Source organism: Camellia sinensis, chromosome 9 (genome assembly GCF_055761805.1).
Source record: "Camellia sinensis isolate YWXY chromosome 9, ASM5576180v1, whole genome shotgun sequence".
Taxonomy (NCBI): Eukaryota; Viridiplantae; Streptophyta; class Magnoliopsida; order Ericales; family Theaceae; genus Camellia; species Camellia sinensis.
The window spans coordinates 24494029-24638207 of NC_138969.1; the positions used below are offsets into that span (position 1 = coordinate 24494029).

At 39.4% G+C, this 144179-nt stretch overlaps 1 protein-coding gene and 1 pseudogene across 1 annotated transcript; one reads left to right on the forward strand and one right to left on the reverse strand.

The window, feature by feature from the left end:
* Nucleotides 1–53872: 53872 nt before the first annotated feature.
* Nucleotides 53873–54772, reverse strand: LOC145799300 (phospholipase A1-Igamma1, chloroplastic-like; annotated as a pseudogene).
* Nucleotides 54773–62486: 7714 nt separating this feature from the next.
* Nucleotides 62487–91904, forward strand: LOC114304784 (uncharacterized). The gene is made up of 7 exons (XM_082888850.1): nucleotides 62487–62629; nucleotides 62679–62845; nucleotides 85701–85920; nucleotides 86026–86081; nucleotides 87320–87680; nucleotides 87972–88042; nucleotides 88357–91904. The coding sequence occupies exons 1-5, from the start codon at nucleotides 62487–62489 to the stop codon at nucleotides 87574–87576; spliced, it is 843 nt and encodes a 280-aa protein (XP_082744976.1). The 3' UTR covers nucleotides 87577–87680; nucleotides 87972–88042; nucleotides 88357–91904.
* Nucleotides 91905–144179: the final 52275 nt, after the last annotated feature.

Consider the following 144179-nt stretch of genomic DNA (forward strand, 5'->3'; position numbering starts at 1 on the left):
TTTTGGTGCCACAACCTCTCCTTATTTCTGCTGAGCTGCCACACCTTAGATCTGACTTCTCTTCTTCTTTTAATTTCCAGACCAGTCAAGGACTTGGATTCAACTTTTAGGTCCCAATCGTGTAGTTACTCCTCTGCTGACTTTAGTAGGGAGTCTATGTTGCCAAACACTACCTTGTTCCACACCCTCAGATGATTCCTCAAAATTTTCAACTTTCTCATGATTCTATACCCTGCCCAGCCTTGCACTTGTGTGTCCTCCCACCTCTTTTTGACTTCAGCCATGAAAGTAGGATGTGATCTCCAAGCATTAATGAATTTAAAGGGCTTAGGACCCCAATCCCTATCATCCTCTTTTAGCAATATTGGACAATGGTCCTAAATTGTTCTAAATAAGCCCCGTTGTTTTATGGCAAACTTCTTCAACCACATTGGAGCTACCAGAAATCTGTCTATCCTGCTCCACCTGTCCTCTTCCCCTGCATTACACCATGTGTACTGTCTGCCTAGCATAGGCATGTCCACCAATTCCAATTTTTCTATAAACTCATTAAAATTTGACATTCCCATGTCTCTTCTAGAGCAACCCTTTCTCTCACTCATATATCTGATTTTATTAAAGTCCCCTCCCACACACCAGGGAAAAGAAAAGTGTTGTTTAATTCTTACCAGAGATTCCCATACTTGTCTCCTCCTTACAACCTCATTTGGAGCATAAACATTTACAACAACACAAGGAAAAGAGCTACAAGCTATACCTGATAAAATGATAAAGTTCTTATTACTGCAACAATTCTGAAGCTTAAAAACTTGAGGTTTCCAAATACACAAAATACCACCAGCACTCCCATCTGAGTCTATCTGCATAAACTCCATCTCCTCAAAAGGCCAGATTGTTCTGACAAAACTGTCATCCATCGAGCTTCTTTTAGCTTCTTGTATTAATAATACACTTATGTCCTTTTCCCTCACTAGACACTTTATTTTCCCCTTTTTTTCTGGCCTTCTCAGTCCTCTAACATTCCATGATAAGATCTTCATAATAACCATCACAACTTGCACCTTAACCCCTGATTAGCAACCATCTATGGTCTGGTTGTAGCTGCTTCAACTGTAATTCTTCTCAAATCATTCTCTTCTAACTCTACTATTTTGGACACTACCTCCTTCTCTTGGCCTTGGTACTGCATTCTCAGCAATGCACCAACATTCACTATTGTCTGAGCCTCCTCAACTAGAATACTCCTTCTTTTCAAGGACTGATTTTGGGAAGCAGACAATGAATTTGCTGCAGCCACTGCTGAGGTTCTGAAGATGGCCCGTATATGGAAGCCAAGCCTACCCATTCTGTCTTTTTGTTTCATATTTCCTCCAACTATATTGATGCCCCTCCTTTTATCACTGCCCTTTTTCCCTGAATTGCACCCTCTCTTGACTGCTGCTTCCTTGAATTTTCTTCCTTGACCAGCCCTATTTGCCACAGCCGTATAAATGGTTTGGGCCATAGTTAATCTAATTTGGGTTTGTGCCACACAGTCACTGAGATTCGACCCCACCCCCTTGTTTGGTCCACTGGGCTCAGGCCCAACCTGCATGCCTTCAAGTAGAACTTCTAGACTTGTATTATTCCTTGCACCCACTGGCCCACTCAGCTCTTTTAAAAGACCCCCAGTATATATATCCTCATTCAGCACATGATCTTTATTCATCATTGTCTGCTGAGACATGACTTCCTGCACCAGCCCCTTCTCTCTAGAGCATACACCTGCTAGGTCCATCCCCATGTCACCATTTCTGATAACTACACCTGCTAGGTCATTCCCCATGCCACCCCCTATACCAACTGCAGCTAATGCACGCTTGCCATCATTTCCTTTGCCCTGCTCATCTGATCTAGCCATCTCTGTTTCCAACACCCTACTAACATCATCACGCCCATCTACACCCTCCTTTTTGTTTTGTTAAGAAGCTTGCTTTGCAATCTTGCAATTACCACCATTGTCGGACATCTGATCTGCCCCTTCTTTTGCAGTGGAATGCAGTTGCTGATGTTGCGAACTTCTACTACTACTTGGGCTTGGGAGTAAACAATTAGGGATTTCTTCACAGACCCTAACTGAAATGTGCTTACCTTTATGCTCCAAAAATATTGTCTCATTGATTATCTCCCTACACTTTATTATCGCTCTTACCTTAGCTTGCTGGAAAGTTTGTGGATCATTAACATCTTCTTCGAACTAAGCTACCACCCTCCAATGACTACCGATGTTTCGAATAATTGTAACACTCCAGAGGTTTATGGGAATACCAAAACAAATCAACCAGACGCACCTCTCTTGCTCCACAAAGTGTCCCTTCCCCCATTCTTCGATTGAATCACACCATTGCCTTCCCCACCCTTATAGTTGTTCTTTCGCAACCTGCATATGCTGTGCTGAGGAAAAGGTTAACAGAACTATGCGCCCAGCCCCCTCTCTTGCAACCACATCCTGCATCCCTCTTCTCCAGAGTTCTGCTCTAAAATCCTTAAAAGCAAAAAACCTGCTCAGCTGAATTATTAAGCTCTCATACCGCTAGCCATTACCTTTTTCAGTAGCTTTTATTGTCACCTGCGTACCCATTCTGGCACTTCCCCTTGCTACTGCCTCCGCATAAGTCTTCTTAGCTCTATTTCCCAGCCCCTGCTACAACTGGAACCCCTGATCCATCCTTCTTTCATACTCCAAGTGATGAAACGTGCCTCGATTCCTACTCCAAGTGATGAAACGTGCCTCGATTCCTAGTTGCCGACACTCTTGACTATCCATGATGGAGTTGTTGGTTTTAGTTGCTTATATGTGCATTCATGTCCCATTGAGTCGTGCAATTCGACTCCTCGGCCATCATGCATCAGGATGCGTGATTGGTGGCTCGAGGATCGAGGACTACACTCCCTAGAGCTTATGCAATGATGGGGAGAGTGGTCGTGTACACATGTGTTGCAAATACCTTGTTTTCTCTCTCTCTTACCTTTGTTGCAGAAAATCCAGAAACCAGAGGCAGAAACTGGTCGGCCGACCAGTTTTTCTGGCAGGCCGACTACCCCTTTTGGTTTCTCCCACAGAAGGTGGTCGGCAGGTGGTCTCCCATGCCCATAAGCTGGTCGGCAGCGTTCCCACAGATTCCCAGGGTGGAGTTTCAGCCTTCTGGAGCTTTGTGCAAGTTTCTGAGTTCAATTGCAAACAAAAACGAGTTGAGACATCACGATGGATTTCCCAACAAGGCAACTTGAGCAGTCCATTTTGCTTACTTTGCATGCTAGTTTCCTCACTTACTTAGTTAATTCGTTAATTAATTAATGTTGTGTAATAATTAGTTTAATTAGCTTAGATTAGCTAGTTTATTCTGTACTATTCATTCGGACCCTCCGAGGAGGGCAATGTTGTAATAAGTGTGCGTGTGTGATATATGTCTTCTAACCCCACGCCTTTCTCCCATTTATTTACCAACTTATGATGGTTAGTTTTAGGGCACGTTTAAATTAGCATCCTTATGCTCGTATGTTTGCATCCATTCATCTATTTTGCATGCACCGGACTCGGCGCATCATGCTAACTGCATTGTATTTCAATTCCAAGTTGAATACATGTATCGATTGTTGCATCTCATATGCCATCTTAGAATCACCGAGCCTATTGTAGTTGTATTTTTGCATGTGTTGCATTAGGCACTCTTAGCATAGATAGGATTCATGCATGATTTCTAATTAGCTTCCTTTTTTTGGCTCGAAGTACTCGGTAAGTGTTTATGCTTTAGCATCCTTGCATATGTGTGAGTGATTGCCATGATAGCATGCTTGCCATAAGGCTAACTGTTTATGTGATATACCTGCCTGAATGCCTGTGGGTAAAGGTTGAATTATTTAAATTAGAACAATTCATCGATTGTGAGTTTTTTTTTAAGCCCACTTGAGAGTGGCAAATCACCATGTTTTCTAAGCCCACTTGAGGGTGGCAAAATCCGCATTTTAGCCTTCTCGCGAGTAGCAAACCGCTTTTCAAAAAACAAACATGAGATGTTTCGTTCCAACTTAAACGATTCAGTCTATACTTGTATGTTGTGCGCATCACATAGTAATTCTAGGCTAATAAACCGGAATAAGAGTACATGTGTTTTCAAAAACTCGATATTATGCTTAGTAGTGGCCGATCTTCGATCGGGCGAGCGGGGGTGCTGATGAAATGACCTTCCCCAATCGTACCCAAGTTCCCGAGCCGAGGCAACTTTGGTGATGACGGACACGTGGCCTTAGGCACGAGTCAGGGTTTCCTAAATTCCCCCAAAACAAAATATTTAGGTGGCGACTCTGTATCTGACAAAGCAGTCCATGTTTGACACTTCTTTCTAAAAATCTGTTTTTTCAAAACGATTTGCCGGATTTGGACACTTTGGTGATTTATCGGTCTCGCATTGCACTTTGCGGGATTAGATTCAGAACCGTGACATTTGAGTCCGAACTGTAGTAAGCCCAATGAACAAAACGGGATTCTTCCCGGGACGTTCGGGGACGTATACAACCATGGAATCAGCCGTACAAGAAGCTGAGTGGGAATTGGCATACGACCGAAAGGCCGAATGAGCAGTTGTGTGCTAGATTAAAAGTGGGCCCGACCCGTAAGACCAGAGACTGGTATAAATAAGAGGAACATCAACTAAAGAGAGGTATGTGAGAATAGATTATAAACTTGAGATAGAAGTAAACTAGAGAGCATATACTAACTTGTCCGTTAGAGTGCTAATTTCGACACCCCAACCGGAGTGTTCATCATTTTTCAGGTAGCAACCAGAAGATCAGGAACGTTCTACAAGATCCGAGAATATTTCCAAACCACTTCTCTACATCGTCATTATCAAAACTCAAATTAACATATTTTTAATATTACTTTTATGTTTTGAAAATAAAAAATAAATAGAGGTTGGTCATCGAAGTGGAGGAAGAGAAGAGTGTCTTTTGATTAAAGTTTGAATTTATTCATTCCTAAACAAATAAAGAATTAGCCTTTGATAAAATATAAATAGAGGTTGGTCATTGGAGTGGAGGAAGGGGAAAGAGTCTTTTGATTAAAGTTGGAATTTATTTATTCCTAAATAAATAAATAATTAACATTTAACCGTTCAAGTCATGAGAAAGGGACGGGGATTGGTGTGTATTTGTTTGTTTCGAGAAAAGTCTAGCCATTCATTTCCTTGCGGGTGATGTGCTTTTATTTGAGCCGTCCCTCTCATGAACAGCCAGAGAAAGAGGCTGAAGATGATTTGGATTCGAAGAAATTATGTCGATGAAACAGTTTTTATAAAATAATAAAATAATATTAATTGATATAAAACTTATATTATGTCTTGCCACCTCATTTGTAGAGATAGTAAAAAAAAAAATTATGTGGATAAAATATTTTTCTTGTTAAGAATTGAGGCATCTTGGTACAATCAATTCTTTTCTTTAATTATTGGTGCATACCATTGCTTGAAGGAGGTAGATTTCCTCCGGTTTAGATTTTGAATTGGATAGCGTTGTTTGGACCTATGGGGTTTATCACGAGTCTCATTTCGATAATTTAAATTGTTCATCTTATAAAGCACTTCATGTATTTTATTTACAAAAAAAAAAAAATTAAGTCGATCCGATAACTGTCACTTATTTAATTATTTGTTACAAAAAAATATATGATTTATTTTAAAAACACAATTATCTTCTATTTTTTTGATAAAAAAAGTAATAAATTAAAAAAGTAATAAAATATGTAAAATATCTTACAAAATAAACAATTTAAATTATTAAAATGAAATCTATAATAAACATCATGAACTCAAACAACGCCTCTAATCCAAAAATTCAAATTTTAGACTGGAGGGATCCTCTTCCTTGCTTAAAAAATTACCAATATTTTTTTCTTGGCGTGTACGTCCAACCCCGCAATTTTAGAAATATTCTTTGAAAGTCAAATATATGGGTTATTGTGAAAGGTACACGTCAGATTTTGAATGGTCAGCGTATTACAAGAAATTTGGGGGGGGGGGGGGGGGGGGGGGGAAATTGAAAATGCGGTTGGTGATGTCTATATGAGTTGACAATATATACATAATTTTATTATTATTTCTTAAAGATATTTAGTGTGCTTGATTTTTATTTTTTTAATTTAATTTTTTAAAAATTAAATTTTTTATTTTTATGTTTTTTGTTTTTAGTGAATATTTTTAAATTTTTAAGTAATTTTTTTACTTTTTTACATGTTCCTTACTTAAATGTATCTAAATAGTAAAATATTTATAAAAAAATATTTTAAAAAATTAATAAATACACAAAAATATGAAAAATATACTGAATTTTTATTTTTTTTATATTTTTGGTATTTATTGAATTTTTTTTAAAAAAAATTCACAAATATTATACTTTTTAAGTGTATTTATGTTAAATGTATCTAAAAATTAAAAAAATTACTTAAAATATTTTTAAAAATTCAGTGAAAACAATATATATATATATATAGATAAATAAATAAAATTTTCTAAAAAGTGAATTCTGAATATAGAAACCAAACAGAGTGATTAGTTTTTTTTTCTTCATTTTTCAAAAATATATATTTATGATTTTTGTGCTTTATCCTGGTTAAAATGACATAAATCTCACACTTTATGAACTGGAAGTGCTATATTTTAATTGAATTTTCACTTTTTTAAATTGACAAAAAAGAAAGATTCTTTGATGTTGTTACCTTGGCATTTATTCCACGGACTGGGATCAAATAGAAATACATTTTATATATTGAGATTAAATTAACACAATTTAAGCATTTGAAACTAAACTTAATTTACATATTTCGGAAACTAAAAATTTAATTAACCCATTACTTTTGGTATAAGAACTTGAGTAGATCAAATCTTTAATCAATTAAACAATTTAACTAATTTTTACGTAATTTAAAATAAAAAATAATATTTTTGTCAATATATCCAAGTGTATTTATTCGTACCAGTGCTCATACACATGTCACAACTTATTTATGTATTGGGATTTACTTCTCTCTCTAGTTGGAGAGAAGTGCACTTGATCTAATTGGCTTGTGAGGTTTTTATAGGTCTTATTTTAGTAATTTGAATTATCCATTTTATATATCTTTATGTGTAGATCATTTATTAAAAAAAAAATTAAATTAATTTAATAATCGTCCGTAACCACATAATTTTATTTTATTTTTTAAAGAAAAAAAAAGTATGTAGTGTTTGGTGTAATTTTGAAATTATGATTTGAGTATGGAATTGTAAATTGAGTTTTGAAAAAAAGAAATTTGTTTATTTATGAGTTTTGAAAAGGAAAAATTATTTTTTGCTTTACGGGCAAGCTAATGTGGTGCACCAACTTTGTTGTGATTGATTGAATTAGTGGGACTCATCACACTTTTGTCTCTTTTCAAGGGATAATGGAACACTTGTCTCCCAATGAATGTTGTGGGGCAATGCCCCAAGACTAACCAATGACTTCTTTTCAAAAAGATTTTTTGAATTTTGAAAAAAGTTTTGAGTTAATTGAATTATATTTTGAATTTTGAGTTATATTTTAAATTTTTTGGATTTATTTTTTTAAACTTTTAAAAATTGTTGAAGAAAATTTTATTTTTGGACAAATTACACTAATGGTCCTTATAGTTTAGGGTTTGTGTCACTTTGATCCTTAACTTTTCAATTGTGACACATTTGACTCTAAATTTTAAATCTTGTTCCAAATAAGGACAATTGAAGATACCATTGTTCAATTTCAAGGGCAAAGTCATCAATTTGATAAAATATAAACTAATTTGACAAAAAAAAATGTCAAAAAAATATTTTTGAATTTTTAAAAATTATATAAAATTGATAAATGTTTCACACATTTATTTATTTATTTTACTAAATTTATTTTTATTATCTGTTTGGATGATGATTATGTAATGGTGATTATTTTTATTTTCTTTAAATTAGTTTTTATTTTTTCAAAAATCAAACGTGGCGATAATTTTGAAATCATTATTAAGCCAATCCATTAAATCAAAAAATTCAAAACTAAAAACAATTTATATATTAAATATATTGATTACACATTAAAAACCTAACAATCACCCATTACGTGATCATCATCCGAACACATAATAAAAATTAATTTAGTAAAATAAATAAATAAACAAATGCATAAAAAAATTATTAATTTTACATAATTTTATCTTTGGCGAGTTGAAATAATTTTTAAAAAATTCAAAAATATTTTATTTGCATTTAGTTGTGTCAAATTAGTTTATATTATATCAAATTAACAACTTTGTCCTTGAAATTGAGCAATGGTCTTCAATTGTCCTTATTTTGAACAAAATTCAAAATTCAAGATCAAATGTGTCATAATTAAAAAGTTAGAGATCTAAGTGACACGAGTCCCAAACGATAGAGACTATTAGTGTAATTCGCTCTTTATTTTTTTAATTTTAATATTTTAAATTCAAAACACAACTTCACACTCAATCGTAACTCAAAACTAAATTAAAAAATTATTTTCAAACTTAATAACCAAACACATAATTCGAAACTTCACACTACTTTTAAAACTTTACACTCAAATCGTAACCAAATACATAACAAAAAAACTAAAATATTTAAAAATATTTTTACAAAATAAAATAAAATATTTAAAATAAAAAAAAATCAAATAAAAATATTTTAAATAAAAATTATATATTTTAAATAAAAACTATTTTTTTTTTCAATTTTTTAATATTTAAAAAAAATACAGCACAAAAAATGTATGAAATATAGTGTACATTAAAATAAATAAATAAATGTTTAAAATATAAAATATTTATCCCAAAAAAACAAAATGAAGAAAATTTTTAAATGTTTAAAAAAATAAATCCAAAAAATCTTAAAATTCAACTCAAAACTTAAAATACAACTCAAAATTCTTTTCAAAACTCATAACTAAACAAATTTTCTTTTTTCAAAACTAAATTTAAAACTCAAAATTCTTTTCAAAACTCATAATTAAACAAATTTTCTCTTTTAAAAACTAAATTTAAAACTCAAAATGCGACTCTATACTTGAATCATGATTCTAAAAATAATTTTAAAAAATAAAATAAAAAAATATTTTTTTGGATTTTTTTTAAAAATAGAGTTTTGAAAAGAGTTTATTTTTAAGTTTTGAATTGAGTTTTGAGTTGTATTTGGTTATGAATTTTAAAAATAATTTTTGAATTATATGTTTAATTATAAATTTTGAAAAGGGTTTTAAATTTTTTTTATTAAAATTCTGATTCCAAAACTTAATCAAACATAGCCTATAATTTTAAAATACAACCATTCGGTAACTGGATTAGGCTAACAATATTGACGAAAGAAAAGAGATGTTTATAATTGTCATAAATTTTAAATGAGGCGAGTGTTACTTACCCTTTATTATTATATTTTAATGAAGTCCTCCATCTCCCACAAGTCCTTGTGAAACATGAAAGGACTTTTGTTTTCGTCGAAGATTCTCGGAGCAGAGAGGGTGTTGTGAGGCCACAGGACTTTTGGATTACATTGTTCAGGGAAAAAAATTAACTAATATTTATTTCAAAAAAATATATTACATGTATTTTGTAGATTAAAAATATTAGAGATCTCAAAAGTTTTTTCAAAATTTTTACTATATCTGGGTGTGGGACTCAGATGGTATGGATCACATATCCATGTAAGATATTTGATAAAAATTTTAATAAAACTTTTGAAATCTCTAGAATCCTTTGTAGATCTTTCATCATTTTGAAGGGAAAAAAATATATGATGCAGTTAAAGTTTTGGGAAATGCTATGGTGTGAAATGCACACCGTAACACAAAATTACGTAAATTTTTATAAATTTACATAAATTATCTTATCAAAATGCGTAAATTGAATATAAATTTACATAAATTCACGAAGACTTACGTATTTATGCTGTTCAAATTTGTTTGGGCAGAGATAGTCTCATGATTGGACTAATAATTTAACAAGATGTATAATTCAATATATAGATAAATAAATTAAAGTCCAGACTAGTAGTCTATCAAGAATATAACATCCCCCATATAAGAATATTGAATCTCCAGAGAGGAGTAAGATGCAAAATGAAAGACAAATAGTATGTTCGGCTGAATTAATTAAATCACAAAATTGATAAGATTTTCTGAACTCATTCTTATAATTTTGACACAATTCAAATATGGGATCAAATACACAATTTCGAAGTGTTGATAATCTCAGCACTACGATCCTATGAATATTAATCTCAAATAATCCAAGCTATCCAAATATATATATATATATATATATAAGTTTACTTTTTGAATTCAATAATGTTTAAGTGATATAATTGATTAATGATTAGAAAAAATATATGAAAAAGATGTTATATTAAATATTCTAATTAATTGTCACATTATTAAATTGAAAAAAATGAATCTAATTTTTTAACTTAAATATCAATGTTAAAAAAAATCACCCTTCTAGATATGAGGGAATATAAATTGTTTAGACAATAGACTGAGAGTTCATCATTTTAATAGCCACTCTCTCTCTCTTGTTTTCATATCAAGTAATCCAGGCAGCAGTCATCATGAAGAAAACTTGGTTCCTCTATCTAACTGCAATGTTCATGGCACAGTACTGTTTCTTAACTTGCTTGGTGATGAATGTTTCTAACTTCACCACCGATCAGTCTGCTCTTTTGGCCTTCAAAGCACATATCACTTTCGATCATTCTCATCACATATTGGCAAATAACTGGTCCCCAGCCACCTCAATTTGTGACTCGATTGGTGTCTCTTGAGGCAAACACCACCGCAGAGTGGTGGCCTTGAATCTCCCTGACATGGGTATTGGAGGCACCATCCCATCCCACATTGGGAACCTCTCATTTCTATCCTACTTCAGCATTTCCAGCAACACTTTCCATGGTCATCTTCCCAGTGAGATGGCTCGATTGCATCGCCTAAAAGTTGTCGACTTCAAAAACAACAACTTCAATGGAAGTGTTCCGGCATGGTTTGGAAAATTACCCAAGCTTCAGTACTTGGTTCTCGCAAACAACAGTTTCACGGGTTGGGTTCCACCTTCCATTGGCAACATATCAACATTAGAGTCTCTCAATTTAATGCACAATTTTCTGGAGGGAAGAGTTCCTGAAAAGATAGGTGATCTTCCTAAACTGAAGCTGCTGTGCATGGGATTTAACTATTTTTCGGGGTCTATACCGTCCACCATCTTCAACATCTCATCACTTCAATTGATTGAATTCTCATCTACTATGATGTCTGGTAGTCTTCCAGATGATATGTGTATTTCAATTCCCAAACTTGAATTTATCCATCTTTCTTGGTGTGTGAGTGATTTTCTGACCACACTGCCCGCCTAGTAACCAGCTGCAGAACACCGGCAGAATAGATGGCTTCAGCAAACCTGTAACAGAAAGAAAAGGCTTCGGCGGTGGCTCTTCCACCCGGGGGCACTCCGACGATCAAGTCAGTATATCTCTCAAAGATAATCAAGTGCTAAACTCACTACTCAAAGCATAAAACTGCGTACCTTAGACCCACGGGGTGCCTCTTTTTTATAGTTTACTCAATCCTAGTCCCACTAGAAGCTTGACTTCTATGGACTCCAATTCTGTACTTACTTTGGATTTCTCAAGAGATAAAGATAAACTCCCTAAAAGCTTTATCCTTATCTTAGCAAAGTCTTCTCTTTACTCTAGGACTCTTGCCCCTTATTCATTATCTGCTTATCTCGAATTCCGATATCTTCGGAAATAACCTCAGCCTTGCCGAGATAACCTCGGCGTCATAACCAGGACACGTGGCACTTCGGTTGACATGTCGGCGTCACCTTGCCACGTGTTGGTATTCAGAAAATACATCCCCACACTTGGAATGAGTTTGATGGCCAAATTCTATCAACTCTGGGTGAATGCAGAGAGCTCCAAATCATATCATTGTCTGTTAATAAATTCAGTGGGATCATACCCAGAGGAATCAGAAATTTGACCATGCTCCAGACATTGTATCTTGGGGATACTAACATCACAGGTATGCAAATCCACCTAGTTAATTTTAAAATTAAAGCAAAATTATACTAAATTTAAAGCAAAGTGGATTGGACCGTGCTCGTCCACCACGAGTCTTATTTCAATATTTGAATTGTTCATTTTTGTACATCACAATGTATAAATTATTTATGTAAAATATCAACTCAATCCAATAACTGTAAGTTATGACATTTATTTTTAAGTAAAATGAACGATAAATAGTATTTAAAAATTAGATCATTTATTTTTCGGAAAACAAATGTAATAAATTAATGTGCTTACGATTATTGGATCAATTTGATTTTTTATATAAATGATTTACACTTTGTACTCTACAAAATGAATAGTTTGAATTATTGAAGTGGAATCCATGGTAGACCCCACAGACCCTGTTAGGTTTTTATTCTTGGCAATCCCGTTTGACAAAATTCCTTTCAGTTGTACTTGTTTTCACACTTTTTATTTCAGTGAGACTATGAGTTGTTAGATGCGAATCCAACCTGAATTGTGCTTTGCAGAGAAGTTTATGATGTTAATGCTTCCAAGATTGCCACTTCGCTGATTAAGACGGGGATCGAGCTGCCCGGTCAGCTCGCGGGGGTCCAGGGGGCAGCGCCCCTTGGTGGGTCCGGGGCAGCGCCACGGCGAGGTTGAGGAGCAGCGCCCCCAAAGCAAAATGCAAAATTGCATTCGAAGTTGCATGTCCGCCCTTGCTCGCTCGAGCGAAGACTGCGTCTGGCAAAAAACCTGAAAGAGATGAATGTGCGCTCGAGCGAAGCTTGCATGGCTCGAGCGAAGCTACTTATGGAAAACATGCGTTTTTGGTTCCTCGCTTGAGCGAGAGAGTCTTCGCTCGAGCGAGCTTTGCAATCCCAGATTTCTATAAGTATTTGTTTCAGTCCAAAACTAGGATTACTTCTTCAGATCTTCTTTTTAGATATTAAGGTTTATATCTGGGAATATTTTGCTGATTTTCTTTGATGTTTTGATTGAGTATTCAACTCATGGTTTAAAGAGTATACATCAAAGGATTATTTGTTTGTTTTACACAAAAGAGAGAGTTGTTCTTCGGTGGATTCTGAAGAATTCGAGCCTGAAGCTTTAGTGGATTCTGGAGTGGTTCATCGTCAAGACAATTCCGAGGTGAAGACGGGGTTGGAAGAAGCACATAGGGGTTGGTTCAATTCGGGCGTGGATTTGCTAAGTAATTGAGAATATACCTATGTAATTCCTTTATATCTTCTTAGTGGATTGTTTTGTGGCTTTTGCTCATGGTTTTTTTATCACAATTGGAGGTGTCCAATTGTGGTTTTTCCACGTAAAATCGTTGTGTCGATTTGTCTTGATTGTTTGATTGGGATTGTTATATACTGCTTAAAATTAATACATAATCACAAATCAACATCTAGGAGATTTCTAGATTTTTCAGACCCAAATAGTAAGGTCCAGTCCACTTGTAGACATAATCTTATTTCTTATTTTAAGGGTTAATATTTTGTGTGGAAAGCCCCTAGAAAACCCATCCAAACTAAGATAATTGATGGTTTCAAATATAGACCAGAAGGACCATACAAATTATGCAAATTCACGAGAAAGAAACGATCACAAGATACCAAGATTTATGTGGTTTGGCCTATGCCTATATCCACAGGCAAAGATCACCAGTAAAGAGAATAATTGCTCCTAAGAGCTACAATAGTGATAAAGCAACCTCTCACATCACTCACTATCCAAATATTTGTTCTGTGAACAAACCCCAAATTCTATCTCTGCCTCCAAAAGACAAATTCTCACAAGGAAACACCAATGGATCTAGTTAAACATAACCATAGACCCAAAATAAGGAGAAACATCCTCCAATACCTCCAAAATGGCCAATGGCCTCTTTTCAAAGAGATCTCAAGGAACTTCCAATAGCTTAACCAAAGGAATTAAAAATTTTAACTAAATTATGGAAACTCTCCACTTATTTATAGCTAAAGAATCGTTCTTAAAGCTAATCCAAAACTAAATAGGTTGTCTTACAATTCAATCCAAAACCAACTAGGAAACACTACATCTAAAACTTTAAGTAGGTCTCTCACAAAGCCAAACCAATATGGGAGTCAAAAACAAATCTAAGTTTAACACATTAAGACTATCGACAAATTCTATTCCAATTAGGAAATTGAATACCAAATTCAAATTATATTAGAAATGGACATTAAGCCAATAAGAAAACAAATAATACTTGCGAATGGTTCTCAAAAGTGTATGTATTGTTACTCCTTAGTCTCTAATATTTTAATTACTTCACTTTGACACCTAAAATAAGTGATTTGGTACACTACAGTTCCTGATGTCGCGTTGTTCAAAATCAATAATGGAAGGAGAGTTATTTTTCCGAATTTAATATGAAGTCTCAACAAAATCAAAATGACCAAATGTACCATGGTCAAGCTATGCATTTTGTAGCATTTTGGTTCCCAAATTATGCATTTTATTCATTTTCATAGTTGTCACATAAGGCATATCAATTAATTTTAAAAAACATAGGAGAGATTCGTGTATTTGTCAAAAATCATTGAGGAAGTTCATGAATTAGCCTAAATAAAAAATCAGTGACCTATAAATGTTTCGCCAATTTAAATTTTAAATTATTTTTAACTGTTTTTTTTATTTTTATTTTGAAATAAAAATAAGTTGATGCGATATTTTACAACCATTGATCGATCATTCAATAAATAACTCTATTTCATTTCATCCATATAATCCAAGGAAAATTCTATTTAAACACTATTAATCCTCTCAATACACACTATTACTTAGTACACACACAGAATAATTATTAGGATTTAAAAATATGTTAGTTCATACCATAACTTTCTATTTCTAACCCTAAGTCAGCACACCACTTACTTAAGTACACACCACATCCACACGTCTCACAAACACCAAAAATCTCCATCATTAGTGCTGAAGACCTCCATCGTCAACGGAGGGTTTTATTCAGCCAATGCATTGTCATCGTTAAAGATTTCCATCATCGTCATTAGCTCTCCAATGCATTGTCATCGTTGAAAATCTCTATCATTGCTGTCGTCTCGCTAGTGCATTGTCGGCGTTGAAGATCTCAGAAAATCTGTGATTCACACCTTTGATTCTCACATTGATATGTTTTTCCTATATCGATCTACTTTTGATTTGGTTATCAATTCAACTTCCATAGCAATTTCTATTTCGAGTTTGGCTCAACACTAGTTGTCTTAAACCTAATATTATCATACCAAAAAAAAAAAAAAATTTGAACAAATTGAATATGTTCAAAATATTTATGTTGAATAAAGTTAATAAGTTCATACTTTATATGTTGGACAATTTCAACTCGTTCAGATTTATTATGTTGAACATTTTTTATATGTTTATTTTTATTCTATTAAACATATTTAAGATACATCTTTGGTCTTCTACGACTACTACCATAGTCTGAAGTTTTTCACAACAAAAAAAACTATTTCTTTTACCAACTTCTCGTACCCAACTAGGTATTACTTTTTTACTTTTGAAAACCTACATATAATAGGAAAACAAGTTTAGTACATTTTCAAAATTAAAAACAAAATAAAATAAAAATTTATCAATTTATATTGTCTTGAAACATGAGTGTACCTTTTTAATAACAAATTGACTTGTGTAGTTAACAACACAATTAGTTCTAACATTGTGTGGGTACAAAATTATGCAAAAAAATTTAACAAAAAATAATTTTAGTCTCGTTCGTGAATACAGAGTGAAACAAACTTAATATGTTCAAAAATTTATATTTGAACAAAGAATAAGATTTTAATTTTTTTAATCGAATGAACCCAAAATATTCAATTTTTTATATATGAACATTTAATATTTGGTCAACCTTAATAATTTGAAACAATCGAACTTTGTATAAACGTTCAACGCTGGTTATCCGAACACATAATAAACAAAGTCATTTTCCTAGTGACTATTGATAAGATACAAGAGGCAGAGGAGGACTCCAAGAGCTCAGCATTGGTCTGTTATGCTGATTAAGTCACTCCACTGTTATGTTAGCAATTCAACAAAATGCAGTTATATTGTTAGTTAGTTAGCAATGGTTAGTTAGTTAGAAAGTTTGTTTAGAGAGTTTGTTATAGCATCCCTATATATACAGATCTGTATAATGTTTCAATGTATGATGAAATAATATTCAATATTCAAAGATCAATCTGTCTTCATGGTATCAGAGCCTGCTTAAAGCTCCAACGAGCAAGTTTTCATCAATGGCAGATTCATCTTCTTTACCATCAAATCTTAATCTTCTCATCTCAAATTTTGGATCATTGGTTACTGTCAAACTTGATTCTACAAATTTCTTGATATGGAAGAGTCAAATGCAAAACATGCTCCGTGCTATGAATCTCTTAGGATTTGTCACAGGATTGATTCAATGTCCTGCTTCAGAGATTATGGATTCATCTGGAAAAACACTTCCAAATCCAGATTATGCAAAGTGGAAAACAATTGATGCACATCTCTTAAGTTGTTTGACTGCTACACTCTCTCCTACTGTGTATTCATCCATTCTCCATCTTCAACACAGTGCTGAGGTATGGAAAGCGCTTGAAAAACGGTTTACATCTATGTCTAGATCACATATCCATCAACTGAAAAATAAGCTACAAACTGTCTCAAAGAAAACCTCTTCGATGGAAGAATATCTCTTCAAAATCAAAGAAATTTCAAATCAATTGTCACTAGCTTCTGCACAGGTTGATGATGAGGATTTAGTATTGATGACTTTGAATGGCCTTCCTAGTGAATATGATGCATTCACTACTGCTATTCGAGCCAGATCTGAAGCTATTTCTATGGATGAGCTATGCTCATTGTTATGTTCCGAATCTATTCATATTGAGGCTAAGATGGGTAAGTCCATCACCAGCACTGATCTCAATGTCGCCTACACAGCAACTAAAGGATCTACTCAACAATATCCATACTCTGGTTTTCATCCTCAATCTTTCCATTCTGGATCAGAAAGAGGTGGTTATTTACAATCTAGAGGTCGTAACACTTATAGAGGAAGAGGAGGCAGATATATGCAATCTCGAGGAAGGTTCAACAATCGAAATAAAGGTAGATCTGTCTCTTCTCAAGGCTGTCAGATCTGTGGTGGTCTCAGTCATTCAGCTTTTGACTGCTGGTACCGTATGGACCCAAATTTTCAACCTAGAACATCACAGACTTCTCAGTCCTATCAGTCCTCAAGTCCTGGTCCTTCTAAAGCCTATACAGCCTCTGTAACATCGAATTCTGCATCTGCATCAGCTTCACATGAAACAAGCGTGCCTTGGTACATTGATTCTGCAGCCACTAATCACATGACAAATGATCTTGCAAATTTTTCTCTATATGAAGCCTATCCTGGACATGATCAAGTAACTGTAGGTAATGGTACTTCCTTACCTATTCATCATATTGGACAAGGTCTTTTACCTACACCTACTTATTCTTTTCATATTAACAATCTTCTCCATGTTCCTTCCATTTCCTCTAATCTTCTCTCTGTGCATCAGTTGACAAAAGATCACAATTGCATTGTTATTTTTGATGCTCATTCTTTTGTGATTCAGGACAAAGTCACGAAAAAGATTCTGCATAAAGGAATTAATAACAATGGGCTCTATCAGTTCAGTTCTTCTTCTTCTCCTTCTTCACCACATGCTTATCAATCCTGCTTCTCTACTTCTGATCCACTATGGCATAAAAGACTAGGCCATATTTCTCATGAAAAATTTCAAAGTGTAGCTTCTCATTTACCTGTTTCTTTTTCTGGCAACAATAAACCTATGCCTTGCATTGATTGTAATATGTCCAAAATACATAGATTGCCTTTCAAATTGTCAAATTCCTCTGTGAATTCTCCTTTTTCTTTAGTTCATAGTGATGTATGGGGCCCTTTTGTTACTACGAATGCCAAATTTCGATTCTATGTTTTGTTTGTTGATGACTACACTAGATTCACTTGGATATATCCTTTACTTTACAAGAGTGAAGTTTATGCTAAATTTCTTGATTTCAAAAGATATGCTGAAAATCAGTTTACCACTTCCCTCAAAATTTTGAGAACAGATAATGGGTCTGAGTTTGTGAATAAACAAATGGATTCTTATTTGTCTTCTCAAGGCATCATTCACCAAACCAGTTGTCCATACACCCAAGCTCAAAATGGTCTTGCAGAAAGAAAGCACAGGCATATTACTGAAACAGCCATTGCTCTTCTTCACCATTCCTCTGTACCTTTGTCTTTCTGGTTTGATGCAATTGCCACTGCTGTGTTTCTTATTAATCGTATACCCAGTTCTGTTCTTAAAAATGTTTCTCCATTTGAAGCTTTATTTCATTCTGTGCCTGATTACTCTTCACTTAAGGTTTTTGGTTGTCAATGCTTTCCTTGGCTTAAGCCATATATTTCTCATAAACTTCAGCCCAAGTCCATTCCCTGTGTCTTTATTGGGTATCATCCTACTATCAAAGGATATAGGTGTCTTGATCCTATTACTGGTAAAATCTACATCTCTAGGCATGTTCTTTTTAATGAGTCATGTTTTCCTTTTTCCTTATTCTCTTCTTCATCTCTTTCTTGTTCCTCTTCTTCTTCTATTCCTTCTTTCTTTTGGTCTTCACCCTCTCCTTCTTCAGTCTCACCAAATGCAGCTTCTTCTTCTCCTAGTTTTCCATATATTTCAAATTGTCATCCTTCTGTTCCTATCAATTCTATTACCATTGATCTTCCACCTGTTTCACAGCCATCTGTTGTTCCCAGATCACAACAATCTGCTGCTCCCATATCTGCTGTCCAGCCATCTTCTGTTCCTATCAATTCTATTACCATTGATCTTCTACCTGTTTCACAGCCATCTGTTGTTCCCAGATCACAACCATCTGCTGCTCCCATATCTGCTGTCCAGCCATCTGCTGCTCCCATTTCTACAGTCTCCATTAATTCCCATCCTATGACCACACGGTCTAAAGCCAAACTTCCTGTGTGTTTTCAGGCTACATCTGTTTCTGATCATTCTACTCAGCTGCTAACTTCTGAACCTCATACTGTCCAAGAAGCTCTTCAATCTGCTGTCTGGATTAAAGCCATGCAAGAGGAGTTTGATGCTCTTAAACTTCAGGGTACCTGGACTCTTGTTCCCTTGCCTTCTTCTAAATTGGCAATCGGCTGTAAATGGGTTTTTCGCATTAAACGACATTCTGATGGTAGCATTGCCAGGTACAAGGCCCGCCTTGTGGCTAAAGGTTATTTGCAACAGGCGGGGATAGACTTTCATGAGACCTTCAGTCCTGTTGCTAAGCAACCTACTATTCGCATTTTCATTTGTATTGCTCTTCATAATAACTGGCCCATTACTCAGCTTGATATTTCAAATGCATTTCTCCATGGCTCACTTGCAGAGGAAGTTTTCATGACTCAACCTCAGGGATTTGTGGATCCTTCTTATCCTACTCATGTATGCAAACTTAAGAAAGCTCTTTATGGCCTTAAACAGGCTCCTCGAGCCTGGTATTCCACTTTCTCAGCTTTTCTTCTTTCACAGGGGTTTCATAACAGTCTGTCCGATACTTCCTTGTTTGTCAAACAGACTCCCACCAGTCTTACTCTGCTAGTTGTGTATGTTGATGACATCCTTTTGACTGGTAGTGACTCTACTATTCTCACTCAGCTTCTTCAGCAGATGCACTCTGTCTTTTCTATGAAAGAACTTGGGTCTTTATCCTATTTTTTGGGCATTAATGTTATTGCTCAAAATTCTGGTTATTTGCTCTGTCAACAAAAGTATGCTACAGATCTGCTTGTTAAAGCTGGAATGGTGGATTGCAAACCTTGTTCTACACCATTGGCTGTGAAGTCCTCTGTCTCTCCTACAGATGCTCTTCTTTTTTCTTAACCGAGTTTATATCGCAGTGTAGTTGGAAGTCTTCAATATCTTACCATTACTCGGCCCGACTTATCTTTAGCTGTTAATCAAGCATGCCAACATATGCATGCTCCTACCAATGCCCATTTTCAATCTGTTAAACGTATCCTTCGTTATGTTAAGGGCACTATCTCTCATGGATTGAGTTTCACTCCTGGTCCTTTCACTCTTCATGCATTTTCTGACTCTAATTGGGCCGGTGATACTTTGGATAGACGTTCTACATCCGGGTACTGTATCTTTTTAGGCCCAAATTTGATCTCTTGGTCTGCTAAAAAGCAGCCTACGGTCTCTCGTTCCTCCACTGAAGCTGAATACCGATCCTTAGCTAATACTACTGCTGAAATTAGTTGGCTTCAGCAGTTGCTTAAGGATTTCTTGGTTCCTTCTTCTTCTATTCCCGTTTTATGGTGTGACAATCTCTCTGCTATGGCTCTTGCTTCCAATCCGGTTTTTCATTCTCGGTCCAAGCATATTGAAATCGACTGTCATTTCATTCGCGAGCGCGTTGTTTCCAAACAAATTCTTCTCAAGTATGTTCCTACATCTGATCAATTAGCTGATTTGCTTACCAAACCTTTGTCTAGTTCTCGATTTCATTATCTCAAAGACAAGCTGATGCTCCTTCCTTCTCCCATCAGCTTGCGGGAGGCTGATAAGATACAAGAGGCAGAGGAGGACTCCAAGAGCTCAGCATTGGTCTGTTATGCTGATTAAGTCACTCCACTGTTATGTTAGCAATTCAACAAAATGCAGTTATATTGTTAGTTAGTTAGCAATGGTTAGTTAGTTAGAAAGTTTGTTTAGAGAGTTTGTTATAGCATCCCTATATATACAGATCTGTATAATGTTTCAATGTATGATGAAATAATATTCAATATTCAAAGATCAATCTGTCTTCAACTATACAAACGAGATAAACAAAAAATCAAAAGGACATTCTAAGTAATAAATTGACATTTTCATTGCTACATTGTTCCAAATCAACAATCTGAGTGTCATCCATGGTGTGCAAATCTTCAAAATCAATTGATTTCAATGTTTTTAAACCCTAAGTCTTTAAAGGCAATAATGTTTTGAGTTTGAAAAATAAGTGTAATGGAGAAGAGAATGAGATAACTAATTGATAATAAATGATGTCATGAGTGTAGTATGTCAGATTATAATAGTAAAGATGATGAGTGTTGGAAGATGATAAAGAAATACACAATGTTTATATGTCTATAGGTTATATTGTGTAAAGAGTGTTTTGTATTTTCATATATAAATTACTAGTGTTCCACCCGTGCTATGCACGGATTATATTTACAATTATTTGTATATAGGTGAATTGTAATTTTTAATTTTTTTTTTGTCACACAAAAAAAGGAATATAATAGATTCAATCAATTATTTTATGTTTGCTTTTATTCAAAATTTAAAAATAATATACGGAAAAATTTATTCCTAACGATATTTTTTTACTTCTATCTAAATACTTAAAAAAGTAAACCTAAAAAAGGTAATCAATATAAATATTATACATAAAATAAAAAATGTGGTTAGCAATTATACTTACATAAATTTACTATAGTTTTAATTTCATGTTAAAATAATTTTAAAAAAAAACTATTTTAAAAACATTTTATTTAGCTAATACCAAATAGAATTTTCTTAGCAAAAAGGAAGTTATAAAATTTTGTCGCAAATTTTCAAATGTCTAGTACTAAATATTATATTCTACTTGTTTGTTTGTTGCTTGCTTGCTTTGAGAGTTTTAATCTTTGATTTTTGCTCCACATTCATTGTATTGTTTTATTTATTTTTCTTCTTTATTGCTTGATTTTCACATGATATTTCTTTCATAATGCATCTCCGCGTGTATTAGTGAAAATATCATACACTTAAAATGTACAAAATTACAATATATAAAAAGCAAAAAAAAAAAAAAGTAAGTAATTGCCCAAAACTAAAATTACTTTAAGAAAAAAACAAAAAATAAAAACAAAAATGAAATTGTTTGAAATAGAAAATATTTTATTTATTTATTAATTAATTTTTAGAAATAAACTTCTAAAGAAAACAAAGAAAACTATATATATGTAATAAAATAAAATAAAAAGAGTACAGAAACTAAACATAAAATATAATACAAAAAATAAATGAATTATAGGATTTTCAAGAAATGAGACTCACAAACAAATTTTATAAAATCTTGTCTATTCATTTACTTTTTTTTTGGATATTTTTTGTACTTCTAAATTCCAAGAATGACATTGAAATAATTTGCACTTCTTACATTAGGTCCATCTAATAGTTTTAGCAAACACAGATGTAATAAATTTCATAACACAAAACACAAACAATTGTAAGACAAAATATCTAAAAAAATAAAAGCAACATTCAATGATGATGTAGAAACTCACTTGACATTTTAATTAGAAGTATAATCAGATAAATCGCCATAGAAGAGGAAAACGACATTTATTTTTCATCACAACAATTACATAACTCAATATATAATTTTAATGTCTATTACTCTTCCACACGTCTAGTTCTCTATCAATATTAGAATGAATGCATGAATAAAAAAAAGAAGAAGAAACATTTGAAAAGACAAAGAAATGTGGTTTGAAACCTTTCAATTACTGAATACTATTAATTAATAGTTATTAGGTTTCAATAGTCGGGTCTTTTCTTTTTTTTTCAATTGCAACATGCTATTTTTTAATAAGAATTTATATTTTTTTAGATATTTTTTTAATATACAAATTATTTTTTACATTATAATTTTTTTTTCTGCTATTGCAACCTGTTATTTTTTTAATAAGAATTTATATTTGTTTTAGATATTTTTTTAATATAGAAATTATTATTTTTTTAGATTTTAATGAAATGCACAGTGTAATTTTTTTTTTTTTTTTTGCAATTGCAGCCTGATATTTTTTAATAAGAATTGATATTTGTTTTAGATAATTTTTTTAATATGCAAATTATTTTTTTTATTTTAATGAAATACATAGTGTAATTTTTTTTTCTCTTTTTTTTTTCACAATTGCAACCTTTTATTTTTTAATAAGAATTTATATTTATTTTAGATTTTTTTTCAATATACAAATTATTTTTTACAATGTAATTTTTTTTCTTTTTTTTTTTTTTGCAATTACAACATGTTATTTTTTAATAAGACTTTATATTTGTTTTAGATATTTTTTTAATATACAAATTATTTTTTTTAGATGTTTTACAAAAAAAAATAATTTAACAATCTCATCACTAACTATAGTGTATGTGAAAAGTTGAAAATGGTGCGACAGTAGCTATGAGAGAAGTCAAAAAGGCTTGTGGGTTGGAAAAAGTCAATAAATATTGAGTTTTTTTTTAAATGAAAAAATCAAAAAATTAAGATTAGGATACTGGAACTCTCACAAGACTTGTGAGTTAGAAACTCCCCTTTTTTATATAACATATAGATTTGAATTGGTAAAATACATACCCATGTTATCCTTAATAATCTTTTTATTTGAGGATATTATTACAATATAAATTTAATTTGCTAATGGTGTGTACTTAAAGGATTAGTAGTGTATAAATAAAAAATTTCCATAATCCAAATCCAATTATATTTTACCATATTATTGTGATGAGGTTCATTTGCAAAGCAACTTTATTTACTTTTAAAATTTGTGTATGTAAAAATTCCTTAGTAATTATAGCAAAACCCATTGAAGACATCATCATAGAAATTGTAATTTCTTTTTCTTTTTTCTTTTTGGGGCAGGTGAAATTCCAGAAGAGATGGGTAATCTTCAGAGGTTGGAGATCCTATCCATCAGAACAGCTAATCTCACTGGTCTCATCCCATCTTTCATATTCAACATCTCTTCTTCAAAGGAGCTTTATCTTCAAAAAAAATAGTTTATATGGTAGTCTACCTGTGCATGTATACTCCCCTCTTTCAATGCTTGAAGTTGTCTCTCTATGGAGTAATAAATTGACGGGAAGCATTCCAGGAGGAATCGGAAACTGTACTTCACTCAGACAATTCAGTCTTGCTGAAAATAACTTCACAGGTAATCATCATATTATCAACCTTTATTTTGTCAATTTCTTGGGAAATACTATAGTACGCACAATAGGTCATAACCATTAACTCAAATATCATGCACACCTCTAAGGTGTGTATCATATGTAAAATATGTCATTTGTGAGTTTGATTATCACAAATGACATAATTCAATACTATGAAAGTCATAACTTAAAAAAATAAATAAATAAATAAGAGTTATAATTAAACATCACATGAGGTATGACCAAATAACTCTTAGACCATAACCAAAATTTTATCATAACCAACATCACAATATGTCATAAAATTTCTCCAATTTCAATATTTCTCATGGATAATTACATTTAAGTGGGAAGTAGAGACTTTTTTTTTTTTTTTACAAATCATTGGACAATCCATTTTAAATGTAATAAAGAAAGAAATTGATAACAAATCAATCAAATTTACCACGTTGAATTGACCAAACTATCCCCTCAGTAGCTCTAGCCACTAGCCACCATTGCCATACCGTCCCCGCCACTACCAGGCCCTCCACTTCATCCCCATGCCCTGGTCTCCCAATCTCTTCTGCCACCCCCAGCCTCTCTCTCTTATCCTTCCTCGCCTTCCACATCGACCACGGAAGATACCCCTAGAAGTATCGGTTGCTAATACTCTTGACCTATTTTTCATACCTATTTTATTGGATAAAGTATACACTTCAATTGGTATGAATGATGCCATTCTTTTTGTTTTTTCATTAATACCCATTTTCATTTAGTAATCATCACATCTAATAACTTTAATAACTATTAAATAATTTTTCTTTTTCATCAATGTTCAAATTGTTAATTAATTTTCTTCATTCAACAAACTATTCAACAATTTTAATATAAAATTGCAAATGTGATGCGCCTAACTATTATGTACATATAGGCGCTGTTTGGAAAGCACCAAATAAGGCTATTATAGCCTATTTTGACAAATTAGCCTAAAAGCAACACTGTTGCAACCTTTTTCAAAAAAAAAAAAAAAAAAAAAAAAATTCTGCACAGTCGGCAGTGTAGGCTGTGCCTACACTGTCAGCTACAACCTTTGTCCCATCAATAATTAAATTACCATTTTACCCCTTGATATCAATTTAAAAAAATATATTTTTAGGGATAAATTTGTCATTTTAAATTTAAACATCATTTCAACACACTTTTCAATACAATAACTCAACTAAAAAATCATCTCATCTTCCCAAACACAAAAACTAAAATAGCCACTAAAATAGCCAAATAGCCAAATAACCTACTAAAATAGCCACTTCCCAAACGAGGCCATAGAAAGGATTGGGTTCGTCTCTAGTCCACCGTTCAATTCGGGCCCTTGGACCCACCAGTCTCTATTCATTTTATATGTCTTTGTGTTAAAAACAAAACAAAAAAATTTGATTGATCCATAAAACATAATCACATGATTTTACCATATTTATTGTAAAAAAATTAACAACAAACATTAATTTGAAATAAATCATTTTTTATTTTTAAACAAACTTGATAAAACCACATGATTATATTTATCAAATCAATATGATTTTTGGATAAATTATACTTTGTCCCTTTAAGTTTTAAAATTTTTCACTATGACCTTGAAAGTATTTTTTCTCCACATTGGCTACCCTTCTAGATATTGAAGAAATAAAAAGACTGACACCTATAGCAGGTTAATTTGGTAATATAATATGATATTATTATTATTTTTTTCTTTTATATAATTTAACCAAATAATATAGGAGATAATCAATATTTTTCCTTTTCTTTTCTCTTCTATTCATCTAAATAAAAGAGAGAAAAATCACAGTCGTTTCTTTTATTTTCTTTTCTTTTCTCTCTTAAATTATATAATTACTATTTCTTTTCTTTCTTAAGTAGCCAAACATTGTATTAAAGAAGAGAAAGAGATGGGAGTTAGAATTTGGGTTTGGACTTTGAGGTTTGGGTTTTGGGTCTTCAAATGGGATAGAAATTTATTTTTAGAGTAAATTAAAATATATATATATATATATATAAAGAGTCAGAGTTGGAAAAAAAAAAAAAAACACCTTTAAGAGACAAAATTAATTTCTCCATAAAACACTTAAAAAAAATTATAAAAAAAAAAACTCTATTATTAGTAATGCAGCATTTCATTGCTTATAACAACTAAAAATAGTCATCCATCAACCTACAAACTCATGCAATAATCAGCCATAGTTTTTTTTTTTTTTTTTTTTTTTTTTTTGGGGGGGGGGGGGGAATTAATCAACCATAGTTGTTCAAACTAATTTGTCAATCATTACCACCAAATTTATTGATTTCTCTGCTTCATCTATCTACAAAACCTAAAACAAATGCTTAGATATACAACATATATTAAAGTTTATTCCAAATAAAATATGAACAGAAAATATTGCAAAAAATTCTAGGTCGCTCTAAACTAAAACCACATTATCTGAATTCAAGATTCAAAATGAAAGGCACATTTCGATCTTAAAAATACAAAAAAATAATAAAAAAAATAAAATGAAAGGCACGTTGAAATTCTCAACCACCCAAGGCACACATTAAATATTTAGAAAGAAAGAAAAAAAAAAAAAATTTGACTCTTATAATAAAATAAACTTTAAGTTTTTTATTATATCAATTTAAACTCTAACTTTTTGATTTGTTTACAATGTAAACCATTTGTTTATTTTTATTAAGTAAAATTGACAGGAAAAATTATATTTTAGTCATTAAACTCAATAGAAAATTATATTTTAGTCATTTATATACTTATATTGAGTTCAATAACTAACATACTATTTTTTTTGTTAGTTTAATTTAACGAAAATAGGCAAATGGTGGTTTAGATTGAAATAAATGGAAGGATTAGATTTTAAATTAAAAAAATAAAAAAGTTGGGGTTTATTTTGTAATACTTTTTTCTTTTCTTTTTTTTTGGTGATCCTCTCCCATGGATATTTGTAATGGATCGGTTCTATTACATCATTCAACGGTGAGTGTTATAATCTTTTTTAATTTAAAGTTTGGGATAAACTACAAAAAGTCAAAAAGTCAAAAAAAAAAAAAAAAAAAATCAAAAAGACCATACTATTTGGAGGAAGACTAGAGGCAAAATTATTTTTTTGCCTTTTGAATTCAACTATTCAAAAGTCAAAAAGTTAAAAGTCAAAAGGTCAATAAGAATATAATGGTCATTTTGATTTTACTATAATATTTTATTACACATCTTTTCGTAAAAAGTTAAAAAGTTATCTCCAACATACATCTTTTTTTCTCTACTTTTTAACTAAAAAATTAAAAAGTACACATATATAGCACATCCCAAACAATTTATATAATGAAAATCTTTTATTATATACACAGAATAGAGAGAATTAAAATCCATTTGGCATTAAAATGCTCAATTCTAACCAACAATGTTACTATTTAGAAAAGAGTTCAAAATTTGTAACATGTAGATGAATTCACCTTGGGTGGTGCCCAAATCACCATACTTCCAAAATTTGGACATTTTTCTTAATATTTTTTTTTTGGTCACCTATTAGAACTATTACAAATTAGCTTGACACAGAAATTCAAACTAAATCCGTAAAAAAACTCATATTCCTGAACACCCACTTGACCAGAATGCAAGAATTTCTGAAAGAATCCACCATTTCAACAACCACAGAAAGTAATAGAAAATTCTTATTCTAAAACTACCAAAAAAGTTCAGAGACAAAAAGCAGTAGAATCTCATATGTTTCAGCTGGAAATGCGACCAGTGGAGCTATTTAGACTTGCAACCAAACAAGCTAAATCTAGATTGCTCAGAAACGTTCAATTCAGAAAGCCATAATAAAAGACAATACCAAAAAAGGATATGTAGAAAACGGATTAGATACAAATTAGCTTAAAAAGTATCAAAACCTTTTATTGGATGACTGGGTGGGTCGATTGGAGTTCTCCACCATTAAAAACTAAAAGGGAGAAGATTCTCTCTGGTCCAAATCTAGACTAGAGAAGCAATGTCTGAAAAAACCTTTTTGATAATTTGATTCGTTCACTTTTTTTTGACCCTTTCGTGTATGTCATTCACGCACAAAAATATATCAATATAATAATTGTAACATTTATTTTATCATGTTTATCTTAAAAAACAAGGAAATCACACTTAGGCCTCGTTTGGGAACAGGCTAATTTAGTAACTTTTTGGCTATTTAGCTAAAAAGGTAGGTAAAAAAAACTTGTATGTTTGGGATGACTTTTTGGCTAATTACGAAAAGATGTACAAAAAGTAGAGAAAAAAGAGAATCTTTGACTTTTTGGTATGAGTTGTTGATTTTTTGGCTAATTTAGTAATTTTTTGGCTAATTGGCTAAAAAAGTAAGTCCCCAAACAGGGCCTTACTATTCATTTTTTTAGAGACAAATGCAACAAAATGAATATGTTACAATAACCTACTTTGAATGATATACACGAACAGACTTAAAAAATTAACAATTTAGATTATCGAAATGAGACTCATGATAAGCCCGAATAATACCTCTCCATTCCAAATATGAACTGGATACGATTCTCTCCCAAAATGAAAAAATAGTTATCTCTTCGAGGGTGGAAAATTGTTGTGTCAATTGGCCTCACTAGGTCTTGGAAAAAAATATATATTATCTATATTTTATAGTAAAATTGAGCCCGTTTAGTTATAAAAATGGAACTCATTGCAAAGAGTCGAAGCAAATTTTTTTATGAAATTAGCTTCTTCTTCTTTTAAGGTACAAATCATCTAAAGTAACGCTGGTCTTCATGAAAAAAATTCATAAAAAGCTTCATGAATATTATCCACTTTTGGATTATACTTGCAATAAAACACAACAAACTAATCAATAGATAAAAAATCTTCATGAAACTTTTAATAATATTTCTCTCATAAAACCTAACGTTATTCAATCATCTATATCCTATTCTCTCCATTGTTTCTATTTTCAAACTCTTTCTCACCCCATAATCAATGTAGGAAAGATTGATCAAGTGATAGAGAGAATGTTTAGAATAAGTTGATGGAGGACATTGGATACAAAGAATCTATCTCATTACTTTTACCAGTAACAACTAAAATTATGGAAAGAGCATTTTTAACAATGAAATTCATAAAGATTTGATTATAAAATCGAATGGAAAAGTAAGGATGACTAATTGTTCAATCACATACATTGCAAAATGAGGCATTTGATAACATTGTAATGTGACAATTATGCAATGATTTCAATATACAAAAACTCGTCAATAGCAATGATGAAGTTTATGTATTTGTATGTTTCTTTTTTTTTGTAAAAATAGTTGTATTTATTTATGATTTTAAGAAATATAATTGTCTTTGTTAAATTATTAAAAACGGATATCGATAAGAGTAAAACAATCTTTTTTTAATAATAATTTGTGGAAATTTATTGACCCTTATAAACAAAAATCCCAGAGCTGCCATTGATCCCTTCACTATATTTATGAGAACTATATTATTCAGCAAATCTAGTTACACATCCACATCCTAAATACAATACTTTTGAGAGATTTTAAAGAAAAACACCAACGACACTCTTGATTAGTTTTTACAATGTATTCATAATAACATTTTCTACAAGTTTAATCGTTGTTTAAAATTTTGTCAGGTTCAATACCAAAGGAGATTGGTATGCTTCCAAAAATGGAAGGACTATATCTCCAGTACAATAACTTAATGGGCCCTATTCCTGCAACAATCTTCAATATCTCAACATTACAAATTATTGCATTTACACAGAATCAGTTTTCAAGTAAACTTCCATCAAGTATAGGTGTTTCACTATCCAACCTTGAACGACGTCATCTTGGAGAAAATGAACTCAGTGGAATTGTTCCTGATTCTATCTCGAATGCTTCTAAACTCGTTATATTAGTTATTTCCAATAATAGGTTTAATGGTTCAATTCCAAGCTCACTCGGCAACTTAAGACTCCTAGACTATCTCTACCTATCAGGAAACAACTTCACTTGTGAATATTCTTCCTCTTCTGAATTGAACTTCCTCACTTCCTTGTCAAGTTGCAGACAATTAAGAAAATTGGTGATCAGTAGCAATCCTCTAAACGGCATCCTTCCAGCTTCTATTGGGAATCTCTCTGATTCCCTAGACAATATTGATGCTAGTTATTATGGAATCAGAGGCAGCATTCCCAGTGAAATTGCTAACTTAAGCAATTTAGCTTTCTTAAATATAGATGGCAATGAGTTGACAGGATTCATTCCGATCACAATCAAAAATTTAAGCAAGCTTCAAATACTATCTCTTTATGACAACCTGTTAGTAATGGGCGCCCATGTGGCATGACCATTAAAATTTGATTTTGAATCCTTATCCAAATAGGTTTTGATTTTGAAATCAAACCTATTTAGGATAACCACTCTTGAAACAGACGTTATCAGTTTGAACTGATATAGATAGATATAATATATATTAGATATTATCTGTATCTTAACTGATATGGATAGATATTATAATATATTAAAATATTTGTTATATGGTTATGGGTAATCTAAGAGAAACAACGTTGAGTCTGTTTCAACCCATATTCTGACTCTCAACCCATATTCTGACTCTCTCCCAAGAAACAACGATCAAAGTCATTTTGCACTGTGGTTTGTGTGGGTGATATTCACCATTGTAATATCACCCCACTGCTGGGATTGATTGATCTGATTCTGGAAGCACGTGATTTATCCACGAGGTTCTATCATCGAAAGGTATGATCTGATGATTTTATTCCGCTGCATGTTTTGTGTTTTGATTTACATTGGTATCAGAGCCATTGATGGATATTTTCGTGTTTCTATTTTTACATGCGTATATATACATGTATATGCATGAATATTAATGGAGGAGGAAGATGAAGTGCACGGTTTTCTTTTTTGCATTTTAACTCCATTTAGATTGAGAGAGTGATATACCTCAATTTTATGTTGCTTAAATGTTATTTTTTATGCCATAAATGTTTTTATTGTGAAAAATGGAGTCCGTCAGTACAAAAATCGGACCGGAAAACACCCGGGAAGGCGGCGCGTGTGATTCACGCGCTGTATGACGCCGAGCAGCAGCCCCACGCGCCACCACGCGCCTCCACGCGCCGAGCGCGTTAGGCACGCGCCCCACACGCGTTACACGCGCGATCTGTCAGCTTCCTTCCACACGCGCGCGTTAGCCGCGCCGCTTCCAGCCGCGCCACGTGTGCGCCACACGCGCGCCATGCGCCGCGCCGCGCCGACTCGCGCCGAGTTGCGCTGAGCCGCGAGCCGAGCCGTTTTTCCCCCTGGCTTGGCTCTAAGGCTCTGTTTGTTTGTTTTTTAATTCTGAATTGCGTTAATTGGCCATAATGTATTCGTTATAGCTTTGTTTTAAGCATGATTGGTACCCTTAGACTCAGAATTAATTTTTCTTCATTTTGTAAAATTTTGAAAATTTTACGAAAATAAAAAATATTTATTCTGTGTTAATAATTCATTTTTTATGCTTTAAAATGATGCTGGTATTGCATAAATAATTTTCTGGGGTTGAAATTTTTATTGTGGACTTCTGAAATGTTTTAATATCTACTGGTAATATTGTTTCAGTTTATCAGTTTCTGGATTTTTTATTTCTAATTTTATGTGTGTTTATTAGTCATTTAAAATTCCAGAATATTTCAGAAAAAAATTTCAGAATATTTCAGAACAATGTACATTTTAATTATGGCATAATCTGAATATTGTTTCTGTTTACTAGTTTCTGGTTTTTTTATTTCTAATTTTATGTGTGTTTAATTAGTTATTTAAAATTCCAGAAAATACCAAAAAAATTCCAGAAAATTTCAGGATGATGTACTTTCTGTTATGGCATAACTTAAATATTGAATACAGCATATTTTTTTGGGTTTGTAATATGTTGTAATTAGAAGAGCATGATTATTTATTTATTTATTAGAATTCCATTATTAAATAAATATAGCATGAGTTATTTGTAGATTTACATTAAAATGCTATTGTATGGAATTTATCATGCTTTGTATATGCCATAGTCAGTGGGAGGTTATTCGGTTGAGAGAAATCTTTGTAGATTAACTCCCGAAAACCAATATTTTGCGCATAAATTAAACTAAATTTTGGATAATTGTCACTTGTGGCGCAAGAGATGATTACGAGCATAGCGGATTTTCGATCTTGCGACTTGTGTAATATTGTCACTATTTAATTTAGATTTTTGCGGCAAAATTATATTATGCTAGTCAAATTAATCCCAATGCGAATTTCTCTCTAAATTGATTTAGCTTATGGAAGTTAATTTGGTTGACCTAAACTTAGTAGAGATGTTCAAATGTGAACAAACTAATCCCATTCTTTAGATGAGAAAAAGTCTTGGAGACTTTAGGTCAAACCTTAATTGAGCCAAAGTAAGGAAACATGACTCAAAGTCGCCGTGTTTTTGTTGCCTTGTTTGGCACAATAAAAACTAATGTGTGCGCTATAGTTAGCGGCACGCTACATAGTTTTGGTTGGCGAGTTTTGGAGTTATGAAATTAGTAAGCCCTCAATAGATCTGTATATGATCTTGACTAATGAGCTGCGCGGATTGACTTTGTAATTTGACTTGTAAATAATGTTACATCATTGGATGAAGTAACATTCAAGAGTCACGTCATCCGAGAAATGCGAGCTTAAATAAATTAGTCATTAAGTGTAAGACGAGTAGCCAGTACGAGCAGTGTTTTGCTCTCTACCCAATTATTGGGAGTGGATTGAGCGAAATTTCATGCACTATAATAGTGTGCGTTGAAATATCACGTGAAGTTAAAAGATTAGCGCTTAGAAGCTGCAAAATCTATTAACACTGAGTGAAAAGATTAGCGCTTAGTGGCTGCAAAATCTATTAGCATTGCCAACTTGTCTAAGTGTGGACACTTACTGTTTCCACACTTGAGTGTGAAACATAGATGAGGTGCTTCTTTGTGTGATTCCTTTACTAGGCTAACGTTTTGAATAACATTTACCACTAAGCGCAAACGTTGCAGCATAGTAATGAAAAGGTTAAGGCTGACAAGGTTGTTATGACTCTAAGAATTTAACGCATCGCTTGTAAGAGCATTGTGTTGAATTAGACTCTTTAGCCTAATTCGCGCTTAAGTTACTTCAGGAGCTATCATAGTTGATAGCTTATTCTCTCCTTCTTGTGGATAGTAGAATTAATTGCAAGTAACTATGAAGCGAGAAATAGAGATGGCAACAGGAGTATCGTCATCTTTCAACTAGATGTATTAAAGTGTATGGAGAATAAAATTGACTTGAAGGTGCAGGGGATTAGCACTTACTAGTTAAATTTGCGACTTAGGCGCAGTTGATATCTCCATGACATCCTTTTTATGATCTAGTGAATATGACTTAGTCGTGAGTCATTACCTAGTTGGGCCTAAACCTTTAAAACTTGTCTTCGAGAACTCACACATTAAGATGATTGGAATTAGTTTATGACATTGGTCATGAACCAGTGGCTTATTATACTTAATCACATTAATGAGATGATGACACGATGGTTTGAGTAGGCCTTCTCGGGCCCACTCGCTTATGACATCCTGCTCTCATGTGAATGTGTAACTTTGTTCGCAATGGGTGCGCACAAGTAAGTAGGAAAGCCGCAGAAGGTCATTTGTTTTGGCGCATTTAGTCCACTATGATATTTTGTGACTAGATATGTGTGAGGGTACAATAGCTAAGCCTCAATCTCAACACATTTATAGATTACGATACGCATCTGAGTCAAGACTATTTGATCTCCTATAAGTCAAAAGTTTTGAGATGATTTTTGACATTGCACATATGAGGTCGAGATCAATTAGATAAGAGTTTTTTGTGCTTTTAGTTTTGACCAAGGTGGCGAGTATCTATTTGAGTTATTTTTTCAGAAAAACTCTGTGAAGAGAGATGGATGCTTAGAACATTGATTATTCCTAGTACTCAACAACACACTGGTGTAGTAGAGATAAGGAATTAAATATTGTTAATGTTAGGTAGATAATGGCGCAAAATGTTTCCCAATTGGGAATTGCACTAGTTTGTTGCCTATATCCCTAACTAAGTGCCCTCCATATCAGTTTTTACACTCCATTTTGAGTAATGGGTTAGCAGAGAGCCATCTATGGGCGATCTGTAACCATTAAGCAGCTTATCTTTATTCTACTTCTCATAAGATTGCGAAGTTAAGACCTAGGGTTCTATAGCGCATTATTGTATGCGGTCATGCAAACCCTCCGGGTCATGTGCATATAGGTAAGCAGCTTTGTGGTAGTGTAACTAAGTCACATAAAGTTTTATTAGTAAAGGTGACGTGAATAGAGTTTTCGGAACTCTATAAGATGGAGAATTCCAAGCATAGCGCTCTATGTAGCCTAGTTGAGAATGGAAAGAAATTTCCAATATCCTAGGGACAGTGGGAGCGATGTGTCTACTAATGGATTACTCCATTAGAGCAGAATACTCTACATTCTTAGTTGCGTGGTAGCAAATGTGAAAATTTTCCACGTCATCACTGGGTGATTGAGAGGGAAACATTCATGATTGCTCCGCAAGATGATAAAGAGCCTAGGATAATGCCTAAGGCTCTAGTCCCCTATTTTTTGAAAGTGGATCAATGTTGCGCAGTTTAAGACAAAGTCTTTGAGGATTAACCTTTTTTTTTTATAATTTGGTTGACTTTCCATTATGACGCAAAACTGTTATAAAGTTATGCGTAATTTGGATAGTCATTTTTGAGGCATAAGGCTCGCTAGATACCGAATGGTCGCACCATTGAGGAAAGTGTAGACCATGAGAAGACTTCCTCCTGGGGAGTGAGGTTATTTTGACTTAGGCTATAATTGACATAAGTTCGGAACATTGATTTGTGGACATTGTGACCCGATTTCTCATTAGAGAATTGGATAAGTAGATCCGTAGGGATTTACCTTCTGCTTTTATGGTGAAAAGTTAGGAGCGCAAAAAGGTTGCTAGTTCCAATAAATCTTTTACAGCCTAAAGCAGTTATCCAAACAGTGGTTCTTAGATTTCGTCAAGCCATGATAGGGCAACGATGATCGATGAAGACCACTGAGGCATGATCAATGGTCCAAAAGAAGTTTTTCCTTACTTAGTCTTTATGAGCCAGGAATTTATAAGGTTGTCGCCACCTAGGGTGGGCAGTCCTCCATTTTAGATATGATGGACATGGGTGATGTAATTCATATGCTCGGATGTACGATCCTTAGGGACTGTTTTAGGAAAATTCTCGGTTTGTCTTCGATGACTTACGTAAGGAATATCCTAGAACGATTCTAGATGCAAAATTGCAAACCCATTGACTTACCTATCGGTAAAAGCCAGAGCCTTAGCTATTGAGTGAATCCTCAGATTGTCTTTGGGAGAAACAGATGACCTATATTCCTTGATTTTTTCTTTGTTGTGGGAGCCTAAAGTACGCTATGTGGGCGTATTCGGCATGATAAGTTTTATCTTTGATAAATGGTTAACTGAGTTGTTTAGACATTGACCTTGCTCATTAGACTGTGGATAAAATGCTTTATTAGAAGCATATTAATTTGCTCCTTGTAAAATTCAATGCGCTAGTTGGGCGCATCTGCGCTAGTTGGGCGCATTAAGAATGAACGCAAATTGGTCACCAAAAATATCTTTAGAGAGGTTATTGCGCAAGAGGTAGTGATCTTAAATCATTTCATGTGAGGCGCACATGGTGGATTCCGTTGTATATACTTATCGCAAGAGGTGCTGATAAGGCTTATGTTTGGAATCTATAATTGCGCAAGCTGTGGTCATTTTTTTTAAATCGATCACTTATTTTGAGATGATGGGATGTTGACACTATTATGGTTTGTGTCATAATGATTAGCAAATGATGATGTCAGCAGGCAAGATTGGCTCACTCACACGAGCAATCGCCCTTGGCGCTTGGGAGCGAGCAAGGATGAGACTGGTGGTTTATTTTTATTCGGAGCCAAGAGAGGCTTAAATCATCCACTATGTATGTCGCCTTGGTTATAACCAAGATGAGGTCGTGTTAAGGACCAAACATGGATGTTAGTACCCACTTTCCATGTTGTGCCTGTTATGATTAGCCAGATTCGAGATCTCATTTGACGCCTAGAAGGCGAGCAAATAGAGAATTCGGGTTAGGCGCTAGAAAGCGACTAGACTAATATCTGTACGGTGTATCGAGTATGACGTCACTCTTTATGGAAGAGTTACTCCACCGTAACATATATTCATACTATATGTGCTTAGCGACCGAGTAATGAGGTGAGAGAATGGATCCCTGCTTCCTCACCGTGTGAGTCTTACGAGTCATTATTGATATGACTTTCATTTATGTACCCTTTTGTGACTTTTGACTATGTCATAAGGTAAGGGGTTGATGTTCTGCTACTTTGGTATGTTGCCTGCGGTCATGCATGATTCGGCCTTAAGGGACATCACTGGGAAAGCGGTCAATCCTAAACTAAATGGCATGAGTGCAAAGGGAAGATCATCTAGTATTACACCACTGTTGTATATTCACTGCCGGCAACTCACATCGCTCTGTATGAGAGGCGAATTGAGTGTGAATATATTGCAAGAATTGAGAGGGTCAAACATGCTCTTTTTGAGGGATTAGAGATGTTTTTTGGACCGGTGTAATTAGATGGGTCTGGGGTATATGAGACACTATTTCTTTTCTTTTTGGGTTGATGTCTCTATGCTGGCTCATTTTGAGTTTCTAGTATAGAGCTCCCACATGCAGGTGTTCTCAGCAGTCGCACGGTGCAGTGGCTAGTATGAGATTGTTCGTTTTTGGGGAGATTGAGATAGAGATGTGGCAGTGTCATGCCAACTCATGTGCGAGTGGGAGATGTTAGTAATGGGCGCCCATGTGGCATGACCATTAAAATTTGATTTTGAATCCTTATCCAAATAGGTTTTGATTTTGAAATCAAACCTATTTAGGATAACCACTCTTGAAACAGACGTTATCAGTTTGAACTGATATAGATAGATATAATATATATTAGATATTATCTGTATCTTAACTGATATGGATAGATATTATAATATATTAAAATATTTGTTATATGGTTATGGGTAATCTAAGAGAAACAACGTTGAGTCTGTTTCAACCCATATTCTGACTCTCAACCCATATTCTGACTCTCTCCCAAGAAACAACGATCAAAGTCATTTTGCACTGTGGTTTGTGTGGGTGATATTCACCATTGTAATATCACCCCACTGCTGGGATTGATTGATCTGATTCTGGAAGCACGTGATTTATCCACGAGGTTCTATCATCGAAAGGTATGATCTGATGATTTTATTCCGCTGCATGTTTTGTGTTTTGATTTACACAACCGAATACAAGGATTCATACCGGTTAATCTATGCTATCTAAAAAACCTGGGTGCATTATACTTGGGAAAAAATAACTTTTCTGGACTGATATCGGCATGCATAGGGAATATTAATTCCCTAAGATATCTAGATCTAGATTCAAACAAATTAATTTCTAGCATACCCACAAATTTGTGGAGCCTCAAGGATCTCTTGGAATTTAACTTATCCTCGAATTATTTAAGTGGATATTTACCATTAGAACTTGGCAATTTAAAGGTTGCAATTTGCATTGATCTATTGTTGAACTAATTCTCAGGACAAATCCCAAGCACCATTAGAGGTCTACAAGGTGTGATTAATCTTTCTTTGGCACATTAACAGATTACAAGGACCAATTCCTCAGTCAATTGGTAGTTTGATAGACTTGGAATTTTGTGATCTGTCTTATAACAATCTATCTGGTGTAATTCCCAAGTCGTTAGAGGAACTTTTACAGCTAAGGTACTTCAATGCATCTTTCAATAGATTAACATGAGAAATTCCAAGTAGAGGGTCTTTCGCAAACTTCACATATCAATCTTTCATGTCAAATGAAGCATTGTGTGGTGCTCCTCGGTCGCAAGTCCCACCATGCCATACCAGCTCTCCTCATCAATCAAGAACAAAACAAATGTTGCTAGTTGTATACATTTTGTTGCCGATTGCATCCATATTGCTTGCCATGATCTTTGTATTTGCGTTTATAAGACACCACCAAAGAAGAAACAAAATTCCAATTCAAACTGATTTGTTACTTGCAAGAATAAACCATGGAAGAATTACATACCATGAACTTTCAAGAGCAACCGATATGTTTAGTGAAAGCAACTTGCTTGGCACAGGGAGTTTCAGTTCAGTTTATAAAGGAATGCTTCCTGGTAGGAAAATTTTTGCTACGAAGGTGTTCAAATTGGAACTAGATGGTGTGTTGAAAAGTTTGGAAACAGAATGTGAAATATTGCGCAATATTCGTCATCGAAATCTCACCAAAGTCATTAGCAGTTGCTCAACCCTTGATTTTAAAGCCCTCGTGCTTGAGTACATGCCTAATGGCACTCTAGAAAAATGGTTGCATTCTCATAACTATTTCTTAGATATACTGCAAAGGTTGGACATAATGATAGATGTGGCTTGTGCCTTAGAGTATCTTCACCATGGTTATTCAGTGTCTGTGGCTCATTGTGATTTGAAACCAAGCAATGTGTTACTAGATGATGATATGGTTGCACATGTGAGTGATTTCGGCATTGCAAAGTTGTTAGGTGTGGGGGAGAGCATTGCACAAACAAGGACAATAGCAACATTTGGATATATTGCACCAAGTGATGCTTCTATCTTAAAATTCCTTTTCATGTCTATGCTTTCACTATTTTTAATTCCTCTATTTGTTTCGACAAAAAATATACATTTTTTTTCCAACCTTGAAACTAATGTGTTAGTGATGGTGTTGGTGGAGGTAGTAGGGTGATATGGTGGTAGCAATGTGGTAGTGGAAGTGTGATGCCATTGATAAGATTTTAGGTTGCAAAATGTTTTTTGCTCAAACACCCTTGTTTTTTGTTGACTTGGAAAACGTTTGTATTGCCTTTTGTGTTTTGTCATACCAAACACCAAAAAATGCATAAAATGTTTTCAGTCGACACAAGTGGAGGGTTAAGTTTCAATTTAAGTTTATGACAAATTATTTTACTTTTCTCACCATGTCACTTTTCAAGAATGTAATGTAGAGTATGGACTAAAAGGATTAGTCTCGACAAAATGTGATGTTTACAGTTATAGCATCATGTTGATGGAAACATTTACAAGAACAAAGCCCACTGATGCAAGATTTGATAGAGGTTTGAGTTTGAAGTGTTGGGTGGTTGATGCATTGCCTAATGCAATAGTTCAAGTTCTAGATGCCAACTTGCTTAGGCAAGACATTGAACACAACAATGCAAAGGTGCAATGTGTGTCATCTCTTATGTAATTGGCTTTGAATTGCTTTGCTGACTCACCTGAAGAGAGGATGATCATGAAGGATGTTCTAGTATCAATCAAGATCAGACTTCGGTTTGTTGAAAATTGTAAATAAACTTAAGAAGAAAAAATTTCTTCTACATTATTATGTTTGCGATTTTCGAAATTAATAAGCGCATCCTTGGATGTTGATTTAACTTCAATGTTATTAATATATATAGTCCTAAATCTTTAATCAAATTTTTGGGCTTGCTTTATTGATGTCATAATCATAGTGAGAGGGTAATTTATATATAAATTGGGCCGAGCTGGGTAATGGGCCATTCTGTGGGCCACAGTAAGGACTGAGTAAAGGGGCCTTGAAGTTAGCCCGGTCCAAAAGAGCTTTGTAGTTAGCTCGGTCGGCATGGTCAGAGCGGCGACAGTTAGCTCAGTCAAACCACATTGAGCCAAGGTATTTTGGGCTTTTTCTCAAGACCTTGCTGTTGAATAGCTCGGTCTAAACACGTTATGGATAGCACAGTCTCAACAGGTGAAACCGAAGTTCAAGTAACAGAGGAAAGGACCGAGCTAGCTAGAGCTCGGTCATTTCAGCCACCTTAGCATGGCTATGTTATCTCGGTCGCTTTGTCATACTACTGAGGTAAAACCATCTCACTTGGTTTAAGCAGTGAGGGGGGTGTTGAAGAATAAGCATTATCTTTCAGGAGTGTGATTCCTAGGAGGACTCTACGTGGAGGAATAAGAGTCTTACTAGGATTGTGCCACACAGAACCTATAAAAGCTCATAACATCACCTATGGAGAGGTAAGACAACTTTGTTTATAAATTCACAGAGCTTTTGTGTCTATTGTCTATTGTGCTGACTTAGGCATCAGAGGGGTTTTCGGCACGCACCTGCCGGTTAGCTCACGTTTGTGTTTTCAGGTGGCAAAGCGACGACGTTTAGAGGAGCGCTAGCTTGATCAACAGGATCATACGAGAAGAATTATTTTGTGCTCGTACAATTGGAGCCATCTGTGGGAATTCCAGAAAGAACAAAAACCTCTTGATCAAGCTTTTCTCTCAAGTTAGGATCAATGGCGCACAATGAAGAATTGCCACAATCAGCCATTGACGGGCAAACCCCAGAAGGGGGTGGGAGGCATGAAAGATTGCCTTCTATCCCTCCCATGGCAGATTTGGAACCCCAGCGACAGAACCCCCGAAGGGATGCAAAGGGAAGGTGGGGTAACAGCCCCCGTCACTCATCAAGTCCTAATAGACAGAGGCGGAGGATCGACCCTCAAGGTTTGGAAGATCGCGTCAAGGAGCAGGACGAGTTAATCAGAAAGATGGCGGCAGACATGGAATTGATGAAGCGCCAGATTAAAAGTAAAGGGGTGGCGACAAGAGAGGGGCACAAAGGCAACACGCCCCCTCACCACTCGAAAGACTGTGGTAGGCATACCACACCATCACAAGCAGAGAATAGGAGCCTTAGATCGGGCAATACTCAAACAAGGACATCCAGAACTCGTTACTCCAGGTCTGAGAGAACGAGGACTGAGAGGTCATATACTGAGGGAAGCACCTATCGGCCCTCACGCATGCACCAGACGTCATCCAGGCAAACGAAGTTGCCTAGATCGTCCGATTTGCGAACGGTGCTTGAAGAAAGGGCCCGATAGAAGAAAGATACCAGGGCGTGCGACCCGCGCAGAGTTTCAGCCCTCCAACGGTTGGCTCCTTGGACGCATGGAAGCGCCGAGGTAGGAATGCCAGTACTGTACCTTGCTTATGAACCGACGGACAAAGCATTAGCAAGGTTACACAGCTCGCCGTTCGTTCCGGCGATTGAGAACGCGTCATTACCTTCAGGCTTCATCCAGCCTAAGTTTACGACTTACGAGCGGAAGACAGACCCCTACATGCACCTAAGCCACTTCCGCCAGGTCATGGCAGTATACCGGCGGGACGAGGCTTTAATGTGCATCCTATTCTCATCCAGCCTTGGCGACCTAGGTTTAACCTGGTTCGAAAGGTTACCAGAAGGCAGCATAGCCTCCTAGGCGCAATTAGCGGAGGCGTTCGTAACTAGGTTCCGAACGAACACCAAAACACTAGTGGAGATCGATTAGCTACTCTTCATTGACATGGGCGACAAGGAGACACTGAGATCCTACAACAGTCGCTACTGGGAGACCTTCAACCAGATAGGAGACTGCCCCACCAATCTTGCCATCGCACAGTACAAAAGAGGGTTACCAGTTGGGAACAAGTTGAGGGACTCAATCACTATGACGCCCCCTCTCACGATGGAGGCCTTGATGGAAAAAGTACACCAGCATATTCGGGTGGAGGAGGACGGCACCCGTGTTAAAGCAAAATCTGGCACAACAGCAATGCCAGATAAAAAGACCACAGCAAAGGTCAACACGGTAGAACGATCAAGCAGGAATGGGCGAGGCAGGTGGGCCAACAGAGAGGACTCAGACAAAAGGTGGTTGAGAGTCCACATTGTCATCACCACAGTGTTCAAAAAACCAATCTACCGAATTCTCAGTGAAATACGCGATGAACCTTTCGTCAAGTGGCCAGCAAAATTGGGAGAGGCGTAGAAAGACTACGACGAAAGGTCCCGATGCACCTTCATGATGAAAAGGGGTACCGCACTGAAAATTGCACGCCGTTGAGGCAGCATTTGAAGGAGTTGGTGGCAGCTGGGCACTTGGACCAGTACATGGAAAGAGGAACACGGCCAGCCCCCCAAAACCACAACAACCCAAATGGGATGCCAGCCGACCCTCCACCTCAAGGCGTGATAAACATAATACATGGAGTATTCGAACCTGAGCGGATATGTGAGCTTAGAGGAACAATCAAAAAGGCTGAGCACTTCAAGGAGGTATTAAGTGCACAGCCTACCATCAAGAAAGGAAGAATAGAGGCCACAAATGTCATAACCTTTTCAGAAAAAGACTTGGCAAGGATATATTGGCCTTACAATGATGCTCTAGTCGTCACTCTGCGCGTCAAAAATTTCAACGTCAAACGGATTTTGATTGACCAAGGGAGCTCATGTGAGATTATGTATTACGAGACCTTCAAACAGCTAAAATTCGAGGATAAAGACTTGGCACCAGCAACATCTTCCCTGATCGGATTCAATTCAATGCCTGAATGGCCAGTGGGCAAGATAATCCTCCCAGTCAGAGCAGGAAGCATGACGAAACAGGTGGAATTCTGGGTATTGAAAGTCCCATCCACTTACAACATAATCATGGGAAAGGCATGGTTGCACGCCATGCGATCGGTAGCGTTAACCTACCATCAAGTACTACGGTTCCCCAACGAGGCCGGAGTGATTGAAGAGGTCTTTGGAGACCAAATTATGTCCAAACAATGCTTCGTCACAGTAAATGACAGCCGCACTGCCAAAGGGTATGTACAGATGGTAGAAGAACCCGAGAGCAATGAATTATTTGCGGATTTTGGCAAGGCCGCTGAACAGAAGGCAGCAGAGGACTTGGTACAGGTAAGAATAGATGAAAAAGACCCAGACAAGTTCTTTTTGCTCTGCTCGGCTCGTCTCTGTTCAGCACTGAGAGAATTGAGGTGGTGGAATTCCTAACCTCTAACATCGAAGTGTTCGCCTGGACGCCGTATGACATGCCGGGCATTGACCCAAATTTCATCTGTCACCAATTGAATGTCCATCCAACTGCCAGACCGGTTATCCAGTGCACTCGCAGATCAGCATTCTACCATGCCGAGATAATGGCGGAAGAAGTGGGGAACCTCCTAGAGGCAGGAGCTATCAGAGAAGTGCACTATCCAAAGTGGACATCCAATACAGTGGTGGTGCCTAAGAAGAATGGAAAATGGCGCGTCTGCATGGACTACAAAATAGTCAACAAGGCATGCCCAAAAGATAGCTTTTCCCTACCCAAGATAGACCAACTGGTAGATTTGACGACAGGCCATAATCGACTTAGCTTTCTTGATGCGTACAGAGGTTACCATCAGATTGCTATGTATGAGCCTGACCAAGAGGTCACATCTTTTACAACGCCCAGAGATTTGTACTGTTATAAGGTCATGCCCTTTGGCCTAAAGAACGCAGGGGCAACATTCCAGCGGATGATCACCAAGATGTTTGAGCCATTGTTAGGAAGAACAAAGGAAGCTTACATCGATGACATGGTGGTCAAAAGCAAGGATGAGAATGACCATCTCAGGGACCTAGGTGAGATGTTTCAGATCCTGAAGAAGCACAAGTTGCGCCTTAATGCATCCAAGTGTGCGTTCGGCGTAGGTTCAGGCAAATTCCTAGGTTTCCTGGTGACCAACCGAGGTATCGAAGCAGACCCCTCTCAGATCAAAGCAATCCAGGATCTAGAGAGGCCCAACTTAGCAAAAGAAGTGCAGCATCTCACCGGCATGGCAGCTGCGCTCAATCGTTTCATAAGTCGGTCATCAAATAGATGTCGACCATTCTTCCAAGCACTGAAGGCCAAGTTTGAGTGGGATGAAGAATGCGACCACGCCCTCGAAAGCCTGAAAGAATATATGTCTTCTCCACCATTGCTAGTAACCCCAATACCCAGAGAAGAGCTCTTTTTGTACCTGGCCGTTTCACAGCACGCAGTCAGCGTGGTGTTGGTCAGAGCGGAAGGAATCCAACACCTACCCATCTTTTATGTTAGTAAGACATTACTGGGCACAGAAATCAGGTACTTACCATTGGAAAAACTGGCCTTAGCCTTGATGATGGCGTTACGGAAGTTGTCACATTACTTTCATGCCCACACCATAATTGTCCTCACAGCTTTTCCATTAAAAGTTTTGTTTGAGAGGACGAACTTTTCTGGGCGAATCTTGAAATGGGCAGTGGAATTGGGGCAGTACGATATCAAGTTTCAACCCAGAACCGTAATAAAATCCCGAGCCTTGGCAGACTTTGTGGCTAAGTTCACGCCAGGAAGCCATCACATCTGCCCAGTGGATTTGACTGGAACAACCGTAACGGGGACGGAAAGTGTCGCAGTAAATGCGCAACCCCTAATACAAGATACTCAGCCACATTGTGAATCAGACAAGCCTGAAGACAAGCACGAAGAGGCAGACCCTGCTATACCAGGCCCCAAAGACTCATCAACAAATAGGGACTTGGTACTGTTAAATAGTAAAGGGCAAATAGAAAGTGTGGAATTGGAAGAAAACATCAGCAACACTCGCGATCCAAAGACATCATCTGACCTCACAACTTGCTGGAAGCTATTCGTTGGAGAGATGTGGAAGCTCTTTGTGGATGGAGCATCTAACAGGCACGGTGGAGGACTTGGCATAGTCCTCATCTCACCAGATGGCCTAGTCGTGGAACAGGCAATCAACCTTGGCTTCCCAGCATCAAACAACAAGGCGGAGTACGAATGGCGGAGTACGAAGCACTTTTAGCAGGCCTGAAATTAGCACTCTATATGAAAGCAACCGAGCTAATGGTTTACAGTGACTCTCAACTAGTTGTAAACCAAATTTCAAGCGACTATGAGGCAAAGGATGAGAGGATGGCTAAGTACCAAGAGTTAGTGAGGAAGGAGATTATGAAGTTCGAAGTAGTACGGATAGAGCAGATCGGCAGGAAAGAAAACAGTAGAGCAGACGAATTAGCAGGCTTTGCTTCAATGGCAGACACATCCATCCCACACCCGCTACTGATTGACTTCCTACCAAGACCAAGCATTGAAGAACCTGAAGAAGCCGAAGTATGTTGTGCTGAACTAGGCCCCTCTTGGATGGATCCCATTACAGTGTTCTTGAAGGACGACATCTTACCCGAAGAGAAGAAAGAAGCCAACAAAATCAGAGCAAAGTCACAGCAGTTTTGACTCTCCCCATCAATGGCCTTGTACAAGAAATCCTTCACAGGACCTTACTTGAAATGCGTCCATCCTAGCAAGGTAGAGGCATTCTTGTTCGAGATACACGAAGACGTATGCGGCAGCCACCAAGGAGGAAGATCTTTAGCCTACCGAGCAATTTCACAAGGATACTGGTCGCCTTACATGCAAGCAGATGCAAGAGAAGTATGTCAAGAAGTGCGAGAAATGCCAGAAGTTCGCACACCAGATACGCCAGCCAGCTAGAGAGCTCCTTCCATTAACTAGTCCATGGCCTTTTGCGATGTGGGGCTTGGACATAGTGGGACCACTTCCAACGGCACCCGGCAATAGAAAGTTCTTCCTTGTAGCAACAGACTATTTCACAAAGTGGGTGGAGGCAGAGCACTCGCATCAATAAAGGAGAAGGATATGAAAAAGTTCGTCTGGCAAAATATCATCACCCGATTTGGCATACCCGAGGCTCTGATATCTGACAACGACACTCAGTTTGATGGCAAAATTTTCAGAGGCTTTTGTGAGGAGTACAAAATAGAATTCTACAACTCTACACCAGCATACCCCCAAGCTAATGGCCAGGCCGAAGCATCAAACAAAGTCGTCCTGGATGGATTGAAGAAAAGGTTAGAGAAATCAAAAGGAAAGTGGGCTGAAGAGCTTCCTCATGCCTTATGGGCCTACCGCACCACACCTCAGCGATCAATTGGAGAAACACCATTCTTCTTAGCCTACGGCATAGAGGCAGTAATCCCACTAGAAATTGGCCTCCCCACCATCAGAAGCGAAAATTTTGACCCAGAATTGAGTGGAGAAGCCATCGCCTTGGAACTTGACCTCGCAGAAGAAAGAAGAGAAAGAGCACTGGTTCACATCGTCTCATACCAGCAAGAGTTATCCAAAAAATACAACAAGACAGTACATCCAAGGCAATTCAAGATTGGAGATTGGGTACTGCGCAAAGTAATAGGAAACACCCTGGTACCCGGAGACGGCAAGTTAGGGCCCAATTGGGAAAGACCTTACAAAGTGGTTGGGTTAGCAGGAAAAGGGGCATACCACTTGGAAGACGAGGACAACAAAGCCATTCCCAGGCCATGGAACACTGCCAATCTCAAACTATTTTATTTTTAGCTTTTCTTCAAAGTATTTGTAATTTTTCTTTTCCTCAATAAAACAAGTAGTTTTCTTTTCAGCATAATTGTTTTATTCTATAAAAGTTGTTTTAGTAAACTAGGGGCAAAAAAATTAGAGTTGGCCGGAGTAAACCAACTTTGAGCTCTCTTCAGCTAGGATTAGGATCTGGGCTGAAGAGGTTGGCTGGAAAAACTAACACTTCTCCTAAGCCAAGGGTAAGGATCCAGGCTGCAGGACGTTTGGCTGGAAAAACCAAACACTTCACTCAGAGTTGGCCGGAATAACCAACTTTGAGCTCTCTTCAGTCGAATTAGGATATAGGCTGAAGAGGTTGGCTGGAAAAACCAACACTTCTCTTAAGCCGAGGGTAAGGATCCAGGCTGTAGGACGTTTGGCCGGAAAAACCAAACACTTCACTCTAAGTTGGCAGGAATAACCAACTTGGAGTTCTCTTTAGCTAGGATTAGGATTTAGGCTGAAGAAGTTGGCTGAAAAAACTAATTTTTCGTACTCTTCAGCCCAGGTAAGGATCCAGGCTGAAGAGTGGTTGGCTGGAAAAACCAACTTTTACCAACTTTTAGTACTCCTCAGCCGAGATAAGGATCCAGGCTGAAGAGTTGTTGGCTGGAAAAACTAACTTTTAGTACTCCTCAGCCGAGATAAGGATCCAGACTGAAGAGTGGTTGGCTAGAAAAACCAACTTTTAGTACTCTTCAGCCGAGATAAAGATCCAGGCTGAAGACTGGTTGGCTAGAAAAACCAACATTTATTGCTCTTCAACCGAGATAAGGATCTAGGCTGAAGAATGGTTGGTTGGAAAAACCAACACTCAGTACTCCTCAACCGAGATAAGGATCTAGGCTGAAGAATGGTTGGCTGGAAAAACCAACACTCGGTACTCCTCAGCCGAGATAAGGATCAAGGCTAAAGAGTGGTTGGCTGGAGTACAACTTTTTATGATCTTTAGCCGAGGCAAAAACCTAGGCTGAAGAGGTCGGCAGGTATGGCCAGATAGGCCCAAAGGATAAGACCAAGATAAGTATCTCGGCCAAAAAATGTTATGCTTCATTCAGATGACAGTTGGAAAGAAAAGGCAAGCATAAGAGTAAACCAAAACAATAGTTGGAACAAAAGAAGGTTTCATTGAAAATTCAGATCAAGTACAAAGGGTGGGGCTCAGCCCGATTATAGTTATCAGTTTCTTTCCAAAAACAAAAACAGAAAGTACAAGACTAAGCAAAGAGGTCATCAAGATCTGCATCCAGTTCAACTCGGAGCCCGGTTTCAGCTGGCAGCTCGGTAGTTAGGTCTTCTACCGGTGGCTCCACCCGAGTTGACCGAACAGCGGGGTCATTAACGACCGGGGCATTGTTAGGCTCGGTTTCTTCTTCATCATCAGTTTGAAGAAATTTTTGTTGAATGGCTTGAGCATACTTCGCCATGTAGCTCGGTATGAAGTACGGAGGAGGGTTCAGGAAAACCTCGGTGTCAGGACCGTGACCGAGCTGTGCCACCGTCACTTTCCATCCACACTTGAAAAATAAATCCTTGCCAGCTTCACACTGCAAGATATAGGTTGCTTCGCCCTCTTTGTAACCACGGTCTTCAGTGTCGTCAATCTTCTTCTCCAACTCAGTTATCTCGGCCTTCTTCTTCTCTTCAACTGTGGCGAGCTCACGTAGGTAGTAGTCCTTTAGCTCGGTCAAAGCTTTTTGTTTCTCCACATCGGTTGAGTCAACTACACCGGTGAGGCAGGAGACCTCAGATTGTAGCTCGGCCATTTTTTGTTTGGCCACTTTTAGCTCGGCCTTCTTCTTGTCAGCCTCGACCACAGTATGCCTTGCTGTCTTCCGCAGCTCCAGTACACGCTTATGTGCAATCTGGTTCTTTTGTATGGCCTGCACAAGGGTGGTAAGCAATTTTTTAAGTAAGAACCGAGCTAACAGATGCACAAAATGGGAAGACAAAGGAAAGAATACTCACCAGCACCATTGATTTGGTGGCCGAGCGGATAGCCTTTAGCTCGGTAAGGTGGGCATGGTGATCCATGTCAAGGAGCAGACACACACTTTTAGCCAGATTGAAGGCTAGCATGTGATCTTTATCTGCCACCACTGAATCTGTGTCTTGGATGGCTCGGTTCTGGTATGATAATCTCGGTGCCCAATCAGAAGAGTTAGCTCGGTCTGAGCTCTTAGGTTGTGGGCTTGGTACTGTGGTTGGAGGAAGCACAGTTTCGTCCTCATCAACAAGGCGTTGCTCGGTTGGAGAAGACCGAGCGCGCTTGCAAGACCGAGACGATGAAGGCTGGTGGGGTGGTAGGGCTACCACGGTCTCTTGTGTTTGACCAGCTAGTGGTACCTCGGGCTGGTTTGTCTCGGTCAGAAGGGCTCTTACTGCTCTTTTCTTGGCCATTTCTTGTTCAGCAGTTAGTGGGATCAAGTCAATTTGAGGCAAGGTTAGATCCAGTTCAGGAGAGGCCTCCAACAAAAAGTCAATTACCCGGGTCTTTCGTCTGCTGCTATATCTATACGTCGGTTCAAAATTCAGTAGATCGGCCCAATTTCTATCGGATATCTTAGTGCGACGCAGAGGGCGTTAAGGTTGGGGTAACTGTACTGCGACTTCAGAAAGTTTAAATCTGCATAAAGAAAAGAGACAACGGTTAGTGCGGTTGAAAATAAGAAAACCAGAGTAAAAGAAAGCACAACACTAAGTCGAGGTAGTTATACCGGCTACTCTTTTGTTCCAGTTAATCCGCTCTCCTGGTATTTGGGCTTCGTGATCTTCAAAATTGCTCGAGACCCAGAAAAAATCGTCATCGTTTACGTCTTTATCCGGGGTCTTTTTTATTATCTTTTCACGGCGACACCTTATTCTTAAATAGTAAACCCAGTCGTCCTCATTTTGGCTTAGAGAGTACTGATGAAATAGTTCAGCCAAACCGAGGTTAAGGCCAAGCCGGCGGTTTAGCTCGGCGATGCCATTTATTATGTGGTATGAATTTGTGGAAAGCTGGGTAGGGCAGAGGTTTGTTTATCTAAGGAATTCACAAAGAAGAGGCTGTACAAGGAATCTAAGTCCGGTTTTTACAATGGAAAGAAGGGTAAAGGGAACAAAGCCAGGGTTGCCCTAGGGAGTGGTTTCTAGTTCGGCTAAGGTAAGGTGGACATCATCAGGGATATGGTAGTCCCTTTGGAACTCGGCCATAGCACCTGGTGAGGTTACTAAGAACCCATACTTTCCCATGCGGATTTAAATTATGTATAAATTAACTTCAAGTGTTAGCTCGGTGCTGAGATGATATGGAATATCTCGGCTGAAGCGTTCAAGGGAGTGCCTGGCCAACCTAAGTCTGCAAAGTGAAAAAGAAAAGTGTTAAGCACAGACTAGTGGACCGTGCTAAAAGTAAACAAAGGCAAAATAAATGTTGTCTTAGCTTGGCTACGTGGAATAGTATCCGTTCTTAGCTCGATTTGAGCAGAAGAGTTTAGCCCGGTTGAATAAATGGGAGGTTCGTAGCCCGATTGAAGCTTATGGTGCATCATTCTTAGTTCGGTTTTGACTAAGTCAAGGAGCCTGTTTAGCCCCGAGTTATAGCTCGGTCTTTGGTCAAAGATTTTTCTAGTTCGGTAGTGTGCACGCCTAACATAATTCCTTAGTACGGCTAAAATGGAACTAAAGGTTTGGCTTGAAGTTTTAGTTCGGTCATTTGAAGAGTTATCTAGTTCGGTATGAAGTTTTATCCTAGTTACAGAAGGGTTATCCAGTCAGACTAGGCTTGCACCTAAATACAAACAATATCCTAGTTCAGTTAGAGTGTGATTTTGGATCAAAGGCATCGTTTTTCAGATTGTTCACGTATGTAGTGGCTCTATTACATGGTTTTTCCTAGAAAAATGAAAGCAAACATGGTATATATTTTGAAAAGCATATAATATGCTTTGTATTGTAAAAACAAGTACGAAATAAATGGAAAGGAAACAGATTTGAGAGCCACATACCAGTCAAAGAATGGAGGAGCCGAAGGGGAAATCAGTCCCACACGAGCTTTAGCAGATAGAGTATTGGGGAAAATGAAAAACTCAGAAAGTAGAGAGAGAAGAAAGTGAAAAGTGTTGCGTTTGAAGAAGTAGGTTTTTGTGAAGAAATTCGAGTTTAGGCAGGACTGTTCAAATGTCGCGAAGTACGAAGAGCGGCGTGACAGCTATGCTGGACCAATGAGAGTTTGCCACGTGTTCTTGGAATGAGAAACGGTTCAATTACAGCGACTGAAGAGACGTTTGGACTAGACAGATGGGTAGCCCGGTGTGGATTTAGGTCGGTTGAAAAGCTAAAGTTTTTTGGCTCGGCTGGTAAAAAATAATCCCTATCATGCTGCGCAGATGGAATTAAGGGGCAATTGAGAGGGTAATTTATATATAAATTGGGCCGAGCTGGGTAATGGGCCATTATGTGGGCCACAGTAAAGACTGAGTAAAGGGGCCTTGAAGTTAGCCCGGTCCAAAAGAGCTTTGTAGTTAGCTTGGTTGGCATGGTCAGAGCGGCGACAGTTAGCTCGGTCCAACCACATTGAGCCGAGGTATTTTGGGCTTTTTCTCAAGACCTTGCTGTTGAATAGCTCAGTCTAAACACGCTATGGATAGCACGGTCTTAACAGGTGAAACCGAAGTTTAAGTAACAGAGGAAAGGACTGAGCTAGCTAGAGCTCGGTCATTTCAACCACCTTAGCATGGATATGTTATCTCGGTCGCTTTGTCATACTACCGAGGTAAAACCATCTCACTTGGTTTAAGCAGTGAGGGGGGTGTTGAAGGATAAGTATTATCTTTCAGGAGTGTGATTCCTAAGAGGACTCTACGTGGAGGAATAAGAGTCATACTAGGATTGTGCCACACGGAACCTATAAAAGCTCATAACATCACCTATGGAGAGGTAAGACAACTTTGATTTCTGAATTCACAGAGCTTTTGTGTCTATTGTCTATTGTGCTGACTTAGGCATCGGAGGGGTTTCCGGCACGCACCCGCTGGTTAGCTCACGTTTATGTTTTCAGATGACAAAGCGACGACGTTTAGAGGAGTGCTAGCTTGATCAACAGGATCATACGAGAAGAATTATTTCGTGCTCGTACACATAGTTAATTTAGTTTTGAAATATAAGCTAGATTAACCATTAAGCTTGACTTTGTGAATCCATAGGCTTGGTTATTGGTTTCGGTCCTTAATTTTTTTTCCTGGATATAGTTGCATTTCGGTGCATTTTGCTATAAATTCTTGCACATTAGAACCAGAACAAAATTTACCAAACATATAAACAATTTATAAACAAAAAATTCATAAAAAACTGGGGTAGCAGCAACACCCACTCTTTGGAAGGCCTTGCTTGTTTCTGATGCTATTGCTCTGGCTGATAAAGGTCAAGGGCTGCTGATTTTGTTTTTGCTTTGCTCTTTGGGGTGTTATCTTTGTATTTATTTTGTTTATTTTATTTTATTTCAGTTGGTTTATCACCAACTTAGGTGTAGTGCTAGCATATAATTGGACTTATTTTTTTTGTGTCAACTTAGTTAGGGTGGATTTGCAATGCGTTGATGCTTTTGCACTCTCCTTCCTTTATTGATATTCATCTTTGTAAAACAATTATTGATTTTCATCAATAAAATTTTTTGCTGATAAAAATAAAAAATTTCATAGTAATTAGAATTATATTGTATTGTAATTTACAGTACATTTTCAAATTCAATCAATTTGACTAAAATCAAAATTTTAAGTTAACAAAATTAAAAAGGATAAACTATAGCCATAGTCTCTAAAGTTTAACACCCTTTTCATTTAAGTCTTTAAAGTTTCGATTTTATCAGTTAAGTTCCTAAAATATTAAATTCAAATCAATTTACTCTTGAAGATAATATAAAAATAAAATATAAACTCAAAGGTTCTATTAATTACTATAAGGCCTTATTTTCTTATAGTTGTAATTACAAAATCCCTTTTTATTATTAAAGCAATGTGTGAATGTGTTTAGAATTGATATCAAATTTTGGTTTCTCAGTCTTGCTGATATTAATATATAAGAATTAGATATATTGAAGAAATTGAACCAAATAATTTAAATAACAATAGTACTGCTTTACAAATAATAATCGAACAAAATAATAATATAATCAGGTCATTAAAAAACTCAACGAAAACCTTAAAGAAATCAACTAGAAATTATTTATGAAGTACAACATCTACTATTAGATAAAGGTAAGCAATTAACTATTAGGCTCTGTTTGATTATAAAGAAATAAATGATGAAAAGTGAAAATGGTAAAAAGTGAAGTAAAAGAAAAGAAAAAGAATATATATATATATATATATTCTTATATGAATTTAATTAGGATTAAAATTTTGCAAGAAAATAAGAATTTTAATTATAAGTAACTACTTTTATAACAAATTTAAACTTTCTTGTATTTTTCTGTGTTTTTTGGAAGAAAATGGAAGCTTAATTACCATTTTGTTATAAGTTGCACAAGAAAATTAACTTTCTTATAACTTTCACCACTTTCATGCTAAACAAACTTAGAAAAATTTGTTTTTTTTTTCCATTTCCTTGACTTTCTACCATTTTTATCCTAATCAAAATGAGCCTTATAGAAAATAAACAAGAAAATACTACATATAAATATCTTTATCTTTTCTTTTTTCTTTTTTTAAAAATTTTAATCAGTAAAAAAAAGGAACTTTATTGATGAAAAACTCTAAAACCTTTTATTAATCATCTTTATCTTTACAAGGGGAACTGGAACCTGTGAATTAATACTACTATAAAAATGAAAAAATTGGTCTAAATAATTATAGTCTAGAAGAATTAGAAAGGTGTTTTTATAATATAACAAAACCTAAGAGGCAATAATAGAAAAATAAAAACTGAAAGAGTCAAGATTATAAATAGTCAGAACCAAAAGGGAACAAAATAGAAAGTTAAAGGACAAAATTGAAAATATTAAAATTTAAAAGGACCAAAGTGACAAAAACTACATACTTGAAGGACCATTGGAGTGATTTTTTTGGCTTTTGGCCTTTGGCCAACTGTCCCATTCTATTGTTTTATTGAATTAATAAAATAATATTTTACTTTTGCCGATCCAAAAAGAAAAAGACCATTGGAGTATTTTATCCAATTAAAATTTTTGATGACCAATTCAATAAACTTATGAGGCTACTGATATATTTGATCCTAAAAATATAAAAAGATTAATTAAACTTCTTTTTCAAATTCAATAAGATTCTTGTACAAAAAATCTTAGATTCATTATAATTTTACACACCTAACAAGCGTTGTAACTTTCCTCCATCTCATCAATTGCATGGTCATGCACTTCTTCTCTAGTGAGTGAAGGTATGTCTTCTGGATTCCTTCTAGGTTTAACCCACCTTCCATGATCATTGCATACTAAACCCTTGTTTTCCATTTGGCACCAACATGGAGGAATCCTAAGCTCATCCACTAGCATGTCACATGCCTTGTTTACCAAGGCAACATCTCTTCTAGCATTCGAGCAAAACGTCAAGCTTGTACTCATGAATCCATCAACACGATGAAGATATGTCTTTAGAAGATATGTCTTTAGCATATGAAACCCCAGCACATTGAACCCGCCACACTTAAGATAAGGTGAAGAACTTGTTATACCTAGTAGCATCACTCTTAGATGTGTAAAAGCTTAGAAACCCATATTCCACTTTAGCTTCCCCTGCCCCTATTGGCTCTAGCTTCCTCTGTAGATCCTCGTACCACTCAGATGGTGCCACCGTGCCACGCCACGCTACGACTATGTCCCTCCTCCCTATTCGCCTTGTTTCTTCAACATCACTCACTGCCACAAACCTCATCCAATTGGCGCCCTTACTCCATGTTTGACCTAGGGTTGACTGCTCAAGTCACTGCGGCACATCTACATGTGACATGGCATGAATGTACTTGCTCACCTTGTAACCGTGCTTGGTAAGCCCTAACTTGCCAAAGATTTTGTCACGATTGTATCTACAACTACCACAATATTCTGAGAAAGAGTCAAAGTCAAACGCATCATAAGTCACTTGCGCAAATTCACCGTATTTGACAATCTCTCATCGTAGCCAGGGGTGAAGTGGGTCAAAAGATAGTCCCAGTCACAACAACCTTGTATTTCACGCCACTTATCGGATATTTCTTCCTTTGGAGACATAGCCTATCATGCCCCACTTTTTATTACTCGGATTTCTATTACCAAAGCCATTATTATAAATTCAATTTCAGAGATAGCATACAGAAGCTCATTATATATATACAAGGAATACATAAGTAAGAATTCTCTCATTCGAATACAAAATGAATGCAACATGAATTTTTATCTAAATAAATTGCCCGTAGGCTTACATTATTTAAATCAAGAGGAAGGGTTCAACCCTTTTACGTCAATGGCATTCCGCCTACACATAAAAGGCCTGTAGCCAACAAATAAGGAAGATCCGTGACCTTGTAGCACATCTCGATATTCACCTGAAAAAGGATTAGCAACGTGGGATGAACATAAAGTCCACTAGGGATCTCAACATGATCCTCAACAATAACAACTTACAGATAGCTATGATCATGAATGCTAGTCTCATACCATATAAATAATGTGACCTTTTATAACCAAAGTATACTTACATAAATACTTTTTCCCAAAAACATTCAGTTTATTCAACAACACCAAGGTTTGCTTTTACTACCCATTTCCCAATTAAACAATTATTACACGATAATCGTATTTTTTATTTGTGACAAAACACCACATAATATCCATTTTATTTCCCTTTTTTTCTGAAAGCACGCTCGCCAAATCCGATTTCTTCACATTATTTATACCCAATATACAACCAAAGTCTGACTCCACGCGTTCATCACATTCTCAATCTTAAACTCAAAATTTAACGAGATACTTTCAATAAAATAATTTATGGTAAGAAACTCCCTCAACCACTCTCTAGCATGTCCGAATATACATGGGCACATCTACTCAACACATAAGACAATTTAACCTTATTGAATCATAATCATCATAACACATGACACACACAGTCAAACTAAGACAACAATGATAAATAATCTCTGTTCTACCTACCTGAAGCATGGCAAGTCAATGATACATCTTCCCACAATGACATGTCAATTTACCAGACATCACCTAGAAGGGAATGGTACCTCCGCCAATTCTCCAGGCATTAGCTGGAAAGTAATGGTACCTCTGATTCTCAGCACAGCCAATTCTCCAGGCGCTAGCTGGAAGGTAATGGTACCTCTCATTCTCAGCGCATTACACATTTTCCAACCATCACTTCATACAACATTCATAGATTCATAGATAACACAAGTGCACTACAGACACATAACCATATCAACAATCATAATGTCATCCTCTACTGATGGCCAAGGACAAAACCTCTAAGCAATATGTATTAATGTACGAAATACAATCATCCAATTCTTATGAGGCATTTGGTCCAACAACAACAATTATGTTCCAAGGTTTTCAACTTTTACCAAGGTTCTTTCTCAATTTACAAAAAGTTATAATTGTCTCTACATTTCAATGCCAATTCCTAAAATTTCCAATTCACAAACATCAATTATATATATAAGGATGAAACTCTTTTCCCTTCAATTAGCCAAACCCAAATCCATGGTTAAATAAATCACGGCTCCCTCAATTTCAACTCAATCAAAAGTATCACCCAAACATTCCAATCTCATGATTACCCTTTTTTGCGATTTACAATTACCAATTTGTTATACCCCACAATGAACAAACAACACAAGTTTAATACCAAAATTCGTAAAAAAAAAAAACCCAATTAGTTTCAAATTAATCAACAATTCTTTGCTAAAATCCCTTTAGCTCACAACATGATCAATTTCATAATTTTGAACCCCTTTTTACTATTTTGGGCATTATATAAAAAGAAATCTTAGGGCTTCTTTACTTTCTAAACATGAACAAGTTAAACCACTCCCCTAATTAACCCAACAACAATTAATTTCACAAATATCAACCTCAACATCAAATCTTAAATCCCCTAGCATGGTTTTCAAAAAACAAATTCTATAACAACATGGTTTTTATGCAATAAAAACATGCCACAAGTTTATCTATAAAAGAGGTATTGAAAAAGACCAAGGAAATCCTTACCTCAAGAGAAGAGGAGAAGAAGCTCAAAAATCAACTCCGCCGGAATACGATCTCCACCGGTCAAGATGAAGCCCTCGATGCGCTTATCATTTTGATATAAGGAACTAGTATCAAAATCTCTATGGATTCTTGAGATCCAAAGGAAATGTAAGGATTTGAGGGTTTGAGTAGAGAGAGATGAGAGAAAAAGAGAGAAACATTGTAAAGAGAGAGTGATATATCAGAAAATGGAAGGAAAGGGGCCAAATGTGCAATACATAGCTAAAATACACGAAAAACGAGACAAAAATGCACCTGGCCGTACGTGCGGCGCCCTCTCCCGTACGTGCAGAGTGGTCTCCCCGCATGTGCAGCTGTCGCCCCCGCATGTACGGTATAGCGATCCAGGTTTTGCCCCAACCTTTGTTGTGTACTAGACTCAGGTTCCATGGTTGTATGTTGTTGTCTACGTCTTGTTTTCTTCCTTTTACTCTTTGTTTTTGAGTTTTGGGACTTATTGGGTAAGTTTGGAACAGGTTGGTGGTGAGTTGGTATAGGTGGTTGCTGTCCAGGTTTTGGCTTTTTCGCTCGAGCGAGGCTTTTTGCGCTCGAGCGAGCCTTGGGTTTTTGCTTCTTCGCTCGAGCGAGGATTGAAAGTCCTCAGGTTTCTTTTTTCAGACGTAGCTTCCGCTCGAGCGAGATTTCTGGCACTCGAGCGAGCCTTGTGTGGTGTGTCTCTTCGCTCGAGCGAGGCTTCTTGCGCTCGAGCGTGCGTCTACATCTCTGTAAGACCTGAAGGTTGGTATTCTTCGCTCGAGCGATCTTTGTTACGCTCAAGCGAGCCTTGTAGAATCGTTTCTTTGCTCGAGCATGCTTCTGCGTTGGTACAGACCTGAAGCTTCGCATTGTTCGCTCGAGCGACTCTTCTTGCGCTTAAGCGAGGTCTTTTGTTGTGTCTGGTCGCTCGAGCAACAACTCCTTCACTCGAGCAAGCCTCACATATATCAATTCAGAGCAGAGATGAACTTTACCATTTTTGATCCTCTTCTTTTTTCAAAACCCTAGATCGACAGTTTCTCTCTCTAAACTCTCTCTCTCTCTACAAATACACCTTGTTCTAGGGTCTTTCTACCCTACTCTCTTTGTTAAAAAGCTAGAGCATTGCGTGGGCTATCTTTTGATCCGAAAAAGTTTGGATTTGGATCATCTTGGGTTTCTCTCTTCTTCTCCTTTGGGCTTCTCCATTTGAGGTAGGGATAATCTACTCTTTAATATGAGCTTTTACATGAATATTAGTCATTTTGTATAAATGGTGGGATTTGGGAAGTTTGGGTAAAGTTAGGGTTTGAGTTTGAAATTATGAAAGAGGGGTTTTCTATTTTTGGGCTCCATATGTTTATGAGGTCTTGACAATGAAGTTGTTTATGTATAATGGGTGAAATTTGGCCTTGGGTGCAATATTTGAGAAAAGGGGGAAAATGCCCTAATTGGAATTATATAAATTATGTGTATAAATAATGAAATCAATTGTGGAAATATGAAATTGGTTTGGGAATTATGGAATTGGGGGAAAATGTGATTAAATGGTGTAGTTGGATTGACAAAGCACTCACCTATGGAAAAGTTGATAAATTATCTATTTGATAGATTTATTTATCTGTTTAGAAATAACTGTTTTGGGTTATCGGTGGAGGATAGTTATGATTGTTGTAGAAACTACATGATGATTAGGTAAATTGAAACTAATCAATTGGATTATGTCATTGAATACGACGGTTGGATTAACACATTGAATATGTGATTTAATTGGTCATTGTATATGACAACGTGTTTAAATGCATTGCATATGTATCTTTGTTTGGGAGGAGATAGGGGATGTACTCCATTGTTTGGGAGGAGATAGAGGATGGACTCCATTGAAAATTAAGTTGGCTGGAGTGTCCAGGGTGAAAGTCTCGAAATCTTTTATATATTTGGGTGCCGGTTCCCTCGGACGCAGTTCCGTAAAATGACAAGTGAATGGAAGTGTACGAATGATGTTTATGATTGAAATGTTGATATATGAGTTGTAGTCTCATTTTGAATTGTTTGGATAATAATGAACTATATCAATATTGATTGGTTATGAAAAGGATATAAGTTGGTTTTCAAGTGTTAAACATTTATCGGATGCTAATGTTTTAGTTAATTCTCATATACTGTTTAGCATATCTCTATTGAGCTTTGGCTCACCCTACTTGGGACACCATTTTTCAGGTACAGGGGATATGCTGCCTCCAAGGTCTTAGCTTGGGGGGTTTAGGAGTTGAAGACTTCATTTTGTTATTTTTGTTTTGATGTTAAATATATATTCAAGCTTAGGGCTTTCTATGTATAGAGCTAGGACTCTCCTTTGTTGTAACCAAGTTATTACTTGGAAAGATGTTAGCCCGTAGGGCACTCATTTTGTTAATAGAAGATAGAGCTACATGTAACATCTTTTGTAAAGAAGACTTTGATGAATGAAACATAACTTTTCTATTATGTTTATGGATCTTATGAATGATTGTTTCATGTTATATTTTGGCAGCGTTACAACTTGGTATTAGAGCGTACCGGGTTTGAATACTTTGGGTGCATGGGATGTGATAATCCTGTTCCGTATTATGCTAATTGGTCCTTATTATGAATTTGATTATGCATCTGATATGATTTTGTGTGCCAATTATGTGAATATATGTAGTTTTGAATTTCAATCAGTTCACTGTAGGAATATCTGGTTGATTATTTGCTTTGGAAATTAAATTGAAGGCCTTATCGGCCGTAGAAACTGAAATTGACTGCGCCATTGGGATTGGCATAAATTGTAGAGCCTACAGTGAAATTTAATTGAAAACTAATTCAGATCAAATTAAATAGATTAAATTAATGGGGTAGTGCTCAAATTATTTTATATTAATAAAATATGATTAAGGGACCTTATTTAAAGAGGCTATTTACACTCAATTCCTCTCTTTTAGTCATTTTGGCTGAGAATACTCTAAGGAAGGGAGAGGGGGTCAGCTAGAGAGGGAAAGGGAGAGCCATTGAAGATTTGAGCAAGAGGCTTGAGAATTGAAGGTTAAAACTCAAAGAACTTGAGTGTTTAAGGCTCATATGTGAGTAATCAACTCTTATTACATGAGTTAAGTTTGTAAATTTGTGCATTCAAGCTAGTTGAGTAATCAAGAGTAAGAATTGAAATGAAATTGATTTGATCATGTAGAATTGGAAGTCATAGAACACATGCATGTAGGAAATTGCTATGAATTTTCATGTTTGAGCACAAAATGTGTAATCCATGTTGAATTGTGAATGAAGTCCTTGTATTTGATCCTCTCTTCACCAATTAAGTTGAGAATAATGAGTATCTCCCACATGCAAGTGCAAATCATGGAGATATGAGCTTTGAATGTTTGAATGTAATGTGTTGGTGATGAGTTTGAGTTAATTTGGATCATGCATGTAGGTAATTCATGGATTGAGCTTCAAAATGTTGTAATTTGGTGTTTGTACCATGTTAGTACATGTTTTATGTGAAGTTTGAGCCAAAATCATGCATTTAGAGCCTTTGAATGTCAAGTTAAAGCTCAAGAACATGTTCTGGATTTTTCAGAATTTTGATGTCTGCTCGAGCAGGTAAACTACCGCTCGAGCGGGGAAGTTCACGCTCGAGCGAGGAGCCATGTAGTGAGGCCTTCCGCTCGAGCGCCAGAATTCACGATCGAGCGTAAAAATGGCATAACCAGTACTTTACAGGCCTCATGGGTCCGTTCGAGCGGGGAAGTCCACGCTCGAGCGGGGACCCTATTTTTGAAAATTTTGAAAGTGCATTCTGTGTTTTGTTTTCTGTTCTCTTTCACTTTTAAGTACTCTTAGGCATACATTGAGCATTATGAATGCATTAGAAGGATAAGAAAGAAGCCTAAAGAGGAATATGTGAATTAAGAACGGATTGAACTGTCTGTGACCCATATGTGTTATGTGATGTGTAGGGTCAAGCTCCAGGGCAAATCAACCAACCGATCACTGTGAGTAATATCTTAAAGATATCTGAAGTGTGTTAATTGTCTAATTGCTTACTTTCATATAAGTCTATTACATTGAATTGGGGACAAACATTTGCTATGCCATATGATTGGGCCAAAGGCCGTTAGGTACAATTGACTGGGCCAAAGGCCTTCTGACGCGAATGATAATCTGACACGAGTGATAGTCTGACACGAATGATAGTCTGACACGAATCATAATCTAACACGAATGATAGTCTGAAACGATTGAAAGTTTGACATGAATGAATGGGTCAGAGGCTGTATGACATGAATGAATGTGCCAGAGGCCGTATGACATGCATGAATGGGCCAGAGGCTATATGACACGAATGAATGGGCCGAAGGCCAGTTTGACATGAATGAAAGTATGAATGGGCCAAAGGCCAGTTTGACACGAAAGATGGAATGAATGGGCCAGTGGCCAGTTTGACATGAAAGATAGAATGAATGGGCCAAAGGCCAGTTTGACATGAAAGAAAGAATGGTTGGGCCAAAGGCCAGTCTGACATGAATGAAAGAGCGGATGGACCGAAGGCCGTTTGACATGAACGAATGATGAATGGGCCAAAGGCCAGTTTGACATGAATGGATTGGGCCCGAGGCCGTCCGATATGTTTAGAACTGCAGTCACTTGATCTATATATGTATATATTAGACAGAAATACGAATCGGGCCCAAGGCCGTCTGATGTATGTTGTTTTAATGTATCTTCTTTATTTGATATTATTCACTAGGATTTCGTTCACGCTCATTCATGTGTTTGTAGGTGAGCTAAGAGAGGTCCAAACCCAGCCTCAATGAAGTTTGTGTGGAACAACCAAGGTTTTGAAGAGTCAGCCCTTACGTCTCACGCACGAGACTTGTCTTCTCCCTTTTCCTATTCACTTTTATTTTGTTGTGTTGGCGAGGACTTTGGATACGTTTATATACGGTTTTGATTGGCTGACCTAGATACGAATGATCCTATCTGTACAGAACTTTATGTTATTGTATTTTCTGATGTGAGTTATTGACATGTATATGTATGGATTGCTATGATGTGCCATGTAAGCACAGCTCTATGGCCAAAGTTTTAAATTTTGCTTCCGTTTGGCCCATTTACTCTGATGAGTTATGTCTGGTTTGGTTTAAGGCCGTAGGTAATCCCTTGATTACTGGCCAGTTATGTCCTTAATCCATGGCGGCGGGTTCGGGTCATGACAGAGTGGTATCAGAGCACGCGTTAATAACTCACGCACTTGTCCAAATAAGCCATAAGGTGTCTAGAAAAGACTTAAGATGCATCCATTTGATAAGTACATGAACAACATTGAGAACATGTGATTATATAAGTTATGAATTGTTGCGCTAATGTGTACAACAAGTTTGTTTTGTTATAATGCGCAGACATGAACATATGAATCATGAAAAGTTGCTTATGTGCATTTGATCCTGTATATGGGTGTCTATGTGAAATATGAATATGATTTAAGTATATAATTACTCAGTAAATGTTCAGCATGCGATATCTGATAAGTATGCAATCATTTGTTACGTATGTGATTAATAGCGTCTTGACGATATGTGAAATGAGAATATAAAGATGTGCCTATGTACGAATGTGACTATGTGTATCTGTGTTTATTTCTATATTGGGCATTCTAATATTTGGCATGGCTTAATAAGAGTTTGTGTAGAACATGGATAAAGTAAGGGCATACGAGTTGGTAGACTCTTTCACAGCCCGACTTGATAGTTTGGAAGGAATAGTACAAGAGATGGCAGAGATCTTGAGACAACAACATCAGTTGCTGCTATGGCAAGAACCTTTGCCACCACCAGTGTAAGAAACACCAAGGAGTTTGTCACCGAATTTCTGGGGCTTGTTATAGGTGTGGTGGAATGGATCACGTGGTAAGGAACTGTCCCCGAACTGAACGGAACATGAATAAGTCCTCTATCTCTGTTGGATTCGTACCAATGGTAGGAATTGCTAATCAAGATGGAGTAAACGCACTCGTTTCAGAAAGTACTCAGAATGCCGTAACCGTTATCCCAGGTATCTATATTGTTTATAAACGAATGCCTATATGTCGATTGATTCTAAATTAGTGCATGTGTATATCTTTGCTTGGGGTATTGTTTGATTCGGATCAGCATATCCTTTCCTATTTGTTGCCTGTGTATCTGGATTGGTCAGACCCACAGAATCGATACCGTATTTATTGAATATATATGCTCCACTTGGGAAATTGTGAAATATGTACTGGGACATTGATTGACTTTGTACATGCACATGTACATCTAAATCTATGCTCAGGGTGATTTGTTATATTACTGTCTTCAATGACTAAACCACTGGAATTATGACTCTGTGATTGTGTAACTGGGCTAAGCACCCCAAATAACGAACCCTATTAATTGCGAGATCATGTATTTTGATTGGTAGAAAATTGACTGGACTATGTAACTATATTAGGCTTGACTTGTAAACCTATGCTTTTGCGACTGATTTGGAACTTTTACGTAACAAATCCTATACTATGTGCAACCGAGGAACTTTGTTTAATGTGTTACTGTGCACCATATATTTGAATATAAGACTTGTTTGGGAACTACTGGATTGATTGTGGTACATACCTCCTGATCTGAATAACTGCATGCACATACAACTATACCTGAACTTATGTGGACAATGCCAGATTGTACATGACTTGAAATACTTTGATATGAACATTTGTGATGAATGACATTGATATGACTTGGAGAATTGATGAACTTAGGACAGTTGTGGAACTATTGACCATGTACCTAAGCAAACGAAGTATGCCTTATAGAACCAAATGCACCATATTTGAGAAAACTTCTATCTGATTCGATCTGAGAGAACCTTTATCTGATTCGGCCTGATAGAACCTTCATTGTACGTAATTCGATGAGACCTGTGTTTGATCTAATCTGACAAGACCTTTGCTTGGATTGAACGATAAGACCCTCTATCTAATTTGATTTTGTAGAAGGGGATTACGAATTGTTCGTGAATAAATAGCCAGATTATTCTTGGCAGGAAAACTGATAGACCCAAAACTTGAATCCGTTGGGAGTACTTGACTTATTTGAAAGACCTTTTTGTGGGCTATCATCAGATTGATCTAACCATAAATACCATTGAGAACCAACCTTCAACTATCGAGGGCATATGTGTTAAAAATGAACTGAATTGTGCAAATCCAGTGATTGGGTGTCTTAAGGAACAATGCTCGTGTATTGTCATATTCTTGCTTATTTGACGCTATGGAAGCCGATGACAACAAATTGATTTGATTGTAAACAGTATTGAATATTTATTCTCGACTAATCAGAATATGTTTCATATGTCTGCTTCAGTGTTATCGAATTTTGGGAAACCAGGTTATGGTGAGTGGTATTGTGTATGTTTTGATGACATTCTTGAGACGTCCTTTCGTGCTAGGAGACGTTAAGCCTATGTAGCACCTTTGTTGAGATATCTCTTTTGGCACCGACGGTTTTGTACGGGTGGGTTTGTCTAATCGATCTCGGGTCGGCCACTGACGGTCGTGAACGGGTGTGCTTTGATTCCGAGACGATTATTCTCTCGTTTTGTCCGGAATGTTGTCCTTTGGTATTATGTAGATGTTATTGACATCCAAGAAGCTTTGAAAAACCCTGATTGTCTGAAAATGTGTGAATTCAGTACGCCTTGTGTAAATAACTGCTCAGTGCCATTATATTTTGCAATTGGGGCTCTGAGGATGTGTAAATTGTGTTTAACATGTGATTGACTGTTTTAATATTACCTTTGACGCCATGGAGATTAGTATATGAATTACCTTATGCTTTTGACGACTATCAGATAATGTGGGGAGACTCGATGGAACAGAGAATTGAACATTGAACTGAAGTGTAAACTGTTGAATGAATTGATAGCACGTGTATGATTTAGAATTGATTGTTTTGATGTTATTGTACCTTATAATCGATACTATTAGGATATGTAAGTTACGTATGTTGTGTGGTTGATTGTTTCGTTGTTATCCTTGTTGACTCGGGAATCAGTGTCTGGATCCACTTTAAATTCCTGAAGACTTTTGATTGACCTTGGATAACTGTGATGAGTCACTGAATTAAACATCGAATCGGATTGTGAATTGCGGAATTATTGAAGAATGAATTGAACTTTTGTGATAAGGGAATAGACCGAACTCCTATGGTAAAGTTAGTTGGCATTTGAAATAAATATGTTGGCGACCAATTATGAAGAAAGAAATTGTTGAATTGTGTCTAAATATTTTTCGGTGCCAACAGGTCGAAGTCGAGTATCAGATAGTGGCGGAACTACTTTAACCTTTCTCTATTTTGGAATGGAAATAGGAATGTGTGGCTACGAATTTCATTGTAAGGCTACCTTGTGCACCCAAGGTATAAGTCCCGTTTGGGTTATTGTATATAGAATTACTAAGTTGCTCATTTCCTCCCTGTAAAATTTTCGTATGATGCTTGTAGACTAGCCACCGTTTACATCGATAAGATTGCTCGTTTGCATGGGGTCCCTGTATCTATTGTTTTAGACAGAAATCCTAAAATGTGTTTGAATTCTGACAAGCCTTCAAGAGGCAATGGGAACTAAATTGTGATTCAGCGCGACTTTCCGTCTACAAATTGATGTATAATCAGAAAGAACTATTTAGACTCTGGGAGAAATGCTCCAAATGTGTGCTTTAGATTTTTGGGGAATTGGAAAAAAATCTGTCCATCATTAGCAGACTTTGCTTACGACAATGGCTTACACTTTAATTCGGTGCAACACCATGCAAGCCTTGTATGGAGGAAAAGGTAAGTCTCTGACTAATTGGGAACAGAGTGTTGCTTGATTTTGAGACTAAGTAATGGCTATCAAAAAGGATTGGAACCATTGAATGAAAAGTGTTCCGAATTGTGTTCGACTAAAGGTGAAATAAGTTTGGAGGACCAAACTTCCTAAAGGGGGGAAGACTGTGATAACCCTGTTCCGTATTATGCTAATTGGTCCTTATTATGAATTTGATTATGCGTCTGATATGATTTTGTGTGCCAATTATGTTAATATATGTGGTTTTGAATTTCTATCTGTTCACCGTAAGAATATCTGTTTGATTATTTGCTTTGGAAATTAAATTAAAGGCCTTCTCGGCCGTAGAAATCGAAATTGACTGTGCCATTGTGATTGGCGTAAATTTTAGAGCCTACGGTGAAATTTAATTGAAAACTGATTCGGATCAAATTAAATAGATTAAATTAATGGGGTAGTGCTCAAATTATTTTATATTAATAAAATATGATTAAGGGACCTTATTTAAAGAGGCTATTTACACTCAATTCCTCTCTTTTAGTCATTTTGGCTGAGAATACTCTAAGGAATGGAGAGAGGGTCGGCTAGAGAGGGAAAGGGAGAGCCATTGAAGATTTGAGCAAGAGGCTTGAGAATTGAAGGTTAAAACTCAAAGAACTTGAGTGTTTAAGGCTCATAGGTGAGTAATCAACTCTTATTACATGAGTTAAGTTTGTAAATTTGTGTATTCAAGCTAGTTGAGTAATCAAGAGTAAGAATTGAAATGAAATTGAGTTGATCATGTAGAATTGGAAGTCATAGAACACATGCATGTAGGAAATTGCTATGAATTTTCATGTTTGAGCACAAAGTGTATAATCCATGTTGAATTGTGAATGAAGTCCTTGTATTTGATCATCTCTTCACCAATTAAGTTGAGAATAATGAGTGTCTCCCACATGCAAATGCAAATCATGGAGATGTGAGCTTTGAATGTTTGAATGTAATGTGTTGGTGATGAGTTTGAGTTAATTTGGAATATGCATGTAGGTAATTCATGGAATTGAGCTTCAAAATGTTGTAATTTGGTGTTTGTACCATGTTAGTACATGTTTTATGTGAAGTTTGAGCCAAAATCATGCATTTAGAGCCTTTGAATGTCAAGTTGAAGCTCAAGAACATGTTCTGGATTTTTCAGAATTTTGATGTCTGCTTGAGCGGGTAAATTGCCGTTCGAGCGTGAAATACGGGCTCCCAGTATTTTTGCAGACTTGGGTGTCCACTCGAGCGGGGAAGTTCACGCTCGAGCGAGGAGCCATGTAGTGAGGCCTTCTGCTCGAGCGCCAGAATTCACGATCGAGCAAAAAAATGGCATAACCAGTACTTTTGCAGGCCTCATGGGTCCGCTCGAGCGAGGAAGCCCACGCTCGAGCGGGGATCCTATTTCTGAAAATTTTGAAAGTGCATTCTGTGTTTTATTTTCTGTTTTCTTTCACTTTTAAGTACTCTTAAGCATACATTGAGCATTATGAATGCATTAGAAGGATAAGAAAGAAGCCTAAAGAGGAATATGTGAATTAAGAACGGATTGAACTGTCTGTGACCCATATGTGTTATGCGATGTGTAGGGTCAAGCTCCAGGGCAAATCAACCAACCGATCACTGTGAGTAATATCTTAATGATATCTGAAGTGCGTTAATTGTCTAATCGCTTACTTTCATATAAGTCTGTTACATTGAATTGGGGGCAAACATTTGCTATGCCATATGATTGGGCCAAAGGCCGTTGGGTACAATTGACTGGGCCAAAGGCCATCTGACACGAATGATAATCTAACACGAGTGATAGTCTGACACGAATGACAGTCTGATACGAATGATAGTCTGACACGAATGATAATCTGACACAATTGAAAAGTTGACATGAATGAATGGGCCAGAGGCCGTATGACATGAATGAATGGGCCAGAGGCCGTATGACACGAATACATGGGCCGAAGGCCAGTTTGACACGAAAGATGGAATGAATGGGCCAGAGGCCAGTTTGACATGAAAGATAGAATGAATGGGCCAAAGGCCAGTTTGACATGAAAGATAGAATGGTTGGGCTAAAGGCCAGTCTGACATGAATGAAAGAGCGGATGGGCCGAAGGCCGTTTGACATGAACGAAGGATGAATGGGCCAAAGGCCAGTTTGACATAAATGGATTAGGCCCGAGGCTATCCAATATGTTTGGAACTGCAGTCACTTGATCTATATATGTATATATTAGACAGAAATACGAATCGGGCCCAAGGCCGTCTGATGTATGTTGTTTTAATGTATCTTTTTTATTTGATATTATTCACTGGGATTTCGCTCACACTCATTCATGTGTTTGTAGGTGAGCCAAGAGAGGTCCAAACCCAGCCTCAATGAAGTTTGTGTGGAACAACCAAGGTTTTGAAGAGTTAGCCCTTGCGTCTCACGCACAAGACTTGTCTTCTCTCTTTTGCTATTCACTTTTATTTTGTCGTGTTGGCGAGGACTTTGGATACGTTTATATATGGTTTTGATTGGCTGACCTAGATATGAATGATCCTGTCTGTACAGAACTTTATGTTATTGTATTTTCTGATGTGAGTTATTGACATGTATATGTATGGATTGCTATGATGTGCCACGTAAGCACAGCTCTATGGACAAAGTTTTAAATTTTGCTTCCGTTTGGCCCCTTTACTCTAATGAGTTATGTCTGGTTTGGTTAGATGCCGTAGGTAATCCCTTGATTACTGGCCGGTTATGTCCTTAACCCATGGGGGCGGGTTCGGGTCATGACATGGGAAGTGGTTAGTACCACTATGGGTTTATCTCACTTGTTAGAGACTTATTTATGATGTTATGTGCTTATGTGATAACATGTTTATGTGACTATATAGGTATGGAATTAAGTTTCTAGGATGTTGATCGGGTCTTTGGGTTTCTGGGAGTCCTGTTGAAAAGGCACTTATAGCGATCTCGGTTTTCCCTCCATTGATTATAGTATTCTGGACTTGGGTTCCGTGGTGTTGGTTGTTATTATGTCCTGTTTCCGTTCTTTAATTCTTTGTGTATGAGTTTCAGGATGTTTTGGGCAAGTTTGTTACAGGTTTGGTGTGATTGGAAGCAAATGGTTGCTGTCCAGTTTTTAGTCTCTTCGCTCAAGCCAGGACTTTGTCGCTCGAGTGAGCCTTGTGTTGTTGCTTCTTCGCTCGAGCGAGTTTTGAGTGTCTTCAGGTTTTGTTCAGACACAGCCTTGGGTCGAGCGAGCGAGCTGTATGTTTTGGGTTTCTTCGCTCGAGCGAGCTTTTCTTCGCTCGAGCGTGCTTCTGGGTTGCAGACCTGAAGCTTCGAATTATTGGCTCAAGCGAGGCTTTCTACGCTCGAGCGAGTATTCTTTGTGTCTAGTCGCTCGAGCGAGCCTCTGTTATATCAGTGCACAGCAGCGGGATTACACTTCACTTTTTCATCTCCTCTTTTACACAAACCCTAGATCCGACTTTCTCTCTCTCTACACATACCTTCTCTCTAGGGTTTCATCTAGTTTTTGAGTGTTTCTACCCTAATCCCTTTGTAAGAAAGATAGAGGGTCGCGAGGGCTTCACTTTAATCTAAAAAATAGTGGATTTGGAGCACTTTGGGTTTTCATCTTCTTCTCCTCTGAGCTCCGAATTTGAGGTAGGGATAACTACTCACTTTTATGATCTTTGACATAAACTTTCAGTCATTTTGATTTAATGTTGAAGTTGGGACATTTTGGGTGTTAGGGTTTCAAAATGTATAAGAGAGGGGTTTTGTTCTTTGGGCCAATACATGTGTATTTTGAGTCTCAAAAGGGGTTATTGTTGTTTATTGTTGATATTTGAGCCTTTGGGTCAAAGTTGGGAAAATAGGGAGAAAAGTCCTAATTTAATGTTATGAATTAATTTACATAATTAATTTGGGAAAGTTATGAGAATATGAAGTTAAGTTGGGAATTATGAAATTGGAGAATTATAAAGTTGAATGGAGGAGTTGGATAATTTAATCACTCACCCATGGGAATGTTAATATTCTATTGGTTTAATGCATTTATTTTCTGTTTAGAAATAACTGTTTTGGGCTATCGGTGGAGGATAGTCTTGATTGTTGTAGACACTATATGTTGATTAGGGAAAACTGAAACTAATCACGTTGAATATGTCATTGAATATGACGGTCGGAATAATATTTCGAATATGTGTATTGATTTATCATTGTATATGATAAGTGTTTATATACTTTGTATTGTGTGGGAGGAGATAGGGGATGTACTCCACAGTTTGGGAGGAGATAGGGGATAGACTCCTAAACCGGATATTATTTGGAAGAAAATAGGGGATAGGCTTCATTGATACAGTAAATATGTGTATCTATTGTGAAGTATGGAATTGTTTTAAAATGACATTGATACAGCAAATATATGTATCTATTGTGAAGTATAGAAGTGTTTTAATATGACATAGATACAGCAAATATGTGTATCTATTGTGAAGTATGGAAGTGTTTTAATATGACATTAATACAGCAAATATGTGTATCTATTGTGAAGTATGGAAGTGTTTTGATAATGAGTTGTTATCTCATTTAAAAATGAAGTGCTTTAATATTAGTCGTAGTCTCATTAAATTGTTGGCCAGGTTCTGAGCGATGTTATGAATTGAAAATTTGATAAGTAAAGGAAAGTGGAAATGAAATATGGACATATCTGTCATGGAATTGGATTGTGGTGTACATTAGTTTGTATGAGTTAAACATTTATCAAATGCTAATGTTTTAGTTAATGCTCATATTATGTTTAGCATATCTCTACTGTGTGTTGGCTCACCCTATATAAGACATCATTTTCAGGTACAGGTGATATGCCGCCTCCAAGGATATAGCTTGGGAGGTTGTAGAAGCTGAAGGCTTCCTTTTGTGATTATTTTGTGTATTACATGTAAATCGAGCCAAGGGCTTATTTTGTGCTTTGAGTTAGTACTCTTCTATTTGTAACCAAGTGTTGGCTTGGAAAGTTGTAAGCCCATAGGGCATTTACTTTTGATGTCAACATGTAATACTTTTGTAATGAATACTCTGATAAATAGAATTATGCTTTATTCTCTTAAGTTTATGGATATCTCGAATGTATGATTTATGGGTTTATTTTGAGGGCGTGACAACTTGGTATCAGAGCGTACCGGGTTTGAATACTTTGGGTATGCTGGCAGTGGTTAGTACCACAATGGGTTTCTCTCGCTTGTTAGAGACTTAAGTGTAATGTTATGTACTTACGTGATAACATGCTTATGTGACTATATGGGTATGGGATTTAATTTCTAGGATATTGATTGGATCCTTGGGTTTCTGGGAGTCCTGTTGGAAAAGCACTTGATCAATGTTGTTTCTAACTGGAACTCTAGCAACACCTCGGGACTGTTATTATCCGGAAATAAAATTCGTAGGTGTTTATGTGATTATGTGCTTACGTGAAATGAATTACTGTTGTCCATGTATTAGGACGCGAGTGTTATAACTTCGGCACATTTATGGATGTGCTAATGTTCTTCGTTACCTTTATTAGGATGTTAGGACGAGGACGTTGAGGTAGGCAAGGTAGGCCTAGGAGGCAAGAGATGCCTATACCGGATGAGATTCTGGCGCAGTAGGAGGGTGTTGGTCAGGCCAATGTGGCCGAGCCAGTAGGTCAGCAGGCCATGGGCGCCTTGACTCGCGAGATGGCAGGAGCATTGAGGGAATCCATGGACATTCTCAGAGCTGAGAATCAAGTCCAGGCCCATGTTACTGAGGCAGGGCCTTCTTTTCTGAAGAGGGAGTTTTTCCGGTCTAATCCGAATGAGTTTCTGGGGGATCCGAAAGAGCCACTTAAGGCTGATAAGTGGCTGGAGCAGATGACGAAGACGTTTGAGATCCTTGGCATCGAAGGCGGGGCTTTGAAGGTGACCTTAGCGTCTTTCCAGCTGAAGGGAGACGCGGGTCAGTGGTGGAAGTTTGTGAGGGGCCGTATTGGAGGGACTTTGGAGGCCTTCGTTGTTGTCTTTCAGGAGAAGTTTTTGCCCCCAGCTGTTAAGGAGAAGTTGAGGGACCAGTTTTGTCAGCTCAAGCAGCTGAGTATGCCTGTGGCCGAGTTTGAGGCCGTATTTACCAGTTTATCCAGGTTCGCACCTGAGCTAGTGGTGTCTAAGGAACGCCGTTGTCTTGAGTTCGAGAAGAAGTTGAGGCACGGGCTTAAGACTAGAGTTGTGGGGTCCATGACTCGAGAGTATGGATGCCTTGTGGATGCTGCGGCGCATCTTGAGATTATTATGCAGGAGGAGGAGGAGAGGAAGAGAGGCTCTAAGAGGAGTCAGGATGGTCAGGGGGATGGTAGGAGGCAGAGGGGTTCTAACCCTCAGCAGCCCCAGGGTGTTTTTGTGAGATCTACCTTTGCAGTGCTGAGTGCAGGTTCTGGAAGAGGCGGTCAGGGAGACATTACTTGTTACAAATGTGGTCAGCTGGGCCACAAGTCTCCAGCTTGCCCGCAGAGGGGAGGAGGTCAGAGAGCAGCTTCATCTTCGGCTCGTCCTCAGAGCCAGAGTCAGGGCATGGACTAGTCGCTCTCTTGTTACCAGTGTGGTCAGGCGGGCACCTGAGGAGGTTTTGCCCTCAGTTGAGTGGCACATCTGGTGCATCTGGTTCGAGGCAGACTCAGAGCCATCAGCCAGCTCAGTCAGTTCAGGCCTCGAGGGCCAATCAGGGGGCCTCATCGTCCCAGTTTGTGCAGCAGTCGTACGCTCCAAGGGGTGAACAGGTAGACCAGAGACCTTCAGGGCCTGTGTATGCTGTTACTGCGCAGGATCTTGTACCAGCTCCATCTTGTGAGAGGTACCTTTTTGTTTTGCAACTCGGTTGCCAATGTGTTGATTGATACGAGTGCATCCCATTCCTTTATATCTGCTGTATTTGCATCTATTTTGGGGTTGGAGTTGGCGCAGTTAGCATCTCCTATTTGTGTTGTATCACCTGTTGTGGGCGAGTTGATTTTGAAACAAGGGTGTCGAGGCTGTGATATAGAGGTCGCCAACCACCAGCTTCCATTTTCTTTTGTAGTTATGGCTATGTCAGGTTTTAATGTGATTTTGGGTATGGACTGGTTATCGTCATACTGGGCTGTTATTGATTGTTACCGCCAGAGGGTCACTATATGTACCTTGAGCGGGGATTGTTTCCATTTCTTGGGGGATCGGGTCGGTAGTGTGCTGCCACCAGTGTATGATCCATGGGGGCGGAGTGAACTTAGTGGTCTTCTCGCTAGCTTCATGAGTAGTGAGTGTGATGAGATCCAAATTGAGTTACCCAGAGTGGTTTGCGAGTACTCGGACGTCTTTCCCGAGGATCTTGTTAGTTTGCTACCCCATCGAGGTGGAGTTTTCTATTGATTTAGTGCCCGGCACGGCGTCGATTTCCATGGCACGTTATCGTTTTGCCCCAGCCGAGTTGAGTGAGTTGAAGATTCAACTCCAAGAGTTGCTAGATAAGGGCTTTATCCGCCCTAGTACTTCACCGTGGGGAGCACCGGCCCTCTTTGCTAAAAAGAAAGATGGTGCCTTGAGACTTTGTATTGATTACCGAAAATTGAATCGGGCTACGGTTAAGAATAAATACCCTATGCCCCATATAGATGATCTGTTTGGCTAGTTGAAGGGGTCCCGTTGTTTCTCTAAGATAGACTTGAGATCGGGTTACCACCAGTTGAGGGTCAGGGAGGAGGATATTCCGAAGACAGCATTCCGTACGCGGTATGGCCATTATGAATTTCTGGTGATGCCTTTTGGGCTCACTAATGCACCGGCAGTATTTATGGACTTGATGAACCGGATCTTCCGGGAATTCTTGGATCATTTTGTAGTCATTTTCGTGGACGACATTCTGATTTATTCACCTTCTGAGGAGGAGCATGAGGGACACTTGAGAGTGGTGCTCGAGTTGCTTTGTGTCCATAGGCTATATGCCAAGTTTGGAAAGAGTGAGTTTTGGCTAAGAGAGGTCAAATTCTTAGGCCATGTGGTCTCTAGGGAAGGGGTGTCTGTTGATACATCCAAGATTGAGGCAGTGCAAGATTGGGCACAGCCTAAGAGTGTTTTTGAGATCCGCAGTTTTCTGGGATTAGTTAGGTATTACCGCCAGTTTGTGAAGGATTTCTCCAAGCTAGCTTCGCCGTTGACTAGGTTGACACGGAAAGGGGTCAAATTTGTATGGAGTGAGACTTGTGAAAAGTCGTTCCAAGAGCTGAAAGTTAGACTTACTACGGCTCCAGTGTTGATTATTCCGGAGAGAGGTTTGGGTTATGCAGTATATTGTGATGCCTCACGAGAGGGTTTGGGTTGTGTGTTGATGCAAGAGGGGAAAGTGGTAGCCTATAGCTCACGGCAGTTGAAAATACATGAGAGAAATTACTTTACACATGACTTAGAGTTAGCCGCAGTGATTTTTGCCTTGAAGATTTGGGGGCACTACCTTTATGGTGAGAGGTTCGAGGTATTCTCGGATCATAAGAGTCTGAAATATCTGTTCACACAGAAAGACTTGAACTTGAGGCAGAGGAGGTGGATGGAGTTTATTGAGGATTACGACTTCGAGTTGCATTACCATCCGGGGAAGGCCAATGTTGTGGCCGATGCCCTTAGCAAAAAATCCATTAGTGATGTAGCTTGTATAGCCATCCGGGAGTGGGAGATGTTAGGTGCACTTGGTGAGTTTGACTTGCTTCTGGGCGAATCTGTTGAGTAGCCTACACTTGTGGATCAAGTGTTAGAGGCACAAAGAGGTGACCTTAAGGTAGAATCCCTCCAGAAGAAGACCTCTAGTGGGAAGGCTAAGAAGGGTTTGACTGTGTATCCCGACCTGAGTGTGAGATACCAAGACCGTTTGTTTGTGCCGGAGTCTTGCCGAGAGGAGGTACTCCGAGAGTTTCATTATTCGCGCCTTGCGGTGCATCCGGGAGGCACTAAGATGTATCATGATTTGAGTCACCAGTTCTGGTGGCGGGGTATGAAGAGAGATGTGGCAGTTTTTGTGTTGAAGTGCCTTACTTGTCAGCAAGTGAAGGCCGAGCATCAGAGGCCAGCAGGTTTTTTACAACCCTTGCCTATTGCCGAGTGGAAGTGGGAGCATGTCACGATGGACTTCGTTGTAGGTCTTCCGAGGACTCAGCGAGGTAGTGATGCTATTTGGGTGGTTGCAGACTGGTTGACTAAGTCGGTGCACTTTATCCCTATGCGCGTGAGATTCGGTAGATCATCCTGCCGACTTGTATGTTCGGGACATAGTGAGGTTGCACGGGGTCCCAGTGTTGCTCGTCTCAGATAGAGATCCGCATTTTACTGCTAGGTTGTGGCAGAGTTTGCAGAGTGCCTTGGGCACTAGGTTGACTTTTAGCACGGCTTATCATCCTCAGACTGACGGGCAGTCTGAGCGTACTATTCAGATCCTTGAGGATATGCTTCGCGGTTGTGTCCTTGACTTTAGTGGGTCGTGGGAGAGGCACTTGCCCTTGGTGGAGTTTGCCTACAACAATAGTTTCCAGTCGAGTATCGGTATGGCACCGTTTGAGGCCTTGTATGGCCGACCTTGTAGGTCTCAAGTGTGTTGGGCCGAGGTGGGTGATGCACCTTTGTTGGGCCCGGAGTTGGTTCGGGAGACAACGGAGAAAGTTGAGCTTATCTGTAGGAGGTTTGTTACAGCCCAGAGTCGCCAAAAGAGTTATGCCGACTGTAGGAGGAGGCCTTTGGCATTTGAGACGGGTGATCATGTCTTTCTGAAAATATCACCTAAGCGGGATTTGATGAGGTTTGGTAAGAGTGGGAAGTTATCCCCTCAGTTTATTGGCCCTTTCGAGATCCTTGAGAGGATTGGCGAGGTTGCCTACTGTTTAGCTTTGCCGCCGCAGTTGTCTGGAGTGCATGACGTGTTTCATGTTAGTATGCTTCGGAAGTATGAGCCAGATCCGTCACATGTATTGGATTGGACCGACTTAGAGGTTGATGAGGATGCCTCGTATGAGGAGAGACCGGTGCGGGTCTTGGATAGGCGGGATCAAGTCTTGAGAGGCAAGACCATTCCCTTGGTAAAGATTTTGTGGAAACATCACGGAGTGGAAGAAGCCACTTGGGAATGTGAGTTGGATGTCCGTGAGAAATATCCGGACTTGTTTATTAATGTTTAACCATGTATTGGGAATTTTGTTGTATTGATAAACTTTAAGAATATTGAATATGTCTTAAGTTGTAAAACATTGTATATGTTTCGGTTTATGGAGGTATTATTGTATATGCCTTGAAAATGGAAGTTTATTTTAGCATTGTATATGTTAAATGTGTTGTAGAAATGCAAATGTATTATTGGCAATATGTTATGGAATTGTGAACCATGTACATTGAGAATTGTTGGATCCGAAAAAGATGCATGTTGATAATACATGTTGGAACATATATTGTACATTGTCTCTTAAATAGAGATGGGATGAACGGTAATGGGTCAGGATGTGGAATGTTGAATTGTAACATTGTTGAAAATTGAGAAATCTTATTTTTCAAAACTTGTACCTAATTTTGGGGACGAAATTCTTTAAGGGGGGAGGTTATAGCGATCCCGGTTTTCCCTCCATTGATTATAGTATTCCGGACTTGGGTTCCGTGGTGTTGGTTGTTATTATGTCCTGTTTCCGTCCTTTAATTCTTTGTATATGAGTTTCAGGATGTTTTGGGCAAGTTTGTTACAGGTTGGGTGTGGTTGGAAGCAAATGGTTGCTGTCCAGTTTTTAGTCTCTTCGCTCGAGCCAGGACTTTGTTGCTCGAGCGAGCCTTGTGTTGTTACTTCTTCGCTCGAGCGAGGGTTTGTACGCTCGAGCAAGTTTTGGGTGTCTTTAGGTTTTGTTCAAACGCAGCCTTGGCTCGAGCGAGCTTTTCTTCGCTCGAGCGAGCGAGCTATATGTTTTGGGTTTCTTTGCTCGAGTGAGCTTTTCTTCGCTCGAGCGTGCTTCTGGATTGCAGACCTGAAGCTTCGAATTGTTGGCTCGAGCGAGGCTTTCTACGCTCGAGCGAGTATTCTTTGTGTCTAGTCACTCGAGCGAGCCTCTGTTATATCAGTACACAGCAGCGGGATTTTACACAAACCCTAGATCCAACTTTCTCTTTCTCTACACATACCTTCTCTCTAGGGTTTCATCTAGTTTTTGAGTGTTTCTACCCTAATCCCTTTGTAAGAAAGATAGAGGGTCGCGAGGGCTTCACTTTAATCTGAAAAATAGTGGATTTGGAGCACTTTGGGTTTTCATCTTCTTCTCCTTTGAGCTCCGAATTTGAGGTAGGGATAACTGCTCACTTTTATGATCTTTGACATAAACTTTCAGTCATTTTGATTTAATGTTGAAGTTGGGACATTTTGGGTGTTAGGGTTTCAAAATGTATAAGAGAGGGGTTTTGTTCTTTGGGCCAATACATGTGTATTTTGAGTCTCAAAAGGGGTTATTGTTGTTTATTGTTGATATTTGAGCCTTTGGGTCAAAGTTGGGAAAAGAGGGAGAAAAGCCCTAATTTAATGTTATGAATTAATTTACATAATTAATTTGGGAAAGTTATGAGAATATGAAGTTAAGTTGGGAATTATGAAATTGGAGAATTATAAAGTTGAATAGAGGAGTTGGATAATTTAATCACTCACCCATGGGAATGTTAATATTCTATTGGTTTAATGCATTTATTTTTTGTTTAGAAATAGCTGCTTTGGGCTATCGGTGGAGGATAGTCTTGATTGTTTTAGACACCGTATGTTGATTAGGGAAAACTGAAACTAATCACATTGAATATGTCATTGAATATGACGGTCGGAATAATATGTCGAATATGTGTATTGATTGATCACTGTATATGATAAGTGTTTATATACTTTGTATTGTGTGGAAGGAGATAGGGGATGTACTCCACGGTTTGGGAGGAGATAGGGGATGGACTCCTAAACCGGATATTATTTGGGAGGAGATAGGGGATGGACTCCATTGATACAGCAAATATGTGTATCTATTGTGAAGTATGGAAATGTTTTAATATGACATAGATACCGCAAATATGTGTATCTATTGTGAAGTATGGAAGAGTTTTAATATGACATTGATACAGTAATATGTGTATCTATTGTGAAGTTTGGAAGTGTTTTGATATGAGTTATTATCTCATTTAAAAATGAAGTGCTTTAATATGAGTCGTAGTCTCATTAAATTGTTGGCCAGGTTCTGAGCGATGTTATGAATTGAAAATTTGATAAGTAAAGGAAAGTGGAAATGAAATATGGACATATCTGTCATGGAATTGGATTGTGGTGTACATTGGTTTGTATGAGTTAAACATTTATCAAATGCTAATGTTTTAGTTAATGCTCATATTATGTTTAGCATATCTCTATTGGGCATTGGCGCACCCTATATGGGACATCATTTTCAGGTACAGGTGATATGTCGCCTCCAAGGATGTAGCTTGGGAGGTTGTAGAAGCTGAAGGCTTCCTTTTTGTGATTATTTTGTGTATTACATGTAAATCGAGCTAAGGGCCTATTTTGTGCTTTGAGCTAGTATTCTTCTATTTGTAACCAAGTATTGGCTTGGAAAGGTGTAAGCCCACAGGGCATTTACTTTTGATGTTAACATGTAATACTTTTGTAATGAATACTCTAATAAATAGAATTATGTTTTATTCTCTTAAGTTTACGGATATCTCGAATGTATGATTTATGGGTTTATTTTGAGGGCGTGACAGCACTTGATCACTGCTGTTTCTAACTGGAACTCTAGCGACGCCACGGGACGGCCATTTTTCGCAGACGAAATTCGTCTGTGTTTACGTGATTATGTGCTTACGTGGAGTGAATTACAGTTGTCTATTGTATTAGGACACGACTGAGATAGTTTCGGTACATTTGTGAATGTGCTAATCTCTTTGATATCTTTATTAGGATGTTAGGACGAGGTCGTGGTGGTAGGCATGGTAGGCCTAGGAGGCAGGAGATGCCCATACCAGATGAAATTCCGACGCAGGAGGAAGGAGCTAGTCAGGCCAACGTGGTCAAACCAGTAGGTCAGCAGGCCATGGCTGCCTTAGCCCGTGAAATGGCAGAGCATTGAGGGAATCTATGGACATTCTTAGGGCTAAAAATCAGGTCCAGGCCTATGTAACTGAAGCTGGGCCATCTTTTCTAAAGAGGGAGTTCTTCCGGTTGAATCCGGACGAGTTTTTGGGTAATCCTAAGGAGCCACTGAAGGCTGATGAGTGGCTAGAGCAGATGACGAAGACGTTTGAGATGCTTGGCATCGAAGATGGGGGGTTACGAGTGACCTTGGCGTCCTTCCAGCTGAAGGGAGACGCGGGTCAGTGGTAGAAGTATGCGCGGGGGCGCATTGGAGGGACTTGGGAAGCTTTTGTTTGAGCTTTCCAGGACAAATACTTACTGGCTACAGTGAGTGAAAAGTTGAGGTATCAGCTTTCTCAGCTTAAGCAGCTGAATACACCAGTGGCGGAGTTTGAGGCCACATTTACTAGCTTATCTAGGTTTGCAACTGAGTTAGTGGTAACTGAGGAACGTCGTTGTTTGGAGTTCGAGAAGAAATTGAGGACCAGACTCATGTTCAGAGCTGCTGGGTCCATGATTAGGGACTATGGGCGCCTTGTGGAGGCTGCAGCCCATCTTGAGACTATTATGCATGCAAAGGAGGAGAGGATGAGGGGCTCCAGGAAGAGTTAGGATGGCCAGGAGGACAGTAAAAGGCAAAGGGGTTCTAACCCTCAGCAGTCCCAAGGAGCGTATTCGAGGTCTACCTTTCTAGTACCGAGTTCGGGTTCTGGAAGAGGTGGTCAGGGAGACATCACTTGTTACAAATGTGGTCAGTTGGGCCACAAGTCTCTAGCTTACCCGCAGAGGGGAGGAGGGCAGCGAGCAGCTTCATCTTCGGCTCGTTCTCAGGGCCAGAGTCAGAGCAGAGGCCAGCCACTCACTTGTTATTAGTGTGGGCAGGCAGGGCACCTGAAAAGGTTTTGTCCATAGTAGGGTGGCGCATCTAGTGCGTCTGGTTTGAGGCAGACACATAGTTACCAGCCAGCTCAATCAGTTCAGGCCTAGAGGGCCAATCAGGGAGCTTCTTCGGCTCAGTCTATGCAGCAGTCTTATACTCTGAGAGGGGAGCAGGTGGATCAGAGACCTACGGGGCGCGTGTATGCTATTACAACACTGGACCTTGTACTTACTCCATCAGTAGTGAGAGGTACCTTTCTGTTTTGCAACTCGGTTGCTAATGTGTTAATTGATACGGGTGTATCCCACTCTTTTATATCTTCTGCATTTGCATCTGTTTTGGGATTGGAGTTGGTGCAGTTACCATCTCCTATTTGTGTTGTGTCACTTATTGGGGGTGAGATGATTTTGAAGTAGGGGTGTCGGGGTTATGATATAGAGGTCGCCGATCGTTGGCTTCCCTTCTCTTTTGTGTTGATGGATATTTCTAGTTTTGATGTTATTTTAGGTATGGACTGGTTATCATCATACCGGGTTGTTATAGACTGTTACCGCCAGAGGGTTACTGTATGTACCTTGAGTGGCGAGTGTTTTCATTTCTTGGGAGATCGGGTTAGCAGAGTTTTACCACCGATGTATGATCCGCGTGGGCGGAGTAAGCTTAGTTGTCTTTTCGTTAGCTTTAGGAGTAGTGAGTGTAATGAGACCCAGACTGAGTTGCTAAGAGTGGTTTGTGAGTACTCTGACGTTTTTCCCGAGGATCTTGTTAGTTTACCACCCCATCAAGAGATCGAATTCTCTATTGACTTAGTGCCTGGCATGGCACCGATTTCCATGGCACCGTATCACTCTGCCCTAGCTGAGTTGAGTGAACTGAAGGTTTAACTCCAGGAACTACTAGATAAGGGTTTTATTCGCCCTTGTACCTCGGCTTGGGGAGCACCGGCCCTCTTTGCTAAAAAGAAAGATGGGGCCTTGAGACTTTTGTATCGATTACCGAAAGTTGAACTGGGTTACGGTTAAGAATAAGTATCCTATGCCTCGTATAGATGATCCGTTTGATCAGTTGAAGGGATCCCGTTGTTTCTCTAAGATAGATTTGAGATCGGGCTACCATCAATTGAGAGTTAGGGAGGAAGATATCCCAAAGACGGCATTTCGTACGCGGTATGGCCATTATGAGTTTCTGGTGATGCCTTTTGAGCTAACCAATGCCCCAGCTGTGTTCATGGACTTGATGAACCAGATTTTCAGGGAGTTCTTAGATCGTTTCGTGGTCGTCTTTGTGGATGACATTCTAATTTATTCACCTTCTGAGGAGGAGCACGAGGAACACTTACGAGTGGTGCTGGAGTTGCTTAGAGCCCATAAACTATATGCTAAGTTTGGAAAATGTGAGTTTTGGCTAAGAGAGGTTAAGTTCTTAGGCCATGTAGTATCCGGGGAAAGGGTGACTGTGGATTCATCCAAGATAGAGGCGGTGCAGGATTGGGCACAACCTAAGAATGTTTTCGAAATTTGTAGTTTCTTGGGATTGGCCGGGTATTACCGTCAGTTTGTAAAAGATTTGTCTAGACTAGCTTCGCCTTTGACTAGATTAACGCGGAAAGGGGTCAAGTTTGTATGGAGTGAGACTTGTGAAAAGTCATTCCAAGAGCTTAAAGTTGGACTTACCACCGCTCTAGTCTTGATTATTCCGTAGAGGGGTTCGAGTTATTCGGTTTATTATGATGCCTCACAAGAGGGTTTGGGTTGTGTGTTGATGCAAGAGGGGAAAGTAGTGGCCTATGGCTTGCGGCAGTTGAAAACACACAAGAGAAACTACCCTACCCACAATTTAGAGTTAGCAGCGGTGATTTTTTCCTTAAAGATTTGGAGGCACTACCTGTATGGCGAGAGATTTGAGGTATTTTCTGATCACAAAAGTCTGAAGTATCTGTTTACACAGAAGGACTTGAATTTGAGGCAGAGAAGGTGGGTGGAGTTCATTGAAGATTATGATTTCGAGTTGCACTATCATCCGGGGAAAGCCAATGTGGTGGCAGATGCCCTAAGTAGGAAGTCTATCAGTAGTGTAGCTTGTATAACTATCCGAGAATTGGAGATATTGAGTGCCCTTGGTGAGTTTGACTTGCATCTAGGCGAGTTTGTTGAGTCTACAGCCATGTTTTCTATAGTTGCACAACCCACACTTGTGAATCGAGTGTTAGCAGCACAGAATGGTGACTTTGAGGTAGAATCCCTCTGGGAGAAGATCTCCAGTGGGAAGGTAGAGAAGGTTTGACTGTGTATCCCGACCTGAGTGTGAGATACCGAGACCGCTTGTTTGTGCCGGAGTCTTGCTGAGAGGAAGTACTCCAAGAGTTTCACCATTTACGCTTTGCAGTACATCCAGGAGGCACAAAGATGCATCATGATCTGAGTCGCCAGTTTTGGTGGAGGGGTATGAAGAAGGATGTGGCAGTGTTTGTATCAAGGTGCCTTACTTGTTAGCAAGTGAAGGCCGAACATCAAAGGCCAGCGGGTTTGTTGCAACCCTTGCGTATAGCGGAGTGGAAGTGGGAGCATGTCACAATGGATTTTGTTGTGGGTATTCCGAGAACTCAACAGGGTAGTGATGCCATTTGGGTGGTAGTGGACCGGTTGACTAAGTCGGCGCACTTTATTTCTATGCGCAAAAGAGATTTGATAGATTACCTTGCTGATTTGTATATTCGGGACATAGTGAGGTTGCACGAGGTCCTAGTGTCGATTGTCTTAGATAGAGATCCGTGTTTCACTGTCCGGTTGTGGCAGAGTTTGCAGAATGCCTTGGGCACTAGATTGACTTTTAGCACAGTTTACCATCCTCAGACTAACAGGCAGTCCGAGCACACTATTCAGATACTTGAGGATATGCTACGAGGCTGTGTCCTTGATTTTAAGGGGTCGTAGGAGAGACACTTACCCTTAGTGGAGTTTGCCTACAATAATAGTTTCCAATCGAGTATTGGCATAGCACCGTTTGAGGCCTTGTATGGCCGACCGTGTAGATCTCCAGTGTGTTGGGCCGAGGTGGGTGATGCACCTTTGTTAGGCCCAGAGTTGGTATGGGAAATGACGGAGAAAGTGACACTTATTCATAAGAGACTGGTTACAGCCCAGAGTCGCCAAAAGAGTTATGCTGACCGTAGGAGGAGACCTTTGTCTTTTGAGGTGGGTGATCACGTCTTTTTGAAAATATCACCTAGATAGGATTTAATGAGGTTTGGGAAGAGTGAGAAGTTGTCCCCTCGGTTTATTGGCCCTTTTGAGATCCTTAAGCGGATTGGGGAGGTTGCGTACCGTTTAGCATTGCCGCCACAACTATCCGGAGTTCATGACATGCTTCATGTTAGTATGCTTCAGAAATATGAACCGAATCCATCACAAGTGTTGTATTGGACCGACTTAGAAGTAGATGAGGATGCTTCGTATGAAGAGAGACCGGTGAGGGTCTTGGATAGATGGGACCAAGTCTTGCGAGGCAAGATAATTCCCTTGGTCAAAGTATTATGGAAACATCACGGGGTCGAGGAAGCCACTTGGGAACGTGAATTAGAGGTCCGAGAGAAATATCCGGACCTGTTTGTTAATGTTTGAGTATATGTTGGAAATTTTGTTTTGTTGATGAACTCTAAGAACATTGAAAATGTTTTGGATTGTAAAACATTGTATATGTTTTGGATTATGGAAGTATTGTAATTGTTGAATATGTCTGGGAAATGCGAGTTTAATTTAAACATTGTATATGTTGAATGTGTTTTAGAAATGTAAATATGTTATTAACATTGAATATGTTATGGAGATATGGAATATGTGTATTGAAATTAGTTGAATTTTGAAGGGATGCATGTTGGTAATGTGTGTTGAGTTATATCTTGTAAAAATTGTTCTCTTGAGAAAAGATGGAATGACCGGTGGGTGAGTCATGATGGTGAATGTTGAATTAAAATCACGTTGGGAATTGAGTAACCATGATTTTGAAACTTGTATTAAATTTTGGGGACGAAATTCTTTAAGAGGGAGAGGTTATAGCGATCCAGGTTTTACCCCGACCTTTGTTGTGTACCGGACTCGGGTTCCGTGGTTGTATGTTGTTGTCTAGGTCTTGTTTTCTTCCTTTTACTCTTTGTATTTGAGTTTTGGGACTTGTTGGCTAAGTTTGGAACAAGTTAGTGGTGAGTTGGTATAGGTGGTTACTGCCCAAGTTTTGGCTTCTTCGCTTGAGCGAGGCTTTTTGCACTCGAGCGAGCCTTGGGTTTTTGCTTCTTCGCTCGAGCGAGGATTGAAAGTCCTCAGGTTTCTTTTTCAAACGCAGCTTCCGCTCGAGCGAAATTTCTTGCGCTCGAGCGAGCCTTGTGTGGTGTGTCTCTTCGCCCGAGCGAGGCTTCTTGCGCTCAAGCGTGCGTCTGTGTCTCTGTAAGACCTGAAGGTTGGTATTCTTCGCTCGAGCGATCTTTGTTACGCTCGAGCGAGCCTTGTAGAATCGTTTCTTAGCTCGAGCAAGACTTGTTGCGCTCGAGCATGCGTCTGCGTTGGTACAGACCTGATGCTTCGCATTGTTCGCTCGAGCAAGGTCTTTTGTTGTATCTAGTTGCTCAAGCGACAACTCCTTCGCTAGAGCAAGCCTCACATATATCAGTTCGTAGCAGAGGTGAACTTCACCATTTTTTATCCTCTTCCTTCTTCAAAACCCTAGATCGACAGTTTCTCTCTCTAAACTCTCTCTCTCTCTACAAATACACCTTGTTCTAGGGTCTTTCTATCCTACTCTCTTTGTTAAAAAGTTAGAGCATTGCTTGGGCTATCTTTTGATCTGAAAAAGTTTGGATTTGGAGCATCTTGGTTTCTCTCTTCTTCTCCTTTGGGCTTCTCAATTTGAGGTAGGGATAATCTATTCTTTAATATGAGCTTTGACATGAATATTAGTTATTTTGTATAAATGGTGGGATTTGGGAAGTTTGGGTAAAGTTAGGGTTTGAGTTTGAAATTATGAAATAGTGGTTTTCTATTTTTGGGCTCCATATGTATGTGAGGTGTTGAAAAGAGAGTTGTTTGTGTATAATGTGTAAAATTTGGCCTTGGGTGCAATATTTGAGAAAATGGGGAAAATGCCCTAATTGAAATTATATAAATTATGTGTATAAATAATGAAATCAATTGTGGAATTGGGGGAAAATGTGATTAAATGGTGTAGTTAGATTGATAAATCACTTACTTATGGAAAAGTTGAAAAATTATCTGTTTGATAAATTTATTTATCTGTTTAGAAATAACTGTTTTGGATTATCGGTGGAGGATAGCCATGATTGTTGTAGAAACTGCATGATGATTAGGTAAATTGAAACTAATCAATTGGATTATGTCATTGAATACGGTGGTTGGATTAACGCATTGAATATGTGATTTAATTGGTCATTGTATATGACAACATGTTTAAATACATTGGATATGTATCTTTGTTTGGGAGGAAATAGCGGATGTACTTCATTGTTTGGAAAGAGATAGGGGATGGACTCCATTGATAATTAAGTTGGCCGGAGTGTCCAGGATGAAAGAACCGAAAATCTTTTATATATTTGGGTATCAGTTCCCTTGAACGTAGTTCCGCAAAATGACAAGTGAATGGAATTGTACGAATGATCTTTATGATTGAAGTGTTGATATATGAGTTGTAGTCTCATTTTGAATTGTTTGGATAATAATGAACTATATCAATATTGATTGGTTATGAAAAGGGTATAAGTTGGTTTTCAAGTGTTAAACATTTATCGGATGCTAATGCCACTACTAGAAAAGGGAGCTTTAGCCACAGAACCTTTTGCGACGGTTTGAAAATCATCGCAAAAACTATATTTTTGCGATGGCAAACAAAGTCGTTGCAAAAGTAATTTTTTTGCGACGGAAAATCCAATTCCATGACAAAAAATAGTACCTTTTGCGACGATTGTTTACCGTCGTCTTTTTTTTGCGAGTGTTTTATTTTTTTAGCGACGCCGTTTGTTCCACCGTTGCAAAAGGTTTTTTTTTTTTTTTTTTCCTTCGCCCTGTCTCTTTCCTTCTCTTCTACCGTTTCAGTATCCTCTCCCATCAGATCAACAAAAAGGAAAAAATCGTCCATTCCAGAAAAAAACCTAGTCGTCACTCTGTCTCTCTCGCTTCCAATCGTCTATCTCGCAGCCCCAACAACACCAGCATGGAAGAGTTCCAGGTGACCCTTCTCTCCTCTCCTTTTCTTTCCTCTTACACTCGCTCTCATAGACCCTCACAATATCTCTCTCTTGCTTTTGCTCTCGCTGTCGCGTTACCCTCACAGGCTTTCTGTAGCAGCAGTGGCGGCAACTTCGCTCCTGTTCTCCCTCCGACATCCAGGTATATCTATCCTCTGCTCTCCTCATCTGTCCTCTCCTCTTTTTCTCTTCTTTTGCCTTCATTAGAATCAAACCATCTTCATTGTATTTGTTTTTGCTTTTGCCTCTACCTACTGTTTTTTTTGTTCTATTTACTGATTTAGATTTTGTGTGTGTCCTACATTGTACCAACAGCTTTGGTCAAAATGACTTCTTTTTTTGCTCTTGATTTTTTTTGGTAGATAATTCACCAAGCCGGCCCACCACCCAAATTTTCAATATAATTTTCAAAGAATATGTTTTCTATGTATATCATATATGTGAAAGTCTAAGCTTGTGTTAGAGTGAAACTATCCATGTGTGTTTGTTTTGCACACCATGTGTTTGTTTATTTTCCTTGCAAACTATCCATGTTTGCAAGTGAATGACAACAACAATAATTCCTTTCTGTATCAATTCTGCCATGAACCTTTTCAGAAATTGGGCTGGGTAACATTGTAGCTAAATTTTAGTCTATGAAAAAAAAGAGAAATCAGTGGATTAATAGTTGATTATAGGTTTCCCATACCTTATAGAGAAATGAAATTATCATTGACTCGTTGATCGGAAAAAATTATCATTGACTAACTAGTTACACAATGCCTAGTATTTATTTTCTTGATAGCATTCAGTGGACGCATGATTTGATAAAAAATAGAAAATCATGTGATATCAATTACAATTTCTATGTGTAACTGACATAGTCATTGTTGATTTTTTTATTTTTATTGATTTCACTTTTTTGGAAATATGATGCCTCATCAGACCTTATAGAAATACCAAATTTATACATTATCATTGATAATTTTGTCCCTTGTCTATTGCTTTTTCATGTCTAGCTGACTTCATTTATATGTAGTTGAACATGACTTTAGACATTTTTCCATTGCTGAAACTAACTGAGCTAAAGGACATTGAATTGTTGATTGCGAAATTGAACAATGAATAGATAGTTTCCAAAATGTTCGGGGAATTTTTTACATGAGGTATAATATAATGCTTTCAAAGCCTGTTCAACATGCTCTTCTTGCCTTATATGAACTTCGTAATGTGTGACATGCACGAAGCATAGCAGCCTTAATTTCTTTTCCACTTGTATATGTTGCCATTTTGGAGCTGTTTATTTATTTATATACTTAATTTTTTTGATATGTAAATGCTAAAGCTATTATTCTTCTTTATTTCTGTTTGTGGCTTGTTTCTATTGGATGAAACATACAGATGAGAAATTTGACAGTGATAAGGATGCGGCCACCAATATTTCTTGGGATGTTTCAAGGAGGGATATGGCAACCCAGATGAGCCCAGAGGGTAGCCCCTACTCATCTCCCAGGAGGCTGTCTTTCTCGCCATCAACTCCATCTGTCCTTCCCATTGTGGAGCTGGAAAGTCCCAAGACCTCTAAATTAGAAGTTAGAGATATACAGGTTGATGAACGGCTCACTGTGACTAGGTGGTCCAAGAAACATAGAGCTTGATTTCCTGGGAGAGGCTCAGAAAATGTCGATGAATGGAAGAAGAAAGCTGTCGAGGTTCGATCTTCTACTTGGGAAGTTTCAGAGGCAGCGAAAAGCATTTCTAAGTATGTATTTTGTTCTCATCCAACTCATGTTTTTCTTGTTTATAGGCCTGTTGATGCAAATAGACTTCAGATTATTTCTTGCAATTATTTAAGAATAGTTTTTTTTTTTTTTTGGGTGTGTGTGTGTGTGTTCTAATGTCATAAACTTCAATTTCTTGATTATATTACACTACAAGTACTTCAATTCCTCTCTGCTGATTGTTTCTGAAAAATTCCGAGAACCTATGTACAATCTTCTTCAAAAATGCATGGTTATATAGAAAATGATAAAATATTTATTCATTGATTCAGAATGAAGAGGAAGGAAGCCAAAATCACTGCATGGAAGAACCTTGAGAAGGCAAAATCTGAGGCAGCAATAAGTAAACTTGCAGTTCTTTGAAATCTTTTCCACATTGCATATTTGAATTTGTCTAGAAGCATTTAGATCATTCATCCATCCTATGTGCGCGAGGTTACCATAAACTTTTAGATATCTTTCAGGCATGGATCAATTATGTAAGAGCATTTCAATGAAATTCTACCATGTTTTATCTTCATTATATGTCATTGAGGTGCTATGACATTTAACGGTGCTTTCTTAAGATCTGCATTTTTAAACCCTAGTACTAGTCTACAACAAAATTTCCATGAGGTTTTGGTAATTAGGATTATTGACTTTAATCAAATGGTTCAGATGAAACTTGAAAAGAAGAGATCATCATCCATGGATAAGATTATGAAGAAACTGAGATCAGCTCAAAAGAAGGACCAAGAAATGAGGAGGTCGGTGTTAACGAATCTATCCCATCAAGTTGTCAAGACATCCAATAAGCTCGTATCTTTCCGCCGGACTCGCCAGATCAGTTCGTCGAGTGGCTGCTTCACCTGCCACGCTTTTTAGTGCCTCATCCAACTGTCTGGTGCTCCAATTGAATTGAACTTAACAAGGTAACTACTATTCTGGGTGTCAGTTTAAAATCTTAGTTTCCGCTACAATGTTACCTGCTTGAGCAATCAATAGGTGACAACAATTTCCATCAACTACTGATGACATACGACAATTATGCTACAATCAATTGTGAAGGTTACAAATTACACACAAACTGAACTTGTTCTTTTGTTTTAATTTGATTGATGCATTTTGATGTCACATATATATTAAACAAATCTCTTTTGTTTATTAAATGTTGTCTTACCTAGACATCAGATGCATAAACTTGTGTCAATGGCACCACTATGGTGGTTTTTAAAGTTTTGAGTTATACCATTTCATGGAATTCTGATACAAACCATACATATGCATGTGTAATGTGCTCATTTTAGATTTTTTGAAAATTGTGATTGCTGTCTTTTGTTTTCGCTAATATAAATTTTATTCTCGTAAAAGGCTCTTTAACTCTTTCCATGGATAGAATGACAACCGAAGAGTGCGAAGATGCATGAACATTGCACAATACAACCCTAGTATGATTTTGACACTTAAAATTGGTGTTGGCTCAATTTTGTTGCTGCATCAAACACCAGTGTCTCTACACATGTTGGATGATATGCCAGCTCAGCATTCTTGGGGATTCAATTTGTCTCTAATGATGACTAATAATGCCAGTATGCGTGTAAGTTTTTAAATCAACCTTTAGTTTTACTGAACCGTTTAAAAAAAACAGTATAGCTGTTTTTCTGGTTGGCCCTGTTTTTCCCGGAGCTTTTGAAGCTATACGTCTGCAGCATCTTAGTTAAATATTACTACAATTAAATTCCTGCAATTTCTTTGTAAATTCCCTAGTTGTATTTGAATGTTGTTATTCCAATGTCCAACGACAATTTATGAACACAGTCCGGGAATTTGGAGATGGGGATCGAAGTGGCAGTGATGGGTGGTGAGGTAGTGACAGTCATCGGCAGTTGCTGCAGGAGAGGGGAAAAGGAGTCGCAGAGGAAAAGGGTAGGGAGTAGGTAAGGAGTGATAAAATTTCGATGAGGTCCAGAATTTTGTGAGGTGGCAGAATTTGATTGGCTGTGGGACAACTGTGTTTTAATCTCTTGTTAGGAACCTTCTCCAGTAAAATAGCAGCACTTATAGCTAGACATATTAACAAAAGAGACATGTTATTGATGGAAATTCCTGTATGAAATTTACATACATGTTATTTAAACAGAGGAATACAATAATTTGTATATTTATTTAACTTGCTTGATGAATTATGTTTTGGAGATTAGAAGGCAGTGTTCCCTACTGGGCAACATTAACATAATCTTGGGGGGAATGAGCTGATAATCCTGGACACAACAAAATGCTCAAACGGCGTCGGATGTCAACGAAACTTGACACACACAACTAACTAGGCACAAATGACTTGTAGGAGAAGATGGAACTCGAAACCAATTCCCGGTTTTGAATCTAAAGCCTAGTTTCCATTTATGAAACCTTGTTCTTTGGAAACTCTTTTTCGAACCAATTGACACATTAAAATGCTCAAACAGCATTGGATGTCAACGAAACTTGATACACATGACTAACTCGGCACAAATGACTTGTAGGAGAGGACAGAACTTGAAACCGCTTCTCAATTTTGAATCTAGAGCCTAATTTCCGCTTGTGAAAATTTGTTCTTTAGAAACTATTTTTCAAACCGGTTGACACACCAAAATGCTCAAACGGCGTCGGATGTCAACGAAACTTGACACACATGATTAATTAGGCACAAATGACTTGTAAGAGAAGACGGAATTTGAAACCGATTTCCGGTTTTGAATCTAGAGCCTAGTTTCCGTTAATGAAAGCTTGTTAGTTTCCGTTAATGAAAGCTTGTTCTTTAGAAACTCTTTTTTGAACCGATTGACACACTAAAATACTCAAACGGCATCGGATGTCAAAGAAACTTGACACACACAACTAATTAGGCACAAATGACTTGTAGAAAAAGACAGAACACGAAACCGCTTTCCAGTTTTGAATCTGGAGCCTAAATTCCGTTTGTGAAAAATTGTCCTTTACAAACTCTTTTTCGAACGGGTTAACACACTAAAATGCTTAAACGGTGTCGGATGTCAACGAAACTTGACACACACGACTAACTAGGCACAAATGACTTGTAGGAGAAGACAGAACTTGAAACTGATTCCAAAGTTTGAATCTAGAGCCTAATTTCTGTTTATGAAAACTTGTTATTTATAAACTTTTTTTCCGAACAGGTTGACTCACTAAAATTCTCAAACGGCGTCAGATGTCGATGAAACTTGAGACACACGACTAACTAGGCACAAATGACTTGTAGGAAAAGATGGCATGCGAAACCGATTCTTGGTTTTGAATCTAGAGCCAAATTTCCGTTTGTAAAAATTTGTCATTTACAAACTCTTTTCATCTTGTGTTTATTCGATTATTGTTAGATTATAGCACAATGTGTTCAATCACTACCTGATTTTAATAGTATTATCATCATTGTAGGATGTAATTAAAGTTTCTTTGGATAGTTCATGTATACCAATAGTCCAATTGGCGGAGGGTCTTCTTATTAGTGACGATCCACTGTGTGAAATTGATGGAGCTCCAATTGGCCCTGAATATTGTAAAGTCTTTCTCTTAAAAGCGAAAAAGCTGAACGCCTTTTTGGAAACAACATCCCAAGGTTTAAGAATAGTTGGAGAAGCTGTTGGAAGATACATTGTGTGGCCCTCGATTCATGTATATGTTACAATCTTATTTTTGTATTTATTTATTGAAATAAATATCAAATGTTTTACATTTCTGTAAGGTTGAAATTAATTATTTTGTAAATGATTTTTTTTTTTTCTTTTTGAAGATTCAACCCTTTTGAGTACGTGACGATGTCTTTGCATATCGATATTGAAGCTTACAATCTTATTTATTTATTGAAATAAATATCAAATGTTTTACATTTTCAGTAAGTTTGAAATTAATTATATTGTAAATGATTTTTTTTTTTTGTTGGTTTCTTTTTGCAGATGCAACCGTTTTGAGTACGTGATGATATATTCGCATATCGATATTGGAGCTTACAATCTTATTTATGTATTTATTTATTTATTGAAATAAATATCCAATGTTTTACATTTTCTGTAAGTTTGAAATTAATTATATTGTAAATGATTTTTATTTTTTTGGTTTCTTTTTGTAGATGCAACCCTTTTGAGTACGTGATAATATATTTGCATATCGATATTGCAGGTTACAATCTTATTTATTTATTTATTTTTTGAAATAAATATCAAATGTTTTACATTTTCTGTAAGCATGAAATTAATTATATTGTAAATGATTTTTTTTTTTTTTGGGGTTTTTTTTTGGATTTTTTTTTGGATTTTTTTTTTTTTTTTTTTTTTTTTTTGTAGATTCAACTGCTTTTGAGTATGTGATGATATCTTCACATATCGATATAATAGAGCTTACTGTTGATATATATTAAAACAAGTTATAATATATATGTTTTTTTATTCATATTGTCGATACTTTTGTTTTCCTTGAGTTACAAAAATTTAAGTTCTTGAATATCAAAAATTATTAGTATTGTTAGAGGATGTTTTATATATTTTTGTAAAGAATATTTTGTTGACAATTGTTACAAGGTACATATATATATATATATATATACGTATGATTTTGTGAATGTGAATGTGAATGTGAATGTGAACGTGGATGTGAATGTATTTTATTTTAGAAAATATTAATAATTTGTACAGAGAATGAATTAATAAAATATATATTGATTTTATGAAAATAATTTTATTGTGACAATAATAAACCGTCGCTAATGTAATTATTATTTCCTTACATTTTATTAGCAACGGGTTGACCTGTCGCATATACATCATAGTTCAAATCTTTAGCGACAGTTTCAACTGTCGCAAATATGGTATTAATTTAATTCTACTTTTTTGCGACGTTTTAGACCATCGCTAATAATACTTTTTGCAACGGTTTAAACTGTCGCAAATACAATATTAATTTAATTTTACTTTTTTGCGACATTTTAGACCATCGCTAATAGTACTTTTTGCGACATCAAATATCGTCGCTAATAATATTTTTGGCGACGACAACCAACATCGTCACTACAAGTGAAGTTTTTTTTTCCTTTTTTATGTCAGGTTAAATCGTCGCAAAACCATTGATTAGCCATCGCTATAAGAAAGCAACGGTTTGTAACCGTCGCAAATACTTTTTGTCACGCCCCCTTCTGCCATCCCTCATTTCCCGTCGCTACTCCGTCGCAAAAAGTCTATTGCGACGATATGTGAACCTTTTGCGACATTTAAGACCGTTGCAAAAACTCTGATTTTTAGTAGTGTGTTTTAGTTAATTCTTATATACTGTTTAGCATATCTCTACTTGGCTTTGGCTCACCCTACTTGGAACACCATTTTTGAGGTACAGGGAACATGCCTCCAAGGTCTTAGCTTGGGTTTAATAGTTGAAGACTTCGTTTTGTTATTCTTGTTTTGATGTTAAATATATATTCAAGCCTAGGGCTTTTTATGTATAGAGCTAGGCCTCTCTTTTGTTGTATCCAAGTTATTACTTGGAAAGATGTAAGCCCGTAAGGCACTCATTTTGTTAATACAAGATAGAGCTACATGTAACATCTTTTGTAAAGAAGACTTTGATGAATGAAATATAACTTTTCTATTATGTTTATGGATCTTATGAATGATTGTTTCATGTTATATTTTGGGGGCATTACATGCGGTCTCCCCTGCACCTTCACTTCCGCACCTGCCTTTTAGGCAGGGTGCACACAGCCCAAACCCCTGCTTCCCGCACGTGCGGCTTGATCTCCCGCACGTGCAGCCCAAGACCTCGCACGTGCGGCCCTAGCCCTCCAGCTCTGAAAAACTTCGGCTTCTCCCCCGACACTCCAGAGTCAACCTCACACCCTTCGAGACGAGTGAAAACTCAGAAATGAAACAAACAAGAACAAAATTTATGTAGAGGAGTTCTCAAAAACAACCAACTCCACTGTTAACTGGACTACACTTTAAAACCCGACACTTTAACGAAAGCAAAACCAACATATCTCAAGAGAACAAGGCAACTCACGTACCGATCGTCACAACCTTCCTACCGTAAGAAATTTCGTCCCTGAAATTTAACGACGCCGAAATAAAACTAACACTTCAAGAAGGAAACACGATACCAAAGAAGACCTCCTAACCTACCAAGGAACATAACACAACTCCCAGCTACAACCAAACTTGGAATACTTTCCTGACTCTAGGTCCAACACCTCGGAATGCCAAGGACACCCGAATAGGGTCACAGCCTTTCCCTCGATTCATACCACTCACTGGGCCTATGAGACAAGAACAACAACAACCACAGCAACAACACGCATACCCAAAGCATCCACCACCACATGCCCAAACGCTCCTGAACGCTTAACACCCTAACATGGAGGAAAAATGTTTTCGCCACAAGATCATTGGTTGCTCATTCAAAAGGAATGGATTACAACATAACCCGACCCAAGACAAGACCCCGGCCTAACAAGCCCTTACAACTCCAGTCGACCTACATAACCAAACACACAAGGCTAGGATTAGTAATTCAATTAAAGAGGTTACATCAACTCATCCATAAAGGTATAATAATTAACAACTCAACCCAAAATAAAATTTTAACATTTTTCTCAGTTCTTGGTAAAAATAATTTCTTTGCATATAAATCATTTTCTTAAAGGTGCTCAAATCTTTCACCGGTCACAAGCCAAAATACAATTTCTGCCTTTCAAGCAAAACCCAAAATTTGTTTATTTCAAGTTCCGCTCCAATCATAACAACCAGCGAATCTCTGCCGTTATCCAACAACGCTCATCACCCACATGGTGATGCCACAACCACATCAACATAATATTTTCACAATATTAATTAACAGGAATAACAACCGTGCCATCAACACAAATTACCACAATCATACCATTCGGTTCGCCCAAGATCATTATTATTACCACGCAAGTTATCATCCACACAAGATAACGAAATGATCACATAACTAGTTATAACGAGAATTGTTGATATTATTTCAAAAGAAAACTCTATTTCTCATTTGTACATTTTCTCAAAATTTATTTCAAATTCACACCCCTTTTTTTTTTCAACAAAGATTTATGTCATAAACTTCAAGTAAAACCACTTTATTTTGTAATTATTTTCCCAAGACAAGCCTTAAAATCTCACCCCAAGGGTTTTAGTTGAAATAGAAATGCCATGAAAGTTTTCAAAAGCTGACAATCATCTTCTAATTTATTTTCTCAATGAATAACCAGTGAATCCCGACCATCACCTAATCGCATCCATCACACTTACAGTGATTTCTCAAAGTGACAACTACATTTCTATAATAACAACAAATAGAAATAAACACGGTGCTAAAAGAAACAATGCAATACGCATAACTTTCCAAACTTCGAAGGTTTCATACTAACACAAACACTAACCAAAAAGATCGTCGATACACGATGGCTTACGAGTGTTCCCAACCAAAAAGCTATCACTTTACTCCGATTCACGAGTCTCAAAAACTTACACAGAGAAGCGCACATTGATAACCACACACATACACGAGGCTCAATGCCTCAAGCATAACCCACGGTACTACGCCGCCTTCTAGCTAAATCTGTGCTAAATTTCCAAAGGTTCGACTTTACGGCCCACATCTAAATCATTCTAAAGTGACTATTTGTCACCCGCCTTGATATCGATCGACTGACTAATCACCCTAGAATTTTTCGCTCCCGGTCTCAAACATCTACACTTTCCTCCCGTCTCGTTCACCTAGAGACAGGTTTCCAAACACCGTTCCTCATACTTTTAGAGTCTTCTTAGCTTTCCCAAACAGACTACTCCACTATTGTTCCCAAAGAAATTTCAACTCATACGCCTAGGTGGCAAACGCGCTCTTATATTACAATACAAGACCGAATAGGTCAAAGGCGATCACACAATCCTGGTCACACAAGACAATTCTCACTAATGGTATACTCATCACCTAAGAACACAAACCATTCGTCACCCGAGTAATACTTCAAGCATCTACCCATAATCTAATAACGTCTCCAACTCAAAGCTGACCATAGCATAACACTGACCCTATTCACGATTGATAGGACCACAATGAACTCACAAATCAACAACTCAAGACACTAAACGACACACACTAGTGCCATCCTCACCATGCCGAGATACGCATCTCACACTTGCTTAGACATTCCCACATCACCTCCCCAATCTTCACAAAACTCTAAGGTCTCACATTTCCTTAATTTTAACACAATAAAAACTTTAAAATTTTGGCCCTCATCAAAACACTATGCTAGTCACAAAAATTTTTCGCGAATTTCTTATTTTCCACAAACAATTTCTAAACTAATTAAGAATCAAAGGCCATCACATGACCATCACAAAATTCAACATCTGATATACAACAACACTAGGATCATCAATACCCTTAACAACTTTTCATCACACATATATAAAAAAAATTGTTCAAGACTCATTGCATGCCCAACACATGAGGGTAAACAAACAACAATACATATGCATATACAACATATAACCACGGTGCTTTAGCATCCTACAGCACACTGATCAATAACAAAAGCTTCACAATTAATAACATAGATCTCTAAAACAAAAGTCCCTCTCAAGGGTGATGCTACTGCGCTGGTTTAAAAGTCGACCCTCACGAAGCTTCCGAAGCCTGGCCTTTTCAGGTCTGATACAGATAACGTCCCCGACTGAACTGATGGGACAAAGTCCGACTAGATTCTGAAACACCCAAAGAATTTACACGCAAAGGGAAAAAACGTCTAACATGGGCCTGCAAACCACAAATAAAACAAACAGAAGTCTCCTAACTCCGAGTCTGGCTTCGAGCCCGAACCTCACTGGGTCTCCTAACAGACAAGTCCGAAACCCCTGATGAAGATAAGGACTGAGTCTGAGAGTGAGCACGCGCTTGCCTCCACCTCTTACTAAGCCTAAAGTGCTTACAAACCGTAGGAGTTACCGAAGTGGCCTCCTCCCTAACCCGACCAACACTGCTAACCATGGCCTCTACATGGGCTGCCGCCTCAACTAAAAGAAAATAATTCTTCCACATAGATCTAACCACCTTCTCCCGGATATCATCATGTAACTGCCTCTCAAACTCATAACAACGACGCTCCTCGGTTGCCACCAACTCTGGAGCAAACCTTGACAAACTAGTGAATCTCATCTCAAACTGAGCCAAAGGAGTAGCATCCTGGCGCAACTCAACAAACTGTTCCCTCAACCTTTCTCGAGCAGAATGAGGGAAATACTTGGCCAAGAAGGCCTCGGTAAATGCAACCCACGTGGCACCTATAGTACCCTTCGCATACTTCCACCAATAATTCGCATCTCCCTTCAACTGGAAACTCGCCAAAGAAATCCTCAACCCCTCATCCTCGACTCTGAGCATGTCAAGAGTCTTGGTAATCTGTTCTAACCAACTCTCCGCCTACAGCGGTTTTGCCTCCCCCAAAAACTCTGGTGGATTGGAGTGAAGAAACTCCTTAGTAAGCTTAAGGGTACGTCAGTTGTCCCCCTCATTGTGAGCTAGAGCATCTTGCACCGCTCTCACAACCTCACGTGCAACTTCCTCACCGACAGCCGATGCTGCAACGACAGGTGCTAGGGGAACCGCCATGTCCCTACCAACACCCTTACTACTCATCCGTCCTCTATTTCCTCGTGCAGACATCCTATAAAATCCCAAAACAAAACCAACTTAGTGCACATCGCAACGGCCTCCCAAAGACACACACTCACCGCCACTAAGCTACAAAACACACTCAACCCCCAAAACACACAATTCTCAAAGCATATAAACAATCAAACATCTAAGCACATAACCGAATCAAGTCCACAAAGATAGCCACTTGTTCCAAAACTCCCAAATAATTCCTATTAGAAACCACGTTGATTAGGCGTGTTTCCAAGAGGACCTCAAACAAGTTCACCGGGTACAAGTACTATCCAGGAAACTTAATTCCATGCTCACATAAATACAACATATAAGTCTTAACATTTATCCCAACTATATGCAACATCCTTACCAAGCATAGCAAACCCCCTTGTGGTAAAAACCACTTCTCACGAGCCCAAGGTATTCAAACCCAGCTTGCTCTGATACCAAGTTGTCATGCCCCATTTTTTATTACTCGGATTTCTATTACCAAAGTCATTATTATAAATTCAATTTCAGAGATAGCATGCAGAAGCTCATTATATATATACAAGGAATACATAAGTAAGAATTCTCTCATTCGAATACAAAATGAATGCAACATGAATTTATATCTAAATAAATTGCCCGTAGGCTTACATCATTTAAATCAAGAGGAAGGGTTCAACCCTTTTACGTCAATGGCATTCCGCCTACACATAAAAGGTCCCGTGGCCAACAAATAAGGAAGATCCGTGACCTTGTAACACATCTCGATATTCACTTGAAAAAGGATTAGCAACGTGGGATGAACATAAAGTCCAGTAGGGATCTCAACATGATCCTCAAGAATAACAACATACAGATAGCTATGATCATGAATGCTAGTCTCATACCATATAAATAATGTGACCTTTTATAACCAAAGTATACTTAAATAAATACTTTTCTCAAAAGCATTCAGTTTATTCAACAACACCAAGGTTTGCTTTTACTACCCATTTTCCAATTAAACAATTATTACACGATAACCGTATTTTCCATTTGTGACAAAACACCACATAATATCCGTTTTATTTCCTTTTTTTTTTTTTTTTTTGGAAAGCACGTTCACCAAATCCGATTTCTTCACATTATTTATACCCAATATACAACCAAAGTCTGACTCCGCGCGTTCATCACATTCTCAATCTTAAACTCAAAATTTAACGAGATACTTTCAATAAAATATTTTATGGTAAGAAACTCCCTCAACCACTCTCTAGCACGTCCGAATATACATGAGCACATCTACTCAACACATAAGACAATTTAACCTTACTGAATCATAATCATCATAACACATAACACACACAGTTAAACTGAGACAACAATGATAAATAAACTCTGCTCTACCTGCCTGAAGCATGGTAAGCCAATGATACATCTTCCCACAATGACATGCCAATTTACCAGACACCAGCTGGAAGGGAATGGTACCTCTACCAATTCTTCGGGCGTTAGTTGGAAGGTAATGATGCCTCTGATTCTCAGTGCAGCCAATTCTCCAGGCGCTAGCTGAAAGGTAATGGTACCTCTCATACTCAGCGCATTACACATTTTCCAACCATCACTTCATACAACATTCATAGATAACACAAATGCACTACAGACACATGACCATATCAACAATCACAATGTCATCCTCCACCGATGACCAAGGACAAAACCTCTAAGCAATATGTATTAATGTACGAAATACAATCATCCAATTCTTATGAGGCATTAGGTCCAACAACAACAATTATGTTCCAAGGTTTTCAACTTTTACCAAGGTTCTTTCTCAATTTACAAAGAGTTATAATTGTCTCTACATTTCAATGCCAATTCCTAAAATTTCCAATTCACAAAGACCAATTATATATATAAGGATGAAACTCTTTTTCCTTCAATTAGCCAAACCCAAATCCATGGTTAAACAAATCATGACTCCCTCAATTTCAACTCAATCAAAAGTATCACCCAAACATTCCAATCTCATGATTACCCTTTTTTGCAATTTACAATTACCAATTTGTTATACCCCACAATGAACAAACAACACAAGTTTAATACCAAAATTCGTAAAAAAAAAAAACCCAATTAGTCTCAAATTAATCAACAATTCTTTGCTAAAATCCCATTAGCAGACAACATGATCAATTTCACAATTTTTAACCCCTTTTTACTATTTTGGGCATTATATAAAAAGAAATCTTAGGGCTTCTTTACTTTCTAAACATGAACAAGTTAAACCACTCCCCTAATTAACCCAACAATAATTAATTTCACAAATCTCAACCTTAACATCAAATCTTAAATCCCCTAGCATGGTTTTTATGCAATAAAAACATACCGCATGTCTATCTATAAAAGAGGTATTGAAAAAGACCAAGGAAATCCCTACCTTAAGAGAGAAGAGGAGAAGAAGCTCAAAAATCAACTCCGCCAGAATACGATCTCCACTGGTCAAGACGAAGCCCTCGACGTGCTCATCATTTGGGTATAAGGAACTAGTATCAAAATCTCTATGGATTCTTGAGATCCAAAGGAAATGTAAGGATTTGAGGGTTTGGGTAGAGAGAGATGAGAGAAAAAGAGAGACACATATTAGAAAATGAGAGGAAAGGGGCCAAATGTGCAATACATAGCTGAAATGCATGAAAAACGAGACAGAAAATGTGCCTGGCCGCACGTGTCGCGCCCTCTCCCGTACGTGCGGAGCGGCCTCCCCGCATGTGCGGCTCTCACCCCCCACACGTGCGGTCTCCCCTGCACCTCCACTTCCGCACTTGCCTTTTAGGCAGGGTGTACACAGCCCAAACCCCTGCTTTCCGCACGTACGGCCGTGGCCCTTCAGCCCGGAAAAACTTCAACTTCTCCCCCGACACTCTGGAGTCGACCTCACACCCTCTGGGACAAGTGAAAACTCGAAAATGAAACAAATAAGAACGAAAATTCTGTGGAGGAGTTCTCAAAAACAACTAACTCAATTGTTGACTGGACCACACTTTGAAACCCGACACTTTAACGAAAGCAAAACCGACATATCTCAAGAGAACAAGGCAACTCAGGTATCGGTCATCACATAGCTGGAGTGTTGTGCCTCTCCTCATGGTCAAAATGGATGTTCCAAATAGAGGTGCGAACATGTTTTTGGGTAGGTGGTTCAATATGGAGGTGGAAGAAGTTTGAGAGAGATTTAGCTAGGCGGGTCGACTGGTTCAAAGTCTTGGGATTGGGTTGAGTGTCAATTGATAGTTGATGATGGGCATGGATTTTGGGAAGTTAGTTGGTGATGGTGTTGGGGCATTGAGCCATCGGGATGCGATGGTGGAAGGTGGAAGAAATTACTTCCATGGTTGTGGTCTAAATCCCAAACAGGTCACTTGCTACTTAAAGGTGCTTGAGACTTTTGTTTGATTACTTTTAAGGTTTAAGAGAATTGAGGGGAGAGATGAGTTTATATAAGTGTGAGTACTAAGTAGATGAAATTTGTCCCATCTATAAAAAATAGATGAAATTTGAATTTTGACTTCAAATACTTGGTTTAAAGTTTCAACATAGAGTGTTTTGGTAGTCCAAATTCTCTGGGGTCAAGAAACCTTGAAATCTCATTAAATTTAAACCTTCAAATCTTATTAAATTTTTAATAGGCAGAATTATTCTTCAAACAATAATTGTTCATCATTTATGATTCTCTATAAAGGAACATGATGATTTGACTTTTATTTTGATTTTCAAAACTTTAAAACATCAACTTTCAAATTAAAAAAAAAAAAAAAAAAACTTAAAAAAAATTATGTGCAACAAAAAAAAAAAAAAATTGAAAAAATTGAATTCTTTTTTTGTGCAAAACTGAAAATTGTGTGTCTATAAATGAGCATGATGATGGAACATTGATGTGTAAACCTGGAAAAAAAAAAAAATTGACAAAACTGATAATATTCTTAGTTTTAAAATTAGAAAAAACTGATAATGTTCTCGATTTTATTAGATAGTTGAATCAAACCAATAAGTAGAAGGACAAAAATGTTTAATCTCATACTCTGTTTTTTTTCCCCCTCGGTTAGTGAAACAATTATCTAAAACATTATTATGCAAAATTGATAATGTTCTTAATTTTAAAAAAAAAAAAAAAAAAAACTGATAATATTCTCAGTTTTACTAAATATGACTTATTAGTTCAAAAAATCTTACACAGGACCTGAGTTACCATAACATTTATAAATAAGATTTTTAATAATGTTATATCATCAGAATTTTTTTAGAAAAAAATTAGAATGATTATTTATGAGATTTACAAAAGAAAAAAAAGTATAAGTTTTTTAAGTTTGGCATTTTAATAAAATTAAAATGATCTAAACAAATGCATATGACATGTAGACACATAAATAAAAATAAATAAATACATATTTTAGTATAAAAGATACAATAATATTACATTTCAATCCATATAATGAATGAATTGCTGATAACAAATGGAGTTAAGTGTTATATGAATTAAAATTTTAAAAGAATCAATGTAATTATGTCCTACTTGTAAAGTGCAATTAATTTTTTCTAAACCTCTAATGCGATTAGTGTAGTTTACCCAAAATTTTATACGATATGGCGTTCTATGAGATTTTTTTAATTTAAATCAAGGCACCCATCATTGTGATTTGTATAAATATTATTGTCATATCATTTTGTATGAGTTTTATGTATAAAAAAAATAGATTTGTAAACCATTTTTTATTAAATATTTGACTTTCAGAAAACATTTGGACTTAAGATACAAATAGAAAAAATATATATGCATATACAATATAAGACTAATGTTAAAAAATACTTCTAAAAAATTATTTAATATTGAGATTAAGTTAAAAATTATTTTAAAAATAAGTATAAGTGTTAAAAAAAGTCAACTGTGTGTGATAAGAGACTATGAATCCTTCAAGAATATGTAGCAAAGAGAACAAAATGTAGCATATAAACATCAATAAAACACCATGAACTGAATGGTATTTGCCGAGTATAAGCCAGAGATTAGGGTTGTAATTTTAAAGTTGTCATCAACTTGTTTCCTATCGTCTAGATATAGGTCTAATCACCAACAATATTCCTCTTTCACAAGTAATACTAAAATATAATAGAGTGAAGAAATACTTTTTCCATAAAAATTAAAAAATTAAAAAAAAAATTAAAAGAGAACAAATCAAAATTTGAACCGGTAACTGTTCACTTTGAACTTGTAAACCGTTCACATTACTCTCATGTGTAACTTTAAAAATGTTTACCAAACTTTTAAAATTAATTACGTAGCTCGCATTGTATTTACAAATTCAACGGAGAGTGTATATATCATAGGAAAGTTTAAATCAAATTTATACTATAAAAAATAGATAGTTATTCTTAAAATTAAATTTGTCATTCATTTTTTTAAAACAAATATAATTCAAAGATATAGATATTCAATCATTTTGATTTTTTACATGAATATTCTATTTAACGAGTCTTAAAAAGTGAACGGTTTAAATTACTAAAATTGGTCCCAAAATGATTCTACTAAGCCCAAACGGTCTCTCAAGCTAAGCCCTTTTTAAAATTATGAATAAATTTTATTGTTTGTGATAAAAATTATATTCTCTTACTAGATTGTACAAGTTTGACCCGAGATTAATCTACCCTTAGTTTAAACAGAAAGAAAGGGATTTCTTTCTTATCCATTAATTGGACTGGAAGATCTAGTTGAATGGAATATGGTTCGCCTTGGGCTTTCTTTAGTGATTCAAATCGTCTATTTTGTTATCGACATATCATTCAGATCAAAAGTGTCAATCAACTTAGTACAAATTGCAATTAGGTTGAAAATAAATGTTAATTTGACATATATTCTAAGTCTTGATATGCATGGTTTTAGACGATCGCTTTCAGAGAAACAAATAGCATAGTTGTAGACTTTTACCAAAGAAAATTCTTTGCGAGTTCACATTCCGTTTATTTTGCCGTAAAATTTTTTTAAACAACATTTTATTTATTTTATATTATTTGATTGGTTAAAAAGTAAGTAAAATATTTGCATCATAAAGTGTAAAATAATTACGTTTAAAAATTTTGGAATTTTTTTTTTTCCATCACAGTTCATACTTTTTTCTTTTTTTTCTTTCCCTCTATAAATTTCTATCTAAATTAAAGATCCAAACACAGTAAAGAAAAAACAAAAAATAAATGAAGTATAAAGTTGTGTGTGAATATTCATTATATAGCCAACCAAAATTTAAAAGATAAATTTATTTTATGAAGAATTTTTTGTTTTCCTCTATAAATTCTTTCATAAATCAAAATGTACTTTTCTGGAATATTTTAGGGAAGGATATATTCTTAATACAAATTTCATGATTTTGGTATGAAATTATTCCTCATAAAGTTTGATGGGCATAGCCTAAATAGTTGGTCCAATGGCCCGTCCAAATAATTCCCGACTTAACTTAAGCCCGGGGGCCAGGCAAAAAGAAGAGACAAGCCGTCCCATTTTCTTTCGTGATTTAATGACATGACGACGCTGCCATGGCTAGCTATAGATAGCCATAGAGTTAAGGCTAGTAGAATAGCGTGAAAAGACAAAGACAGGGGAGCAATCATGAGTGGGGCACGGTAAGCCAAAATGCCAACAAAGGTATGAAAGATATCAATACATACATACCCTATCTAATTACTTCTTGATTCTTTTTTTTCCAATCTAACTTAACCATCGGAGGGTCCTCAAGAAGGAACTCCACCCCCTAGGTCCTTCGTACCGAACTTGGTGCAGGTGCTGTTGGGAAGACGAAGTTCGACCAACCCATGGATCATTCAAATCCTGTCCAACCCATCTCTCGTCCGACCAAACTACATCATCAGTTGGTGTCGTTTGTGCGAAACTTTTCAGTTGAGAGTTGTGTTTATTGTTACCAGAAAACGGTTTCTTTAGCACCCATCTTTGCTGTCGAAGTGAATGGTTACGACACGATCCATGGATTCATAGCACACCACCGGAAACCCTCAAGTCGAGACCTCTAACCTAAACAACCCACCTCAATACTTCACTGAACTTACTAACAACATTAACCGCTTGGCTGAACAAAGCAAAGCCTTAATTCACGCCTTACATCAATGTGAGCTAGCAGCTCCTCTACCCCCACCACCACAAGACATTCTTCAAAACCAAGACCTAGTCTAAGACCACCATCCTTAGCAACAACAAGGATCACTTCTTCCGCCACTCACCCTGCGAGAACCCCCGCCAAATCCGAATGGCTTACCTATCCCTTCTCAAGGTTTGCAACTCAACCGAAATGACCCTCAGCCCTTCCAAAACCACCATCGACAACAACAAAACACTGTCGCCTATGAAGGAGAAGCTAGTAGTGTCCAACCCCTCATGCCAAAGGAAACAATATCCCTATTTGGGATGAGCAATTGCGGGTTGTAAAACTCCAACTACATGGGGTCATGGAGAACATGCAAAATAAGACCTCCTTGGCCGTTGATAATCTTGTCCAAACCACCAACTCTCATTTTGCTGCTTCTATTAGAGATAAGCCTTTACCCTCAAAGTTTAAAATGCCCTTCATAGATACATTTGATAGCACGACCGACCCAGTTGACCATCTCGAAGCCTACAAAACACTCATGATCCTCCATGCCTTCCCCGACGAGATCATATGTCGCGCTTTTCTCATTACACTTAAAGGGTCAGCACGACTATGGTTTAGTCAGCTTAAGCCTGATTCAGTCACCCCTTTTGACCATTTGAGAAAACACTTTTTGGGCCACTTTATCGATGCTCAATGCCAACAGCACTCAATAACTTAGTTGCTAAACATCAAACAGACTAAGTGTGAGGCTTTGCGTAGCGATGTGACTCGCTTCAATACTGAGGCCTTGCAAGGTGAAGTGAATGATGACAAGATCATCTTAACACCATTTATGGCTGGTCTACGCTCCTCAGACTTCCTATTCTCTCTCTCTAAAAATCCTCCGAGCTCCATGACAACCCTCTTAGCCAAAGCTTAGAAATACATGAATGTTGAAGACTCTATGGTAGTTTGTCAAGACTCTATGCCCAAACCCTCACTAGTCAAAGATAAAAGAAAAGAGCCTGAACCAGAACATAACCAATATCCTGATCGATCCACCTAATACTCCCGATCGACCCCACGCTCTGACCGATCGGCTCTAACTCGCCCGACCAGTCAGTTCAAGCGATACACACCCCTAAATTCCACCATGGAGTAAGTGTTACACCAGATCCAGCATGATTATAACTTGAAATGGCCCAGACCCTCCCTTAAGAGGCTCTTCTGACAAGCGAGATCAATCCAAATATTGTCTCTTTCACCGTGACCACGGCCACAACACAAAGGACTACATCAACCTCATGGATTAGGTGGAGGAGTTGATCCGCCAAGGCCGAGTGAGCTAATTTTCCATAGCTAAACCCTACAAACCCCCCCAGACACAATGGCAGCGCTCTTGACAAAGGCCCAGAAGTGCATGAACATAGAAGACTCAATCCTCATCTGCACGAAGGTAGAGACGTAACCCTTGCCAACCAATGAAAAGAGAAAAGAGTCTGAGCCTGAGCATTAACTTTGAACCTAAGGTAGAAACCTTCTTCATGCTGAGCACCTCAGGAGATATTTTCAGTGGAGGTCCAATTTTATTTTGTCCAGTTCCATTCCATTTTTGTTTTATGTGTTATCCCCACTTTCAGTTCTTTAGTTTGCTACTTATGTTAAGTGCTAATTTCAACCCAATTATTGTCAAAACATTATGTATAAGCTAAAATTGAGAAGATCCCATCATCAATAAAAAGTGGCTACTACAATCTGATTGTTATTTTGCATCCATAAGCCATGACAAAAACAAACACCAGCCGACCTTCCAAGGCCTCAGCTAGATTGAGTCAAACCTTGCGGTGTGAGCCAAACACCAACCGACCGTCCAAGGTCTCAGCTAGATTGAGTCAAACCTTACGGTATGAGTCAAACACCAACACTAACCAACCGTCCAAGGTCTTAGCTAGACTGAGTCAAACCTAGCGGTAAGAGCTAAACACCAACCGACTGTCCAAGGCCTTAGCCAGACTGAGTCAAACCTTGCAGTAAGAGCTAATCCATTAGCTGACCGTCCAAGGCACCCATCTGGGGTATGCAACCTTGCAGTCTTGAAGACTCAAAAGCAACAGATAAACACTTCTTCAAGATGAGCACAAAAACAAACGAAGGAGATCAACATCATGAAGTGGAACCAAGCATTAATACACATTAGTCTGCTATCTACCCTAGAGCATTTCGAAGATGATGCCTTTCATATGGAAGACTGCCATGTGGAAGACCTCCATGCGGATGACCATTCGGAAGACCGCCATGTAGAAGATCATGCGAAAGACCGCTATATGGAATACTATGTAGAAGACCACCATGCGGAAGACCACCATATGGAAAACCACCATGTGGAAGACCATGCGAAAGACTACCACGTGGGAAACAACCATCTAATCAACAGCTTGAATCCCATCAACATCAAATGGAGACTGAGCAAACTGTAGCTGGACATATGATATCATACTTGACCTTTTCTTTTTTGAATTCCATCAACTAGGGCTATGCCAGCGACAGGTCGAATATGTAAAACCTTAGCAAAAGTGTGCACCAATATGCTCTTACTTGGAGTCACCATTGTCGGGTCTACTAAATCTATCTCGAAAAAATCAAGAGAAATTGATACTCTTTAGTTTTTCTTTATCATCATCGTTAGCGTGAATCTCCAGGAAACTATAGCACGCCATTAACAGTCCTTTAAGACTACATGAACTAGTGAATGGTGAGTAGAGATTGAAAACACACACACAGAGAGAGAGAGAGAGAGAGAGAGAGAGAAAGAGAGAGAGACCAGTCTTCTCGGAGAAACTAGGACGATCACTCGCTCCTCAATTCCTTCCCAAAAATGACCTCTATCAACAATATCACACTCTATGGCTTCCTCCCTTCTGGGGTATATGGATATAGCGAGAGAAAGTGAAACAATTTTGCTTCTCTCTCTCTCTCTCTCTCTCTAAATAAGTCACTGTGATTCGAAGGATTGTCGTAGTGGGTTTCTTGACATCTGAGAAAAATAAGAGTTTTTATGGACTACTTGACAAAACATCAATCAAGCATGTCATTCAACAAATAAATTGATGGGGCTATGTTAATTCAATAATTCCAAACATGGAGATAAGTATTGAATTTTGAAAAAATACATGAAAACTTGTAAGGTCTCGATGTCCCACACCGGGAATGGAGAGGGAGTTCCTAGACTATAAAAGTAAAAACCTAGACCCTTATATAGCATCGAGGCCTTTTCCCGGATGGTGAGATCCCTAACAGAACTCTCTAGTTAAGCGTGCTTAAGCTGGAGTAGTTCTGGGATGGGTGACCCACTGGGAAGAACAAATCTGTGCGGACGTGGCCCAAAGCGGACAATATCGATGGCATGTGAAGGGTTGGGGTGTTACAAATGGTATCAGAACCAACTCTCCGAAGTACCAAGTGTGGGCCCCTAGCGTCTCTCGGTGCATGTGGGTGGGCTTGCGAGCTGGCAAACTACTACACGAGGACGTGCAACCCTAAGGAGGTAGATTGTAAGGCCTCAGTGTCCTACATCGAGAATGGAGAAGGAGTTCCTGGACTATAAAAGTAAAAACCTAGACCTTTATATAGCATCGAGGCCTTTTCCCGGGTGGTGAGATCCCTAACAGAACTCCCTAGTTAAGCGTGCTTAGGCTGGAGTAGTTCTGGGATGGGTGACCCACTGGGAAGAACAAATCCATGTGGGCGATTGCCCAAAGCAGACAATATCGATGGCATGTAAAGGGTTGGGGCGTTACAAAACTAACCAAGCAAAGCAGTTAACAATCAGAAAGCTAATGAGTCCCATGGTGATCATAATATAACAAATATCAAAAAGCAGATTCACATGAATTATTTTCAAACAACCAAACGAAAGTCTTGCAAGGGCTCCACCCAAAAATCAATTACTACCTCGAGTGGGACTAAGTTGTTAGAATAATGAAACCCAACAAATCAACAAGCTTATTTCACTAAGCACGCACAACATGTATTATTTTGACCTAGCACTATCAAATTAAATCAAGCAATGGACCGAGCGGTGTCACGACCCAAGCCCGCCCCTATATGTTTAGCATTATAACTGGCCAGTAATCTTAGGATTACCGAAGGCCTCTGAAACAGATTAACACAATATTAGGAGCTAGCAGAAGCAAATAACAAATATATAACATCTATTGAGCTGAACAAACTTATATGAGACAGAAAAATTTTAAACTTTATATACATACATTTACACATCATCATATATATAGGCTAGACTAAAAGGGACTTAGCCCTAAATACAGAATAAACAAAAACACTTGCTAAACCAAAACAAGAAAACAAAACTTGAACTCTAATCACATAGCAATAACCACTTGACATATCTGGAACCTCTATGGGAGGCACATTCGTTGGCTAGCAGAAATAGATTCCAGGCAGACACCTCTAAGCCTGGTCATACGCTTGATTACCTACATACATAAAGAATACAGTGAGTTGGAGCTTAGTGAATAATAACAAAGTAAAGGGGTTTAAATGAATGATGTCCCATATCAGATTCAAAAAATAGATTCATTTTATTCTAAAAACAGAAGCAGATTCATATTTATATTCTTGTTCAAATCATATACAGAAATCAGAGTTCATATCAGAAACATATTCATATTCTTATTCAGAGTTTGGGAGCATGTACTTATTTAATTTCACAGAGGATCATATGTGGTACACCCATTAGCGCTAACAAATCAAATACAGAGCATGAAGGGTCATACTTGACCAATTCCATAAAGAAACCTCCGGTACTGGAAATAGGTAACATACGTAAGCCACGGTATTGTTATCCTCGGGTGAGGGCCATGAGACCACGGTATTATTACCCCTGGGCAAGGGCTATAAGACCATGGCATTATTACCCCCAGGCAAGGGCCTTGTGCTCATAAACCACCGTATTGTTACCCTTGGGCAAGGGCCTTGAGCTAAGAATGCCACAAATACATTTTTAATACATGGACAATCATTCATTGATTCACAAAATAGCATTTCAAAAAACAAATCATATCATTTCAGTCAGAAAATACTTATAATCAAACATAGTTTTACAGAGTTATCACTTACAAATAGCTCTAGAAGCAGATCTGACAAATTAAATAAATCAGGCAGACGATAGTGCGCGGCCTACACAAACACATAACATATACACATTGGAACACAATATTACTTCCTTAATCAAACTTGACTCCTTTTTTCTTTTATCTGTTTAAGTAGTCCGAGTTCTACTGCGCGTATTTTTTCTTTATTCAAATAAATCGGGTTCTCATTTCACATATTCTTTCATTATTAAATCTTTTCCAAATAAATCGATTTCTTACTTGGCTTCTTAGTCAATTATTATTAAATCAGTGACTTATTCCTTAACCAACTAAATTAAGTTGATTGTTAGCTTATTAATCTTTATTGAGTCATAAATCATGTCTAGAATGCTTTGGGAAGAGATAAGAATAAAAGTATGAACTAAATGCAATTTTTTAAAATGTGCTGAAAATAGTTGTTCACTCGAGCGAGCCTTTAGTCACTTAAGCGGTCTGTAAAAGACTGCAAAAGTACTGGAAGCCTTCAATGCACACTCGAGCGGCAATTAGTTCGCTCGAGCGGTCTGTAAAATTCCAGAATTCTAAGTTTCTCAAAAATAGCTTCCCAGTGCATTTTCAATCTTTAAACCCATACTAATTTTGCTTAAAACTCTTAAAACACTTTAGAAAACATAAACACTTATTTATTTATAAATTATTTGCTAAAAATCTTGAAACACAATATTTAAATCAAAACCCATGAACTCATGATTCTAAAATTCCTTTTCAAAATCAAATGCATAGTAAAATTGCATATAATTTATGGAAGTTAATTTAATTACAACTTTCAAAATCAAATCCGAAATAATTAATTTCTAAATTACTTTCATAAACTTGAACTTGGTTCCAATTCTTCATTTTCTTGTTAATTTCTTTTTAATTACATAAAATTGACTTCAAGCTCTTTTCTATTTTCCTTCAAAACATGAAATTAAAGTTATAAACTTCTCAGAAAATCATTTGCATATATGAAACATTTATCAAAATCCAACCAATTCTACATTATCAAGCTCAAACCTTAATTAAATTCTTAATTTACACCAAAACTCAATCACAAACTTATAATCTTTAAATCAGGAATTGATTTCTTAATTTACATTACATGCATGAGTTAAGGATTAACATCCAACCAGTTCTTGGTTTTCAAAACAATTCAAAACCCCATTTAACTTTAAGATTAATTCTAGATTTCCATGAACTTCAATATTTATAAAACTTTGCCTTCTTCTTCTTAAAAATATGAAATTGATTAATTCAAATGCTTTAAAATTCATAGTGTATATAAATATAGAACCTAATTATATCAAAGTCTTCAAAATCAAACTCAATCTTAAAATTATTTTCCCATGTTTATTAACCTAGCTCATACTCTTCAATTTAATCTTAATTTCTTCCAATTACATGATGTTGATCCCAAACTCATCTTTAATTTCAAGTATAATACAAAGATTCTACAAAATTAAGCATAAATTTCGTACCTTAAATTTTAATTTCAGTATGTTGGGTTGATTTCCCTCCATTTCCCTTTGCTCTTCTTTCAATTTCACAAATCTCAGAGTTCCTTCCTTTCTTCACTTATCCTTTGCTCTCTTAATTGTTTATCTTTGGATCCTCATTCTCCATCAAGCATCTTTTTCCCAGCAACAAAGATGAAGTAAGTTCTCTCTCTCCCTTGGTTTCCTTCTCTCGCTCTCCCTCTCTCTCTCTCTCTCTCTCTCTCTCTTTTCAACTCAAAGCAAGGTATAATGTTTGAACCCACCGGTCTCTCTCTCTCTCTCTCTCTCTCTTTTCTACTCAAAGCAAGGTATAATGTTTGAACCCACCGGGTTATACACTAACACACACCTCACTTCTTGCCCATCAACATGACATGTACGCAGACACTTGTCATCGCACCCACATAATTGCTCACTACAACCACAATTCTAGACCATTCCACAATTTAATTTATGGTTAAGATTAATTTAATTAAATAATACTTATTCTTAATAAATCTTGATTAACACATAATTAAATTAATCATAACTAATCATAAATCTCACATAATTTAATTCGTCTAATTTGACTTTCTTTAGAGCCCAATTAATTATATTAAAATTTATCATTTTGAATTAGATTTGTGATGATCCGGTGCGTTGCCCATCTTGTCCCTCTTGTTTAACTTCGATTTTGTCTTGTTAGTGTGTCAAGTTTCGATTAGAGTCTTGTTAATCCTTTGGGGTTTGTGATGTGCAGAAGTTTTTCTCTCAAAATTTATTCCGGTGTTGAATTTTACTTGTTCCAAAGAGCGTAAGGCCAGGTCTGGAATGCCCGGGGTTGAACCAAAACTTTTCTGGACTATTTGGCTAGCCGCACGTGCGAGAAGTGAGGCCGCACGTGCGGATTTCAAGGGAAGCTGGGGCAGCACACTACAATATATGCAGGTGCGGAGCAAGGTGCGCGAGTGGAGGGCTGCACGTGCGGGGATGGGAGCCGCACGTGCTAGAGTGAGGCTCCGCACGTGCGGGACGTCTGGCAGTCTGAAATCCCTATTTTTATTTCTCTATTTTGGCTAAATGTATCACTTTAGTTACATCTCTCTCCTTCTAAAAAATACATCTCTCTCCTTTCTCTCTACATTTCAACCTAAAAACAAGATCAAAACCCTTGATATTCTTTCATCCATTGAGATCCAACCTTAACTCCTTCATCAAAGATTGAAAACTCCTCAAGAACTTCATTGTGTGCGGTGGAGATCTTCTTTCAACATCATCTAAGTTAGGGTTTCAACTCCATTTCTTCATCAAACATTGAGGTAGGGACTTCTTGAGTTATATATACAAGTTTTGCTACATTAATGATGATTTAAAAGCTTTCTTGGAGTTAATGTGTTGATTTTGATTTTGCTTCAAATGTAGAGAAAGTTTTAAGGAAATGGGTTTTGATCCCCATCTTTTTTTCTATCCTTGAGGATGTTCTTTTTATAAAACTCAAGAAAATATGATTTTGGTTAGGTTTCACCATGAAATGGGAAAATGTTGGGTTTTTGATGAAAACCCTAGAAATTTGGGGATTTTTGGAAAGTGTGGGGGAACCTAAGGGTTTTTTTTTTCTTCCTTGTTTTGTGTTAAGTGAGTAATGGAAGGTAGATTTTATAATATGCTTTACAAAGAGGATAACTTTCTTGATATATGAGGATTGGAAATTTATTGAGAACTATTGTTGAATGCATGAACATTTTTAGTGGTGAAAATGGCAAAATTGTTGAGTACTAAGGATTATGGAATTGAAAATCTTGGGAATTGGATATTCGAATAATTTCATATAGTCTTGAAGAGACTAAAATGCTAAGGATTGTGTATGATGAAAACTATTGCTATGTGTTATTGGCATTGTTGAACATATGGTTGTTTTGCAAAATGACATTAGAGAGAAGAAATGGGAAATGTGATTGTTTGATACTATATTATATAGATTTATGAAAATAGAGAAATGCTATGAGGCACGGAGAATCCTTTGCATCACATACTCATTCATTTAATTAATTTGCAGTGTGAATTTATTTTGGAAACATTCACTTCATGAAAGGAATATATAGTGTAATAAGAACTATGGAAATGTATTATGGGGCAAATACGTTGGTAAGTCCGGTTAGGAGGTGTAGATGAATTTGATAAGTTGGCATGAGTGTCCATGGTGAAAGACCAAAAACCTACGCGAATAGGTGTCGAGCTTTCCGATTAATACCGATAAAAATGACAGTTTGGTAGTACTCTTATAGTCTACTTGCAGACACCAACCTAGGAATTACCAGTATCGTATTTACCGCCCCTGTTGATTAAAAGAATTGGAAGTTTTGAAATTGATGAGATGGCATAAGATTATTGGAAACACGGTGATTTTCAAGTTGTGCGTTAAAATGAAGTTCTTCTTTATAATGGCATGGCATGGTATCACATTTGCATAAGATGTTGAGGAATTTTGCATAACTGTATATACTTTATGAGAATTCTCTACTGGGCTTTATGCTCACCCTTATGGGATTTTGGTGCAGGTAAAGATGTGGTGATCCTACCGAATTGATGGCGTGGATATGATTGTGAAGAGTAGTTTGCTCATTTATTTTTGTTGTAAATTTTTGTAAGCCAAGGGCTAAACGTGTATGGGTCCGAGAGACCATTTTGTGTAACCGGGCCATTGCCTTGGAAGATGTAAGCCCTTGAGGGCATTTTGATTACTTGGGACTAGATATTTCACATGCTATAGATTCACATGTTTTTTCATACTATTGAATGTATAGCTACATGTGATATCACTTTTGTATAAACATTTGAAGTTTCGTAATGGAATATGGTGCTTATGATCTTTCGGTATCTCTTGTGTATCGAGGTTATTATTTAGTGATTGTGGGTTGATGTACTTCTTTTATGTTGAATTATTTTGGGGCGTTACAACTTGGTATCAGAGCTTACCGGTTTGAATACTTGGGGCTCGCGAGAAGTGGTTTTATGCCACAATGGGTTCATTTCGCATGATTAGGAAAAGTTTTGTTTAATTGTGATTATGTGATAGCATGCTTATGTGATTATGTGGGTATAGGATTGGACTTTTGGGATGTTATTTGCGCCTATTAGATTCCTTGAGGTCTTATTAGAAAGGTACTTGATCAATACTCATTCTACTAAGAATTCTTGGTTTTTCATGAGACGAATCTCATCACTAAAGGATAATTCGTATGTGTTTATGTGACTAAGTGCTTATGTGGAGTGAATTAAATTATTTGTGTGATAAGGTATATGAAATTGCTACAGTTTAATGTGTGAGGCAAGTTGCGAGCACATTTGGGATGATGTGCTAAATTGTCTACTTTGATCCTCAATTAGGATGTCGAGAAGGATTCGAACACGTGGTGGTAGGGGTGGAACGCATGGTCGAGGTCACCGGGGTGTACATGAGATACCGGTCCATGAGGTTCTAGTACAAGAAGAGGGTTTAGGCCAAGCTAACATGGCCGTGCAAATGGGGCAAGCAGAAGTGCCAGGGCAAGCGGGCCAAGCCGCAATGAGGGCTCTAGCCCAAGAGATGGCAGGGGCATTGAGGGAGTCCATGAACATACTTTGGGTGGAGACCCAAGCTAGAGAGGATATTGTAGAGACAAGGGCAAGCTTCTTGACGAGGGATTTCTTGCGGGCCAAACCAGATGAATTCCGTGGTGGCCCTGAGCCAAAGAAAGTGGATGAATGGCTTGAGCAAACCATGAAGACCTTCGAGATGCTTCACATCGAGGATAGGGAGCTTAGGGTGACTCTTGCGAGTTACTATCTTAAGGGCGCAGGCCAATGGTGGAAATATGCCAAGGGCCAAATAGAACCGACATGAGAGGCGTTCGTGGTGGCCTTCCAAGACAAGTACCTACCTCCCACGGCTAGGGAGAGGTTGAGGTAGGAGTTCCAAGATCTTAAGCAACTCAACATGTCTGTGGCCGAGTTCGAAGCGGCCTTTTCTAGTTTATCCCGGTTTGCACTAGAATTGGTAGCGACGGAGGAACGCCGTTGCATTGAGTTCGAGAAGAAGCTTAGAACCAAAATTTTGTTCAAGGTTGTCGGGAACATGATTCGAAATTATGACCGTCTTGTGGAGGCGGCCGCACATGTGGAGATTACTATGGAGGCCGAGGAGAAGAGGCTTCGAAATTCGAGGTCTAAAGGCCATGGGTCGCAGGGAGATTATAGGCCCAATACGAAGAGTAAAAACACCTACCCATCCCAGTCCCAGCAATAGCAATCTAGATCTACTTTTCCCTTGCCTAGTGCGGGCTCGGAAAGGAGTACGCCGAGTGGGTTTTTTTGCTTCAAGTGTGGCCAACCAGGTCACAAGGCCTTTGCATGTCCACAGAAGGGAGGAGGACAGCAGATGTTGCCACCACCACCACCTAATCGATCTCAGAGTTAGTCTCAGAGTAGAGGGCAGGGGCCTACTTGCTATCAGTGTGATCAATCAGGGCATATAAAGAAAGCTTGCCCGTAGTTGGGAGGCGCATCTGGCGCATCAGGGTCGAGGCTATAGCGATCCCGGCTTTTCTTTCCTTTGTGTATTGTATTCCGGACTTGGTTCCGTGGTTGTGTTGTTGTCTCATTCTCATTTTCTTCCCTTACTCTTTGTATTTAAGTCTTGGGTTGTGTTGGGCAGGTTTGGAACGAGTTGGTTATGCTTTGAAACCTAGAGTTGATGCCCAGAATTTGGCCTTCATACTCGAGCGGGGATTTTAACACTCGAGCGGGCCCTTCGTTGTTGCTTCTCCGCTCGAGCGGGAGTTTTGACGCTCGAGCGTGATTTTTCATCTCCCAGTATTTTCTCTGCATGTCTTCAGACGCTCGAGCGTGAGTTTTGACGCTCGAGCGTGACCCTTTGTTTTTGTCCCTCCGCTTGAGCGAGGAGTTTGACGCTCGAGCGGGGACCATGGTCTGCAAAACTTCTGAAAGTGTGTAATCGACGCTCGAGCGGCCCTTTTCACGCTCGAGCGTGAGTCTGTGTCTAACACTCGAGCGGGGGTTTCCACACTCGAGCGGGGCGACTTTTATATCAATCTGTATTTTGACTTTTTGGATCACTTTTTCAACTCTCTTTCTCTCTCTTACTTTCCCAAACCTAGATTTGAGAGCTAAAATCTTGCCTTCTCTCTAGGGATTGATCTAGTAGGAGTGATTTCCTCACCTTGGGCCTTTGTAAAAGTTGTAGGAATTGTTAAGGGCTACATTTTGATCCGAAAATCTTGGGTTTTGGAGCATCTTCAATTTCTTCATCTTCTTCCCTTGAGTTCCGAATTTAAGGTAGGGATTCCTACTCATTCTTATGTGCTTTAACATAGATATTGAGTTATTTGTATAGATGGGTTGATTTAGAAAAATTAGGGTTTGAGATGTGTTATTTTCAAAAGAGGGGCTTTGTGGTTTTGACTCATAAATGTGTAATTTGGGTCTTAAAATGGTAGTGTTGAAGTTATTTTGGGCCTTTGGGTCAATATTGAGAAATTGGGGAAAAAGCCCTAAATTGCTATGGCAAATTAATTCATGTAATTAATTTGGAAATTTTGGAAATATGAAATTGAGCTGAAATTAGTGGAGTTGGCATAATATGAGACGGAATGGTGGAGTTAGATTTATAAATCACTTACCCTCGAAAACATTGATAAATTTATCTGTTGATGCATTTATTATCTGTTTAGAAATAACTACTTTGGGCTATCGGTGGAGGATAGCCTTGATTGTTGTAGACAATGCATGATGATTAGGCAAACTAAAACTAATCAATTGAATATGTCATCGAATATGACGGTTGGAATAATACATCAAATTTATGTATTGATTGATTATGTATATGATATGTGTTTATATACATTGTGTTGTGTGGGAGTAGATAGGAAATGTACTCCACGGTTTAGGAGGAGATAGGGGATGGACTCCTAAATCGGATATCGTTTGGGAGGAGATAGGGGATGAACTCCATTGATACAGCAAATCCGTGTATTTATTGAATTATTGATACAGCAAATCGGTGTATCATTTGTGAAGTATGGAAGTGTTTCATGTGTTATTGATACCGCAAATATGTGTATCTATTATGGATTAGGGAAGTGTTTTGATATGAGTTGGTATCTCATTTGAATTGTTGAAATGGAAGAATTATTGATATGAGATGTAATCTCATTTAAAGTATATGGCCAGGTTCTGAGCCAATGTCGTGAATTGAGAAATTGGATAAGAAATGGAAAATAGAATGGAACATGGACACATTTGTCATGTAATTGAAATGGGCTATGAATTGATTTATGTGAGTTAAACATTTATCAAATACTAATGTTTTAGTTATTGCTCATATTATGTTTAGCATATCTCTACTGGGCATTGGCTCACCCTATATGGGACATCATTTTCAGGTACAGGTAGCATGCCACCTCCAAGGACGTAGCTTGGGAGGCTTAGTGGCGGGGATGCCTTTTGTTGTCTCTTTTTGTTGTATTACATGTATATCAAGCCAAGGGCTTATTTTTTGTAGAGTTAGTACTCTCCTTTGTAACCAAGTGTTGACTTGGAAAGTTGTAAGCCTATAGGACATTTACTTTTGTTTTCACATGTAATACTGTGCGGGGAGCAAATAATCCGGCAAGCCCGTACTCCTTTCTTCCAAGCTCCGTTTTTGTCCGATCACCTGAAAGCACAATGTGGGTGAGCTACTCGGCGGTGTGTGGCCGGAAAACCCCTCCGACGGTCAAGTTAGAACACACACCAGGGGATAGATAGAGAGAAGGGAGAGTGTTGAGTGTTTTTGTGTAAGAAAATCCTTACAAAGTGTTCATCCGTCGCGTATGGAGGGCGCAGACATGCTTATATACCCTCTGTGCCCCATATCTACTCCCAGTCTTCTCCTGACACGTAGCTCCGCTATCCCATCTGTCAGCATAAACCTTGTCGATCATCACCTAATCTCAACTGCCTGCCTACTCAGCAGGAGCTCGGCAGCCGAGCTGCCCTATCCGTTGCTGTGCCGCGCCGTGCTTCATATCCAAGCACTTCACTGGCTAGGACCAAGGAGGACCGGGCTAGGCGGCATCTCAGCAAAACCTAGCCCGAGGCACCTCCGGTGGTTGGCCTTTCTGCCGGTCAAACAGTTACCTCGGCTGTCCACGCCTTTCCGGGCGCCGGTCACTCAGCTTGTCTGGCTTCGGCCATCCCCTGATCGAGCAGCTCGGTCCGACCGAGCACTGCCTTGCCGAGCAGCTTCCTTACGGTCCTGGGCGGCACACACTCGTCCCAAGTTCTGCCCGGCCCAAGCTCTGGCAGCCCATCTCTGGGCGGATAGTCGATCATCTCGGCCCCATGCACAGTTGGGCTCTCAACCTACTCGGCCGTTACCTCGGCCCAACTCCAGATCATAAATCACCCTCTCAAATACATTTTGTAATGAACACTCTGATGAAATGCAATTATGCTTATTTCTCTTATGTCTAAGCATGTTTTGAATGTTGGATTATGGGTTTATTTTGAGGGCGTGACAAAGGCAGACTCAGAGCCACCAACAGGCTCACTCAGCTCAGACTTCATGAGTTCATCAGGGAGCCACTTCGGCTTAGTCAGTACAGTAGGCCTATGCTCTGAGGGATGAGCAGGTTGATTAGAGGCCATAGGGGCACGTGTATGCTGTTACCGCGCTAGAGCAGTTGTCGGGACCCTCAGTTGTGAGATGTAATTTTGTTGTGTTTAATTCTTTGGCTAATGTGTTGATAGATACGGGTGCGTCTCATTCATTCATATCTGCTCTATTCGCATCTACATTGGGATTAGAGGTGGCACAGTTAGCGTCTCAACTTAGAGCAGAGTCACCAGTTGGGGGTACAGTTGACTTAGATCGGGAATGTCATGGTTGTGAGATAGAGGTTGCCGTACATAGACTCCCATTTGCTTTTGTGTTGCTAGACATATCGAGTTTTGATGTTATTCTAGGCATAGATTGGTTGTCTTCGTATTGAGCAGTGATTGATTGTTTTCGACGGAGGGTCATAGTGTGCACCTCAAGTGGTGATTGTTTTTATTTTCTGGGGGACAAGGTTGATTGGGTCTTATCGCCAGTATGTAATCCTCGTAGTAGGAACGAGCTTAGTGGTCTTCTTGCTACTCTCTTCGATAGTGAGAGTGACGGGACTTGTGTTGAGTTACCAAGGGTAGTTTGTGAATACCCGAACGTGTTTCCCGAGGACCTTACTAGTTTGCCACCCCACTGGGAGATTAAGTTCACCATCGACTTAGTGCCTAGAACGGCACCAATTTCTATGGCGCCGTATAGATTTGCACTTGCGGAGTTGCATGAGTTGAAGATTCAACTCCAAGAGCTTTTAGACAAGGGCTTCATTCGCCCTAGTACGTCACCTTGGGGAGCGCCGGCTCTCTTTGCGAAAAAGAAGGACGAGTCGTTGCGGTTATGTATTGACTACCGTAAATTGAATCGAGTTACTGTCAAGAACAAATACCCTTTACCCAGAATAGATGACCTGTTTGATCAACTTAAAGGGTCTTGTTGCTTCTCGAAGATAGACTTGAGGTCGGGGTACCATCAGCTGAGAGTTTGGAGGAGGACATCCAGAAAACGGCCTTTTGTACGCCTTATGGCCACTATGAGTTCCTTGTAATGCCATTTGGGTTGACTAATGCACTAACCTCTTTCATGGATTTGATGAACCGAATTTTTAGGGAGTACTTGGATCATTTTGTGGTCGTCTTTGTGGACAACATCCTAATTTATTCAACTTTAGAGGAGGAACACGAGACTCACTTGAGGGTAGTGCTTGATTTGCTTAGGAAAAAACAGTTGTATGCCAAATTTGAGAAGTGTGAGTTTTGGCTCACTGAGGTGAAGTTTTTGGGTCATGTAGTGTCAAGTGAGGGAGTAACTGTAGATTCTTTGAAGATAGACTCGGTACAGGATTGGGGGTAACCTAAAAATGTTTTTGAGATCCGGAGTTTCTTGGGATTGGCAGGGTACTATCGGCGATTTGTGAGAGACTTTTCTAGATTAGCCGCGCCTTTGACTAGATTGACGAGAAAGAGGGTTAAGTTTGTGTGGAGTGAAGCTTGTGAGAAGTCCTTCCAAGAGCTTAAAACTAGATTGACTACGACATTGGCGTTGATTATTCCGGAGAGAGGTTTGGGTTACATCGTTTATTGTGATGCGTCTCGGGATGGACTTAGTTGTGTTTTGATGCAAGGGGGAAGGGTCGTAGCCTACGATTCACGGCAATTGAAAACTCATGAGAAGAATTACCCTACCCACGACTTAGAGTTAGCCGCAGTGGTGTTTGCCTTGAAAATTTGGAAGCATTACTTGTATGGTGAGAAGTTTGAAGTTTTCTCCGATCATAAGAGCCTAAAGTATCTGTTTTCCCAAAAAGACTTGAATTTACACCAACGAAGGTGGATGGAGTTTCTAGAAGATTATGATTTCGAGTTACACTATCACCCGGAGAAGGCCAATGTAGTTTGTCACACCCCAAATCCAGGCATGACCGGCCGTGGCCTACAGGGATTAAGCCCAAGGCACACGTAAGCCTTAAACATGAATCCATAATCACATTGAACAACTATACAATAGTCCAATAATAAATAACCAAAACCCAATCCAGAGACATGCCACAAGTATAAACGGCAAAACCAATTGTAATCAATACCATTTAAACTTATGGGACATAAACAACCCACATATCAAAATAATCCTAAATGAACCTCAACAAGAATAAAAAGAAATATGCACAAACTTGACATAACAATCTAAAACAAAATAAATGAATGTGCTAGAGATCCATGCAATTGAGTCCCCACTACGCCACAAGTCCACTCTAAGTCCTTCTAACACCTGGAAATGATAAACAACTAAGTCAGCTGATAGCTCAGTAAGTAGCAACATGGATAGTAAATACAGTTTTGAAAACAGGGTTCAATTCCAAAATAAGATATATATCACAGAAACTAGATTGGCATATAGTTTGGTAAAGAGAATCTGTTTCAAAAAGAAGGTTTCACAATTCAACAGTTAAAATACTCATGTCTCTCAAGAACATAATAAATGACATTTTTCACTTAAAACAGATTACAACATGAACACCAATAATTTTCTGGGTATCAAGAAATAACAAGTAACATGCCACACAGTTCTCAAGGCTATAAGCCTCGTTGGATCCAATACCGAACTAAGAGTCATCCTCGGGGTGGCAACCCAGGCCTTTTCTCTAAGACGATCCAATTGAAAGTCACCTAGCTTAATCTAGGTCTTTTCCTTATAATCGTTGAGCACTAGAGTCATCACGGCCCAACCTGGATCTGCTCCCTAGTGGCCAGAGTCACCACACACAGTAGAATAATTTTTTGGACTAAAATATACAGATGGTCCCAATAATCAATACACATAGCTTCGCAAAACATGGTAGTTCACCATTATAAACATGAGACCAAAACAAATAGTTTACAGTATGCCAAGTTCACACCTGTTTCAGAAATAATTTGATTCCATTGATAATATAATAATTTATCAAAACAGTTTAGTCTTGAAACAACAATTTAATTTTCCAACAGTTCAGGATAGGGGAACATTTATAAAAATATGTAGCATGAAACTACTCACCTGAAAACGAAATAATATAATCCTCGAATAGAGTATGAAAGTCCAACTAATGCCCTGAACCAAGTATGAAGACTCCACGTCACTACTAATTTAAAAATACTAAAGAGAATAATAACTAAGTACCCCACTGTAGACACCCCATTTTTGACCGACCTTGAGACTCAGACGTCACCAGTTGAGCACTCGGTGATACTGCATATTGTGCTCGTTCAGAAGTTTCAGAGTCTCGGCTGCGAGCCTTCCCTCCGGACTTCCGGACTCTTTCATGCTTTGCCTCGGTTTACGAACCAGGCTCTGTTTTCTCTGTGTTCTCTTCGCGAAGGGAGGGAGAGGTCTTGTAGATCATCTCTCAGTGGCCGTAGGCTACGTTTTGTGGTCGTAGGCCATTTTGCCCGTTTGGAGTCCGGTTTCCGATTTTTTCGGAGCCGTTGGCCGTGTGCCTCGGTTCGGGACCGCTTAACCACCTCCATTTGCTTTGATTTTTGGCATTCTTCTTATTTGCTCCCTTTTGAGGGACACTGTGGCCCGGGAAACCGACTTCGTGATCGAACACCACTCCCGGTGCCTGACAGCCAGTTTTCGGGGCCTCAAACTGCTTGTTTCGGCCCCCGAACCTTCGTTCTGCATTAGTTTTGGTTCATTTTTGGCAGGGACCTCTGTTTCATTGGTAGGAAGGCCGTAGGAGGGTGGGAGGCCAGTAATTGTTCTGTCAGCCAACTTTATCCCTTCATCACCCTCCGTCGCCCGATTTTCCTCACTTCAAAGCCAGTGTTGACCACCCTTAGACCATTTTCTTGAACTTTTAACCACATATTTGTGATGTACACATCTGGGAGGCCACCAATTTTTGGTGGCCGGCCAGTAATTGGTGTTGACCCTTTTGAACCCCTTTGAAAAATGGGTTGTTCTCTCTTCTGGTTCACTTTTTCCAGTGTTCAACCACAGGGTTGTGTTGTGCACACATGGGAGGCCCTCTTTCTGTGGTGGCCGGCCATTAATCACACCTGACCCTTTTGACCCTAGCCAGCCGGCCATGGGAAGTAGTCGGCCGGCCACCTGCAACTAAGGTAACTGGCCGGCCATGTTCCTTGCATCAGCTACAGTGCAGATGTGTATCTGTTTTCCCCTCAGATTCTGTATCCGGGGGGCTGCATTTTGGAGGGAAACTTGGCATGTTTTTCCTCCATTTTTCCCCCCTTTTCCCTCCCATTCTTTCCTATATATCAGAGGCTCCAGCTCTGATATTAGGGTTGGAAAATTCCCCCTCAAGCCCTTTGCATTATAGCCCTCTCCTTCTCTATTTCCAAGCTCAAACCTTCCAAGTCCTATACCCCTTTCCACACCACCACCAAGCTCCACCCTTCCATCCTTCATTCCAGCAGCTGGAGGTTCTTCTTCAAGGCCTAGGAGTGCTACATCTCAAGCCAAAAAGCTACCAAAGTTTGGTCTTCAAGGGTGAGTACCATTCCCACTCTTTTGAGCTTATTCTTGTATCATTTCTTAGCCATACATGCTTGCTGTTTTGAGCTCCGACCCTAACTGAAAGTGGCATTTTTTTGAGCTCCTTTTCACTTTTGTTTAAGGGCCCCTCACTGTTTGAGGCTCCCTTGATGTACTTGCTTCATTATCCTTCTTGTATGCCATTATCTTGTGTAGTATTTTTGGCCTAGGTATAATCTGTTTTGAGGCATGTTATAAACTTTAATGGGGATTATTTTGAGCCCTTCTTCAATGTTGTTGAAGGGCTCAATGATGTTTGAGGCTTCTATCTTCCACTTGCCTTTATATCTCTATTTTGGCTCCATTTTTGCATGATTTGTTAGCCTATTGTGCTTCTGTTTTTGGGCTCTTTTCAGAACTTAAAACAGTCTTATTTTGACCCCCTCTTCATGTTTCATTAAGGGTCATTCATGGTTTGAGGCATATTTTATATACTTTGTGTTATATCTCTCTTTTTGGCCTCATTTTGCATAGCATTTTGAACATATTTTCATACTGTTTTGGGTCCGGACATCAACTGTAAAATGAATTATTTTTGGCCTCTCTTCAACAATGTTGAAGGGCCCCTTTGTGTTTAAGGCCAGCAACCACCACTTGCTTCTTTGGCCATCTTTTGGCCCATTTCTTGCATGAGAGTTTAGCCATACCTGTGCTGGTTTTTGTTGTTTTCCATAAACTGTAAAAGATCATTTTTTGGGCCTCTCTTGAACTTTGTTGAAGGGCCCTAATCTGTTTGACGTCAGCAGCTGTGAGTTGCTTCTTTATTTCACATTTAGGGCCATTTTTGCATGCTAGTTTTGCCCTATTTGTGTTTGCTGTTTGGTCTTGCTTAAAACTGTGAACATGCTTATTTTGGGACTGCCTTGAATCTGTCTTCACATGTCATAAGCAAATAATGCATGCTTGATGTAGCTACAAGCCATTTCATGTGCCTAAATCTTGCATTTCGGGACCATTTCATGCATCGGGTGCTATTTTGCCATCTTTCGGGACTGTTTTGGGTCATGTTTTGCTGCTGAAATTTGCATGCTCGTATGCCATATTCCATGCTTTGCCATGTCTTGTTAGAGTGGCATTCGTGCCTTAGGGTCGGTCCTCAGTTTGCGTGCATATGTGCACGCATTTCGAGTGTCTCATTTTTCATCTCATGGCCTCTTATGTGAGTGTGGCTGAGGTCCACTCATGTTGGTGTAAGTCCATTATGCATTGTGTATGCCATTTCATTTCATAGCATTGCGTACGCTAGGTTGTATATTAGCGCATTGTGTATGCCATGTTATCTCGTGCATCGTGTATGCCATTTCATAGCATTGTGTATGTTAGGTTGTATCTTCATTGCATTTCATGCATGTCATACATATTGCATCGTGCTTGGGATAGGAGTCAGCCCGAGCACGGGAAACGAGGGACGTTTCGTACTCCGAGTGACAGAACGTGTCTCAACTCCCCAGTCACCGACACTCCGGATTATCCATGATGGAGTTAGGTTTTAGTTGAGTCTTCATGTGCATTCATTCCATATTGAGTTGTGTAATTCGACTCCTCGGCCATCATGCATCGATATGCGTGATTGGTGGCACGAGGATCGAGGCATGCATACATTTGTGAAAATACATTGCTATGCCCCTTTCCTGCTCTCTGTTGCAGCAAATCAAGAATCAGTAACCTTCCGGAGCTTGGCGCGCTTTCCAAGAAAAATTACAAAACAGAGGCTAATCGGGGCATCCCAGTGGATTTCCGCGCAAGGCAGCCCAGACATGCATCATTCATCAGAGTCAAGGCAGTCCCTGGCTTGCATGCCAGTTTATAGCTTTTCTTAGTTAATTTGTAAATTAATTAGGAATTTGTTTATATTCGGACTGTATTATTTGGGACTGTATATTATTTTATTCGGACCCTCTGCGCGAGGGCACAACTGTAATAAGTGTGCGTGTGTGTGTTGTATGTCTTCCAACCCCACGTCTTTCTCCCTTTTATTTACCTGCTTATGATGGTTAGATTAGGGCATATTTCAATTAGCATACAGTATGATAGCATGTTTGCATTCATTCATCTGTTTTGCATGCACTGGGCTCGGCGCATCATACTAACTGCATTGTGTTTTGAATTCAAAGTTGAATACATGTTAGCTGTTGCACTTCATATGCCATGTTTAGAGTAGCCGAGCCTGCTATAGTTGCATTTTGCATGTGTTGCATTAGGCATTTCTGTATAATTAGGATCATGCATGGATTTCTAATTAGCTTCTTTTTTGGCTTGGAGTACTCAGTGAGTTTTATGCTTTAGCATCCTTGCATGCGTGTGAGTGACTGCCACGAATAGCATGCTTACCATGAGGCTAAATGCTTATGTGATATAACTGCCTAAATGCCTGTGGATGATGGTTGGGTTATTTGGATTGGAATAAATCATCAACTGTTTGTTTTAAGCCCACTAGATAGTGGCAAAACCATCTTTTCTTAAGCCCACCTGAGGGTGGCAAAATCTGCATTTTAAGCCTACTTGCAAGTAGCAAACCATCTTTCAAATAAACAAACATTAAATGTTTTGTTCCAATTCAGGCGATCCAGTCTATACTTGTATGCTGTGCGCATCACATAGTAAATCTAGGCTAATAACCGGGATAAGAACACACAATGTTTTCAAAACTAGATATCATGGTTAGTAGAGGCCGATCTTTGATCGGGCGAGCGGGGGTGCTCACGAAGTGACCTTTCCCAATCGTACCCAAGTTCCCGAGCCGAGGCAACTTTGGTGATGACAGGACACGTGGCCTTAGGCAAACGAGTCAGGGTTTCCTAAATTTCCCCCAAAATAAAAAATTTAGGTGGCGACTCTGTATCTGGCAAAGCAGTCCATGTTTGGCACTTCTTTTCTAAAAATCTGTTTTCTCAAAACGATTTGCCGGATTTGGACTCTTTGGTTCAGACTTAGAACCGTGACAAATTGAGAGTCCTGAGCTGTAGTGAGCCCAATATCGAACGGAACGGGGGGACTCGTTCCTCCCTGGGGCGTTCGGGGATGTCTACAGTTTCTAGCGACTCTGCTGGGGATTTAGAGAACTTGACTCGAACTCATGATATCTGTTTTTGACTACACTTGTGTGTCTCTTTGCATTGCATTTGCATTGGTGTACCTAGGACACCGTATTTGCCATCTGCTATTCCTGAACAGTTTGCCGGAGGCTTGTCTTGTCAAGGCATGACCATAAGGCTGACCGGTTGTGGGCTCTGCCAGTATGGGAACACAAACCCCGGTTTTACCGGGGCACCCCTTTTGACCATTCGACCTAGTGCATATTCGGATCCATAGTGACCATTCCAAACTAGGACAGGTTGCTTACCCGTTTATAGGTTGTTTGAAACCGCTGCGTGCGTAGTGAAACCCTAGCTCCTGACAAAATAGGACAGGGAAACCCTACCCCAACATAGGGGTGTTTTGGCTCTCACTTATCTGTTATGTGCTTTGGGGTGTGTCCCCATACGAATGCATGTATCAGTTTACAGGGTTTGGGCATCAGGTCTGCGGGCGTCAGTTCAGTATTGTGGGTATCAGGCCTGCGGGCATCAGTCAGTATTTGAGAATAAGTTATCTGCGGGTATCAGAGATTCAGTTTTGGGGACAGTGACTCAGGGATAATAATCAGTGTTTGAGGACAGTGTGTATTCAGCTTGTCGACCGTGTGTTGTTATGCTCGACTGTGCGTCATGCATTTATTTTAAGCTGTTATGCTGTCCGTTTATCTATTTATTTATTTTCTTATTGCTTTATTTATCTTTTTACTATGGCAGTTTTAGCACGATTACTTCCAACCTAGTAGATATTCCCCGAGCACTTTGGACACGAGGTCGCCGACTCAATTGATCCGAGGATCTAATTGACGGACAGCCAGTGTTTCATTCTCTACCCTCCGTTGTCAGGAGAAAGCTGAGAAAGCGCAGTGTATCAGAACAGAGGTTGTTAGAACAGTGGATTACTCCATCAGAGGACAATAGGGCTGAGGTCTCGATTGTTGCTATAGAAATAGACATACCAGTTAGTCGGATGGATCAACAAAATACATCAGGGATGGAAGCCCTAATGCGCCAGATGCAGGAGAGCATGAGACAAATGCAAGAGGATGCCGCCCGCCAAGTAGAGTTCTCCAAACAGCAAGCCATGGTCATGGCCCAGCAGGCCGAGCTAATTACCAGACTGCAACAGCAGAATGCGGCATCTGCTTCACATCAAGTCCCTCCTCCGCCAGGGGCTCCATTACCCAAGCAGGCACCTACTGTCCAGAACGCTCTACCAAACACCCAGAACACCGTGCCAAATATCCAGAACCTACAAGAGGACACGAGCCTTCCAACGGGGCCAGCTCCGCCCCCGCTTCCGCCTCAACTGTCCAAGACCCATACACCCAACCACCCGGACTCTCCCTTCGAGTTCGAAATAGACCATACGGCTCTGAAACTGAGCAAGCTTGAGAAGCTCTTCAAGAAATCCCAAGGGTTAAAGGCTATTCCGGATATCGAGGACGGATATACCGATGTGGCCGTGACATTGCCCGATAGGTTCAAGATGCCACAAATTGACCGTTTCGACGGGTCCGGGGACCCCATGGTCCATCTTTGACTGTTCTTAGACATCTTGCGGCCAATGGGCCTAACACGACCGCAGAAGCTTTCGCTGTTCGGCCGAACCCTGTCGGGTGTGGCCGCCACCTAGTACGCGAAGTTAGAAGATGAAGTAAAGAGGAGTTGGGATGAAATGGCAGAGGCCTTTGTCGCACAATACTCGTACAACACCCAGATTGAGATTACAACTCGTGATCTCGAAACGACAAGGCAGGAGCCCAAGGAAACTTTCTCAGACTTTGTAACCTGATGGAGGGCAAAAGCGTTGATGATGACTTTGAGGCCCACTGATAAGGACCAAATCCGGATGATTGTGCGCAATCTCCAACCAAAGTTGATGCAGAGAATGATTGTACTCCCCTTCCCCACTTTCTCAGATTTACACGAAATGGGGGTGCAAATCGAAGACGCGATGAAACAAGGTCTGATTGACCAGGATAGGGAGCAACCGAGAAGGACTTTCAACCGAAATAACAATACCGGCCCGAGTGGCGCTGCAACTGCAAGAGCTTCGGAGGTCAGCATGGTCACCACCATTCCCCCTCCCCTTCCAAGGCCCATGGCAGCCACACCCTTCTCCGGTGCATCTGGAAGCAGTACTCAAACCTCTAAATACCAGCCCAGGGGCCAAAGAACCTTCACCCCACTATACATGCCTTTGTCTAAGGCTCTGGGGGTCTTGATCAGAAAGGGGCATCTAAAACCCCTAGAGCCGAGGCCATTGCCGAACCCACTTCCTCCCTCTCACAACCCAGCCAAGTACTGTGCATATCACCAGCAGCACGGCCATGATACTGACCAATGTTTCAGGCTGCGTCACGAGATTCAAGACCTCATCGACAAAAATGTGATTTTGCCGCCAGAAAAACCCAACGTCACAACCAACCCCCTCCCTACACACAACCAAACTCCACCTCCCAAAAGAGTCAACCTTATCCAGACTGGGGTCGTGTCTTACGATCCTAGCATCTACATTACTCCTACCCACCTACCTAAGCCGGAGGTGTTCCTCCCCGACTGCACTGACTTCTTGTGCATGTTGGATATCTCCACAACCCAACTAGAGCCGACGGTGGTGACCATCGAAGATGGGGCAGGGCAGACTTCAGGAGAAAACGGGATTGTTGAGTCTGGGATTGAACAGAGGTTTGCTGCGAAAGCTTATGATCCAAGTAAGTACATCTTGTCAACAAGCCAGATTGGGCTGGGTATAGAATTGCCAGAGAAAGAAGAGCTGTGTGTAATCCAGGGGGATGGATTTGGACAAGGGGCAAATGATCTGACAGCTGTGGAGGAGGACTTTGCCAACCTACAGTTTTTCGATGACCAAGAATCAGGGGATGCGGCAGTCAACTGGTTCGACTATGAGGAATCGGCAGAGGCCACTGGATGGCTTGATGATCAACCAGATGTAGTGGGAGAATCCCAACCAGAATAGGGCCCGGCAGGGGCGAGAGTATCAGCTGTGGCCGGAAGGGCCGGAAGTCAGGTTACATTGCCGGAGAGCGCCGGTACAAAGAATTTCGCTCGGGACGGAAGCATTGTGAATGCAGGGAAGGTTGAACAACAAGCTGCACTAACACAGATAAAACAACAGGGTTCTGAGAGAACCGGGAAAGCCAAGATCCAGGAAGGGATCGAAAGTGCTGCGCGCACAAGAACAGAGGATGCTGTGGGCATGCAGACTGAAAGTGCTGTGAGCACAAACATGCCCGGACCAGACGGGTGCCTTTTGAATGCCAGCGGAATGTGGTGGGAAGACGATGACTTATGTGTTGCCCATACAGACGAAGACTGGGGAAGTAGCCAACCAGATGACATTTGGTACCTCGATGAGGTGGATCACATGACAAGAAGTGGGCGGTACTTCAAGCCCCCGCACCTAGACCAACCCGAGGCATCCGGGAAGGATAGAGAAGCTGAGAAACAGAAGGAGAAGCAGATCGAAGAGAAAGCTGTGCTGAAACAGCTAAACAAGATACAAGCAGATATCTCCATCTGGGGACTGCTTATGGCATCGCGAGTGCATAGACAAGCTGTCTTATCTGCTATGGAGAAGTCCAAACTCTCCATAGATACTACACCAGAACAGCTGGTTGGGCTGGTTTTTCCGGGAGGAGGTTCCCCGGCATTAACCTTTTCAGACAAAGAACTACCGCCTGAGGGCACAAATCATAACAAACCCCTCTATATTTTCGTGGAATGTAGAGACAAGTGGATACCGGTGGTACTTGTTGATACTGGGTCTGCTATCAATGTCTGCCCGACCAGAACAGCGTATGCAATCGGGTTGAAGCCTGCGGACTTCCTGTCGACTACTCAAGTGATCAGAGCATACGATAATACTAGTAGGGAAGTGATGGGGACTGTCAAGATTCAGACTCAGGTTGGTCCAGGACAACACAACATTGAATTCCTTGTCTTGGACGTTCCCGCAACCTTTAACCTACTTTTGGGGCGACCGTGGTTGCACCAGGTCAAGGCAGTCTCTTCCACTTTATATCAGATGCTGAAGTACCCTCACGGGAAGGGGGTAGCGATTGTTTTTGGGAATTCATCAATCCATCCGCCGCCGGAAGTGTCCACACCTGTCTTGGAAATCGAGCATGGCACTGAGGATGTGTTCTTATCAGGGTTCACTTTGGCTGAGGCTCGAGTGGTACAGAATGTTATGGCTGTGAATGAGGGGGTGTACGTCAGTGCTCAATCCGTCTACCTCATGAACAAGTTACAACACATCCCTGGAATGGGATTGGAAAGGAGCGGCTGAAAGGGCGTCTCAGCGTTGGCCGAAGTGCCACACAACCCTCACACCTTTGGATTGGGTTATCTGCCCACCAAAGAGGACTGGGTGAGGAAGGGAAAGGAAATGGCCGGAAGGGCTAGAGCAAAGAAGGCTGGGAAGCCGTTTGAATTAATGCATCGGCCCATTCAGGGTACCCTAAACGGACGCTTCGTCCGGGAGGGGGAGGACTTTCCGTTTTGCGGCTTCCCAGAACCATGGCTGAACGCGGAGAAGAAGCGCGTGCCTGGCTTCGAGATCTTCTTCGACCTATAACTACCCGGGGATGACGTTGCCAAAGAACAGACAGACCCACCAGCTGAGGTTGAGCAGTGTAAGGCAGTGGATTCCGAGAGCACCGAACTTGAGATGGGGGTAGCGCTGGCGTGTCTACTTTCAGATCCTTCGATCGACCAAAAGTGCTTGGGGGATAACTCCTCGGTTTTCATGATTGAGGATGAAACAACTACGGGCCTTCCGGCGACTATCTTGGATGCATCTATCGCACCCTCTCTCACTTGGCAGTACGAGGAGGGATTTTTGTCCAGTAACACCGGGTCAGGTAGTAAGCCGGAATCTGATTCCACCGAGTCCTGTGAGTCAGAATCAGGTTCCAGCTCGACTGAGTCTGAGTCTGGTAATCTTGGGGATGATAACCCGGATGCCACAGTTATGTCCAGGTCGTCTTTTTCTTTCTCATTTGAGTCTGTTGTAACCGAGAATTCGGACGATTTGGATGAGCTTAATGAGAATCAAGTGACTGTGGTTTCTGAGTACTTTTCTGTGCCCTTAATTTATTGCATAAACTCAGACTTTCAAAATTTTAATGAAAACGATGAGGACGAAATTCCTCCGGTTTTGCAACGTTTAATTGAGCAGGAGCAGGAAAGATTTGTCAAACCCTTAACGGATGAAATCATTACCGTGAACATCGGTACTGAGGAGGACCCGCGGCTGGTCCAGATCAGGTCCACGCTGTCTTCGGAGGAACGCGAGTGCTTAGTCGCTTTACTAAAAGATTTCAAAGATATTTTCGCGTGGTCCTACGAAGACATGCCTGGAATCGATCCTGAGATTGTACAGCACCAGATCCCCCTTGACCCCGAAGCCCGACCTGTTAAGCAGAAACTCAGAAGGATCCGCCCCGACTGGGCTCTCAAGATTAAAGAAGAGGTCACCAAGCAAATCGATGCAGGCTTCCTGCTGGTATCCGAATACCCGACTTTGTTGGCCAACATCGTTCCAGTGCCGAAGAAGGATGGCAGGATCCGGGTATGCGTGGATTTCAGGGATTTGAACAGAGCTAGTCCGAAGGATGACTTTCCCTTACCGTATATTGATGAGTTGGTGGACTTCACGGCAGGGCATGTTTTGCTCTCATTCATGGATGGCTTCTCAGGGTACAATCAGATAGTGATGGCACCAGAAGACAGAGAAAAGACTACATTCACCACCCCGTGGGGGACTTACTGCTACAGAGTAATGCCGTTTGGGTTGAAGAATACCGGAGCTACTTATCAACGGGCCGCGACCACGATATTACACGACATGATCCACAAAGAGGTTGAGGTGTATGTGGACGACATGATTGTCAAGTCCAAAGAAAGAGAGGGCCACTACACCATCTTGCAAAAGTTCTTTCAAAGGATCAGGGAATTCCGGTTGCGGCTAAATCCTCAGAAATGTACTTTCGGTGTTACAGCGGGAAAAATGCTTGGGTTTCTAATTACACAAAGGGGCATCGAGGTCGACCCTTCAAAGATCAAGGCCATCTTAGCCACCACCAAGGACTAAAAATGAGGTGCGAGGCTTTCTGGGTAAAGTGCAATTCATAAGACGGTTTATCTCAAAATTAACCTTGACTTGTGAACCACTTTTTGGTCTCCTGAAGAAAGGCAAGAAGTTCCAATGGGACGGCCGATGCCAAGCTGCTTTTGAACAAATTAAAGAATATTTACAGAACCCGCCCGTGTTGTCGCCACCAGAGCCGGGGAAACCGTTGATATAGTACCTTTCAGTGACTGAGACTACAATGGGCTGCATGCTTGCACAAGAATCGGAGGACAACGTGGAGAGGGCCATCTACTATCTGAGCAAGAAGATGTTGGACTACGAGACCCGCTACACTCCGCTTGAGAAGGCTTGTTTGGCTTTGGTATGGGCTACCAGGAAGCTGCGGCACTACTTGTTAGCTCACTCCGTAATGTTGGTCTCACGACTAGATCCCATCAAATACCTTTTCGAGAAACCGGCCCTTACGGGTAGGCTAGCTCGTTGGCTGCTGTTGCTCTCCGAATTCAATCTGAAATATGTCACACACAAGTCAATCAAAGGAAGAGCAGTGGCAGAGTTCTTGGCCAATCATCCAGTCGAAGGAGATGAAGCAGTTGAGTACTTGTTCCCAAATGAAGCCATTTTGCACATCGACGACGAATATTGGACGATGTACTTTGACGGAGCATCAAATCAATACGGGTATGGGATAGGAGTGTTGCTGATAGCACCCGACAATTCCCGTATCCCTCTAGCCTTCAAACTCCGGTTCAAAGTCTCGAACAACGAAGCAGAATATGAGGCGTGCATTGCTGGCCTAGAAGCGGCCTTGGAACTATAGGCAAGACGTTTGAACGTCATCGAGGATTCGAACCTTGTTGTGTCTCAAGCAAACGGAGACTGGAAAGTCAAAGAAGAAAAGATGATGATGTACCACCAGACCTTGGACTCGTTAATTCCTCGGTTTGAAAAGCTAAACTTTGCTCATCTTCCAAGAGAGAACAACAGGTTCGCAGATTCTCTAGCAACTCTATCTTCCATGATAGACATTCTATTTGGAATCCGGATGCGTCCAGTCGTCACTGACCAGAAATTTGCGCCAGCCTATGAGTTGATCGCCGCTATAGATGAGGTTCAGGACGAAAACCCCTGGTATTATGACATTTGGAATTTCTTGGAAAAGGAAGCATACCCGCCAGGGGTAAATGCCAAGGATAAAAGGGCAATCAGAAGAATGGCCGTTCAGTTCATCATCTGTAGGGGTAAGCTGTATAAGAGAGGTCATCTGGGAATGCACAAACTGTGTGTTGAAGCTGAGGAATCGAAGCGCCTGATGGAGGCCATCCATGGAGGAGAATGCGGTGCGCATATGAACGGAGTAATGCTAGCACGGAAGATCCTCAGACAGGGTTATTACTGGTCCACCATGGAGGAGGATTGTATTAGTTTTGTTCGGCGATGCCACAAATGTCAGATTCATGCAAACCGCATGAACATCCCGCCGTCGAAGCTGTACAACATGACTTCCCCATGGCCTTTTTCAGTTTGGGGAATCGATGTGATCGGGGCTGTCACTCCGAAGGGGTCGAATGGGCATGAGTTCATCCTGGTTGCGATAGATTATTTCACGAAGTGGGTCGAGGCCCAATCATATGCGGTGTTGAAGGCGTCACACGTTGCAAAGTTTATCAGAAACAACATCATTTGTCGCTATGGGGTCCCAAACGAGATAATTTCAGATAATGGTTCCCACTTCAAGAAGGAAGTGATAGACTTGTTGGAGAAATACAACGTGACTTTTTATAATTCATCTACATATCGGCCGCAAACCAACGGAGCGGTCGAAGCCGCCAACAAGAATATCAAACACATACTGCAGAAGATGGTGGAAACCTACCGGGATTGACCAGATAAGCTGCCATTTGCTCTGTGGGGCTACAGGACTTCAATCAGAACTTCTACTGGAGCGACTCCGTATTCATTGGTTTATGGGATGGAGGTCGTTCTACCTATCGAGATTGAGGTTCCGTCATTACGAGTATTGGCCGAGTGTCAAATAGCCGAGGCAGATTGGCAGCAGAGCAGATTTGAGGAACTCATGCTTTTTGACGAGAGAAGACTGAAAGCACTGTACCATGGTCAAGGCTATCAGCGCAGAATTGCCCGGGCTTTCAACAAGAAAGTTAAGTCCAGGAATCTAAAGGAAGGAGATTTGGTGCTCAAGGACAACCGAGCTCCCATCCACGACCCAAGGGGTAAGTTCAAACCCAATTGGACTGGTCCCTACATCATCAAAGCTATCTGGTCAGGTAGAGCTATGGTTCTGATGGATCTAGATGGCCTAGAGTTCTCCCAACCGATCAACATGGACAAGTTGAAGAAATATTACCCCTGAGAGGCTCGCTAGGCCGAAAACCCAAAAGGGCGACCTAGGCAAAAGTTAGAGCACAAAAAAAATTTTGAAAATATAAAAACTAAGCTCGCAAGGTTGAAAACCCGCAAAGGGCGACCTTGGCAAAAGTTAGGGCGCAAAAGGAGAGTGAAAATACCCGAGTGAACCTAAGCCTGAACTACGTAAGGCTTGATTCCCATCTTTGGGATACGTAGGCAACTTCACCTTGAAGTTCAGCCATAAACTCTTCCCCGATCAATTTTGTCCATTTCGACCATCTCGGTCATCTTTAGCCATCAGCATTTATCGCGATCTCCGATACAGTGCTATTCAGACTAAGGGCAACTTTCCGTTGCCACGACGGTGCAGCGCTATTCAGACTAGGGGCAACTTTCCGTTACCGCGACGGTGCAGCGCTATTTAGACTAGGGGCAACTTTCCGTTGCCATGCAGTGCCGCGGTACTCTTCAAACTAGGGGCAACTTTCCAGTTGCAAGGATCTGGGGTTGTACATCTCAGTGACAGATCTTCGGCGTGTCCAGTTCTGATCCATATCGAAAATGGTTTTGAAAAGTTTTAATAAAAGTTGACTTCGTTCAAATTAATCTCTTTACAACTAAGACCATTTTTGGACCAAAGCGGAAAATTTTCAGTACCACAACCTTCAATTTCATTGATTTCAAAACAGAGTTCTCCTGCTCTTGCATACAATCGAAGTTGCTTTTTATTACATTCATAAAGAAAACTTGAAAGTACTAATAAAGCAATAAATTCGGGGCATAGTCAAGTCAAGTATCCCTGCGCCCCCTCCCAGAGCTGGTCGAAGCCTCTGACGCCAAGCTAGGCCCAACCTGTGCCTCCTCGTTGAGCCAATCCAAGCACTCGTCAGACAAAGTGCAATTGAAAGTGGGAGCAGGAGCCAGGAGCTCTCTAATCCTCCATGCTGTGGCATATCGGGCAAGCTGTGCACCTCGGATCGGGAAAGCAGCCGGGTGCTCAATCCCCTCTGGTGGGCAAATCTGATCATGGCCGAACTGGCGCAGGAATCGGAACAGAAAGTAGAACACACAGTGGGTTAGACCAATCAACTGGATCCCGATCAACCGGGACATGCTATAGCTCATTGCCGAGAGATTGAGCTAGGGACAACGCCAAGCAATGCGATCTGCGGACATATTGCACATCCAGTCAAACCACCATCTTTCATCGAGGGCATTGACTAGGTGCTGTCGAAAGAAATAGCCTCGAGCTGAGTAGGCCGGGCAAGAGTCCACAACTTGCAATTTGTCCATTAACCATACCTGGGGAGGGATGAAAAATGAGAGAATAAAGAATAGAGAGGTGTATGATGAGAGAAAAGTAAGACAAGGGTTTTGTGAGAAAAATCGAGCCTAAGGGCCGAGTGATGTGAGCAAATACATATGTAAGATTGGGCGGGAAACATTACCTGCAGCAGCAGTGGACTCCCGGCAAATCTAGTCGTCTCCCGGCGATAGACAGAATCCAAACCCATCAGCGTCTCGGCCAAGGTCATGGCAATGCAGCTCTTTCCTTCTCTCAAGCCTTGAGCAACTTCAATCAGACGAATGCTAGCTCCGCCGAAGCCCAGGGAAAGCAGAAAGTGAGACAACAAGCACAAGCAAAGGGCGTGTTGCCGGAAACCTTGCCAATAATGGTTGCTGCGGTCACCGGCGTCAGAAAAGCGATGGATCAAACCAAGGATATCCAGTTCCCCATTACAGATCAGAGATCGAGCATCATGCGCGGTGAGTCCACACATCCGCCCTAAAGCTTGGGCGTGACCAAAGTGGAACTGGGGCAAGATCTCTTCATGACATTCAGACTCCATCAAAACTTGAAAATCTTCAAAAGTTGGACATACCTCTTGACTGCCGAAGCTAAAGACATGCGTCACTGGGTTCCAAAACCTCGCCGCGACATGGAGGAAAGGGAGATGTAGCGGAGTGCGGCTCAGCATGAATAGTGCATTCAAGCCAAAACCCCGGAAGTTTAACTTTTTCGAGCCGTCTAGAGAAGCGATCCAAGCTGTGAGATTTTCAACGAGAAACGCCTCCATCTTTGTGCAAAACTAAGATGAATTAAATCAAAGCATGGAGCTAAGGCTTTTAAAGAGGGAAAAACACTATTCAGGAGGACAAGTGTCAAAAATTGGACGGCTGCAGGGATAAGTGGCCGGCCGGCCACTTTTTCTGGCAGGCCGGCCACTTCTTGTTACAAAACTGGCCGGCGGCCCCTTATCTGCAATAAACCTGGCCGGCCGGCTCCCAAAACTGGCTGGCCATGCTCCAATGTATGCATTTGGCCCTGTTTTACCCTCCGAGGGAAAGTTTCAAGTATTTCCATGCAACGGATGTGCCGAAGGCTTCTATTCCCCTCTGTTTTGGATGCGTTCCGTTGCCCAGATCGTCCGAAGTACACTTCGTTTTGTTAAGTCTTGCTTATCGAGTTGTTGTTTTGCTTATCGAGTTGTTGTTTTGTTTATCGAGTTGTCGTTTTGCTTATCAAGTTGTTTGTCGAGCTGTCGTATTTCGTGTTTTTGAGTTGTTACTCTTTGTTTAAGCTTTTGGTTTGAGTCTTGTTTATCGAGTTGTCAACATTATTGTGTTTTGCTTATCGAGTTGTAAACTTGCTGAGGTTTTGTTATATCTTAGAAAGATAAGTTGTTGCGTCGGTTCACTACCTGACTGGGCAAAATGCACAATACACATTTCCATTCAATCTCATTATGATGCAGAATGATGCGATATGATGCTAAGTGTTTAAAATACAATACTTTTTTCAAAAGCTGTTTCATCCCATCATGCCTTGCTTGTTACAACATTTTACAGACTAAGGCACAAGTTTTTACAGAAAATAAAACTGCCCAATAATGTACAATGTGCTACAACTACTAGCAAAAAGATAAATAAAACAGGAAACAGCTGCATCTGCGCTCTCAAGAGCAGTGATAAGAGGCCCTCTTCATCCTCTTCTGCGGAATGGACTCTCCGCCACCATCGCCATCGCCATCATCTGAATCGGAGCCGTCATCCTCGGGGTCCCCCTCGCCTCCACTCCCGGAACCAAGGCCGGAGCCGTCATCTCCGTCAGCGGATGTCTCCGACTGACGGTCTGCAACCTCCTCCTCCTCATCCTCATCAGGCTCCTCCTCCACAGCATGTGCTCTACGTCTGCGAGACGACCCCTCCCCTCGAGAAGGCCCAGATGGCCCAGCTCCTCGGAAAGGCCTGGACGGCCCAGCTCCGTGAAAAGGCCTGGATGGCCCAGCTCCGTGAAAAGGCCTAGATGGCCCAGCTCCCCGAGAAGGCCCAGGCGGCCCGGCCCGCGGCTGAGCATATACCGGAGGCATCTGAGAACAAAGAATTCAAAGTAAATACATCAGTCCAAATATGTACATCCGATGCAGATGCAAGCAAAAATTACATGAAGTGGGTGCATGTAAACATAGTGTACAAGTGGGGTGTGTGTCAGATGTGCTCTACACAAATAGCCTATCAATGCAGTAGAAATCAGCATGTCATCAGAAGTATGATAAATGCCAGAAAACTAAAGGGTACCTGGAAGCCCATGATAGACAACTGTGCCTCCCTCCGCAAGACCATGCCCTCAACTGAGGCCACCAATCCGATCACCTCCTCCATGTACTCTCTGGGTGGCTACAGACACAAGCTCAAATCATCAACGAATAAAAGAGTGTCTAAGCATTTGAATGATAGATGAAAAGCAGTAGAACATATCGGCGGTGAGTCGGGATCAATGACATATCGATGACCGGGCATCGGAGGCTCTATCGGGATCGGAATCAGAGAGGTAGTCCCATACTGCTACCTCATCAGCTCAGTCGGCATATCCGGCCACCCAGGATAAGGAAGAGTCAGAGGAATCGGGGGAACCGATCCACCCCCACCTCTAGATGTACCGGCCCTGCTGGTAGAAGGGGCGTCTGCAGCCCGAGCCCGGGCCTGGCTCGAGGATGGCATACTAGCAGACCTCATCATCGGAGTGCGAACTCCCGTCAATAGAGGCATCAGGTATGTATGACGGTAAGTGGCGTAATCCCCCTCCTCGAGATGTAGCAAAGCATCAGTACCTAACATAGCGCTGATAACATCCCGGGAAGGGAGCCTATCAGCAGTCCGCATATCAACTGGGGGTGCTGAGGGAGGGTCCTGAGAAGTGTACCCCCAAACCTGACACAAGAAGCGGTCTCCCAGAAACCAGGCCCTGCCAACTGGCCCTTCGAACAGAATCTTGTACCGGGAGACACCCCACCCTCCGGCAAACTGGAATCGGAGACCCTCACCTAAAGGCGCCCACGGCTGCCATGTAATCTGTGAATAACAGGTGCATAAACCAAACAGAAATCGAAGATGTACAGGACAAATCAAAGATGAAAACAGAAAGAACTGAGAGTTCTGAAGTACCTCCGATGGGCGCACTGTGTCAAAATACTGTCGCAGGTAAAGGAGAGACTCCCGAGGTCTTGGCCGATGCCGGCCTTCAAACACCAGTGAGTACGGGGTCATGAGAGGTCCCGCTACCAACATCTCCAGGGCCAATGTCGGGAAATATACATAGACCCACAACTGTGGAAAATAAAGCAGAATAAGAAGTGCTGAAGGCAAAATGTACGATACAGAGTATAAAGTGCGCCGTGTGTGCAATGTGCAAGTAATGAGGAGCAGAAATGTAAATCAAGAAGGCAGAAGGGTACCTCCCAGGCTCTCCAGTAGCCGCCAAGTAAGTCCCCCCGCCCGCAGGAAGTCGCGCTCATATAGCAATAAAGGGTAGCCAAGCCGGCGCCACCCCAGTCGTATCGCCTGACCTGTGACAGGTCCACCAAGGCACTCAACAGATAAAGCCCGATAGTGTTCCCTCTATCAGCAAACAGAGTGGTCCCGAAGAGGAACATCAAGAAGCCACGAGCATACTGTGCCGCCTCATCAGGAGTTGCGGGCTCCATCTCCACCCGCCGAAAATGGGAAGAGAACCAGGTATATCGGACTCTCCCCGAATCTCTGTCAACAGGTGGACGAGCCCCCAGCAGATATATCCAAGCGGCCTCCCACTCGCCCATGTCCTCATCATACGGGATCGCCCAGCCTCCCATATCAAGGCCGGTCAATACAGCGAAGTCAAAAGGGGTCATGGTCATGTCCCCAGTGGCAGAGAAATGGAAAGAGTTGGTGGTGTCCCACCATCTCTCCACCAGGGCGGCCATCAACGTCCTCCTAGCAGGACAACGAGATAGCCCAGCGCAGAAGGGCCCAAACCCTGTCAAGTCGACCAAATCCCGAACGGCCTCCGGGAGCTCAGCATACCAGTCTCTCGCTGCCGTGGAGCCATACCCCCGCACATTGCGAGAAGTCACCTACATTCAGAATGAATAGGTGTTTCAGCATAAAATGAATAAGCTGCGTGCAAATAAAATGAATAGGCTGCGTACAAAGTAAAGTAGGTGTGTGCCGTGTGTGCACCATCAATCTGGGTTGTGTGTTCAGAAAATCAATTTGGGCTGTGTGTTCAGAATATCTTATTTGGGCTGCGTGTTCAATTCTCAATCAGTCTGGGCTGTGTGTTCAGAATACCAACTTGGGCTGTGTGTTCAAAAGATTAGTGATTTGGGCTGCGTATTCAGATCTTATTCAGTGTGTGCTGCGTGTTCACCTTCAATTTGGGCTGTGCGTTCAAAAGATCGGTGTTTGGGCTACGTGTTCAACCCTCAATCGGAGTCTGGGCTGTGTGTTCAGAAAATCAATTTGAGCTGTGTGTTCAGAAAATCAGTGTCTGGGCTGTGTGTTCAGAAAATCAATTTGGGCTGTGTGTTCAGAAAATCAGGGTCTGGGCTGCGTGTTCAACTCTCAATCAGTGTGTGCTGCGTGTTCACCATCAATTTGGGCTGTGTGTTCAGAAAATCAGGGTCTGGGCTGCGTGTTTAACTCTCAATCAGTGTGTGCTGCGTGTTCACCATCAATTTGAGCTGTGTGTTCAGAAAATCAGTGTTTGGGCTGCGTGTTCAACTCTCAATCAGTGTGTGCTGCGTGTTCACCATCAATTTGGGCTGTGTGTTCAGAAAGTCAGTGTTTGGGCTGCGTGTTCAACTCTCAATCAATGTGTGCTACGTGTTCACCATCAATTTGAGCTGTGTGTTCAGAAAATCAGTGTGTTGGGCTGCGTGTTCAACCCTCAACCAATGTGTGCCGTGTGTTCACAATCAATTTATGGGCTGAGTGTTCAAGAATTCTAGTGATAAGATCGTGTGCTCAAAACGCAAGCAGAATACAAGAAAAATTCGTAATACGTTACAGAAAACGTAGGAATGAAGTAAATACCTCTCGTGCCTCGTGGGAGAGATGATACTCAGGCTCCCGCAGGAGGAGATCCCCAGGTGCTCGCTCGTCAAACTCAGTGAAATGATGAAAAACAGCCCGCGGGAGAACATGTACTGGTGGATCATACCTCTCGGGGATGAAGGGGCGAACCCTTGGAGGTAAAGACATGATGTCAGGCTCGCCCTCGATGCTTGGAGAACCTCCGCCGTGGGGAAATCGACCTGCCATTTCAAGAAATCTGCAAAAAAAGGGGCAAAAATGAGCAAAAATTGGAAAAAGTCAACAAAAGTCAACCCCCGGGAAGTGAAAAAGTCAACAAAAGTCAACTCCTGAGAAAATCTTCCAAATATTGGGACAAACTCACCTCAAGTGGCGAAAATGAGAAAAGAAGCCCCCGAAACCAAAATTTAATCAGTTCAAAGTGCTTGAAACTGAAAGATTTCGCGAAAACAACTTGTGTGGGGCGTTGGAAAACGCGTATAGAGCCCGGATCTGAGGGAGAAAATGGTTTAGGAAGGAGGAGAGGGAGATTTCGGAGCTGCAAAAGTGAGCTCAAAGTGTTTGGGCGGATGTATTTAAAGAAAAGAGGCTAAAAGGACAAAATTGCCCCCGGATTAGGCAAAATGGCCGGCCGGCCACTTTTTCTAGCTGGCCGGCCATTTACTTTTCAATAACTAGCCGGCCACATCCTTCTCCCAATAAAACTGGCTGGCCATGTTCCTCACATGCCCTCTAAGGTCCCTGCAAATTTTGAGGAAGATTGGAGTCCCCGAGACCTGAAAAAGTACAAGGGAAGTACACTTTTTGTCGCGAAATCACTCCGCCGAAACTTTAGCTTCAACTTCTAATGCATGTCTCATCGTTTATTCATCGAAAGTGAGATGTATCCTTTTGAACATGTTGTAGCCTCTCCGGGAGGTAAACTGGAGGCTGCGATCGAGTCGCCCTCGCCGAAACGCGCGTTTCTTCCCGCATTGCGATGCACTTTTCTATCAACACCATGATTGTCTGCATTCGATATCACATTGAACATATGCGGTTAGATATGTTATGCTTGTTGAGTTTTTTTATCTTGCAGGCACGATATTGTATGTACGGTTCATTTGAGGCTGGTGCGACCAGACGAATCGCGCAGGTATCGTATCTTCTCCGTGTGAGACGCGACGAGAATTGAATGATTCTCTGCATCCTTAACTGCATGAAATGTAGTTGTTGCTTTGCATTCTTGCTTAAAACTGTTGCATCTATTTGCGAATACTTGCTTCATTACAGCTTGCTGCATTTGCGCGATCATTGAGTTACCTTCAGCTTCTTGCATCGTCAGTTGCATTTTGCCCCTGCCTGCGGGCATGCCTGCGGGCACATCTGTGTTATTTTGTATGTATGTCTAAGTCTTCGGCCTTGTCAAAAATGGGTCGTCTTTAGGCTTTGACATTCACTCCCGTCACTTATGACTTTCGAGTTCTGTCAAAGAGAGGCAACTGTAGACACCCCATTTTTGACCGTCCTTGAGACTCAGACGTCACCAGTTGAGCACTCGGTGATACTGCATATTGTGCTCGTTCAGAAGTTTTGGAGTCTCGGCTGCGAGCCTTACCTCCGGACTTCCAGACTCTTTCATGCTTTGCCTCTGTATGCGAACCAGGCTCTATTTTCTCTGTGTTCTCTTTGCAAAAGGAGGGAGAGGTCTCATAGATCATCTCTCAGTGGCCGTAGGCTACGTTTTGTGGTCGTAGGCCATTTTGCCCGTTTGGAGTCCGGTTTTTGGTTTTTTCGGAGCCGTTGGCCGTGTGCCTCGGTTCGGGACCACTTAACCATCTCCATTTGCTTCGGTTTTTGGCATACTTCTTATTTGCTCCCTTTTGAGGGACACTGTGGCCCGGGAAACCGACTTCGTGGTCGAACACCACTCCCGGTGCCTGACAGCCAGTTTTCGGGGCCTCGAACTGCGTGTTTCGGCCCCCGAACCTTCGTTCTGCATTAGTTTTGGTTCATTTTTGGCAGGGACCTCTGTTTCATTGGTAGGAAGGCCGTAGGAGGGTGGGAGGCCAGTAATTGTTCTGTCAGCCAACTTTATCCCTTCATCACCCTCCGTCGCCCGATTTTCCTCACTTCAAAGCCAGTGTTGACTACCCTTGGACCATTTTCTTGAACTTTTAACCACATATTTGTGATGTACACATCTGGGAGGCCACCAATTTTTGGTGGCCGGCCAGTAATTGGTGTTGACCCTTTTGAACCCCTTTGAAAAATGGGTTGTTCTCTCTCCTGGTTCACTTTTTCCAGTGTTCAACCACAGGGTTGTGTTGTGCACACATGGGAGGCCCTCTTTCTGTGGTGGCCGACCATTAATCACACTTGACCCTTTTGACCCTAGCCGGCCGGCCATGGGAAGTAGTCGGCCGGCCACCTGCAACTAAGGTAACTGGCCGGCCATGTTCCTTGCATCAGCTACAGTGCAGATGTGTATCTGTTTTCCCCCCAGATTCTGTATCCGGGGGGCTGCATTTTGGAGGGAAACTTGGCATGTTTTCCCTCCATTTTTCCCCCCCATTCTTGCCTATATATCAGAGGCTCCAGCTCTGATATTAGGGTTGGAAAATTCCCCCTCAAGCCCTTTGCATTATATCCCTCTCCTTCTCTATTTCCAAGCTCAAACCTTCCAAGTCCTATACCCCTTTCCACACCACCACCAAGCTCCACCCTTCCATCTTTCATTCCAGCAGCTGGAGGTTCTTCTTCAAGGCCTAGGAGTGCTACATCTCAAGCCAAAAAGCTACCAAAGTTTGGTCTTCAAGGGTGAGTACCATTCCCACTCTTTTGAGCTTATTCTTGTATCATTTCTTAGCCATACATGCTTGCTGTTTTGAGCTCCGGCCCTAACTGAAAATGGCATTTTTTTGAGCTCCTTTTCACTTTTTTTTAAGGGCCCCTCACTGTTTGAGGCCCCCTTGATGTACTTGCTTCATTATCCTTC

Coding starts and splice junctions, on each gene's coding strand:
- LOC114304784 (XM_082888850.1), top strand. CDS start 62,487: ATGGATAAAGTAAGGGCATACGAGTTGGTAGACTCTTTCACAGCCCGA. Junction 62,630..62,678: donor GAACCTTTGCCACCACCAGT/GTAAGAAACACC, acceptor GGCTTGTTATAG/GTGTGGTGGAATGGATCACG. Junction 85,921..86,025: donor CCAGCATGGAAGAGTTCCAG/GTGACCCTTCTC, acceptor TTACCCTCACAG/GCTTTCTGTAGCAGCAGTGG.